This window comes from Hakea prostrata, chromosome 7 (assembly GCF_041222555.1).
Source record: "Hakea prostrata isolate BN-2017 chromosome 7, UWA_Hpros_2, whole genome shotgun sequence".
NCBI classification, from domain to species: Eukaryota; Viridiplantae; Streptophyta; class Magnoliopsida; order Proteales; family Proteaceae; genus Hakea; species Hakea prostrata.
The window spans coordinates 59,659,917-59,773,828 of NC_142606.1; the positions used below are offsets into that span (position 1 = coordinate 59,659,917).

Below are 113,912 nucleotides of genomic sequence, written 5' to 3' on the forward strand. Positions count from 1 at the left end.
TTCGCTAGTGGCTGCGTCTGCTCCTTGCTTATCCGCGATCAAAAACAGAGAAGGGAAAGAATCATAGAATCAAGAATTCTGTCTACTGGGGGGCAACCATGAGTGGTAGATTAACACTCTGAATTCTTTACTTTCTGGTTCCTCTATTCGTCTGCATGTTATTTCTTGATTGCTCTGAATTCTGTACTTTCTGATTCCTCTATTCGTCTGCATGTTATTTCTTGATTGCTCGTTTCGTTTTACCGGAGCCGATAAATCATTATACTCTTCAAAGATTGCTGTCAATTGGCTGTTCAATAGAGCAAATTTTGAACTTCTGGGTTTTTATCGATGTGATTTGATGATGTTATTAGTTTTAACTTTGTTAATCATGATAAGTTTGATTCAAAAATAGAAGCGTAGATACCAGGAAGCTGCCATTCATTCTTTTACGTTTAATAAGCGGGAGTTTCTCTCTTTCGTACTCTCTCCATTAATCTTTTCAGGATTTAGACATAGTTATCTTTTTGACTGTTTATCAGTTAATTGATCGGTTTTTCTGGCAAGGAGAGTAATGGTGAAAATATTATAGAATCTCTGAGTGTGGCGATTATGTGACTGCTTCTGCTTTTTTTCCTTTTTTTAATTTTCTTGTGAAGTTTTCGGGGTTTCTTTGGTATGTGAGGATTTTCGTTTGTGGAGTGGATGTATTCGTTTGCCTGGTATACTTTTAGTGGATTTTCATTTGTCTAAAATATGTCTAGTGACTTTTGTTGGCATGGTGCATGAATGTTACATTTTTCTATAAGAATCTTTGGATTTACAGATTGTTATTGTTCGATTAAGTAACATTTTTGCAACTGATATTTGTTTAAAATTACCCCATCATCATTCTTACAAAGAGTTGCCCACAGACTATGCTCAAGAGCAAGAGATGGAACTTGAAGCCTTACAAGCCATACTTATGGATGACTTCAAAGGTTTGAATCATTGCTGGCTGGATTTATTGCTATGTTATTATTTATTTATAATTTAAGGTTTTCCCTCTTGCTATACAAACAAAAAGACTGTTTTCTCTGTGTTGTTCACTGGCAGAAATTGCCCCTCATGAAAGTGGCCTCAATACATCAAATCGTTGCTTCCAAATTATTCTTACTCCTCAGGTATGGAAATATTTCTGATTGAAACGTGATATCTTACGCTTAGATCATTGTTTAGTCCCCATTTGCTGTGAATTATAGGGAAGGCAACTTGAATAAAATTTCATTAGTAAAATAAGGTTAAATGAAATGTGAAACATTTCAATTGGGTTTTGATTGGAAGTTAAAGATGTGTTGATTTTATTTCGTTTGTTCTCACTTCACTTGTTAACTTTATGGCCTTTGAATAGATTATTTAGTCATGGACCAAAGACCCAACTAAGTCCTTCAGAGTATCATGAATATAACATATAATTTATTCATCAAGCATTTTCATAGAGGGATTGTATTGTTAGAGTTAGTCTGCTGTTAGCTGTTTTCATAAGTGTTTTGCACTTCTGTTCATTGTATTTCTGCAAAATATTAGAATGCTATGGATCTTCTTTTAAGTGGGACGCTGTAGTTATAGGTTGAGTTGTACTTGATGTTTCTCTAAAGCATATATTATCGATGAAATTTCTTTTAAATTTGGAAACTTAAAAAAAAAAAAAAATGGGAAAAGGAAAAAACAAAAGGGGAATAAATTTCGACTAGTATTGCCAAGTAATTGCTTTTGAGTATACATATATATTTTAACTATCAGATGTCTCCATGTCCTTGGAATTTTGTTGCATGTGTTTTTTGTGAAGTAACTTTTTTATTGGCTTACACATGTTAGCTGGATTGCCATCTGCTTCTGACAACATGCATCATGGTCATATCATAGCAGGAGTTGGGTGGTGGTGATGATGGGTTGACAGTCAAAGGTGGTTGGGAGGATAACAATTGAAACATTTCTCTTTGTGAACGCTTAGGGAAGAAAATGTGCTAATAGTTGCTAGTTAGTCATTTAAAATTCAATTTTATCTCTTCTTCCATGTCTCCTACATGATCTGAGGTTCAAACTTCCACTATACAGGATGATGATGATGCAGATGAATCAACAACCACCCCAGGTATCTTGGTTTAGCTAATAGGAACATATGTAGTTTCTAATATAAGAAGTCTGATATAATTATATTTCTGACATCTTTTTTGTGGAAGCTTAATTTGGTAGCAGTACCACCTAGGTATTCTCTTTCTTATGACTTGACATCTGTCAATTTTTGTTGCAGTTCGACTGGCTCTAATTTTCTCCCATACTGAAAAATATCCAGATGAACCACCGTATCTGAATGTGACAAGGTAGGTGAACACATTTCCTTGTCTAATTATTGCTGTACAAACCATCTTTTCTATATTCTGTCACCAACTTTCTTCTCTTATATTAGTCAAATGCATATTTCATCCATTGTTGAACAGTATTAATGTTTTTAGGACTACACTATTACAGGCAGGGTTAATAAACCTCTAAGACGGCTGCAACAGATTGGCTGAATTCAAAACAAATTCTGAGCAACTTAAACTAAGAGTTGGTGAATAAAATAAAAAATTGTCCTATTGGAGATTCCAAAATTGAAACCACAACTTAAGCACTCAAATTGATTTGAATGAAAAGTTAGATGGAATGTTGGATTGTCTTTCAATAGGAAGTCAATTGTATGGGAATTTTAACCCAATCTTGTCACGATGTTTACATTTCTGGGGGTAACTTTCAGAGAATTTTTTAAGCTATGCCACTGCATCTTATAACTTTGAGATAGGGTCCTAATTTACATTTTCTTCTTGGACTGATATATGAGTTATCCTTCTTTTAGAAGACCGTTCACACTTGATACTTATGCAAGAGGTAGTTACAGAGCTCAAAAGCTGGTAATACCATTAATTAATCCTGAAATACAACTTACCAATGGTTCATTGCTTTGTGGGACTCTTACATGGATTTCTCTCCATCTGCATATAGAAATGCTCTCTTTTTTCTATTAATTTCTTAGAATATGCCTAAGCTTGTTTAAACAATGATTTTTCTCCCCTGTTTTTTGATTGTTGATATGTTGCAGTATACGAGGGATCCAACCAGAGGATCTTAAAATTTTAAAAGCAAAGCTTGACCAGGAGGTGATTTTCTTGAGACTGTTACTTAGATTTGATTTTTGTAATTTCTCTTTCCTTCATGCTGCCTATGTTTCTAGGAAAATACATGATGCAGCATGTTCTGTGTGATATAGAGATTTTTGGGCTCAATGGAATGTGTTTTTGTTGGTGGGATTGGTTAGGTTTTGATACAAAAGCATGATAAGAGGAGGAAAAATATAGGTGTATTCTGGGCAAAGTGATACAGGTACGTACGTAGTCATGTCCGGCTGGCTGAGCCAAGGTGGTAAAGCCTGGATGTCTAGGCGATGTCCTGAGTCTGGACAACCATGGAACAAAAATGTGTTAGCACTGTTGGTGAATGGTTCATGTTAGCAAAAGCTCCTTAAGTGAGCTGAACAAAGATTAGGAAGTCGGTGTTGGGAAATTTCTGTTTAAAGATTTGAGAATTTATGGTGAAAAGGGCCATAGAATGTTTGACCATTTCTTGCAAATGAAGATTGTTGATTGTTTGCGTATTATTACCACCATTTAAAGGGTATCTTTGGTAGTGTGTAGTGAGTTATGGGAATATCGGAGAGAATTTACAATATACTGAAATTTTGCCTTTGCTGAAACGTTGGTTTCTTTATATGATTTTGCTTTGCCATTTCGTGGTGCAAAATACTGAACAAGTGAAAAATACTGAAACAAAATGAAAACATAACTGGAATCTCAGTACATGCTGTATTTTTCAGATCAAAATGAGTGAGACTCTGAAACAAAATGACCAATTTTCCCCTTTCCCCAATTATAAAGAAGCACTTTGTCTCAGTAGGTAGCATAAATGGAATTTTAGTAACGTTGTATTTTTCAGATTATAATGAGCGAGATTCTGTGAAAAGACTGACTCCCTCCCCCCCCCCCCCCAAAAAAAAATAAAAATAAAAAATAAAAATCATAGTAGTAATTTTTCTTAGTACGTTGTAAATTTCCAAAGTATTCAAATCTCTTTGAGATTTCAATCAGATATAAAGTACCATGGTTATTGTAGAGTTATAATTAGTTCTCCGTATTTGTAATTACACACAAGTTAACTATTTTGTGCTTAATAGATATTACATAGGTATTCCGACTATGACTCTTTTACTCTCTCTCTCTCTCTCTCTCTCTCTCTCTCTCTCTCTCTAACTCACTCGTTTACTCTCCTCTCGTTTCTCCCTCCGGTTCATTGTCGTCATCCTTTTATGCTCGATTTATTAGGATTGATACCGTTGCATGATATCAGTGCTTAATTATGCAGCCTTCCTTTCTTCACTTACTGTTGTAATTATGTGGTTTGCAGCAACTGACTTTGTTAATACCTATTTTCTGAAGCCCTAGTCTTATTATATGAAATTACACTGGGGTTTTCTTTGTATATACTACATTAACAGTGACTCCCAAGGGTTTATTGCTTTACAAAAGTCAAATTATGTCAAGATAGCTGCTGCGGTACTGCACTTCTGCCCATATTTTGCATCTACCTCGCAGATTAATCAAAAGTTTATGGATATTTTGAATCTGACATCAAATTCACCTCACGTTTTGGGTCATTGTTGGCCTTCCTTATAAGGTCCTTTGACAGTGTCAATTCAACACCTGGATCTGGTGTTATCGTTAATCAACCAAATTCTAGCCCCCCCCCCCCCCGTGTTGTTGGTTGTTGGATCTTCATGGAGGAGAAGCATTGTGGTCTCAATCTACAAAAATAAAGGAGATACTCAAAGCTGTAATAACTATAGAGGCATAAAACTGATGAAAATCTTATTATGAAATTATGGGAGAGAGAAATCGAAACCCATTTAAGACAAGAAACCACTACTACAGAGAACCATTTTGGTTTTGTGTTGGATATTGCTTATGATAGAGGTCCTAGAGCCTTAATTAAAGAAATATTGCAAGCATAGTTGTCAAGGCGACAAGGTGTTTGAGGGGGCGAGGAAAACCAAGGCAACAAGGCGTGTCCTAGGTGACACTTGGATACCTAGAACCATAGAAGGTTAGATAACACCTAAGTGATGCCTTGACAACTATGATTGCATGTACATATGTGGGAGTGGTTAAATATATTTATGATGGTTCAGTGACCAAGTGTAAGAATAGGGGGGACATGGTTGTCATTCCCGATTATAGGTGGGTTACATCGAGGATTAGCTTTAAGCCCATTAATAGGAACTAAACAAAGCAACACAAATATAAGCAAGGGGCAACCCTACAAGATAAATGGTCTAAGTTTTTCTATTCTTCTTTTTCTTTTCCTTCCTACAAGGCGGGAATCGAAAATTAAGCCCATATTTATTTGCACTTACATGGATAGTTTAACCAAATACATTCAAGATGAGGTTCCTTTGTGTATGCTTTCTATTGATGATATTCTTTTGGTAGATGAGACACTAGGGGTTAATATCAAGTTAGAATCATTGACAACAACTATGGAATCAAAAGGCTTTTAACCAAGTAGAATGAAATGGAATATCAAGTGTATAACTTTGGTCGTGATTGGACTAAAGCGATTAATTTAGGTACGTTGGCTCAATTATAATAAAATAGGTGAGATAGATGATGATGATGTTTTCGGAAGAATTAAAATAGGGTGGATGCAGTAGAGAGGTCTGGGGTCTCATGTAATCAACATATTCCTTTAAAGCTCAAAGGAAAATTCTATAGGACCATCGTATGACTAGCTAAGATGTATGGTGCGGAGTGTTAGGTTGTTAAGAAGCATCATACAGATAAACTTGTAGTATAGAAGAGGATGCTTAGATGGATGAGTGGCAAAAATAGGAAGGATAAGGTAAGGAATGATCATATTAGAGCTAGCTTGAGAGTAGCTTTGATAAATGATAAGCTATGGAAATGTCGATTGAGGTGGTATGACCACATTCAACGGAGGCCTTTAAATTCCCCCTTATGGAGAAACAATTTAACCAAGATCGAAGGACTTAGAGGACCTAAGATAATGTTAAGACAAGTGGTGAGAAAGCATATGCATAGCTTAGGCCTTGTATCTATATGGCCTCAAATAGAGCTGATTGGAAGGGAAAGGTCCATGTTGCTGACACCATTTAGTTGAGAAAAGGCTTGTTCTTGTTGTTGTTGGATCTTCATAATTTAAGTATAAATTATGGGGTTTGCACCCCTTATTGTTCTGCTAGACCCCAGACTTACCACATAATAGTCTGGCTAAGTGCCGACCTCCACATAGTAAGTGCCAAGCTGGCCTCGGCTCTTACTCTCTCCAATGATGTTTATATGTGGTTTGGCAACGTCCCTATCTTCACATGGTAGAGACCAAGCTGACCTGAATGTTTACTCTTGCTAATAACTTTAACTCCAAGCTACTAGTCAGGAAAACCTTATTGTGGTTCATTACTTGCCCTTGCAAGTGCAAGGACAAGAATCCCAAGTGATGTATTTCAGCCACAAAGACTTAGGAACACTGAATTGTCCTACTAACCCTTTATTGCAGCAAAGTCCGAAACTACAATTCCAAACCCTGGACAAGTCCCTACTTGCTAGGTTACAATATTCAAGTTAAATTATTTTATACAACTCCACCTCAATTACATAGATATTCTGAATTTTCCCAACAGTAAATGATACCTTAGAAATAAAAATAAGAACTACAGGGTGTGGATTACCTCAACCAGTGTAATCCCAATGATTATTGTCTCCCCCAATTGCATAGGAATTGACTAAATTGTGTTAAGATCTTCAAAGTAGTCAACCAGTCATAGAAAACCCTTTATCAGTCAAAGGGATCTCACGGTTGTGTGGTGTGAGGCTGGTGGCGTTCTTCTTCCCCCTTTTTTCTGCTTTTGTGTTCATTATTGTTTGGTGCACAAAAATACTCTAAAAATAAGGACTGTACTCTCATCTCATCTTCTTTCTCTTTATATTCTTGGCATAAGATTACCTACTTTGGATGTCACTACCTGTACAACCTGTTGGCTGAAACTCACGTGGGCTGTGAGGTATCACCTGAAACCCTACTGGTTTTTAGTTCTACTGCCAAGTTTGAGTTTGGAGTTCAAATCCTATTTCCCCGCTTACTTTCTTGGGCAAGGTTGTCAAAAGTGATTGGGGCTCCGCCTAGGCAATTAGGCGACAAAGCAACGCCTAGGTGGCAATAAGGCGACCAAGGTGGTTGGTTAAATTTTTTTCAATATAATTACTTTTAAACTACTTTTTAATACAACTACTTTCTACAACAAGCTAAACAAACGTTCAATAGTCACATTCATTCAATAAAGAAAGCATTCAAGAATCATAATTATGAAAAATTATCCAAAAAAACACACAAACATAAGTTCATCTCATCAAGCATCATAACAATGACTATGTACTAAGAGGGCCAACACAATAAATTAATAGATCCCATTATTCCGATTTGAAAAACATTGTCCATTTAATGATTCATTGATTCTCGATGTTGAGTATGGCTCATGCTTCACATTCTGTTGCAGACGGACATTGCGGGTGTGTGGGGGCAGCGCCCCTGGAGCTTGTAGAGGTCTAGGGTCACTTTGGGCCTTGGAGTTCCTTTGCAATTTGGTCCTCGATTCCGAAATGACTAAGCTATTAAATTTATGTACAGCTTTGTAGAATAAATTTTGATTAAAAAAAAACATGTTATGTACAAAATGTCAAAAAAGCGGCTGCTTTAGCATCTAGGCGGCAATAAAGAGCATAAGGCGACAAAAAAGCAACACGTCAATTAAGTGGTTCAAAACAAGGGGGTTGAAAAACCGCCTTGCCACCTAGACGCTTTGACAACAATGTTCTTGGGTGATCCTTATTTGCATTCAAGAGATGATTGAGTTGGCGACCTTGCCCTATATAAGTTGTATCCGACAAATATCTCTTCTTTGAAATCACTCCTGTTTTCTGGCCTCTTGCTTGTGCTGGAGGTAAGGGATGGTACTTCTCTTCATTGTTGTCAAGGCGCAAGGTGAACCAAGGGGCTGGAGAAGCTTAGAATGCTAGGCAAAACAAATTAGTGAGCAGGGTGTCCAAGGTGACTGCCTAGGTGACTAAGGTATCCAGGTTGGCCAAAGCACCTGGATGCTACCTAGGTGTCAGCTTTATGCTTCCCTTTCCCCTCCCTTTCACTATTTCACTTTTATTTATTTAATTACTTATCCCATGTTAGAGTTCTTCTGTGAGGTTGGCTTTGGTTGGTAGCTTCCTTCCCATAACTTCGGTTACTTATCTTAGTTGGGTTTTTCCCCTTCTTTTTTTCTTTTGTCAGGTCCTTCCCCTTTTTGGGGGTTCTTGTATTAGGCTCCTGTTGTTTGCTCCTCCCCACCCCCTCTTCTCCCTTTTGGCACTGAAATTGTTTATTTGTTCATTGATTTTACTTTTTAATTTCCCTCATTTTCCAATTTATGCCTCTCTTGTGTTATGTCTTACCCTTTATAACCTAGTCTGTACTCTGTAAATCTAAATCTTCATTTCCTTGATATCCTGCTCCTTAACTACTGAATAGTCCTTTTGGTTTATTACAATTTCACCATTTCCCTCAATAACTTGTACCAAGTTACATGCCAAGGGACACCAGGTCAGAGCATCTGGTATTTGAGTGGGCCCGTAGCAAATGGACTTATTCTGACCTGGGTTCAACATCGCTAAACTCGTCCAACATCACTAAACTCCCAAGCGTCAACTATCTGCCTAAACAAACATGTGGCAAGACAAGGCAGCGACAAGCTTTAGACTACCAAGAGGAAGCACTGGAGTATGAAGGGATGCATGGACATAAATGGGAGGGCATATGTTTTGATTGGAATTTGAAATTTAACATGTTACTTATAAGCAAGGTTGTCAAGACGACAAGGTGAGGCGAGGCGATAGGGGGCAACGAAAACCAAGGCGACAGCAGGTCATCTTAATCCAGAAAAGGGCAGGACGCCTAGGTGACGCCTTGACAACCTTGCTTATAAGGATAATCTCCTAGATATTTAATGGTTGGATTTGCTACATAATTCTTCCTCGGTTCAACCTAGCAAAACTGGGTGCTATAGAGGAAATTCCATCCTAAATGCCTGTCTTAGAAACTTTGCCAATAATCTTAGACAAAATTTTGCTTGCATCTTTACATTTTTTTTTCATTTGTGTGGGGGGGGGGGGGGGGGGACTAGTAAACTTACGAGTCATGTTGTACTAAATAACACCATTTGGTCTAAACCTTTGGGGGGGGGGGGGGGAGTGAGTTCTGTAAGTTATATAGCTACTTAACACTACTAATTATCAGGAACAAAAAAAAGGAGTTATAGAGGTACTTATTTACCAAATTTCAGACCAAAAGAACAAGAAGGCAACAATCAACTGGGCCATTATTTTGAATGGATATATATTGATCTTAGTTGCCGGCTTTGGTTCGCATACTCCCTTGTTCCTACAATTCTAGAGTTACTTGAGGTTTTCTAATCCTAATAATATGGTGACGCCCATTGTATGAGGTGCCATAAGTTTATTTTGTAATGTACTCGCAAGGAAGTGTCTAAAATCTCATTATTTAAGGATTGCTTTTTAATTGACTCACCTATCCATTCCCATTGGTTTTATCTAGTAAAATGATATTTTCTGTTCATATCTGAACTTCGTTTCGCAATTGATGAGAGTGCTATTGACTAATTGTTTTTTTTACAGGCATCTGAGAATCTTGGTATGGCTATGGTCTATACACTTGTTACGATAGCCAAAGAGTGGTTGAGTGAAAAATATAGTCAAAATGCTGAAGGCCTGGTCCCTGAAGATGAAAATGCAACTAAAGATGACGTATGGCTGTCTGTCCCGCCTATGAATTTCACTGCTTTATGGTGCTGTGTTTTCTGAGTTGCAGGTTTGATCTCTGTTGACGTCGCCAAGCTATATTTTGTACTGCTTGGCTACAAGGCTATAAAAAATAACACTTATAAGAAACCAAAATTTTGAAACCATTGGAATTATTTGGACGTTCATTTATACCATTCTGGTATTTAGGCAATTCAGTTAATTTCCGGCTGTTAGTATTGTTCATATGCCAATTTGATTAGTTGTGGTTCTTTATTTTACTTGATTGTAACATGACTCTAACAAATATTGTTGTGTATATTCAGTGGAATTTTATTTTACTGTAGTTTATATCCATGAAACATTGTATGGGATCTCTAGGATGATCCTTAGAGATCCTCATTACTTTTTGATTTTCCTTTAAGCATAATACCTTATCCAATACCTTTAATTGATATTCTATTTTTCATTAGATTTAAAAGACAAATATTGTGGATCCTTGCCTGGACCTAGAAAATATTATTGGATTACTTGTAAAAAATATCATGGCCTTCTTGCTTTCAGATCACTTATTTTGGCATATAGAAGGCCAAATACTAAGAGTTCACTGACATCTTCTTCTTCTTTTCTTTTTTTGGGGTGGGGGGGGGGTCAGAAGCATTTCTCTAGGCAATGCTCTTCTGAATGTGGTTCTAGAGTGATAGGAGACCAACTAGAAGCATGGCGATGCAATTTGACTAGGTCAAAATAGGTGATTTTGGTCAAATGATGGTAATATGGCACTGTGGAGAGATATTGGGGATGCTTGTTGGCCAAAGTGTACATTGAGGTAAATGGCATTAACTTCCGAGAGACATTTGCTAATATAGGCAACACAACGCAATCAGAGTTCTCCTATTAATGATAGCCAATGAGACTAGGGGTTGTACCAATTAGATGTAAGGAATGCATTCTTCATGGTGAATCAGAAGAAGAATCATCATATAAGCAATTATGCATCCTTCACCTGGTGTTATTTCCCTCGGCTGAATGGAATATGTGCCTCCTAGAAGGTGCTTTATGGCCTCAAGCAGGCTCCTAAGGCCTGATTTGAGTGATTCTAGCAAGCCTTATAAGGAATATGTTTTCACTTTGTTTATTGGACGAGAAATAACAATTACAATGCTCGATGACATTGTGGTAGCTGGGAATGATGGCCCAACATTTTGAGATTAAAGATATTAGATCCTCAACTTTAGAAATAATCCTTAGGAATTGAAGTGTCAAGATCAAAGAAATGAGTCAAATATTTGATAAAGAAAATTTATATCAGATCTATTGAAAGAAGCAAGATTGGTAGGGTGTAAAACAGAAAATTCTTCGCTTAATAAAAAATCTCAAAATTCATGATGATTTGATGCAAGTACATACCAAATATTGGCTGGAGAACTGATCTACCTCCCCTTGACTGAATCAGACATCACCAATACACTTGGACTCGTGAGCCAGTTTGTACATGCTCCAAAGAAATGGATGCTGAGATTTTGATGATTGTATTCTCTGATATTTGAAGTCTTCCCTAGTGAAAGGACTATATGGTATTTCCTGGATCAAATCTGGATCCATTTGAGAAAAAGGCCTACTTCTGGTTCTTGTATATTTCTGGGAGGTAACTTATTCATGTGGAGAAGCAAAAAACAGCTTGTGGTGATCAAATCTAGTGCAGATATAGAGTTTAGGGCTATGGTTGATGGGGCATGTGAACTCTTATGGTTGAAAAGGCTGGTTGAGGACTTGGGGTTTTTCAAGCATCTAGGAGTCTTCTTGCAACAACAAAACTGCCATAAATATAGTCTTACAACTCAATGCAATATGACCAAACAAAGTGTGTTGAGGTCGATAGGCATTTCACCCAAAGGAGAATTGCTTCTGGCAAAATATGCACACTGTTTGTGAGACTGGCAATCAAATTAGTAGACATCTTCACAAAGGATCTTATTTGTCATCAGTTCAATACCCTTCTATGCGAAATTGGGAATGTATGACATTTACTCTTTAGCTCGAGGGGGAGGATTAGAGTTCGTCAGGGTATTTTGGGCACATGAATATTGTATTATAACCTGATTTAATGTGTTATTTTTTTTTACCTCTTACCATATAGTTGTCAAGGCTTCACCTAAGCATTGCCTAGGTGATGCCTCGGTTGCCTTGTTGCCTAGGCAACACCTCGGCACCTTGGTTTTCTTTGTCATCTATTGCCTTGCCTTGCCATGTCACCTTGACAACTATGCCTCTTACCTCCCTAAGCTATCTTTCATTAACGGGACTGCCAGGGGGGGGGGGTTTGTGGGGTGCTTTTCCTTTCTTATTTGGTGAGCATTGTATGGAAGTGTTGTGGACATACATGCAACACAACTTAATCATTTCATCATCTCATTTCCTTGTCTTCTTCTTCCTTCCTTAAATTCAGTACCTAAATTCTAGCTTTTGTTTCGTATGATTTTTTGTTGCTTTGAATCCTCTTTTTCTGGAAACTCTAGTATATCGACACAGCATGTAGATTTTCTCATCATGAAGTTCTATTATGGCTGTTCTTTATTTTTGGTTCATCACGAGCTTCACATATTCATTAAGAGTTCTGTTCTTCTAACTGATGAGTTTATTTTATATTTAAATTCAGATTGTTGTACCACATGGAGAACCAGTTACAGCTGAGACATTTCTTGCATGGAGAGAACGATATGAAGCAGAGTTGGCCCTAGAACGAGCCAAGTAAGATCTCATCAAGCATCTGATAATGTTTGTTTGCATGATCACCTTCAAACCTGCATCATATCGTTAGGCAACAATGTTCTTTAAAGAAATTATACTCCGAAATGGAAAAAAAAGATTAGCTTTATCAGTAAAAAGTGCCATGTTCAATGTTTTTGTTAGAAAATAAGCTTTAATCAATCAAAACAGTAACTAAACTTGAAAGATAATGGAGAAGAAGAAATCAGAGAAGAAGAAGAAGAAGAAGAAAGAGATGAAGAAGAAGCAACAATGAGCTGCGATTTGAGCTTACTCTCCTAGAATCACAGCCTCGCTATTTATAGATTTCATAGTCTAGAAATACAACTTGAAAAGCAAGCCATGTTGCCCTCTAAAAAAGGAAAGAATAAGTACATCTCATGGACTCATGAATCTGTCCAAAATAAAAAGATCTAAAAATAGAAACATTGCTTTTTAGAAACTACCTAAACTTGTGTAGCAAGATTCCTACATTAGAAAGAGTAGCACATCTAAAAAGGAAACAAGGAACAATGGCATAACACTGTTCACGTTACTGTTCATAACAACCCAAACTTAAACAGTTCTAAATGAAAATCATGATATCTAATCTTGAAGTTGGTGCTTGCTGGATCTTCAATGTTATAGGACTGCCGTTGATTATTAGGTATCATTTTCATGTTTTGAACTTCAGTTAGATATCATTTTACTGACTTTGATAACTCATTTGATAGGTTGATGCCAGAGTCTGCACTTGCAGCACCTAAGGAGAAGAAACTCACAGGGCGGCAGTGGTTTGAAAGTGGGAGAGCTTCCACGGTACTTCGGTTTTCCCCGACTCTTTCTTATTTTGTGCTGGACCCCATCCCCCAACAAATTGCCATTCAGTAGCCCAAGCTTTGAGCAACCATATGTTAGACTCTTAAGTAGTATTCTTTTGCCACCAATGTCAGAAAGGTGCGATGCCAGTTGCTGAAGAGGGCGAAGATGTGGATGACGAAGATATTGATTTTGATGATGAGGATTTTGACGGTGATTTCTTCCCTTTCATTCTGATCTATGGCTGACTGTTTTTTATGATAACCCCCCCCCCCTTCTGTTTCTTCCCTTTTGGGAACTGTTATAGTTAGGCATGTTCGAAGTATTTTCCTTGACAGTTAATAGATGTGTGGGAATTGCAGATGATGAAGATATGCTGGAGCACTATTTGGCAGAGAAGTAAGACTCATCAACCCATTCTTCAAGGAGAGGCAACTGAAAGTTAGTGTTAGTGTTGGAAATTTCTGGTTTTCAGTTGATTATAGTAATGCAGTAGGATTTATTATCCAGTATTTATCTGGGGTGGATACTTAGTATGAAAGTTTTGTCGCTGCCATTGAGGGAGGAACTGGTTGTTATATTTGACTAAATTCCTACCATGTTCTAAGCTCTATATCAATGGAAAAAACCCATTCTTGGGAAATCAATTCTATCTTGTCTCTTTTTATTTTCTCTTTAAATCAGGGAAAGAAAAAATCCAGCCCCATGCTGGGAGTAGGATCTTTCTATACCGTGTAAGATTTTGTTGGGTTTGAAGCAACTATATTTTCCCCCCCTCTTTCAGGTGGTAAACCATTATTTAAGTTGATGTATAAGAGTATTGAGTCTTGGTCCACTTTATTAATGCTTAAGGTGGCTCTCTCTTTTAAATGTATGGTGGAGTGTGAAGGGAGCATAATCTTTTATCAGTTGACTATTTTTTATACCTATATCAGTTGACTATTTTGTTTACCTACCTTAAGTGGGACCCTCACCTCTAAAAGCTATCAGGTGGGATTTTAGATATTACTTTACAGGGGAACAGAGGATCCCAACTCAAGACTACTTTCTACTACTAATAAACAGGTAAGGAAATCAAACTAAATCAACTCAAGTACTAGCTTTAGGGACCTGCCCTCCACTGTAAAGTGTAGAAGACTATGTTTTGAACCAGGGACGAATTCTCCCCTAAGACCAGATGACAAATGACCTGCTTCAAATTCAATTGATAATAAGGTTTGAATACAAGCATAACTCTTTCACCCAGCAACTGTATACTTCACTTCTAATACAAGTGTCAGAATCATCTATGATACAAGGTGAAGTGAAGAAATGAATTCCTGCAACTAGTCTAGATTTCTTTTTTCACCAATGAGTGGTGGTATGAGTGGATTAAAGGGAAGAAAGAATCATCTAAGCATTCGGAAATGTCTGTGTGTCAACTGAAATTTCACAGATAAGCATACATAGATGACCAAGGTCAGATTTTCATTACACCACCAGAAAATTAGTTTTGTTCAGTCAATTGATTTTGTTTTCTTTTTCTGTTATTGTGTTCTTCCAGGGCACTCATTTGCATATTTCTACTTCCTTCGTTCCCATAAGGATTTCTCCTGTGCTTCCTTCTTCCCTCCATCTTTTGACAACATTCTTCTTCCTTTTAGTAGGTTGTGTCTTTGACAATTCTTGGTGTTCATTATGGTTTTCAGAAGACATGTTAAACTGCTGCTTTTCCTCTTCCTGCTCTTCAGTGCCTCCCATTAGAGTTGCATTAGAGAAAGAAGGATCATCGTCTCCAGGCCCAATCGCCAAATCTATCTCCTCACCAACAAATGATGCCTCTGTGCCTGCTGAAGCAAGTTCATATCATCGATTGCAGAATGCATTCCCTATGCACTCCTGGTATCTACAGGCGTCAGCAAATGGATCAGCCAAATCCCCCTCCGTCTTCCAAATTCGCATTCGTATTCGTTTAAGGGTATCCGTATCCGAAGATTTTCTTCCTGGAAAATATCTGTATCCGTCCGCTAAGCAACCGGATTCGGATAATTGCTTATCGGATCGAATAATATCCGGATAAATTTTCTTTAAAAATAGATGATAATTGGATTCGGATACCGGTAATCGGTAATCGAAAATTAAAAATTTATAATAAAAAATGTAAAAAAGTGACAATTATCAATCAATAATCGGATATTTTATCAAATCGGATTATTATCGGATATCCGATAAAGTTTCGGATTCGAATTCGGATGCCTTCTCTAAATTTTTGCCGGATTCAGATTCGGATTCGAATAGCGGATTTGCTAATCGGATTCGGATTCGGATACTGCTGTATCCGAGCCGAATCCGGTCCGTTTACAGGCCTACTGGTATCAAACAGGCATCAGCCCAACGTCACAAAACCCTCTCCGTCTTTTCCATACAGTATGGTACGCCTATGCGCAATACCAAAACCGAAACGACAATAATGTCAAAAGGCGATATTATATTAAGAGCAAATTACACTGGCACCCCAAAATGGAGGCCTTAGGCCTTAAAGCACTGATACCCCACTTTATGTTTAAAAAGTACATAAACCCCAAAATTGAATTTTTATTAAATATATTTGTTCAATTTGTCACTTAAAACCTTGTTTATTATAGAGATTTTTGTAAAACACAAAAATAAAAAATAAAAAACATCACCAATCTCGGTGGGCCCCACATGTTTTTGTGGTGGTTAAGCAGTTGGGGAGCACAGAGTGCTTCCCCGACGGGTTGCAGATCCGAACTCTGTACGGCCTAGGTCCACCCATCAAATCGATGAATTGAATAAAATAAAGTCACTCTCTTGGGTTGCTCGTAGAAGCGTAACTAAAAGAGAGCATGCATTAAAGAAACAATAATTCATGGTTGTTCTGTCAATTAATTAAAATCTTAGTTGTTCACTAAAAAACCAACATACTTCTACAATCAGTTCAGTGTAGCCTTAGATTAGGAATCGGGATCATCTCCCCGTCTGGGAGCACGGCTTCCCAACCACAAAAACATAGTGGGGCCCACAGGTGAAATTTTAAAATTTTATTTTATTTTTTCCAAAAAGTGTTTTTCACCGTGGGCCCCACTGTTTTTTGTGGTTGGGAAGTGTCAGGGTCCTCAGGGGCACTTAGATCTTGATCCCGACTCTGATCACTTTTTATTGATAAATATCTTATGGTTGTATAAAATGTATTAAAGCCACTTCATTCGCTTTATCTAGTATTGCTCTAGGATTATAAGGAAGTAACGGTTCACAAACTTAGAGCTATCTCATTTTCTATCAATAAAAAATATTGTGAACTAAGTGATATTTATGAGAGGACTTAGTTGTTCTTATGTTTCATCTTTTATTTTATTTTTTGTCTGTTTTGAGAAAGATATTGAACAATTTAGCTTCTTTCCATATCTATTGATTCTACAAATAAGTCAGATTATTTCTTATTTTTTATTCAACAATAATTCATAATCTAATCCTATAGAGATGAGAGTGATGTATAGACAAGCAAAATACAATGGAATCTAGAATTCTAACATTTATTGACCATTTGAATTTGAGAAACACATTCCATCTTCATTTTCATTTTCGCTGCATCATTTAAGAATAACTCAAGACACAATTGTTAGATTGATTTATAAAATAATAGAAATATATAAGTAAATGGATATAGAGAGAGTACCTAATTTAGGATTCAAAATGCAGGAGAACAAACACTTGATCTCTCCTTAAGCGAGAGTGGTTTCTCTTTCAACTCCCTCTTTACACTGGCTCAGTGGTGAAACCTCTACAATGAATTAGGGTTAGAGGAGGGATCTAGCGATGCATAGAGATCCAAATGGACCTTCCGTCGTTGATCTAACGGTGATCAAAGAGCCCACACTAGCATGTCCATATTTGACCCAACCGACACGATACATCTTGATATATCTCTCCATTGAATTACATTAAAATACATTAGTCAGAGCGATACAATACTCGATACAGGGTGATACATCTCTTAAAATCACTTGACCGATATGATACTCGATACCGATACTTTAAACCTTGGTATTTAGTAATTCTTCAAGTCAAACAGAATTACTGTAACTCCATTATACTTGAAATTTAATTCCCTTACACTTGCCTTATAATTACTCAGACTTTATTTTAGTTCCCCTAAAGCAAGCAAACTTTTTCATCTCTTTCTCCCTCATATTCAAAATTCCTAGATATATATAACACCTCTAACCCTCTACTTGATTGCTTCCCTCCTATGCAATCCCTCTAGGTTACCAATCCACATTACACAAACTCCATTGATCTCTAAACACTACCCTCTTTATCCTTCTTCTGCTCTTAGGCCCCAAAACTCCTTCACTACCTTCTACTTCTCATATCCATTGTGCTCTCCTAATTTGCAGCTCCTATACAACACCCCAGCTCCACCCTTTGTAGTTCCTGCCTTTTGCCCCAACATCAAGATGGGGGACCAGGAGTTGCAACGGCAAAGAATGGGTAGCATTCTTTGGTGTTGAAAGGAAGAGCTGCAAAGGCTGATAATTTAGGATCAACAGAATTGCTACAATTATTCACACAAAAATTGATGCAATCAAGGATGGTGGTGCTGGTTTATATGGCTTAAGAAAAAGATATTGATGAAGAAGTTAATCTTGAAAATTTAATGTTAATATATGCCACGAGCAAAAAGATGGAAGCTTGTCCCTTTTTTTTCAGGTGGGGAGGGAGGATGTGGTGTGGAGGAGGGATCTTTAGGTAAATATATAAAGCAAGTATAAGAGAGCTACAACATTTGAGATGACAATGATATAGTTTTATAAATAGCTTCTGATAGGACCCTGGGGTTTGAGAATATCGCATTATGCATAGTTGAGTTGGGCCCAAATAGTAAAATTGTTGGCCCTTAGGGTGTGAACCAAACCCACAAACCGGTTTAGGGTGAACCAAATGAACCCCAAAAGCCCTCCTGCGTCATCTTCTCCATTTTTTGCAAACAGAAGCCCTGGCCGCCGCCTGGTGTTTCCTGCCAGCTGCTCCAATCTTCCTTCGACTCCTCTTTTCACCATCAATTTTCATTCCAATGCTAGGAACATTAGCCTCACCCATCATGCCTCTCTTTGGCTTTTTTTTTCTCTTGGTTCGGCGAGAAACAACCCCTGCAACTAATCGGTCACAACCAGCGGCCAATCCCTGCACTTGTACGATGTGGTACTGGGATTCCTCCTCACCAAAAACCAATGGGAATTAATATGGGGAATCTTCATCTCCATTCTTAGAATTTGCATTCTTCCCATCACTAAAATCAATAATCAACACCTTCTTGAAGTTCGGCCAAGTAAATCTGACCAAGATCTATCGTATACCCAATCCAACGCATATCCTTTCAAGTATTGGAGTGTCACTTCTAACCATCACTTATCTTCGATCTAGTTTTTCAAGCAAAACCTCCAGTCACCATTCTTGCACTTCTCTGTCACCAGAAAACGAAGACAATGCCATGTCGTATCCCTCAGATCATCAATACTCTGATACCAATTTGTTAAGAGCCCTCTAATCCAAGGAAAAAGAAATCTATCTATAATTCTAGGGAAGGAGTTGTCCACAATAGTACAATACAAGTTTCATGCATTGGAGGAGAGATATAATGGAAAAACACAAAATAAAAGAGGACATATTTGGTAGTTTACAAGCATATTACAGTAAAAAAATAGGAATTGGAAAATTTTCAATTATTCTTACTTTTTTATAAGAGCAAACTTTTTAATCACTTACAACACATTTAAAAGATTGCCAACTTGACACAGCAAGTACAGGGGAAGATCCAACAACAGTTACACATTATCTTACCTGAAATAAGAAAAGAAAATGATGCTTCCCATAAGCTAAACATTTCTTCACCATTTTCATATATTTCGTCTGATCCCTTAATCCTTGGGCATCTATACAAGCATAATAGCATATTCTACTTTTTTATGAGATACATGAAAGAGGAGGGGGCACATATACAGTTTTGCAACCATATCTGACTGTCCTCTCTCTTCCCCGGGAGAATTTGATGGCTATCCATGCACAGAGGGTGACTCTGCTTATCTGCAACTGAAATTAGTCAGGGGACAGTTTTCAGATCTGTTTATGTGCATCTAGTGTTATGATACTGTGCTTATAACCAGACTTTGCAGTACATGAGGGCTCTTCAAAAGCAAGATCATAGAAACTAAGTATATCCCTCTACAAAAATGAGGGAACTTGATTAGTTCTTCATTTGTATGGAGGCTAAGAGATCCAAGTATCTTCTGTTTCCTCTTTCCAAGCCCCCCATCTCCACCTTACTTTAGGAAAATCTTTCATACATCTTGACCTGAGTTGGCTTGCAACATCAAAACTGGAATCACGGTGGATGAGCAGTGCCACATCTGACAAGTTAGTGCATTGATCAAGTAGAGAGAAAATGAATGAACATGTGACTCCAGATTCTGATAACCTTAAATATGCCATCAGTTTTTTCAAATTCTTCATCCCATCATTCAAGGGTCTCATACGGAAAGACATCTCTAATGCTGACCATGACCTAGATCCCAATTCAAGAGCACACACATTTGGAAAAGCATTTGATAAAGCCTCAAAGCCAACCTCTCCACCAACTCCAACTAATTTGACCAATGCAGGTGAATCCACCACCAAAGTTTTAACTGTTTTGCCATATTTTAACAGCTGTCCAAGGATGCAAATATCAGCAGTTTCAATGTAAAGGAACTTCAAATGAGATGAGCAAGCCAATCCAAATTTATTTGTTCCTTGGATGCAAAGATAGAGCATGGAGAGCAATGGTGCTTCAAGAACTAGACTCCTTGGCTCGACACAGTTCAATGCGAGAGAAGTAAGGTTAGGGGCATGTATAGTCAAAGAAGTTGGAGCATTGGATATTGTCCAATGACAAGTTCTAAGTTGTAAGAGATGTATCTTGGGTTCTTTAAGCCCTCCAACACCAATAAGACTAAGAACATGTAGTGAGGGGAAGCATTGGTTCACCTTGTCTAGGTCCTCATCATCCAATCTTACATATTCAAGTGTCAAACTTGTGAGCATTGGCATTGGTTTCAAGCCCTTCACTGACAGCCAAGCATTCTTCAGCTCTAACTTATGAAGATTGTGACCTGCAAAATGCATATCAAGACTTGGTAAAGAGCTTACATAGTTTGGTCATCACATAATATGAGACAGCAACCTGCCATTATCAAACAGAATAGAATTATTGGAATTCAAAATGGATGACCCAAGGGGCGGGCCTTGGCGCGATAGTTGGTGGATCATAGTTGTAACCCTGAGGTCCAGGCATCAAAACAGCCTCCAGCAAAAATCATTGGGGTAAGACTGCATAGGAAAACTATCCACCCCCAACCCCCTGCCTGGGAGAAACCTTGGGCACCAGTTCGCCCTTTTTCTGCCCACCCTATATGGCATGTAGGTGCCAAGTAGAAAATGTTGAGAATACACTACATAAACGATTTCGAATAACTCAACTAAAATTTTAATACTTCAATAACCTCAATGAAATTTTGGCAAAATGTCTAAATATATCAAAATCTTGAACTCCTCAACAGGTAATCACATAATAGTATTGTACTGTCGGAGATGGGAGTTGATACATGGAAGACTAGGGTAACGAGGTGTCTATTACTATGACTAATGTATTATTCACTGCAATTGGTTAGATGTCCATTTAAGCACTGTGAACTCTTTATTGCATTTTATGGTTTGCAGTAGAAACTTCAAATAATTCAACTATTTCTGAAATAACTGAGTCTTAATACATTTATTAAATAATAACTATGTCTAATAGCACTTGAACAAAGGAGTAGAACATGCAAAATTTACAATGTTTACTACTGACCAAGGACATAAATCCAAAACATCAAAGCAGGTGTTTTTTACAAGTTGACTATTAATACATTTTTAATGCCCAACACAGGCTTTCCTTAGAGCTTTGAGACCTACTGTAGCCATTTCCCCACGAAAACATCATTCAGAAGCCCCCCCCCCCACAAAAAAAAAAGAAAAAAAAGAAAGCAGAGAAATACAAACTGGCTGAGGTCTTGAGACTTGGTCATTTTAACCAAGCTGAGACAAGTATTTGAACCTTGGTGGGCATTCCCAATAAACAAGGCTCCAGCCAGTTTGGGGTCTGTGAAGGTCATAACATGCACAGCCTTACTCAGCTTTCACAGAGAGGCTGTTTTAGGACTTGAACTCAGGGGACCACTGATAAACTTGTGAAGCACTTTATTTTTATTTACAAAAACCAGATTGAGAACACCCACCCAAACATATGTTTACTGAAGTAAATATGCTGTGAAGCATCTTCTGACTGGACATTTTTAACTGACCAAAACCATATATGACAACAGCCTCCTGAGTTTTGGCCCCAGATAGGAAATTTGGAATCTAATTTTGTGGTGACGTGAACCAAATAGATAGACTTAATGATAAGATGATCTGACTAGGTGCATTTAAATGAATTTATCCTATCAACCAGTATATGACTTCGTGTCTGTCCTCCAGAGTATGATACAAGCTGGTATAGTTTTCATGCTCATATCTCCTTTTGGAGGAAGGTGGTAAATGTTGCAAGTACACTTATCAGAAGCCATAAAAGATCATTCCCTATAGCTTGCTTTGCAGTCGTAAGTGATAACATGCAGTAAATTTCAGACCAATAAAATAAAAATATAGGAAAGCAAGAAACCAGAAAGGGAATAAGAAGATAAAGTAGTCCACCTCAGATTGAGGTCTCACCAATAGCACCACATCTGACAGCCATTGAGTTTCACAAAATAAAAGAAAAGGCTCAAACTAATTTCATTAATCAATTCCTGCTCAAGGCTGTAGATCTCCCCCCCCCCCCCCAAAAAAAAAAAAAAAAAAAAAAAACACTTATATAAACACTAAAGCAGGTAAGGCTTTTGCCCTTTCCTTAACTAGTAGGTAAAACATATAAAATTTTAAAAAATGACAGGTTCTCACTCTAAACAAGACTCTAACTGAACTAATGAAATAGGTCTTATTTTCCTACTTTCTATGCATATTTATTGTAACCAAACCCAACATTTTTTTCTAATCAAATAACTCATTTAGGCGACTTCTCTGCATCAATTACCCATATAATTGATGTGAGGATTCATTGATGCTGAACACCTATTCAGATCTGAACTTTTAAGATGTGTAGCATTATTATGAAGTGAACTTCTAGTTGGTAAAGTCTAATTTATTCTCTGGGATATTATTATTTCTTTCGGGGAGCGGAATCATAATTGAAATATGCTATTCTTGGGTTCTTGGGGTGGCAATTAGGTAACATACGAAGATTTCTAATACCAAGGTGGCAGTTTTATTTATTTTCCCCTTCTTTCGGTAAAATTGCAAGAGAGAGATGAAAGTATGAAACCCATTAGACTTACAGCATGACGAAATTTGAGAAAGAACCTCAGAATGTCGCCAGCAAGATTGAATCCAGAAATCGGAAAACGATAGCGACTTCAAGCCTCCAGAAATTCCCGGCAGCCATTCTGATACAAAATTGACATCAGAGAGGTAGAGATCATCGGATTCGTCGTCTCCATTATCTTCATCAGATAACCCACGAAACGGCTTCTCAACACCAATAGCTACAGATTCAATATTATTCAAACTCTGGAGAACTTGTTTGACAATTTTCTTGAATGGAGTAACGGAAGCTTTCGTCTCCGGTGCTTTCGATTTCAAGTAACGATCGTAAGAACAAAATAGCTTAAACGACTGAACATCGTAGGAGAGGAAATTTAGGGTTTTACAAGAGAGTCTACATTGAGCTACATCAGAGAAATCACTGACTCGGTTTAGTATCTCCAGCAGTAAGACCGGTGGAAGCTCATCCATGAGAAAAATTGATGAAACCAAGAAACAGTTCGATTCAGATTTCTCATTTCCTGACGAGAACGGAAATTTATAGTTGTTCACCGTTCTCTCGTATCAGGTTTATAGTTTTTTATTCGATGCGATACCCGTGTAATACAAACGAGAATCTTCTACGGTTCTACCAGAAAAAATACAAACGCGAATCTGGCGACCGGATGAATTGCTGATTCATTCCACTGGTGTGATGGGAGTCGTAAATGATGCGTGTTAAAACGGTCTGACCGGATGACCCAAATTAATTAGTCTGACTATTTTACATATCCAATATATTGGGAGTCCGGTTCTTCCATTGCTTGAGGGTTTTCAACTCATTAGTGTTTAGAGATGGGCCTCCTCTTAAATGTATGGTACAAGAGTCATCAGAAGATGATCGAGGGATCCGATAGCTTGATTGATGTGAGACGATTCAGCTTTGTTAACATGATCTACTTTCTATGGCAGGAAAGGAATTATCGTACCTTTCAACAAGATTCTCGGAGTGACCTCGATATCTTTTACTTAGTGGCTAAGATGACCCGATTACGGTTTCAGTTTGCAAAGCTAGTGGTGGAGGATTGCCCAAGACAAAGACAGTTCTTCTCTAATTCGGGGTATTTCGGTTTCTTTTGCCTAGGTCAAGAGTTTTGTCCATTATTGGCTACCACCGCCATGGGTTGGATCCTGATCAATTGTGGCGGTTCTCTCCAGGGACATATTGGAGGGTATGGTGCTATGGCTCGGAATTACAGAGGTGATGTTATTTTTGTTTGTTCTGATGGTTGTGCTAATGTGGGTGTTTTTCATGTTGAGATGCTTGCAATTCGGTGTGGTCTGCAATTTGCATAGCAATACTGCTGTAATAAGGTTTTGGTGCATTCAGACTCCCAAGTGGCATTTAGGACTTTATTGGGTAATTACCGCCCACATTGAGGGATATTATACATTATTCATAATATTCTTCACTTGAGATCTTTGTTTTAGGAGTGTATTTTGGTGCATCGAGTAAGGGAAACTAATAGGTGCGCGGATTATTTAGCCAAATTGGCTATGGCGGACCAAGAAATTTTGTTGAATCCTCTCTTTTTGCTTGCTTAACTCTCTCAATATGTTGTAGAAGAGCTACAGGGTCGTAGATTCTTTAGAATCTAATCATGTATTATTGTATATATTCTATTTATTTATATTAATATAAAGTCTCATTTTTATAATTAATTAAAAAAAAAAAACAATGATATACAAACCTTGAGGGGTTGCTCAGTTGGCAAAGACTAGCGCCTCATAGTATGAGATCAAGTTTGAATATCCTCAAAGTTAGTGGGAAAGTTCTACCTTGTATTTAAATTATATGGTAAATATCACTTACCTCCCCTCTTAGCTGGACAAATAACACTTATACTTCCTCTTAGTTGGATAATATCACTTACCTCCCCTCTTACCTAGCAAATATATCAAACACCTCCCCTCTGTTAATTTTCTCGATTAAATTTAACTTTTACCGTTAAATATTTTTCTAAAACTCCAAACTACCCTTGGCTAAATTTTTTTTTTTAATTTTAAACCCTAAATTGTCGTAATCACCCTAACAGTTAAAATATTAAATTACCCTCAATTAAAATAATTATTAAAAACCCAAATTATCTTTAATTATTAAAAGCCCAACATGCCCTTTTTTTAAAATTTTTTTTATCAAACAATTAAAAAAAAAAGTACTACTATCAAGTAAAATTAAAAATGCAATAAAAAAGAAAGGCTATGTTTATAAAATTAAACACGTACTACTATCTTGGGTTTTTTTAATTGTTTGATAATTATTAAAAAAAGAAAAAGGGGTATGTTGGGCTTTTAATAACTAAAGATAATTTGGATTTTAGTTTTGGCTTTTAATAATTATTTTAATTGAGGGTAATTTAGTATTTGAACCGTTAAGGTGATTACGACAATTTAGGGTTTAAAATAAAAAAATATTTTTACCCAAGGATAGTTTGGGGTTTTAGAAAAATATTTAACGGTAAAAGTTAAATTTAACCGAAAAAGTTAACATAGGGGAGGTGTTTGATATATTTGCTAGGTAAGAGGGAGTAAGTGATATTATCCAACTAAGAGGGGGTGTAAGTGCTATTTGTTCAGCTAAGAGGGGAGGTAAGTGATATTTACCATAAATTATATGTAATAGATATCTCCTTGAGGATGTAGTCAATGTATGAATAAGTTAGCCCCAACGAACCTCAATTTCACCCCACCCCAAAAAATAAAAAATAAATAAAACCTATATTGGCAAAATATGGTTAAGGCCTTGAATATTTTTCTTCACAACCTCTCTTGGGGTCATTATAAGCTCACCCATGGTTGAATTAGATCTTTTAATCTAAGACTAGTCACTCCCTTGTACTAGTATATCTTAAGGTCTCCATTGGATAAGGTCATGCCATCTTAAATGATTTTCTCGGGCAATTTTACACAAGGCTACTCTTAACTTTTGAGCTTTAATATGTTTAATCCATATATATATATATATATATATATATATATATATATATATATATATATATATAAAATGTGTACAGGGGCAATTTTGTCTTTTACTTGTTAATAGGATTAGGTTGTCTTATTGATTAGTTTAAGGGGCAAGGTAGTCTTTTCACTTTCTCTATTTGTATACATGAATTGGGGGTTAGGGCTTGGAGGATTCATTCGATCAAATAGACTCTCTCTCCTCTCTTTCTTCTTTCTATCCTCTAGTTTTGGTTTTTGGTTTTCTTGAGAGGCCGAATGCTTGCTGTTTGTGCTTGAAGCTGCTGGTACAAGAGCTATTGAAGTGTGATTGTTGAAGTTTGCTTGCTTCTGAAGGCTTGAGAGAATCCCTGGTATATGGTGTATTAGGTTGCCTTGAAGAGAGGATGGAAACGCTGCTGTAAACATGTGCTTTCGTTCTTGTTTAGTTAATCCTCTTCTTGTCTCATGCTTGGGCTCTTGTTGGGTAGATATCACAGTGTTGTAACCACATTCTCTTGATTATTTGATGATTGCATGAGCTTGCTGAGTGCTCAACTCATCCTTGGACGTAGGTCTCTGACCGAACCAAGTAAAACTGTGATGCCTTATCTCTGATTTCTTTCTTCTCTTTCTTTCTTGGTGATAATCCGCTGCGTATATAAGAGATTTCTTAACAGTTTGGCATCAAAGCCCGGTTTCGTTTCTTGGCTGAATCTGTTAACTCTTGGTTAACCTAAATTACTTTTGTTAATTTGTGTTTCTGTTAGCATCAAACATTATATGCAAATCTATTAACTCATTCTCAATCTTCTCATGCTACGGTTCAATTCTTTCTGGTAAACCCTAGCATTGGCCGAAACTCTATATTATGGTTTTATTCAAAATTGGTTGAGGGCTATTTTATATATATATCTAATTGGTATTGTTTGCAATAAAATTCCCCTGTTTATTGATTCAATTTGTGGTTTATTTGACTGTCTGACTCCTAGCCTGATTCGGTTCCTAGGGTTTCTTTAAATTGAATTGGGGATTTTATGATAATCAGTTTAGATATATGAGATTTGTGGTTTGTTGGTGTTTATAATTTGATATAAAATTTATTATGATTTGTTTAGATTATAAACTGATTATAGTTTACAATTTTCTAGTTTTTTCTGGTTATTGCATACTGTTGAATAAGATTCTGTTATTGTTAAACTTCATTTGTATTCTGTTGTTCTTGATTAATCTGTTACTATACTTCTTGTATTATTTATGATATTTCTTGACTATCATAATTTCAAAACTTGTTTGTTTAAAGTCTAAAATTGATTAAGTTGTTAATATCTAAAGTGTTACTAATCTAATTTGTTAGATAAATTCTAACTGTTATTATTTTATTCTTTTGTCATGGCCTCAACCCGGTATGAGTTGGAGAAATTTGATGGTAATTAAGGGAGATTATATGGTATGGAAGAATAGAATGCATGCTATCTTTGTTCAAAACAAATGTCATAAGGCTTTACTGATAAAGAGATCTCCTAGTCCATGACTGATGAAGAAAAGGAAGATATGCAAGATATGTGCTATAGTACTATCATTTTGCACTTGAGTAACACCGTGATGAGAAGGGTAAGAGATTGTAAGACTGCAGCCCAGGTTTGGCTTAAACTTGAACAACTCTATATGGTTGCATCTATACCTAATGTTACCTTATTGAAAAAACAATTATTTAGTTTCAAAATGGATGCTTCTAAGTCTCTAACTGATAATGTAGAGGACTTTTATAAATCGTCATGTGATTTGGCTGATTTGGATGAAGAGTTATCTAATAATACCCTTGCTGTCCTATTATTGAAATCTTTGCCTGATTCTCATGTTGGTGTTAAGAATGCTATAAAATATGGTAGAAAGTCTATAACCCTTGATGATGTGATGGAAGCATTTAAAATTAGGGATATAGAATTGAAAATTGAGAGGAAGGTAAAGCATGTTACTGAGGGCTTGTATGTTAATTTTGACAATAGAAGTGTGTATGAAACTAAGAAGAAGTTCAATAATAATAATAAGAAAAAGAAGAAGTTTGTTGCAAAGAACACTACTGCAAGTGCAAATCAGAATTTTAATGGAAAGTTTAATAATAATAGGAGGGTTTGTTATTATTGTAAGAAAGAAGGACATATTAGATAGTATTGTAGAGAGAGACTTCAAAAGATGCAAAATGAGAATGGAAATGAGAGAATGGAGGCTACACATGTAGTTGATGTCACATCCACCTAGCCAGTACCCCATTTGGAATACCCGGGATGTGATCCACAGTCCAAGGATCAATGATCTGAGGTCCATGCCTCCCACATACACGGTAACACAATCATGAACAGTAATAATCAATGGTAAAAACAGCTAATACCAAGTATCATGAATAAGATAAGAGTAACTAAATCAGAGTACGGAATATAGATAATAATAAAGTGTGATTAAAATCATAAAGGGTGAGAAGGTGTGGTAGCCACCTTCTCAGAGCAGCGGAAAAGAAGTAAATCAAGTTAGTTACATATCCGAATATCACCATAATAATTCAAAGACAAGTTAATTACAATATCCAAGGTTCCACAAATACACCAGGGGAATGGGGCACTATGCTAGGGTTTCTTCTATACTAATGGTAGTCTCCTCAACAGTACGGATGAAGTAAACACAGCGCTGCCGCTCCCGCACAACTGTGGGGCTAACCCTGGTGCGGATAGTAATCCTCCTCGGCTCCAATGTATGGATCCTCACCGACGCCACTACCCGGAGGGTAGTATGCGGAATCATAGTCCGCCTCATAGGAGGTGCCATCGTAATCTTCGGTACCTGGAATGTAATCTAAAACATTTGCACAAAAGGAATGAGTTCGAAGAACTCAGCAAGGAAGTTATTCCATAATTAGAAGTCATATACATTCAGAACATATAATAATGCAATGTCATATGGAACATATGATGTAGATATGAGCCTAACTCTATGAATGCTGGTCTCTAAGGTAGACATGCTTTTAGTCATAGCACCGTACTTCTCTGGGTCGTCAGTCACTCTCCCATTTCCATATCTTGGGAATGCCCGGGGAAGGTCGGTAAAGTCATCAAAAACCATGGTAAGGGGATCGGTCACCGCTCTCTCACATCACCATTTGGTCAAGTACTGGCACATGTCACAGTAAAGCCTAGCCCAATGCAAGTCATCTACTCAGTCGGTCAAGTCGATTCAGATACGTCCATTCCTCGCCCCCGGCGATCCTTTCCGGTATCCTTCACACTAGAGTCAGCGAAATCCCGGATTTCGGACTCATCAACCCTATTGGTCATCCACATATAGTAAACGGGAAGCTCTCACGTCCTCTCACGGATTGGTTACCGGTCTTGAGCGCCCGTGAGCCCAAGTCTATCCATATGCAACTTTACCAATAAATGGCCCCTTTCAGGTATCTATAGCATGGTTTATGTCCCCTACCGGATTGGCTACCAGCCTAGAGCGCCCATCCAACCATACACTACCACGGGTTGTTCGGTCTCAATGCCCTTCCGATTCGGGTCTGACACGACAAGGATGAACCTAGCCACACAACTAGACAATCCTATGTATGTCATCCAATAACTCGGGAGAGTGTCGATAGGCACCATCGGAGAACATCCCATACTATTCCCTCCGATGCCCAAGGACGAAGTGTCGTGAGGACACCCTCCAATCCCAAGTCATACGTAAGCAATCACACATCAAATCTCATCATTTCTCATGCATCCAATGCATATTCATAATAGTAATCAAATCATGATATTGAAACGAATCATTATAAACATAAGCAAATCAAAATGATAAAGTAACACAACAAATGTATAAAGCTTTAAATGTTATTGTTCTAACACATATGTAACAGTATCATAATGATTGAAAGAAATTTAGGGATTTCATTCTTTGAATAAAGCACAATTCAATATTTGATGACTTATATGTTTATGGATATAACCATCCTTACCTTGGATGAGTTGATGATGAATTGAGAATACCAAGAATAGTCCAATAGAATTGTTAAGGCCCTAAACAAACATCAATAATAAGTTAGAAAAGAAGTCGGGAAGATCGGATGTCATTTGGGTCAAAACGACCAAGGTTGTTGTCAAGCAAACAACTTTGGTCGATGGTCTTGGTCGATGGTATCGACCAAAAGTATCGACCAAAATTGTCCTCGGGCAGAATAGTGGATTTTAGGGATTTTGGTCCGAAATGAGTCTTCTGATGTTCGGATCAATCTGAAACTTGGAGGCATACTTAACAACAGTAGTAGGACACTATAAATCAAGGAATTAACCCAATCCAATGGTCTAATTAAAAAGCCCCAATTTGAGCTATCAAGTTCAAGTGATAAACATCATGGCATGAGTTGGAATTGATTGCATTGATGAGGAATAGCATGCAATAGCTAGAGGAACTAATAGAAATTCGATTGGAATCATATGGCAATGTTAAACATGAACATAATACACTCTATAGCTCAGTTTGACATCAAATGGTATGATGTTAATAGGTAAATCATGGAATACATATGCTAGGCATGAGATATAAGCATTAGCATCAATGAATGGCTAAGGGAATCATGGATTGAGCATGAGTAGGCACTTGGAGTGGTGGTTGCAAGGTTGCAGCACCATTCCAAATGTCCCATCAGCAAGATGACAATAGAAAAGAGTAGAAAATGGTAGGGTAGATAGTGGAATGAAGAGTCATACCTTAGTGTGGAAGATGAAGACAAGAATCAATGATAAAATAAGTGTCTTTGATGAGATACCCTTCACACTAACCAAGGAGCTGCTTTGGGAAGCTCTCCCCACGTTCCTGTGAGAAAAATGATTGCAAAAGGCTCAAGGCTCGAGGTCATATTAAATAGAAAAGGAATATTCCATGGAATCATTAACTTGGCAGACTGGGACATTTTGGTCGATGGTCCTTGGTCGATGGTATCGACCAAAATGATCGACCAAAATATTTTCAGCAGAAAACTCAGGTTTAGAACAGCAACTTCAAGTAGGGATTTGAAAGGCTATACAAGGTCAAATTGAGTGAGGTTTTCTTCCACAATTCAATCAAGAAGTCTAGTTTAGGGGAATACCTTCGGATTGTGCACAGGAGGTCATTTGGTACATCAACCATATTAATCTTCTCCGATGCGCAGACTTTCCTTAAACACTGACAATGCATTTAAGCAAGGGGTATCATTGTCAATGTCCATGGGCTCGGTCTCCGAATCATGATCATCAATCAGGATGGTCAATAAATCTCTTCTTCCATCGCTTCGGGTCCTCGGACCTGAATACAACAGTGGATCCGGGTCAGGGTCAAGGTTAGAATAGGGCTGGATATTACAATTGATGTGACTAGTGATGCACTAGTGGTTTCCCCTTGTAGTGATCATGATGCTTGGATTTTAGATTCAGGCTGTACCTTTCATATGACTCCTAGAAGGGAGTGGTTTATCACTTTTGAGTCCTTTAGAGGTGGTAAAGTATTAATGGGTATTGATCACGCTTGTGATGTTGTGGGGATTGGATCAATTAGACTAAGATTGAATGATGGGACTGTTAGAGATCTAGAAAATGTGAGACATGTACCAGGACTTAGGAGAAACCTACTGTCCTTGAGTCAGCTTGATACTAGGGGTTTTCATTACACCTCTAGGGATGGTTCTCTTAGGGTTATGAGGGGTAGTAGTGTAATTCTAATTACTGATTTGAAGAATGGTTTATACTTCTTAAATGGAAGTGTAGTTTTAGGGGTTGCATCAGTCTCTAGTGGGGTTCTTAGTGAGGTGGAGCTTTGGCATAAAAGATTGGGTCATATAAGTAGTAAGGGGTTTGGACACTTGTATAAAAGTGGCCAGATAAGCCTTAAGAAATTTAGCCCTTTGACTTTTTGTGATGTGTGTGCCATGGGTAAGCTCCATAAGACTAAATTCCCTCATTCTTCATATAAGACCTCTAATGTGCTTGAATATATACATTCTGATTTGTGGGGAAGTCCAAATGTACCCTTGTCTCTTTCTAGTGCCCAATATTTCTTGTCTATTATTGATGATTACTCTAGAAAGACTTGGCTGTATTTTCTTAGGGAAAAATCAGCTGTCTTTGATAAATTTCTAGAGTGGAAAGTTTTGGTTGAAAATCAAACTGAAAAGAAAATCAAGAAACTTAGAATTGATAATGGTCTTGAATTTGTGAATGAAAAGTTTCTAATTTTTTGTAAGGAACATGGTATTAATAGACATAGAACATGCACCTATACTCCTCAGCAGAATGGAGTGGTTGAGAGGATGAATAGGACAATCATGGATAGAGTTAGATGCATGTTGATTGAATCTGGCCTAAGTAAGAAATTTTGGGCTGAAGTTGCTAGTACAACTTGTTATGTCATTAACAAATCTCCTTGTTCCTCTATTGACTTTGAAACACCTGATTTTAGGTGGAGTAAAATACATACTGATTACAATATGTTAAAACCCTTTGGTTGTGTTTGTTTTGTTCATCAAAACAAGGGTAAACTTAAGCCTAGGGGTAGGAAGTGTGTCTTCCTAGGGTATCTTTTAGGTGTTAAAGGATATAGGCTTTGGTGCTTACAAGATAAGAAGATTGTAATTAGTAGAGATGTTAAATTCAATGAACTTGAATTTCTGAAAGTTGATTCATCAAGTGTTAGATCTAACTCCCATGATCTAGACAAGACCATATTTGAGGTGGAGTTAGGGGATAAATCTGAGAGTGAGATTGATGAATATGATCCTAAGGTTGAGGATGATGATCTAGAAGCTGGTAGTGGTTCTTTAAAGGTTAAAGAAGAGCTTAAAGAAGAGCTTAAAGATGAGATTCTTTAGATGGTTATTTATTGGCTAGAGATAGGTCTAAAAGAGAGATTAAGAGGTCTTCTAGATATGCTAATATGTGTGAATTTAATGCTAGTCCAAATCTGATTTCTTATGCTCTTAATGTAGCTGACCAGCTTGAGAGATGTGAGCCTAGAACCTATAAAGAGTCTCTTGAATGTGGGGACAGCAAGCTTTGGCTTGTTGCCATGGAAGATGAAATGGAATCTTTGATGAAAAATCAGACTTGGACTCCTGTTGATAGACCCAAATGAAAGAAACTAATTGGTTGTAAGTGGGTTTATAAATTTAAGGCTGGTATTCCTGGTGTAGAACAACCTAGGTATAAGGCAAGATTAGTAGCTAAGGGGTATTCTTAAGTTGAGGGAATAGATTATAATGAAGTGTTTTCACCTGTTGTGAAACATACTTCTATTAAAGTTCTTCTTGCCCTTGCTACTCTCTTTGATCTTGAACTTGAACAATTGGATGTTAAAACTGCATTCTTGAATGGTAAGTTAGATGAGCAAATATATATGGTTCAGCCTGAGGGCTTTGTTGTGAAGGGGAGTGAGACTAAGGTCTGTTTGTTGTTAAGATCATTGTATGGCTTAAAACAATCACCTAGGCAATGGTATAAAAGATTTGATGAATTCATGCTCAAGGATAGTTACAAGAGAAGCTCTTATGATAATTGTGTTTATTATTGTGAGTTTAGCACTAATTCTTTCATTTATCTTTTACTTTATGTTGATGACATGCTTATTGCATCAAAGGATAAATCTCAGATTTGTAAACTTAAGTCTATGTTGAAATCTGAGTTTGAAATGAAAGATTTAGGGACTACTAAAAGGATTCTTGGGATTGATATTCATAGGGATAAGCCTAATGGTGTTTTGACCTTGTCTCAGGTTGGTTATATTCATAAACTTGTTAACAAGTTTGGACATGATAATATTATAACTGTTAATACTCTTCTTGGTGCTCATTTCAAACTTAGAATGGATTCTAATGTTGCTGTAACTGATAGACCATATCAAGAATGTGTTGGTAGTCTCATGTATTCTATGGTTTGTTGTAGACCTGATATAGCATACTCTGTTGGTCTTGTTTGTAGATACATGAGTAGGCCATGTGATTCACATTAGGATGCAGTTATGTGGTTGTTGAGATATCTGAAAATTTCTGCATCTTATAAGATTGTTTATGATAATTCTTGTGTTAATAAGTTAGGCATTATTGGATATTGTGACTCTGATTTTGCATCTGATTTGGATAAGAGAAGATCCATAACTGGATACTTGTTTACTATTGGTGGAAGTCTGGTGAGTTGGAAGTCCACACTCCAACATGTGGTGTCACTTTCAACCACTGAGGCTGAGTACATTGCCTTGTCTGAAGCAGTTAAGGAATGCATGTGGCTTAAGGGGCTTCTAGGGGAGCTTGGTTTTCATGACTTGCATTCTCTTGTTTATTGTGATTCCCAAAGTGCTTTGTGTCTTGCTAGGAACAGTGTGTTTCATGAAAAAACAAAGCATGTTGATGTAAAGTTGCATTTCATTAGAGATATAATTGCTAAGAGTTTAATTGATATATGTAAGATAGATACTTCTATTAACCCTGCAGATATTATGACTAAGGTTGTACCTGTTGATAAGTTTAAGTCTGCCTTAAACTCATTGAAATTATTATCTCTATAATTTGCTTTACATTTCTTTTTTGTTTTTATTTGATGGGTTGTGTTTACTCTCAGGTTTATGCATCGGCAAAATAATTAAGTCAAGGTGGAGAATGTTGTAAATGTGTACAGGGGCAATTTTGTCTTTTACTTGTTAATAGGACTAAGTTGTCTTATTGATTAGTTTAAGGGGCAAGGTAGTCTTTTCACTTTCTCTATTTGTATACATGAATTGGGGGTTAGGGCTTGGAGGATTCATTCAATCAAATAGACTCTCTCTCCTCTCTTTCTTCTTTCTCTCCTTTGGTTTCGGTTTCTAGTTTTCTTGAGAGGCCGAATGCTTGTTGTTTGTGCTTGAAGCTGCTGGTACAAGAGCTATTAAAGTGTGATTGTTGAAGCTTGCTTGCTTCTGAAGGCTTGAGAGAATCCCTGGTATATGGTGTATTCGGTTGCCTTGAAGAGAGGATGGAAACGCTGCTGTAAACAGGTGCTTTCGTTCTTGTTTAGTTAATCATCTTCTTGTCTCATGCTTGGGCTCTTGTTGGGTAGATATCATAGTGCTGTAACCACCTTCTCTGATTATTTGATGATTGCATGAGCTTGGTGAGTGCTCAACTCATCCTTGGACGTAGATCTCTGACCGAACCAAGTAAAACTGTGGTGTCTTATCTCTGATTTCTTTCTTCTCTTTCTTTCTTGGTGATAATCCGCTGCGTATATAAGAGATTTCTTAACATATTCTTTCAAATTTTAGTATTTGATACTTGACATTAATTCTGTGGAATTTTGTTTGTTATTGCATGAGTATCTCTCATGCAACTCACAGATCTTACAATGTGATATCGAGATCCAACAACTATGGTATCACTTGTCCTTGTAATGACAATCATTGAATCCTAAAAATACCGTGTTTTGTGATTTGAGAGCCACACGAGCATCTAGCACAACAACAAACAAAGACTAATGTTCCAGTTCATAAATTATGTGTTAGGATGAAATGCAACTGTTATTGGATATTAGTCTTTCAGTACAACATAAAGACTAATAGTCCTAATCATTGTAAAGTTCCCATCTTTGTAGAACTCCACTCATTGTAAAATACCACATCATGTACACTACCATCTCTATTTATAGTTAATGAAAGTTCTCCCAAGAACATAGTTGATTGGGGATTTCTCCATGGACGTAGACTTCACATCGAAGATCGAACAACGTTAAAATCGTGTATTCATTATTAACATGGTATCAGAGCTCACTTGGATTTGTTCGGTGTGCACTTGTTCTTGAAGCTTTGCATTTACTTTCCCTTCTTTTCGGCGAAGATCAACCGCCGCAGTGCTCTCTTCCCTGAGTCGTCGCCGTAGCTGTCATTCACCTTTTAGAACACGACGTTAGAACTACACGATTCAGAAATCGTTGACTAGCGTCATCATAGCGAGCCGTGGAAAAGAAATCTGGACCGACTTGCTTCACCAGCCGGGCAATCTCGAACTCCCGAACTCCTCTACTTCAGAAATCATAGCAAAAACAAGTTTTTTGGGAAACCACGTTTCTTTGGAAAGCCGTACAAGAGATAAGTACTCTTTCTGATTTTATTTTAAAAAATTTTAAAAAAAAATCCAAAGCAATCGTTTGGGTTGCACGTGGAGTTGAAGTGCTTTATCTTAATTGAGTACTTTGTCTTATTCGCTTAGTTGGTGGTTGGTTGTTAAAAAATAAATAAAAAATAAATTAAAAAAAAAAAAAGAAGAAGAAGAGAGAAAGGGTTTATCATGACTGACCCAAAGGTTTCATACGAACACACTGGTCGTCTTACCTCCACCTTACTCAACGAGAGAAAATTTTTGACCTGGTCTCGTGCAATAACCGTTGCCTTAGGTGGGCGTTCTAAGATTGGTCATGTTAATGGACAGATCAAAGTCCCTGATATTGTTGACCTCAAATATGGTGAATGGCTTGCCAATGATAACCAAGTTATAACTTGGCTTTTTAATCCCATGGAACTTCAGATATATGAGATTTTTGCTTACTCTGAAACAACTAAATCTCTATGGGATGCTTTGAGACTCATATATGGGCAACAAGATAATACATCTAGAATCTATGAATTACAACAAGAGATTGCCCATGTTGAGCAAGACTCTTCTCAGTCTTTTTTCTGATCATCTTGAAAACCTTAAAAAGAAATGGGATGAATTTCGTCCATATCGTCCACCAACCCAAACTATTGATGAATATATGAAGAGAGATGAGCATGATCGTGTCTTTCAGCTGTTAGCCAATATTCGTCCTGAATATGAAGACTTAAAAAGACAGAGATACTTATGAATTCAGAAATTCCCACATTCACTACTGTTTGTGCAATTATTCAGAGAGAAGAAATTAGAAGACGTGTTATGCAATCTGAATCTAAAACAGGGACTGACCAAAATGAGACTACTGCCCATGTTGCAAAAACAAATATTTTCCCTAATTCTGGCTCTAGAAATCAAGTCTCTTATGGTCGTCATCGTAGAAAAGGTCATGGAACTCGACCTACTTATCATTGTGATCATTGTAATCGTGATGGTCATTCTAAAGAACGATGCTGGCAATTGCACCCTCATTTGCGTCCTTCTAAAGATCAGACCACCACTAAAGTATCAGATCCAAAAATTGTTGCACAAGCAGGCTCTTCAGATTTTCAGGGTTCTCTTGAACAGATTGCATCTCAACTACAACAGCTCCTTCAATCAAATAGTTTTGTTCACCCAGTAGCTGAATCAAGCAATGTTGCTCACACCATTGGTACTCCCCTTGCGCTTTATACTCTATCTCAGAATTACTTTATAGTGGATTCAAGTGCAACTGACAATATGTGTCGTTCTTCATATTGTTTATCTGATTTGAGTACTGATAAAGTGGACTCCTTCCCTCCTATTACGGTTGCTAATGGCACCATTGTTCCTATTCAAGAACATGGGAAATTGAATTTATTTTCAACTAAAACTGATACATTGTTTGTGCCATCTTTGTCTATGAATTTACTATCAGTTAGCAGGATCATTGAAAGTTTGAATTGCCATGTGATTTTACAGACAAAGTAATATTTCAGGATAGCAGAACCGGATTGAAGATTGGTGAAGGTCGCCTGCAACATGGTCTCTAAGTGTTGGACTCTCCAAGTAGTGCTTCGGTTTATTTGAGAAAACCTGAGAAATCCCAACTTTGGCATTGGCGTATGGGCCATCCTTCTGATAGGATTCTAAATTTTTTGAATTCATCTTTCCTTTCTAATTCTAGTTGTTGTGATGCTTGTTATTTTGCTAAGCAACATAGGTTGCCCTTTCTGAACAGTACTCATGTTTCTAGTACTTTTTTTGAGATTGTGCATTATGATGTTTGGCACTCTCCTGTGGATTCTAGAGATGGTTTTAAACTATTCATTAGTTTTATTGATGATAAATCACGAGCCACGTGGTTATATTATTGAGATCCAATAATGAAGTTCTGCAGATATTTCAAGATTTTTGCAATATGGTTCACACTCAATTTCAGACGAGTATTAAAATCTTGCGAACAGATAATGGCACAGAGTATACAAATACTTCTTTCCATTCCTATCTCAGAATTATGGGAATTTTGCATCAAACATCCTGTGTTGGCACACCTCAACAAAATGGAGTTACTGAACGTAAGAATAGGCATTTTCATGAGGTGGTCCGTTCTTTACTTTTTCATGGAAATCTTCCTAAATTTTATTGGTCTAATGCTGTTCTTACAAGTTGTTATTTGATTAACCACCTTCCAAGTAGTGTGTTACAATTCAAGATTCCATTGGAAGTTCTCTATAATCGTCCAATTATAATGACTCATCTTAGAGTCTTTGGTTGTGTTGCTTATATTCACTCACAGCATGGTAGTAAACTTGATCCTCGCTCTCAGAAGTGTGTGTTTTTTGGGTACTCGACATCACAAAAGGGCTATAAATGTTACAATCTTTCTACCAAGAAAGTTTTTATTTCTCGTGATGTTTCCTTTAATGAAACTCACATGTTTTATCCTAGCAAGAGTCAAATTCAGGGGGAGAATATGGATATGGATCATTATAACGAATTTGTTTTGCAGGAATTTGCTCCTACCCCATTACCAAGTATGTCAGATAGCTCATCAAATGACATTGAACAATAAAACAATCTTGATACTCAAGAAGAACCACAAATATTGGTTCCACCTGATAATGGGCAGATATCATCTATACAAGTTCGAAGGTCAACTCGAGTCTCTAAACCTTCCATTAGATTGCAAGACTTTTCAACATATCATACAGTAAAATATCCCATTCAATCTCATAGTTGTTATGATCGTATTTCTCCTCAATTCGTTGCCTTTTTAATTGCCATTGAGGATCATAAGGAGCCAATTAATTATTTTGAAGCCAAAAATTCATCAGTATGGATGAAGGCTATGGAAGATGAACTAAAGGCCCTTGATAAGAATCATACATGGGATATTGTTCCACTTCCAAATGGTGTACACCCAGTTGGTTGTCGATGGGTCTATAAGACCAAATACAATAGTGATGGTACAATTGAAAGATACAAAGCTAGGCTTATTGCCAAAGGATATACCCAAACATATGGGGTTGACTATAAGGAAACGTTTGCACCTGTAGTGAAGATGAACACTATAAGAGTGTTAATGTCAATAGCCGTCAATTGTGAATGGTCTCTTTTTCAAATGGATGTTAAGAATGCATTCTTACAAGGAGATTTGCTAAAAGAAGTATACATGGAAATTCCTCCAGGTCATCCTTTAAAAAACCAAGATAGTATTGCTTGTAGATTGAAGAAGGCAATATACGGTCTTAAACAATCACCATGAGCGTGGTATGAGAAGTTAAGTACAACCCTTATAGTTTTTGGATTCAAAAGAAATGGATCAGATTCTTCAATGTTTGTCAAGAAAACTACTGACGGTATAGTTGTCGTCTTAATTTATGTCGATGACATAGTTATCACTGGAGATAATCATCAGGAAATTACTACTCTCAAACAATATTTGGATAAAACTTTTGATATCAAGGATCTGGGAAAACTTCGATATTTTCTTGGTATTGAAGTTGCAAGCTCTAGTAAGGGATTGTTCATTTGTCAAAGGAAGTATACTCTTGACCTTCTAAAAGAAACTGGAAAAATGCGTGTGAAACCAGCTAATTCTCCCATGGACTATAATTGCAAAGTGGTAAGTGATTCTACTCCTGTGCAAGATATTGGTTGTTTTCAACGATTAGTAGGATGACTAATTTATCTTACTATTACTAGACCTGATATTGCATATTCAGTGAGTTATGTGAGCCAATTCATGCATGCTCCTACCAAAGGACATATGGAGTTGGTAGACCGTATTCTATGTTATTTGAAGTCATCTCCAGGACAAGGTATATGGATGAAGAAAAATGGGAACACTATTATTGAAGGATTCTCTGATGCTGACTAGGCGGGTAATCCTATTGATCGAAAATCAACTACTAGTTTCTACGTATTTGTCGGAGGAAACCTAGTCACTTGGAAAAGTAAAAAACAAAGTGTGGTTGCACGTTCCAGTGTTGAAGCTGAGTATAGAGCAATGACATCTACAACTAGTGAATTGGTATGGATTAGATCTCTTCTTCAAGAATTAGGTTTTGACAGTTTTAGTCAACCTATGAAGCTCTTCTGTGATAATCAAGCAGCTACTCACATTGCTTCCAACCCAGTATTTCATGAAAGAACCAAACACATTGAGATTGATTGTCATTTTATTCGTGAGAAAGTCCAAGATGGAACTATTGCAACTCCATTCATAATAAGTGAAGAGCAGCTTGCAGATATTTTCACGAAAGCTTTATCCAAGGGAACATTCCAAAAATTATTGTCCAAGTTGACCTCAGACGTCATCTTCGATCCAATTTGAGGGGAAGTGTTATTGGATATTAGTCTTTCAGTACAACATAAAGACTAATAGTCCTAATCATTGTAAAGTTCTATCTTTGTAGAACTCCACTCATTGTAAAATACCACATCATGTACACTACCATCTCTATTTATAATTGATGAAAGTTCTCCCCATAACATAGTTGATTGGGGATTTCACCGTGGACGTAGACTTCACATCAACGATTGAACCACGTTAAAATCATGTATTCATTATTAACAGCAACGATAGTCATCATAGTCCAATTAAATAGGACTAGCCAAATAGAATATTATTCTCTAGACATATCTTTCCTTTCGTATGATTCTTCTAAGTGTACTTTTGGAACCCTTTACTTGCGAGGGTAAAAGATTGTGCTCCCTCACACACCCTCCACCACATGATTAAGAGGAATTCACTTATGGTTAATGCTTAAAATGCTCCTCCCCTCCTAAATGTCTAGTGGAGGGGTGTGAGGAATGTACAATCCTTTCCTTACAAGTAGAGGATCCTAGTCCTCTTGCTTCCTTTAATTTGAATCAAGTCACTCCTCCAGATTATAGAATTAGAAGCCTTTGTTGAACACTACCTTTGCCACTTCAAATGACTCTCTAGGTTTATCATAGATCAGAACTGCCCCCAACTTAGTTCTAATATGGTCATTCGCATTAGTTTACCTTTCATAGTTTTCCAATCAATCCATCTTTAATACATTTTCATAAGACTATATAATGGACTGATTGCATAGTGGTAGAAGGAGTGACGGGTAAAGACAACCCAACCCAGTTTTTATAGGTAAGCTGAAGTGAACGTAGGCGGATTTCAATGATGGGGGCCAAGCCTTCCTCAATGACTCAGGTATTGATCCCCCACTCAACCAATGGTAACCTATCATCAATTTTCCTTTCAAGTTTAATGGAAAAAATTGATCATACAAAACTCAAAATACAATTCTTCACTTTATCCATATTATTTTAATTTTTTAAGAAATGCCATCATTTGTGTCAGCCTCTCATGAAGAACTAATCTTAAATATCTAGATTAATTGTTGACCCAAAAAGAAAATCTAGATAACAACTTTGCAAGATTTTTTTATCATCAATTTTTATTGGGTTTTCATGTGCCCAAATGGTTGCTGGAGATCTTTATTGTTTTCCATTTTCAAATTTGATATTACTATATGTCTTTGTTTCCTCTATCAACATAGTATGAGAAGAAGATAAGAAAGTGGTGGAACAGGAGAGAGAAGCTCTGCAACCTTGATCATCGCCCACAACGCTTGTGCCGTCTGAGAGGCGGAGAGGCTTGCTTGGTAGTCTCTCCCCGCCTCCCCTACTCACTGCCTCCCTTGCTCGCCGCCCTGCTCATTGTCCCTGCTCGCGTCCCTGCTCTCCGCCTCCTCTGCTCATTCTGCCCTTCTCTGCATCGTCTCTCCCCTTTCCTCCTCTGCTCCTTCCGCCCCCTCTTCCCTGCACTCCGCCCCCTTTCCCTTGCTCCGTTCCGTCCCACTCTTCCCTGCTCTCCGCCCCACCCCCTCTCCTCTGCTCCGTTCCACCCCCTCTCCGCCCCCGCTTCCCTCTCCTCTGCTCATCCCCTGCTCCCGCCTTCTTTCCGGCTCCTCTGATTCTTCTTCTTTTCTTCTCCTCTCTCCTCTGCTCCTCTGCTCTTTTCTTTTCTTCTTTTCTTCTCCCGCTCGTTTTTTTTTTCTCGGTCTTTTCCCTCTTCCCGTCTTCATTACCCTCTTTCCCCAACTCCGCTTCAATAACCCGGATCTAGGGTTTCCCCTTAGAAAATCTGTGCGGTGTATTATCTTTTGTGTTCTTTCTTTTTTCTTTTTTTTTTTTTTTCTTTCTTTTTTTTCTTTCACTCCATAACGGATCCTCTGGGGGAGGTTCTTTGGTGCACATCAGCAAAGAACAACTCCAACTGGGTAAAAGTTCTTCAAGATGCCAACTTTATTTGGCGGATCCCATTATGTCTATCAGTTTTCATTTCTTCTGCTAGAAAAAGGAGTTTTGTATCGCCCTTGAGGCGTCAACGCGAAGCTTGTCCCCCTCTTGGGTGCTTGTCTGTTTGTCCCCCTATGTGGATGTTATTTCACATCTCCCCAATGGTGGGGTGTGTTTGTTCTAAGGGTTTTGTGGACGTGATGCATTTTGGACTTGACCCAACACCGTTAGTGAACCCAATTCTAAACCATTAGTCAGTTTGGTCTTTTTCCGCTCCTTGGTTCGTTTCGAACCTTGTGTACTCATGCAGTTGTGTTTGTACTTTTTTTAGATTTTTGAATGAAGTACTGTTTACCAAAAAAAAAAAGAAAAACATATATATTTGTATACTTTTTATTTTATTTTATCTTCTTTACCAAAAAAAGAGAGATATTTTTTCTTGTTTTTAAATGATCTGGTGGCCGTTTTTAAACCATGAACCATGAGCCATGACTCATGAGTCACGAACTCACGATCACGAGACAAAAATAGAACCAGAACCATCTTCATGCCCAAATTACCCCTGACAGTTTTCAAAATTTCTTCACTGCCCCCACCTAAACCCTTTCTTTGGTCAGCGAGTTCATCTGAGTGTGTTAGTGTATCCTGTAATCACCGTAGGTGGGAGAGAGGAGGAAGAAAGATGGGGAGGAGAATACTGAATGATGCGTTAAGAACGATTGTAAATGCAGAGAGAAGAGGAAAAGCAACGGCGAATCTGCAGCCTGTCTCTACCGTTATGGCTTCGTTTCTCAAGATCATGAAACATCGAGGTTAACACTATCTCCATCCATTACTTTTACTGTTCATTCATTTGAGGTCAACATCTAGCTCTATGATTCTGTCATCTTCTTTCGGCTATACTTATTGGGAACTAGGGTTCTGCTAGAATTGAAATTGGGTTTCTTTTTTATATATCGATTTTCACATAGAAGTAGCATTTGTTAGTTATGGGCAAGTAAAGGATTAGATGTTTCTTGTTTGTTTCTGAGATTTTGTTTCAGTTCCATCTTATGTTTGGTAAGCGGAAAAATACCCAAGTTTGGTTTTCATAATTTGCCTAAACACCACAGGATTGCCATGGATTATTGAATTATATCATGTACATTACAAGGGAATTGGTGAAATCAAAGATTTCCTAAAACCTCCGAAGAAAAGGTGAACGATGCTCGAGGTAAGGCTGATCAGCTATATTCTTTGTGAACAAAGCAGAGAGTACATGCTTGCAGAATTCTAGGATCTTGTTCAACAAAATGGAAAAAGAGGACGAAGTAAAATGTAGAAGACGATAACGAAATGATTATTGTGGTAGTGAGTGGATGAAGAGATGGCAAAGTTTGCGTGACTATTTCTTAGTTAGCGTTGATTATTGTATGCCTTGAATCCTGAGAAGAGCATAGAACTGAAAGTTATTAAACAGGTCTGAATTTTAAAAAAATTTAGCCTTAGACTCTCATATTTTCATATTTTCATATTGTAGTTCTAGTAACTGAAAACTCAACATTGAAACCACAAGGTCTGGGTCTTAGCTTCACCCTGAAAAATTAATCAAGAAAACAAAAAGCTTTTCCCTCAGCGTTGCTGAGTGTGTTCCTTTAGTTTGGTCACCATCCTGGACTTCTTCTTGAACATTAATGATGCACCTCAAACACTGAATTGGCCTATTTTCCTTTGAAATCAACCTTGGGTTGATAGATTTGAGGATTGGACCATTGTCTAATATGTTTTTGTAGTCAAGGGACTATTCTATGGACCTAAAATTTTAGCATATAGGCCAAATAAGAAAATGGGTTTTTATTTTAGATTAATTGGTCCAATTATGTAAAATCTGCATAACTCAAGTTATAAGGGCAGAATAGTTTTTTTGATGGTTTATTTTAATTTAAGATTTGAGTCATCCTAGGATATGATAAGGAGTCCTTTTAGGTTTACTTATAAGAGTCCTATTTGGATTTGGACTAGTATGTTGAATACAAGTAGGAGAGTTAGTTTCTAAGCCTTAATTTCGCTAAGACTTCTTATGTATGGCTATAAATAAAGCCCTGGGCATGTAACAAATTACAGAATTCAGAATACAATTAATAAAGAGAGTGTTGCTGCCTAAGTGCAAGGTGTTAGGGTTTGACAAGGTTTGCAAAATTTTCATGTGGGCCTTTTACAGTTTTAACTTTGAGGTTTCTGCCTCTGGTTATGAAGGATAACTCTGGAGATTACATGGAAGAAAATCATTTGCTGCTGTATTTTTCTATGACAGGGGAGTTGGGTTAGTTGACTAGATTTGAAGGTTAGGATTTAGATTGGCAGATTAGGGTTTTCTGGGACATAGAAAATGGAAGATGGTTATGGGATTGGGATTAAGAGCAAAAGCATAAATCCATCAACTGTATATAGGTAACAGTAAGCTATCAAGGATATTATGGTCTCTGGAATATTATATTCTAAATTTCACCATTTACAAACAATGAAATACTGATGGAATGGCTTTAAGTGAAATGTTGGTTGTAAAGTAGGGGAGGTTGGTAATCGTGAAAAACACAGTTAGGAATGTTCATTTGATTATGAGATAAGTCAAGGAGTGTCCAGCTTAAAAAAATCATTATGTTAATCATAGACATAAGTTTGTCTCTGTTGCTTTTCACCAGTTGCCAATTGCTGTTAATGTCTTACTCTTGTGAAACCTAATGTCAGATGTTGGTGAACTGGACTTGCATTCTTGATCCCCTACTAGTGTGAACAACCTTCTCAAGTTGTTTTGATTGTCTTTGCATGTGTTGGCGTAGCTGTCCCCAAGAAATAGGAACAATGCTTTGTTGACTTAAATTGAATCTATATCGTGTTTGTGCTTCACTGGTTTTGAATTATGTGTAGATTTCCAGTTCAACATGTTTATCTATGGCAGCACGTGGCACTTTTTCCAAATTCTATTGGAGCTCCAGGTTTTGAAGTGACTTATTTCATCTGCTTTCCAGGTTATATCAAAGATTTTCAGGTATTTGACCCACATAGGGTAGGACGGATAACTGTTGAACTACAAGGCAGGGTAAATGATTGTCGAGCACTTACTTATAGGCAAGATATCAAAGCCAAGGACGTTGAGGCCTATAGACTACGTATGCTTCCAACTCATCAGGTGTGTTTCCTCTTCATGGCTTTAGTTATTTATTTTTCTAGGCTGACTTTGTATCCTTCTCTTTTGGTCTTCTTGATTATGTTTTCATTTCTGTTATCCACAGCCTAAAGATCCTATTTATGTCATTATAATAGTTAAACTACTGTAATAGATAGATTATGAGTTTTTACAGCCTTCCAACTTCCAAATTGGATATATGACTGGTGTATAGTCTAGAGAAATTCTTATATCTTGGTATATTTGCATATTTTTAGCAATTGTATCCAAGTAGGAAAAAAATTAATGGCATTGAAGTGACTTGACTTGAATGTTGGGTTTGTAATTACAAATATATGTAGTACTTAGTGTATATTTGCTCACCACAAGTGTTTTGAGAATTGAGATGGGCAGGTTTGTGCTCTTAATCAATAATTTAAATTATTTTCTATTATTGTATCATATATAGGATGAATATGGGTGAGAACATCTTCAATATTACGCTGGAAACTCCCACTTGCTTCTTGTTGCAACTTGTATTGTCTATTTTGAATCTAAATAGTCCTCCCATCTGGTGTGACTGAGGAATATTTATGATGCGGAAATATCAAACTAGGGAAAAATGATGTACACAAGTGCTAGTGACACTCTTTTTCCTCCCTGCCTATGTGAGCCTTCCATATATTTCAAAGTTCATCATTAAGCACCCTTCCTATGCAACTGTTGGCTTGGTCTGGGAGATGTCAATATGCATGTTTACTAAAAAGAGTAGTTGGGTTCTCCCAATAGCTTAGAAAGTGTATCATGGCTGAACATAAATGGTGTTTGTGGTGGTGGAGGAACCAGATCAGGAAAAAGAGGGATTCTTGAAACTCTCTGGAATTGAGATCTCAAAGAGAAAGATAACAACTATACTTGTGATTGGACAAGCCACCACAAAGAGAAAGGTGATGTGTTGGGTCTTGACTTTATTGGAATCTCTAATCCTTGGGAGTGGGAACCTTATGTAAGAAAAATCCTTGTCTCCACTCCGCACGCCTTCCTTTCTTTCATAAACAGAATATTGTTCAGATGATACAGACTAAGATTGGGACTTATGGTTTTTTCTTGTATTTGGGCATCTTTTTGTTATCCCTGTCACAAAATTTTCAGTTGGCAAGTACCCAAAGAACAAAACAGCGCACACTTCAAATAATGTATTCTCATGCTATGCGAGGTAAAAAGAGGTTCATAAACATGGAGGAAGACATCATGTAAAACAGTAGGATCCATTCTGTATTGTAGTTCACAAGGCCTGTGCATAATAACGTCTATTGTTTCTCGCATTACTAATGTTACACTAGGGATTTGATCTTTTAGGTAGAAACTAACCCCAATGAATTATCTTCTTAATGGTAGATTTCTGTGGATAGGCAAACAATTCAACGGCAGCTGATACTAGAGCTGTAGATGCACACCTGAAAATCTTTATCTTATTGTTTAGTTTTGTGATTCAAATCAAATGCTTTAAAGCATCCAAAACTATAGGGCCTTGTCCGCTAGTCTAGTAGTGGTTTTAGGTTAAAAATCTACCTTTGTACTACAAATTATTAAAACATACTGTGTCTTTTGCTGCAATGGTGGTGGCAATGGTAGCAAGGGTGGTTTTAAATTTTAGTGTACTCTGCGCATGTTTGCCTTCTGCAAATAAGGCCTGGCTTTGGTTCTATCAAACTATAGCACATTTATGAATTAATGTGGTTTTCATAATCTTGAGGGCTCCACTTCTAGAATCAGTTTTATCTTTTGCTTTCTGTATTCAGATGATATGTTCCAGTGTTATTGATGGAAATTTAGTGTATAGCAATGGTAGCAAGGGTGTGTATCTCTGCCCATGCCTCCTCTGGATGGGCTTTACTCTTTTTAAGATGTAGCACTTTTAGGGATTAAATGGAATCATCATAACATTGATGGGCTGATAGATAATATTTCATTGTTATTAAGGGATGTTTAGTGTATAGCAGTGGTGGCAAGGGTGGAATGAAATTTCAATGTATAGCTTTGCTCATGTTTGCCTCTTCCTAAGTAAATCCTCGCTCTGCTCCTGTTAAGTTTAGCACATTTAGGGATTACTTGGGTCATGATAGCCTTGATGGCCCCAGTTCTGGAGTAACTCTGTCTTTTATTTTCCAGTGGTAGCAAGGGTGGAATGAAATTATAGCCTATGGCTCTCCAGTCTCCACATGTTTTCCTGCTCAGGAAGTAATTCCTGGCTTTGCTCATGTTAAGCTATAGCACATTTAGGGATTATTTGGGTTCATCAAAACCTTAATGGCCCCATTTCTAGAAACTGTTTTATCAATTATTTGCAGTATTTAGAAGATATGTTCCATTATTATTACTATTATTTTTATTATTATTTTGTTGTTGTGGTCGTCGTTATTATTGTTGTTATTATCATTATCATCATAAATATTATTAATATTTTCCCCATAAAGAGGATGTTTGACCATTTTTCTGTACACTCGTTTCCCTCATGCAGTGGGGTTACGTCGTGGTTACAACTCCCAATGGTGTTTTGGATCATGAGGAGGCTATTAGACAAAATGTTGGAGGTCAGGTCCTGGGTTATTTTCATTAGTTACCCATCATATCTCCTATTGGTTGGGAAATATGAATTAGGGTTTTGTATGTGCCATTGTGAAGAAGATTGATGCTGCTGGTAAAGGTGTAGCTTCTCACGTTCACAACATGCTTTCTGATTTTCATGCTAAGTGATGGGTGTTAGTTTGTTGCAAGTTGATATTAGTATCCAAGCTTTGTATTTTTTTTTCTTTTTGCATGAATTCATTTTCTTTTTGTATGAATTCAAGCTCTGGATTTTACTGTTTGAATAATTTGTGGTGAAGGGTGGTAGGAAGATCAATCAAACCAAAAGATATGAACCATAACAAGCATTTTGTTCTTGGAAAGAATTTCATTATGCTTGTGCTATTAATACAAGGGAACTAATAAAGTTCATTTTTGGAGGGGAAGGTTCTTTTTTTTAAAGCTGTTAAGTCACAATTTCATCATTCCAATAATTATAAAAGCCCCATAATACCTAATATCATGTTCATCTTCCTAAAACACTTTTTCACCTTCAAACCAGCTCTTCAGAACAGCTCTTGGTTTTGCGCCTGCTGCTCTTTCAGCAACCTCCTGCCCAGGCTGACAAAACCTGCTGCTGTTCTTCTTCTCCTTTGATTTTCACACAATTTTGCAAATTGGAGTTCTCTGTTTTTTTCCTCCTGAAGAAATCCTAGCAACTTCTCACTCTCCCTTTCGTTGGTGGATTAGTTAATCTCATCAACCTCTGCTCATTTTTCCAAATCCTGGATGCAAGCTATGTTTTGTGAACCCAGATGTGAGACGATGAATTTCCCATCAACTCGTATCATTTAACCCAATCTCTATGTTAACCCCTTCCCCTTCATCGTTATTTGAAAGGGATTTCAGATTGAACTCTGGGTTATTTGGATTGGCATCAAAATTCTTTTCTTCCTACGGGCTCAACAATGGCTTTGTTGGAGAATGGAAATCTGAATTCTGTTTTCTTGATTCTTGGCATCTCTTTTCTGAGTTCTTAAATCTGTTTGCTGAAATGCAGAAAAGTTATAGCTATAAGATTTGGCAAACCCCTGATTCTGTGGGAAATACTTAGAATCGAAATCATGTTTATGTGACTGGAAGCTCTGAATGGATGAAAAAATGAAGGGAGAAGTGTTTATCATGCTTATAAAAGGAGAAGATGGTTGGACGACCATGGATGAGAATCAATTCTAGCAGTTATGGAGTTTACAAGTTAAGGTAGGGTCATCAAAACCTTTGACGGCCGAAAAGAGTGCGAACCGGTTACAAGTTTTTGGTAGAGGGTGATGTGGGGGTGACCGGTTAAATTTGTTACAATAGTAGAAGCAGTGGTGGTTGGGAGCTCGACTAGGGGAAGATGGAGGATATTATCATCTGATTCCATCATCATTTATTAAAAAGAAATATATTTCCTTCTGAATGAGAAAAACAAAACTATCCCCCAGCCTGACCCTAAGACCCACTTCAATAACCAGTCTTGTATCTGTTGGTGCTTTTCTTTTCAGACATGAAAAATAGCAACATTGTTATTCTAGTTAAGATTAACAGTGCTCGTGTCCATGATTATTGGTGATGTTTCAACTTTTTAAGGGTGACATGTAATTGTTGGAAACACCAAGATAATACTGAATTTGCTCTATCAAATATAGATGTTACCTATGTTAAACTCCAGTATTATCAAGTGACATGTAAGTAATGACATGAAACACAATTCAACAAAACCAGAAATCCCAGACAAAATGTGGTACAAATGGTGGTACTTAAACCCATTAAATTTGGAGAGCTCAATAGAGATGGAGTTTCTTTCCAGAACGTTTTGTACAAATGTTCTCCTAAGCACCCACTCTCCCTCTACATTCAGCTCTGTTTCTTCTCTAGATATCAAGTTTAAAAATGTGTAATGCACAAATATATTTTGGGGGTCTTTGATGGATGAAATAATTGTTCAAAATGCCTTCAGGACTTTCAACATTATCAAGCCATTTTTGCAAGAGTTTGATTACAGATTCTAAGGGTCATAAGAGCAATATTTTGAGTTGGCTCACAGTTTCATATTGAAAGTAATCAACCCAGTTAGGCATCCAGCACACAAGATGCTTTGCCAGAATTTCTACTGTCATCTTTTGAGTTGGCTCTAAACAACTGGATGTGCATATTCTTTCCGAGCCCTGAAATGCCTTTCACAGTTCCTCACTTCCATTAAAATGCAGTGATACTCACAGGTAAAGAAATCTGCAGCTGGACGACATGTTCAATATATTGAAAGGGATTTATTTCACTGACCATTCAGTTACTTGGACCTTCAATAAATTGCAATTGGACATTTCAGCTACTGAAGCCTGTTAAGGAACTTGGCTGTCCATCAGATGCATTTTAAAATTTCACCCTTGTTGGTTAAGCTTCCCATACATGTTGCCAAGGATTCTATTTTTCGTACACAAACTCCGCAGGAGAGAGAATTTCCATGCATGTTTACAGCTTTAGAACATGAAATCGCAGACCTTGCACTGAACTGTACAAAGATTCCAAAAATGTGAAACAAAACAAACGCACTTGAGTGACTTGAATCGTTACCTTTTTTTTTTTTCTTTTTGGTACAGAAGGGCTTTATTAAACAAAGGGATGGGATATTAATATGCCTCAACAAGAATCAAATCCATGACCTCTTCATTAAGAGGTGTTGATTTCAACCACTAGAACAGCTTTACGTGAGTCATAACTTAATGTGAATCTAACAGGACATGTACTCAATTAAACAGAGCTTTAACAGAGCATTGTAGGTGTTTTTTATTTTTATATTTTTTTTATAAATTAATACAAGCACCTGTATGAAAAGATTTTGTATACTTTCTTAGGAACAAAGTTACATCCATGCCTGTAACTTAAATTCCCATCTAAAAGCACGAAATTAATCTACCAACCATCAATTTGCACCAACCTTGTGGATCATGCTGAGAAGCTCTAACTTAAGAGCATATTTCCGGTAGCCCACCTTGCAATTTTGTTTAACAAAAATTCTCTCCGCATGCAACATTTTGAGCACTTCATCTTTTTCTAGCACACACCGTTTCTAAAATCTCAACAGCAATGGCCAGCCGAGCCTAACCACTATATGCCCACCTATATTCTCTAGTCACTGGGTTCCAAAACAAAGTAAGTTTAGCAGCAAAAATCAAAGTCAAGAAATCACACAGGTTTCTATACAGCATTTGAAAAAGTATGACCAACAACTATCATCTATACAAGTCCCATGGGAACCCAGCAATGCCACTGGCCTATATGGTACGTAATGTAGGGCACAACGATCAGTTTTAAAACCTCTGCATATTGCACAAGATACAGCACTAGAACTCTGAAACTTTCTAGTAGAGCTTTGCTGGTTGATCCAAATCAGAATACTGAACTTTTCTTGCTACAGCGGAAAAATCTATCATACAATTGATACAAACTAAGGATGGGTAGTAGTGCAGAGACCATCACCAAAGTCTATGAACTAAGTCAACATTAAGAAGAATCGGGTCTTTGCTTTCGATTTATGTCATAAAGAACGCACATGTCAGCTGCAGTCTTCATCTGAAATGATCAAGAGATTTAAAACAAACCTTAGCACACGGATTTACCATTGTAAATAGAATCTAGATATGTGTAATCAATTCCTCTTGAGAGCACCAAAATTAATTACCCTGTGGCTACAGAATCAAAACAGCCTCAGCGAAAATTGCTGGCATAAAGACTACATATGAAAATTAAACCCCCCCCCCCCAACACACACACAAAAAAAAAAAAAAACTTTGGTATTGGGTTCCCCCTTCTAATTGTGAGCACCAAAACCACTCTCACCAGGAACTGTTCAAAAGCTAGTATTTTTTCAAAAGCTAGTATTTGGCTGATAATGTCGCTGTGGCATATTACAAACCATATGATAGAAATCAAAGGCATACCAGTGCTTAGGCTCCCACCACTGCAGGGTCTGAAGGTTCATTATGGACACAGCCTTATAACCCTGTTTTCTCAGAGAAGCTGTTTCCATATTAACACCCAACCACTTGATCACAATGGAGCAACCTTTGCCGTTATGCCAAGGCCAAATTGAAATGATAAAATATTGCAGAACTTAGGGATATATAAAGAGGAACACAGGTATGATGGAAAACATGTGGCAGTGATTCAATAGTCTCCTCTGCACCAGAGGGTTACACCACAATAAAATGCAAATCATCTTCCGATTCATATGCAAGTAGTCATATATATGCCAGAAGCAGCAGCAGCAAGGGGGTCCATTTTCTCCCACAAAAATATTAAATAAGAAAGGGAAGAAGATGTCCCGTGCTTTCTTCATGCCAAGCCCCAAATGGTTACTCTAAATACACGCAGAGCAACCCACTCCCAAAATCCACCTTACGAACATTTCTCACTTTTTCCTCTTTGCCCTTTAGTTCTCCTGAGAAAACCCTCTACATAGACTGCACCCCAGTTCCAGCCCCATTTTGGGACAGTGATCATCATTTGCCAAAAGTTAATAAATAGGCAACCCTCTCTATTCTTCAACTGACTAAAGTGAACCCTCAGTTGTCTAACATTTACGAAGAAGGGTATTGTTGATCTAGAAAATGGATGATTTCTTTCATAGGTACAACCGTACAATTCAATCTAGAAAGGATGGTGCTTTGGCTTAAGTTTACATAATGTGTTTATAAGTTTTTTATTTGGTTTTCTTTTCTTTTTTTAAAAAAAAGAGCCCATTTTATGCATACCATACAAATTTCTATTTCCTTTTCGTCACAGAAATGTGCTCATTCTGGTGCAACCATACAAGATTTCAACACCCATAAACAACCAAAAATGAGAAATAGGCACAGAAACATTGTTATACAACCCCTTGGAGTCCTTATATGTTTTCCTTCATGTAGGCTATAAATAAGCCACTCTGCATTGTAATAAATCAATCTTAAAATATCGGATAAAGCTAAGAATTTAAGGAAGAGCAATTGCGATGTAACCCAAGTTTTAAGCTAGTCTTCATGACCCTCTTAAAGTGAACTAGCTAACAAATAGTTAATTCTTAAGAAGTTTCCTTGGTTATGAATTTTCTCAAGAGGAAATTGAGTAGAATACGAAATCGGGACAAGGGGGATGGGTGGGGAAGTTAGGTTCTAATTCAACCCAAATGGTTTTGGTGAAGACAAATGGAAATTTTAGAATAACAAAGATCCTTTAGGTGGGTTGGGTATGACTGAGAAAGTTGTATCTTGGGCATGGAATGAATTAGGGATGGTTAGGGTTTTAACAAACTTTAAGTGGCATAGTGGATTGTGGTAGATATAGTCTCGGGATATCCAGCCACACCCTAGGTAGGTTCGGATGGGAATGGAAAACCTTTGGTTAAGTCTTGGTGATTCTTGAATTCTCTTTGTTCTTTCTTCTCTTGTTTCTTTCTTTTCTTCTTTTTCCTTTATTTCATTTCTATTTTCTTTTCCCAAGCTTTTGCAAGATCAAGAAAGAAGGAAGAGGGGGACAGTTGCGAGCGGGAGGAAACAAGAGGGGTGGGGAGGGAGCTAATTGCTGCAAGGAAGAAGAGAGGCAGGGGTTTTTGGACCAGTGCATTTTCTACTTGCTAATTAAAGGCTGCTTCAAGGGTGGAATTTTCCATTCCATGTCCATTTGGGGCGATGGTGGTTGGAGGAGTGATTTTCCATGTGTTCTTCCTGTGTTGTTCATCAACAAAGGTATCATGGAATTGCTGGCTAATGGAAGATGAACTGTCGTGCATCATAAAGAAATGGAGTATCAATGGCATACTAGAGGCTGTCCTTACTTGAACATGTGGTTCATAGGATGGTGGTTGAACCGGGACCGAACAACAACCAAGGGGACATGACTTGCTTGAACCATATTTAACAATGAACTAATATTTGCCAGGGTCATCATGGAGAGGGCCCACATTAGGGCATCCATCACAATATCGAGCCCAAAGAGAGTCACATTCTCTGCGTGGAATCTTTTTTGTCTTTTGCTGCAGAGTCATCCGGAAAGAGGTGACTAAGGCATTGTGTTTTTGCTGGAATAAAGGTGTTGTGGGAAAAAAGGGGTGGGAAAAAGTTTAAAAGAGCAAGCTTTTCCATGAAATCCCAAAAGTGTGGTTTATTTGGTTTATGGGGTGGGAAAGCTTGTCTAGTGAGGTGGCATGCTAATTTTCCCACCCCTTGCCTTTTCAAAACCCCCCACAAAATATGTGGGATTTTGTGGGAAAAATGTGGAAAAAAAACAAAATGGGACCCACATTTAACACTTTTCCACAAAATACCTTCATTTCCTTTCCTTCTCCCTCACTCCATTACATATGGGGCCCACATGTTTTTTTCCCCACCCCACCTTGGCAAACAAACGCTGCCTAATGGAATATCATCATCCTTCTGAATTCAATATGGACAATCATAAACATCAAAGAACTTATGTCCAGAAGGAGATTGTAACGCATATATCGGGGATCCATCTAAAGAGAAGGATTAGATAGGCACTCGAGGTAATTGTTTCTAGCTTAAACACTCATTTGTTCTCAAGTGCTTTCTAACCTTCAGGTAACTTTACCAGGTAATATGTGGGGTTTTTATGTAGAGAATCCATCTCTTCTTGCATGGCTTTCAACCACTCATCTCTATGCTTGTTGTCAGTTGCTTCTTCAAAGCATTCTGGTTCACCTACATTTGTTAGCATAACAAATTGATTTGGTGAATACCTAGTAGATTGATGTCGTGGCCGGGTGGATCTTCTTAACTCAGGCTCAACTAGTGGTTCGTGAGCCAATTGCTCCCTTTGTCCACCAATGGTGGGAGTGCCATTGTTGTCACTATTACCTTCGCCTTCTTGAACATCTCCCCTCCACCTTGCACCGACGATGAAGTGTTTGGACCAATGTCAATAAGATCGTCATTAAATGGTTGAGGGTTCTCAATCTTATCAAAGTCTTGGATCATTTGGTCTTCAAGAAAGACTACATCTCTGGCTTCGATCACCTTCTTGTCAATTGGATCCCATAACCTGTAACCAAACTTGTCAATAGCATAACCCAAGAAAATACATTGTTTTGCTTTCTCATCAAGTTTGGTTCATTTGTCTTTTGGGACGTGCACAAACGCTCTACAACCGAACACCTTCAAGTAGTTATAGGACACCTTCTTTTCACTCCAAACTTGCTCAGGAACATCTCCATTCAGAGGGGCTGATGGAGAATTGGAGATAAGTAGATTAGGTGAATGGTTGTGTGCATTGCTTCTCCCAAGTAACATTGTGCCCACTTTGCATGTGAAAGCATGCATCTTATTTTTTCAATAATGGTGCAGTTCATCCTTTCAACTATACCATTATGTTGTGGGGTCCTTGGAACAGTTTGTTCATGGCAAATTCCACGCTCCTTACAATACTCTTCAAATGCTCCATTGTACTCACCTCCATTGTTAGAACGAACACATTTAAGAGTTTTACTAATTTCTCTTTCAACAAAGGCATGAAAAGTTTTAAATACATAAAAAACTTAATCATTAGTTTTTAATGCATATGCCCACACTTTTCCAGATGCATCATCTATGAAAGTTACAAAATACAAAGCTCCCCCAAAAGTTTTTACTTTATAGGACCACATACATCCAAGTGCACTAATTCCAAATTTATTCCTTTTCTTTGGGAAGAGGTTTTATTAAAGGTAACACGATGTTGTTTTCTCTTTAAACAATGAACACATCGTTTTAGGTTTGTACCTTTAATATTTGGCAAAATATTCCCTTTTGTGAGAATTTTCATCTATTTCTCACTCAGGTGGCCAAGTCTTTGATGCCACAATTTTGTAGTGGATTCTTCCTTTGCTACAATTACCTCTGCTTTACATATTTGCACTTGTGTTTTGTACAAAGTGCACATTTTCTACCTCTTGCCATCACTAGGGATCCTTTGGTAAGTTTCCATTGACCATTGCCAAAATAGTTATGGTATCCCTCTTCATCTAGCTTTCCTGCAGAGATCAGATTTAAACAGAGATCTGGCACATACCTCACTTCCTTGATAACAAAGTGGCACCCGACATTTTGTCTTGATGCGCACATTACCTTTTTGCCACGATTTTTGAAATGCTATTGTTGCCCATCTTTACTGTACCAAAATCACCTAATTCAAAAGTGGTAAAGAATTCTTTATAGGGGGTAATATGAAAGGATGCACATGAATCAATGACCCATCCGATTCATGGCATTTAAAAGCAAGGCAAAACTCGTCACTAGTTGGAACGATGATAATGTCTCCATCTGAGCTAATGCAAGTGGATTCTTAGTCCTCACTCTGGTTTTCCATTCATGCCTAAAGCTTTCTGCAATTCTTTTTCATATGCTCTACCTTTTTACAGTAGTAGCATGTGATCTTGGTTCTTGACTTGGATCTTCCACGTGATTTCTCAGGAAGATAAGGTGGTATGGTTTTACTTCTCCACTTCTCAGTGACAAAGGCTTCACTGTGAGATGAGATCGAGGATTTTCTCCTTATCTCTTCATTCAGTAGGCTTCTAGCCACTATATCTATTGTGAGCTTCCCTTTAGAAGCCGAGTTATTGAGGGATACAACTAAGGTCTCCCAACTTTTTGGCAACGAACTAAACAATAACAAAGCTTGTAACTCATCATCAAGTGTCATTTTCATAGAACTGAGTAGGTTAACAATACTTTATACCTCATTTAAGTGTGTTGCCACAAAGCTCCCTTCCTTGTATTTAAGATTTACAAGTCTCCTGATAAGGAATGCCTTGTTGCACGTGGATTTTCTCTTATACAGACCTTTTAGCTTTTGCCATAGTGAATGCGCCGAACTTTTTGTGTAAACGTGATGATAAACAAAATCATCTAACTGTTGGCAAATGAAGCCAACGGCCTTTCGATCTAAGACTTTCCATTTTGCTTTAGACATCTGCTTTAGGAATGACGATGCACCTTCTATGGGAGCATACAAGTCTTTGCAATATAGCAAATATTTCATCTTGGATTTCCATATCCTCCAGTTTCTCCCGTTCAAGTTGATCATCTACCTATGGCGCTTGCCTCCATCGACATCTTTTACGAACAGTCACGCAAACCAGACTCTGATATCACTTGTTGGGAAAAATATCAATAGATGGTTCACTCTTTTCCCACCTGTGTAAAAGATTGATGGAGAAAAAGGAAGTACAAAAAAGGTATTCATGAATAGTGCTTGTGTGGGGCCTACATGAATTTGTGTAGGACCCACATGAGAGATAACAAGAATAAATGATCACAAAAGAAACATAGACACAACAATATACGTGGTTCGACTTTGCCTACATCCACCGGTGTAGTGGGACTTTTCACTAAAAATAAGATAGTAGAAATACACAACACTAGTACAGTGCTTGGATTTATAACCAAAATCAACCCTATTTCCAAAACTGGATACCCTTATACACCCTTTCTCAACCCACACTCTCAACCCTTGAAGAGTTTCAAACCCACTACTCCAACACAAAAAACACCTCACTCAAACCCCCAAACCTTGTACTTTATGAGTTCTTTCGCTCACTTGCACATTCCTCAAGCAAACCCTCAAAAACTGGATACCCCTGTACACCCTCTCTCAACTCACTCTCAACCCTTGAAGAGTTTCAAACCCACTACTCCAACACAAAAAATACCTTACTCAAACCCCCAGAACCCTATACTTGATGAGTTCTTTCGCTCACTTGTACATTCCTCTGGTAACCCCCCCCCCCCAAAAAAAAAATCTATTTATAGATGGGGAGAAGAGAGATTAAGAGAGAAAAGCAATCTCTCTCATTAATTGTTTCGTCTTTTTGTCAATTAATAAGGAGACAAGGGGAGAAAAAAACTCTCTCCTTTATCATGTGCTTCTCCTCTCTTTGTCAACAAAGGAGGCTAAGAGAGAGGAACCCAATTTGTGAGGAGGACCCACAACAAACTCCCCTTCCAACTCATAAGGAGGGACAACTCATGCCTGCCAAGCTTTTGCTGAGTGACAACAACGGCACTCCCACCATTGGTGGACAAAGGGAGCAACCGGCTCACAAACCACTAGTTGAGCCCAAGTTAAGAAGATCCACCAGGCCACGGCGTCAATCTACCAGGTATTCACCTAATCAATTTGCTTTGAAGAAGCAACTAACAACAAGCATAGAGATGAGTGGTTGAAAGTCATGCAAGAAGAGATGGATTCTCTGCATAAGAACCACACATATGACCTGGCAAAGTTACCTAAAGGTAAGAAAGCACTTGAGAACAAATGGGTGTTTAAGCTAAAAGCCCAAGAAAAGCTCACAACCAAAGTACAAAGCAAGATTGGTCGTGAAGGGATTTAGGCAAAAGAAAGGTGTTGATTTTGATGAAATTTTTCACATGTAGTAAAAACGTCTTCTATATGGTTGTGTTAAGTCTAGCTACTAGTATGGATTTGGAAATCCTTCAACTAGACGTAAAGACGGCCTTTCTCTATGAAGATTTGGAGGAAGAAATTTATATGGAACAACCAGAAGGTTCTGAAGTCAAAGGTAAGAAACACATGGTCTGTAGGTTACGAAAAAGATTGTATGGTTTGAAACAAGCACCAAGGCAGTGGCACAAGAAGTTTGATTCATTCATGATGGATCATGGCTATAACAAAACAACATCAAACCATTGTGTGTTTGTTAAGAAATTTTCTGAAGAAGATTTCATTATTCTCTTACTCTATGTTGATTGTTAGTCAAGATGTCAATAAAATTGACAGGTTGAAGAAACAATTGAGCAAGTCCTTTGCCACGAAGGATTTGGGAGTTACTCAAAAAATCTTACACGTAAAGCTTATCGTGACCGAGCAACTAGAAAGTTATGGCTATCACAAGATAGGTATGTGCAGAAGGTACTTGAAAGATTTAATATAAGCAAAGCAAAATCTATACGTACCCCTCTTGCTAGTCATTTCAACTTTGAGTAGTGAACAAAGTCCCTCAACTGAAGAAGAAAGGGATGAAATGAAATGTATTCCCTACTCCTCAGCAGTGGGAAACCTGATGTATGCCATAGTCTATACGAGACCTGATATTGCACATGCAGTAGGAGTTGTAAGTAGATTTTTATCCAATCCTAGAAAGGAACACTGGGAAGCAATGAAGTGGATAATGAGATATCTTAAAGGTACTACTAACATTTATCTATGTTTTGGAGGCCAAAAATCTGCGTTACAAGCATATACAAATGTTGATTTGGCAGGAGACATTAAATCTAGGAAATCCACATTAAGATACCTAGTTACTTTTGTAGGGGCAGTAATGTTATGGGAATCCAAGCTGCAAAATTGTGTGGCTTTGTCATCCACAGAAGCAAAATACATCGTTGTTGTTGAAGCATGTAAGGAGACGTTGTGGATGAAGCAATTCACTCAAGAACTCGGTTTGAAATAAGAAAAGTATGTCGTTCATTGCAACAACCAAAGTGCAATCCATATAAGTAAGAATCCAAGTTTCCATTATAAATCCAAACACATCCATGTAAGGTATCACAGGATAAGAGATGTACTGGAACGGAAGCAGTTGTAGCTTGAGAAAATCCATACTAATAGAAATGGAGCAGATATGATGACAAAGGCTTTACCAAAAGGCAAACATGACTCCTATAAAAGCATGGCAGGCATGAGTTGTCCCTCCTTATAAGCCGGAGGGGGAGTTTGTTGTGAGTCCTCCTCACAAGAAGACTCACCAAATTTGACCAACAAATTCGGTGTCTCTCTCTTAGCCTCCTTTGTTGATAAAGAGAGAAGAAACACATGATAAAGGAGAGAGTTTTTCTTCCCTCCTTATCTCCTTATTAATTGACAAAAATACGAAAACAATTAATAAGAGATTGATTTTCTCTCTTTTTAATCACTCTCCTCTCCATCTATAAATAGATGGGGGGTTTGCCTGAGGAATGTGCAAGTGAGCAAAAGAACTCATCAAGTACAGGGTTCACAACTACTAATCAACAACTTCATAACTACATACTAATTTCAAAAATGCATCTCTTGAGGATTACAAAAATTAACAAATAAAATAACAATTATCAAGAAGGAAAATAAATTTCAAGTTCCAATTAGGACTCCCACATGGACTAAGACTTTTCAATTTTCAATGAGTTGACCATGACATAATCAATCAACTGAAAAAATAAAAGTAGATCTTGACTTAGAACATAGAATTTAATTGGACTCCTAAGACCCCAAGGGGTGTGAAAATGTCCAAAATACCCCTTAGGGCATTCGGCAGCCTTGGCTACCGCAAGGTTAGGAGCTTTTTGGGCCATTGATGTAACCAGGGCCAATAGGCCCAATGAGGCCCAATTGGACATGCGGCAACCAGGGCTGGCTGAATACCCTAAGGAGTATTGGTCATTTTCAGACCTCTCCTTGGGGTCTCATGGATCCAGTTAGATTATGTGTCCTGTCAAGAATCAAGATCTTTTTTTTTTTTTCTTTAGTTGATTATTTCATAGTCAATTTATTAAAGAGTCTTAGTCCAAATGGGAGTCCTAGTTGGAAATTACTTTCTTTTTAGATAATTATTATTTTATTTGTTAATTTTGTGGTGTTCAAGAAACCCCCTTTTAAGTTGTTAATTATGGGGTTGTTGATTACTAGTTGTAAAGGGATTCACAATTAGAGTCCAAGTTTGTTAATTGATTAGTTTGTGTCCAAATGTCTTTCCTTCTTCGTAATTGGCTATAAAAGAGATCATCCCCCTCATTTAAAGATTAGACCAGATTAATACACTTGAGTCTTGAAGAAATTGGATCGTGGGTTCCAAGGAGGATCTCCACGGTCAAGCATGAATTTCTTTAATTTGTCTTCAAGCTTCTTCAACCTCAAGAGCCTACAACAACCTAGGAGTGTACCTGATAGAGATCCTCCACACCCAGCCTGCCCATCAGACCATCCTCTCACAATCACATTAGGTAACATAACCCACACTCACAAGGTCTGTCTGTGTTAGGCAGGGCAATGTGGGACTCACACTCATGTGAGTGTGGGAGGATGATTTGATAGGTAGGCCGGGTGGAGAGGATCTGGACTCAGAATGTACCACTCCACTCCCATCAAGTACCAATGCCAGCCCCTCCCCTCCCCTCTACCCCCCTTGTGCAAGCCCCTCCCACCCCTCCCCCTCCCCCTCCATCTAAACCTTGTGGCAGCAAGTCCCCACCCCCTCCCCCTCTTCCAACCCCAATGGCAGCCCTATCTCAACCCTTTCCCTCTCCCTCCCTTCTTTCTTGCCCCTTTCTTGATATTGCAGCATCTTGGGAGAAGAAAAGAAAAGAAGAGAAAAGAGAAAGAAAGGAAAAGAAGAGAGAAAAAGAGGAGAGAAAGAAAGAACAAAGATCAAGAAAGAGAGAGAAAAGACTCAAGAAACCCAACCCCAATCCTCCCTCCCCTTTTCCCCCTAACTGCAAGCCTCTCAAAACCTTTCCACCCCTTTCCTAAATTGTTAAACCCTAACTCATCCAACCTATCTGATTCAATCCTTTATTTTGCCAAACCCATTCCACCCAGGGTGTCTTTGGATATCCCAATACCATATCCACCTCAATCCACCATCCCACTTTAGAGTTTGTTAAAACCCCGACTTTTCCTAACCCTTTCCATACACAAGACACAGTTTCCCAAACAGACCCAGCCCACCTAGGGATATTTTTTAACCTAAAATTTCCTAATTTTCCTCATGAAACCATCCCGTCTTGGATACAGGTAAAACCCTAACCCCAGGGATAGCTCAATTAATAGCTGGTTCTATTTAAAAGAAGGATCCTGAAGACTAACCCAGAACCTGGGTTGATTCCGAAGGAAAATAGTCTAATTTGGTATTGTCCTTGCATCAGTTTGATGATGTTTTGAAGTTGGAATATTACTGGAATTGAAGTAACAGCAAAAGGGTATGGCTCCCAGGTTTGGGGGAAAAGAAGATGACCAAAAAAATTGGGTTTCTAACAATCAGAACAGAACGCTACTGGGATCAAGTTTTCCAACAAATATGAGGAACATTCAATGCCAATTATGGGAGAATGTTCTGGAGGCTTGTTTAGTCTATAGAAATTTTAAGGTTTCTTGATGGCATCTAGAGATAGGGGAAAGCTAGTTTTTTTGACTCAGAGGAGTAGTAAAACAGGTCCTGGGTTTGTTGATGATTCAAATAACTGTTTGTTGCATATCTTCTATATCAGCAGCTTCAAGAAGTGCAGAAGAACTTGCACTTGCAAAAATTCCCAACATCTAGAATGTTGCCAAGAGAATCAAGTAGGGCAATGTTGCACTTGTGCTTGAAGAACTCAGCAAGAGAACACTAATTCAAGAGGCAGCAATGCTAGAATGCAAAATTTTCATTCGCTCAGTCGCAGCCTCAACTGAGCAACTACAACTATATTATAGCTCTCTATGGCTAACTTAGAATTCATATTCAAAACTTAGGAGTCAAAACTCAAACTATGATCCAAAGTCTAATCAGGACTCCTCATAATACTAGGATCCTAAATTAGAAATTGAGTCTAATTAGAACTCTACTAATACCAGGATTGCAAATTAGAAGGCAAAGTTGCATTAGGATTCCCAAAAAAAATAGAAATTAGGCTCCAACAGCGATTTCCAACAATGATTCCAAACTAAACTAGGACTCGAAACTAAATCCCAATTAGGATTACAACTACAGATAAAATTCAAACAAAATACCACTCCACAATTTGGTGCTGGTGTAGGGATTTCCTGCAGCTACTCTATTGCTGGTGCAGGGATTGGCTGGTTTAAAACAGCCGAACTACATCAAACTCAATCCATTTTGACTTTTTGGGGAAATAACTGGGAAACTGAATTGTAAACAATGGATGGGTGGACAGAGTCAAGCATTCAACCAACTGAACATAATCATATTGAATTCAACGAAACAGGAAGAACTTGATAGCCCTCAGAACCGATCAGGAAATGAACTTTTTAACCTAACACGAGTCCAAGATCTTGCCTGTATAAGATTAACTGCCTGCTTGATTGCCCATCCAAACAATGCCAAAACAACAATAAAAGAAACAGGTGAAATTTGGATCACACTATTCACTAGAACCTGAAATAAAAGAGCACAAACTCAGCAAGTATCAGGGAAACTTCCTCAGGCATCAAGAATGTGAAAGTGAAATAGATGTGCAACTTCAAAACAAGAAAGACTTACATCAATCACCCTTTGAGATTGGTTTTCAGCAAAAAGGTAAAGAATGAGGTAAATGACCTGCACAATCAGACACCAGTTCAATCAAGAAATATAAACTGCACAAATCCCCTCAAGGAGAAAAGCTTTTATTAATCACCTCGGATGCCACACAGCAATAAGCCATAAATAATCGATTCCCATAATATGCTTTGAAAAGCCAACTAGTGCTGTCTTTAACATCCTTATGACTAGCTTTACCTGACAGGAAAGTACTGCAATGGAGCAATAGTTATTTAGACAACATAAGGGTTCTAACAAAATCTGATAAAGGTAGGAACATCTCACAGGAAGAAGTTACCATTATTTTGTGAACATAAGGATATAATATTTGGGTTTTGAAATCAGAACATCATACCTGTACATTTGCAGCCAATGGCTGGCAATATCCAAAGCAAGTAAGAGTAAGAAAAACAATCCAGGCCTGCAAGATAATAAATCCATAAAAATGCTGACGTTAAGTTGGTGCTAATAGCATGCTTGGTGTATTTATGGATCCACGAAAGGGGAGAACCCAGATCGTGATTATCTAGTTTCCTAATTTTGATTTTTTTACACTAGTTACAAGTTCACTTTTACTTTTAGAAATTAGATAGATTGTAACACCATAACATTATCTATATATTCAACAGAGTCCAGTGGCAGCAACTACAAGACTGATTCCGTCAGTGGTTTCATTCTTTTAGCTCTCTCTCCTATGATTCTGGTTTTGCTCAAGGCTCTCATCTGTTAAATAGCGTTGCATCAGGAAAAACTTGTTGGAGCTCTCCCGCGGTCAAGCTCACCCGCACAGGAGAAAAATTAGGCAGGGAGAGCCGGTCTTGCCCCATGGGGGACTTAGGCTTCTCTGTAGCAGCATATAATTCAAAGGATATAGTTTGATGATTAAGGAATCCCAACTTGTTAGGTGTTTTATTTCAAGTAAGATACCCTGATTAAGTGCTGCTAAGGAATCTAGTTCCATAGTGTTGCAAGAATCCTTTACTTTGTGCATCACAGCATCCGGCTGCTGGCTTGTCATTTGAGTATCTTATCTTGAATAGCAGGTTAGGTCCTCCCACGGAATTCGACTTACATGAAAGTTAGAGTAGTATCCAAGCATGACACTGAGCTATGCAGCAAAGACTTATTGTGGTCAGCACCAGCTCATGCTCCTCACTTTGCAGCTTGCATCAGTCACACGAAGATCGGCCAAGTTTGTTGGGTTCACAGCAAGCAGACTGACTTGAGCTATTAATTCTCTGGTTTGAGACAGCTTAAGCATCTCACGTGTAGTCTCTAGACATTTTTACCTTTGTTCATGTCGTTGGATATTAATTTTAAGCCTAATCATGTCCACAATTAATTAGCAAATCAAACCCATGATTCAACCACCAATATGGTTTTTAAGAATAGGGTATGGGAGTATTTTTGTAAAATTACATTTATTAACTGTTAAAGGGGCATTTTGCTCCTTTAACTTTTAGAATTTGAATTCAAGTAACAGTTACGGTGTTAGAGACCCTTATACCTACATACAAGGTTTCACACTAAGAAGACCTAACAAAGATTCCAGACTTGACTTAAAGGAGCACATGTAAATTTCTCATGAATTGATTATGCAACCTTGTAATGTTGTTTTAGAAGAAATGGAAGACCACTGCCTTCCAGAATACTTGCGAGCTAAGAAGCAACAACAGCAGGGATTGACGGAATATCTCATTGATTGAAAAGATTGCATTATTGAAATACTCCTACTTCATATGGTGAAGGAGCAAGAGGAAATACAACTCCCTCCTTGAAAAGAAGAATTTGAAATCCTATCAAAGCCATCCTTAGTATATTACAAAAGAAACATGGAACGGATGACCACTATTCACTCTTTTACTTTTGAGAGAGGAATTCCTAATACCAAATGGCTGAATTCTTTGGATATATTTTTAGGTCATCATTGTAGACTACATAGTGAATTCCAAGACTACCTGTGAAGCCTGATCTACATTCTATGGCATCTAGCTAAGTCCAAGGAGACCTAACTAGACTCAACTAGGGATCCCCTTTACAAATCAATAAATAACAAACAAAAATAAAAAGAAACCATATTGGAAAATAACACCTAAATATCCAAAAGGAATCTTAGTTAAAAATAGATCCCAATTGGGACTCCATCTTTAACTCTATTTGACCAAGTACTTTGACCCCCCAAAACTCAATAATTAACAAGATACTAATCCAAATAAATAAATAAATATATATATATATATTTATATATTACAAGACGTGTTACAAAGCATCGAAGAGCGAGCTGTCAAACATATACAGAGAGGGGAAGTGATGAAATCACCTAATCCTGGAGGAGCACTCCTCTGAGCTCTCTATTCTTGCAAAGAAAACCAACCTCATTTCCCTTGAGCCGCCCTCTTCAATTTATAGAAGGAGGGTCCTTGTAGAAGAAGGACGTCCGTTGGATTCCAAGAAATCCTGATTGATGGCCATGATTATTTCTTTCAGATTTGCTAGCAATCTTCAAGGATAAGGATAAGATAAGGTTGGTGGGGATAAGATTCCTTTTAACCTTGTCCGTCCGATTGGAAGCTTGATTCTTGACCCTTGATGTTGCTTTGATTTGATAAGTTTGCTTTGCACCATTGAATGCAGATCTTTATCTTGCACCATTGGATGCAAAAATTATAGATGATGAACCATTCCAGGGCATTCCATGTGTCACAGATACTGTTTTCCTTATTGATCTGGTTCAAAATGATTAACTCAATTTGGCTGAACCGGGTTCTGGCTGGTTTGTTTTATCCTATTTGACCAAACCGAATATTGACTAGACCATTCTTAAACCAGAATGATGAACCGGTTGTCATTTTACTGACAGGATACATCAGACTATTCAGGGCCGGAATAGTAACGGTAACCCATATTTTACCCTAGGTAAAAGGGTGCCGATATTACTGTCACGGCTTACGGACCATTCTTTGATGCCGTTATGGCTAACGGTTTCCCAACTTCGCATCCTGGGAACTAGAAGGATAGGCTAATTGGCAGAAGGCCTTTTGCCTTTGCCGGTGACATTGGTAGTATTCTTAGGACGTCCGCGTCCTCGCCCGCGTTTGCTAGTAACACAAACAAAGGGGGACGAGCGGCAGAACTCGGCGAGAAGATCATCTTCATCATCTTCATGGTCATCCAGTGGATCTTGAGCCTGTTGTCCAATGTGGCAATGGTGCATCAGAGAATCATTGATGGATTGGTCATATTCTTCTTCTTCGTTAAGAGCCGCAATTTGGGCTTCGAGCAAAGCTGTTTAGCCAGGAGCTTGGCTTTTCTACTGCTAGTAGATGAGGCCTGAGAAATTGTTGGAATTGGTTCAAGGCCTGTGAGAGACTTAATGAGGGCTGGAATGCTACACTTGGATATGTCGCAACTACCCCACCACTTGATATGATAAGACCGTGCTAGACACGGTATTGTCCATTCATTATCAGTGCCAGTTTTGGGGGCTGCACTAGATTGTTCAGCAATCAAGTAGTCCTAAAACATTATCCATCCAAGTTTGCAATGGACAAAGAACTTGAGCAGGTCCGGTGTTGTTGGGCAAGACGTTGTATGCTAGCAAAAGATAGTGAAAGTTTCTACCACAGAACTTGGTAGAATTGCTTCAAGGGGTCCCATAGTTGCCCACCATTGGTTGAACCAATATAAAAATGTTGTGTTGACAGGGAATTTGTGTGCTAAGCAAAGGAACCAAGAATGACGATTTGCTTTATTTTGAAAGAATAATGCATGGTGCCATGCATCAATATAATCAAAATAATGATATTGGTTGGGTTGGTATTCGGAGTTGGAGAAAGTCCGACACCGAAGTGGTGTTGCAACCCATTCTTCAGGTGTGATAACTTTTAGAATGATAACAGTGGTGTGAGTCACCAGAGTAGGGTCATTTCTGTCCATTGTTTGCTTCCAGATGATAGACTAGGATATATTCATAATATTCTTGGGACTTCCCTGGGTTGGTGGAATAAAAGTCCCAGCCTTGCCAAAAGAGCCTTCGGGCAATGGTTAAGGGATCATTGTGAATGCAAACATTTGATAATTTGTAATTGACACCGAGACATTCCAGTATCTCATGTTTGCATTCACAACAATCAGATACATCTTAGACAAGTTTTCATCCTTGTTAAAGATATCATTACCAATGTCATCTTAGGGCAACCATTTCTTAAAATGATTAAGCCATTCACGGTAACTGATACTGGAATAACCACCAACATTCAAGGAAAAGAGATATTTTTTGAATTCTTGGAAAACTACCAGATTTTTCAAATAAATCAATTAAAAAACATTGCTTTTTCAACAATTAACCAAATTCAAAATCATTTTCCACCTTTACAAGTTTCAAAACTTGCATCATTTGTTTACGTCAAATTTTCAAACAACGCATCATTGCATCATCATTGCATTCCTAACCTATTTATACCTCCATTTTCCAGGAATCTGCATACTCCCAACATGGCTACCCCTCAAACCACCTCTTCCAATACTGCCGTCAAACAAAAGACCTCTTATGGCACCAAGTTTGCTAAAGCCTCCTCTTCTGCAGCCAAGAACAATACCCAGGCCATCGTTGCCTCAAACAAACCTTACTCACACATTGTTCTGGTGCCAGCTCCAAACCCACAGGTACTCCCTCTCTTGTCCCTGAAACAACTCAAACAAAGATGACTACCCGGTCTCGAGCCAACACCACAACCACCTCTGGCGAAAAGTCAGTATATTACTTGACCTTTCATGCCAACACTCTGCACCATTGAACCCTCTTGGGCCCAAAACAATAATCCACTAACCATTTCCCGAAGGCTCTTTTGGCAAGGCTAGGACTTTTATTCCACCAACCCAGGGAAGTCCAAGAATATTATGAATATATCCTAGTCTGTCATCTGGAAGCAAACAATGCACAGAAATGACCCTACTCAGGTGACTCACACCACTGTTATCATTCTAAAGGTTATCACACCTGAAGAATGGGGTGCAGCACCACTTCGGTGTCGGACTTTCTCCAACTCCGAATACCAACCCATCCAATATCATTATTTTGATTATATTGATGCATGGCACCATGCATTCTTCTTTCAAAATAAAGCAAATTGTCATTCTTAGTTCCTTTGCTTAGCACACAAATTCCCTGTCAACACAACATTTTTATACTGGTTCAACCAATGGTGGGCAACTATGGGACCCCTTGAAGCAATTCTACCAAGTTCTATGGTAGAAGCCTAAACTATCTTTTGCCAGCATACAACGTCTTGCCCAACAACACCGGACCTGCTCAAGTTCTTTGTCCATTGCAAACTTGCATGGATAATGTTTTGGGACTACTTGATTGTTGAACAATCTAGTGCAGCCCCCAAAACTGCACCTGATAATGAATGGACAATACCATGTCTAGCACGGTCTTATCATATCAAGTGGTGGGGCAGTTGCGACATATCCAAATGTAGCATTCCAGCCCTCATCAAGTCCCTCACAGGCCTTGAACCAATTCCAACAATTTCTCAGGCCTCATCTACTAGCAGCAGAAAAGCCAAGCTCCTGGCTAAACAGGCTTTGCTCGAAACCCAAATTGCGGCTTTTGAGGAAGAAGAAGAATATGACCAATCCATCAATGATTCTCTGATGCACCATTGCCACATTGGACAACAGGCTCAAGATCCACTGGATGACAACAAAGATGATGAAGATGATCTTCTTGCCGAGTTTGTCGCTTCGTCCCCCTTTGTTTGTGTTACTAGCAAACGCGGGCGAGGACACGGACGTCCTAAGAATACTACCAATGTCATCGGCAAAAGCAAAAGGCCTTCTGCCAATTAGCATATCCTTCTAGTTCCCAGGATGCGAAGTTGGGAAACCGTTAGCCATAACGGCATCAAAGAATGGTCCGTAAGCCATTACGGTAATATCGACACCCTTTTACCCAGGGTAAAATATGGGTTACCGTTACTATTCCGGCCCTGAATAGTCTGATGTATCCTGTTAGTAAATGGAAACCGGTTCATCATTCTGGTTTAAGAATGGTCCAGCCAATATCCAGCTTGGTCAAATAAGATAAAACAAACCAGCCAGAACTCGGCTCAGCCAAATTGGGTTAATCATTTTGAACCAGATCAATAGGAAAAACAGTGTCTGTGACACCATGGAATGCCCTGGAATGGTTCATCATCTATCATTTCTGCATCCAATGGTGCAAGATAAAGATCTTCACCCAATGGTGCAAAGCAAACTTATCAAATCAAAGCAACATCAAGGATCGAGAATCAAGCTTCCAATCGGACGGACAAAGTTTTAAGGAATCTTATCCCCACCAACCTTATCTTATCCTTATCCTTGAAGATTGCTAGCAAATCTTAAAAAATTAATCATGGCCGTCAATCAGGATTTCTTGGAATCCAACGGACGTCCTTCTTCTACAAGGACCCTCCTTCTATAAATTGAAGAGGGCTCTCAAGAGAAAGGAGGTTGGTTTTCTTTGCAAGAATAGAGAGCTCAGAGGAGTGCTCCTTTAGGATTAGGTGATTTCATCCCTTCCCCTCTCTGTATCATCTTGTATTATGTTTGTAACAATGCTTTCTTGCATCTTCGATGCTTTGTAACAACGTCTTTCACCACGAAAGATCCAATTCTATCCTGATATATATATATATATGACCCTTGGATCAAGGGGGGTCCAACCATACCCCCTCAAGCCCCAAAGGGCTGGAAAAATTACCAAAATACCCCTGGGGTATTTGGCCAGCCTTGGGTTGGGCCTTTTGGGTCTGGGTTTAAGGCTAAATTATGGGGGGCTCAGCCCTGCTTAAATCACCTGGTTCCATGGTTTTCTTCTTTCCAGCCTTTAATTCTAAGTCAGGGAGTATACTTTTTGAGAGCAACATTTTTACCTAGCATAGCCTTTGTGCTTTCCTTAAGAATGAAACAGTGTAACATCATCTATATAGTATATATATGAGTCGGCAGGCAGGCAGTAACTGCCCACTGATTTTGTCACCAGATCAGTTCTCTCTTATCTGATTCTAATTTGCTTAAGGTTCTCATCTGTAACAAGTGATTAAATCAATTGTGATATGAGACTGTAAGAAATACTAGGCACAATGTTAGATCCACAATGTTAGAAGTAACAGGACAAAATCTCAACCTGTAACATTGGGAGAGGATTGCCAACAGACAAGCAGTGCTAACCCTGTGGACAAGAAACACAAAATAAAAGATGGCCTCAAATGTACTGAAATTGAAATCTAAACTAAGATAAACCACAGCTGAAGAAAAAGAAACAGAGCCTAATGCATGGATAGAAAACTGTGGATGGTGAAAACAATAATAGGACATTATAAAAAAAATTTAAGAAAAAAAACTTGATCAAAAAAAGCACCTGTCTGTTACCATGTCCAAAACAGCTCCAAAAGTAGAAACTGGATCCAGAAACGAGAGAGAGAGAGGGATCAGTGCAATGCTCAACCATTTACTCTAAAAAATATCCATCAATGTAAATGGCAGTTTATAGAACGAATGTAAGATCATAAAATAACATATAATGGTGATAGGGTAAAGAAAACTTACATTCTCTATATCAAAGAGGAAAAGAGGGAGGCAGAGAAAATTTTGTCATTCATTTAACTTTAATATTCTCTAGAACTTCAAATAAAAGCATACAAAGAATAAATAAAGACAACAAATACAATCACATATAGTAATCAGAAATTTACACACCCTCACATCAAAGAGGAAAAGGGGTGGGGGGAGAATATTTTGATATTCCTTTAAATTTAACAGTTTCCAAGCTTTTCAAAAATAAACAACAATCATAACCTTATCTCAACTAAAAGGGGTTCGCTAAATGAATCCAATAGAAGCTAATGACAAATGACGGAAGGCGAGGTAAAATAGAAGTAAAATCTGAAGAGAAAATAAGAAAACGAAGAAGTCAAAGTAATAGTCGTAGCTGCATCTTATGAACATCCCAGACAAGGGTTTGATAACCTGGGCCCTTGCCCTTCAAACAACTCCATATGCAGTCAAACTAGCATAAGGCCCTATCATATGCATATGCTTTCTTACCACCTTCCCAATGGTGTTTTTAGGCCTCTCCTACCCTGTTTAGCTCCATTAAAATGAATTTGGTCACTCTTCCTAACCATTGCATCGATGGGTCTCCATTGAACATGACCATCTCATGCAGGTCTAACCAAGTTTGTCCTAGATCCGCAACTCCCAAATTGGTTCTTATACAATCACACCTCACTTTTCTCTCTTCTGGTCTTATTGCACATCCTCCTTAACATACTCATCTCTGCTACACTCAGTTTTATTTATATTATTATTCTTAACTTCCCAACATTCCACCCCATATGTCATAGAGATCTAGTTACACTCCTGTGGAGTTTTCCTTAAATCTTAACAGACGTGCTTATCACATATCGCTCTCAAAGCACCTATCTATTTCATCCATCCTTTTGTGGGCAATATCTCTTCTATATCCAGCCTCTTTGCTAAAAGGTAGACCCAGAGTATCTAAAACATTTCCTTTGTGATAGTTCTTGTTAAGGATAAGACAACTGGCAGTACAGCTGTCCTATAGTATATTGTACTCTTGCTGAATTCTTGTATTCTACAAATTCTGCTGTTTGGCTCTATACATGTACTTGCCTATATATGGTTGAGATCATTGACAAAATATTATTCAGAGTTCTTGATATATCCAGCCCCCAGGCAGCCCCAAAAGAGTCCAGCAGGAGCCCAAGCCCGTTAGGAAGTTGGCCAAACCAAGGGGCCGAATTCTGTACACGGGTACAATGGTCATTTTCCTACCCCTGGATCGAGTATTATCAGTTGACCGAGTCCCATTTAATTTCTAGAGTTTAACTCTGTTTTGTCTCCTAATTTAGAGTCTTTGTTGATTAAAGTGGTTAATTAGTTAGGATAAGATTCCTAATTTCAACTAAACCTTATCTTAAAGAGTTTGAGTTGGTTTTGGAGTCCAAATATGGTAAGTGTTAGTTTGCTTAAGAATCAAGAACTTTCCTATTAACGAGTCCTATTTTGAGGTGCGTTAAATTGAGAAAGAGTTATTTCCTTTTTGGAAGTCTCATTGTGAGTTTGTTTAAAATTAGGAAAGTCTTTGAGTTTAGTTGGATTTGAGTGGCTATAAATAACCCAAGTCTTTCTTGCAATTGGCAGTCTTGATTATTGAACGAAACCAAAGTTTGAGAATTTGACTTGAGAAGTCGTGGGATCCTCAGAGACACCCTGGGGCTAGGTTTTTGTGATTTATTCTTCAAACCAAAAAAATCTTCACCAAAATAGAGGTTACACAAAGAGCCAAGCAAGAGATTCTGTCATCCTAAATCTTCTAATCTTTCTTTATTTCACTCAATTCCCTCATGTAATAATTGTTTTGGACTACAGAAATTTACAGAACTAAGATTTCCTAGGAACTATGATTTAAAATAATAATAATAATAATAATAATAATAATAATAATAATAATAATAATAATAATAATAATATTATTATTATTATTATTATTATTATTATTATTATTATTATTATTATTATAAATAAATAAATAAGAACAAGATTTATAATTCTGTTGCTTATTCATCCAATATTAGTGTTGAGATCTAGTGAGAATCCTTACTTAAGTCAATGTGACATAGCAGGGTTTTATTAATAATAATAGTTATGAATGAACACCCAATGTGGGACTAAAAACATAAAAATAAAGACTCTCTAATAGACCAAACTCCCAACTGGATTCAACTTATGACTTACAACACTCCCCCTTAAGTTGGTGCATAGATACCTATCATGCCCAACTTGCTAACAATACTACTAAATAACTTCACACTCAAACTTTTTGTGAATATATTAGCACGCTGGTTCTCTGAGGTAACAAAAGAAATCCGAACCAATCCAAACTCAACCTTTTTTTTTAATGAAATGCCTATCAATTTCCACATGTCTGGTCCTGTCATGCTGAACTGGATTATGGGCGATGCTAATGGCTGATTGCTATCCAAGACCTTCCAGATCTGCTCCAAGTTCTTGAAGAAGATCCTTCAACCATAACACTTCACAAATACCTTGAGCTAAAGCTCTAGACTTTGCTTCAGCACTTGACCGAGCCACTATGGCTTGCTTTATGCTCCTTCAGAATACCAAGTTACCCCCCACATAAGCACAATAGCTAGAGGTAGACCTCCTGTCATCCGGACATCCAACCCAATCTGTATCTATGTATGCTTCAACTCTAAGATATCCCTAAAAACATATTAAAATACATTTTCCCTAGAGCTACCTTCAAATACCACACGATATAGTATACTGCATTAAGATGTGAAGAATAAGGATCATGCATATACTGACTAACAAGGCTAATTGCAAAGGTGGTATCTGACCTAGTATGCGTTAAATCAACTTCCAACTAATTTTTGGTAGTCGGTTTTGTCAACTAGTTCTCCTTCCTTAGCTTTCAAGTGCTGATTCGGTTCCATTGGGGTCTCTGGAGGTCTACACCCTAACACTTCAGTCTCTTTTAATAGGTCTAAGGTGTACTTTCTTTGAGAAAGTAAGACACCATTAGAAGAGTAGGCCAACTCTAAACCGAGAAAGTACCTGAGTATGCCCATAGCTTTTACCTCAAACTTTGTCCCTAAGAAAGTCTTCAAGGCTGTAATATCCTCCTCGCTGCTTCTTGTGATGACAATATCATCTACATATACAAGGAGTATCGTAGTATGAGATCCATCCCGCTTGATAAATAGGGTATGGTCTGCATAACTTTGCCTGTAGCCACAGGAGATCATTGCTTTGTGAAAGCTTTTAAACCATGCCCTAGGGGACTCCTTTATATCATATAGAACTCTTCTTAACTTGCACATCTTCCCATGGGACTCCGAACTAAAATAACCGGGGGGCACATCCATATATACTTCTTCCTTTAACTCTCCATGTAGAAAAGCATTCTTCACATCTAATTGTTGAAGACTCTACCATCGGTTTATAGCACAAAAGAGAATAGCCCAAACAGTATTCATATTAGCAACTGTGGCAAATGTATCCTGATAATCAACGCCATAGGTTTGAGTAAAGCCCTTAGCTACCAGCCTTGCCTTATATCTCTCAATGGTCCCATCTGCTTCATGTTTTATTACAAATACCCATTTGCACCCAACATTCTTCTTCCCTGCAAGCAAGGATATCATATCCCAAGTCTTATGTTTCCCCCCTAGGACTTCCATTTCCTCATCTATCATTTTCTTCCAGATTGAGTGAGACACTGCATCCTGCCATGAGTTAGGGATAGAGGCGGAAAACAAAGAGGAAATAAGCTTTGAAATTTTAGGGATAGGCAATGATATGACAAATGGTTAGAAATAGAGTGTCTGGCACAAGTACATGACTATTTCTTAATGCACTAGACAAATCAAAATTAGAGATGAACTCATAAGGAGGAATGAATTGAATGATTGCTTCAAAACTAGGATCTGGTGCTTCCAATTGCAATGGCTCAAAGGGAGGCTATTGCTTCCTTTGGTAGGTCCTCAGAGGAGGTCTAGACTCCCCTTGCACATCATCCACTAGTTGTTCCTGTCCAATCACTCCATCTTCTAACAACAAATCTGTCAAAGGAGACTCAACAGTAGGAACCTCAAGAGGAATCTTACAGAACACTAGAACTTCTTCACTAAAACTCTCCCCCTGAAAAAGAGGAGGAGAAAAAAAGGGAAACTATTCCTAAAACAATATCTAAAGGCACAAAAAATCTACAAGATTCGGGATGGTAACATTTATAACCTTTTTGGGTAGGGGGATAGCCCAAGAATATACACTGTAACCCTCTAAGATCAAGCTTACCATGACTATAATAGTCATCAACAAATGCAACACATCCAAAAAATCTTGGGGGGTACAATAAAATTGGTTTAACCTAAGAAAACTGTAAGAGGATAGCTCCGGTCTAAGACCCACGAAGGCATCCTATTGATGAGATAAGTGGCGGTTTTGAACCGTATCACCCCAGAATCAAGGTGGCACATGTATAGTAAACACAAGGGGTTGTGCCACCTCCAAGAGATGCCCATTTGTGCGCTCTACAACCATTTTGAGGAGGTGTATCAACACAACTGGTTTGATGGATAATCTCATAGTTAAAATAGTAAGAGGGAAAACTACCACCCAAATATTCAATCTCATCATCTGTCCTAAAGATTTTAATCATAGCCCCAAACTGGGTTTTAACTATAACTTTTTTGTGTAAGAGATAAACCCAAGTAGTTCAGGTGAAACAATCAATGAATGTAACAAACCAACGATGGCCATATATAGACACCGTTCAAGAAGGGCCTCACACATCAAAATAAATAATAGAAAATGGAACTTTACTTTTATTATTTGAAATAGGATAAATATGTCATGTTTGCTTGGCCAAAATACAAGCATCACAAAGAAAATCATTCAAGTTACACCTTTTAACTAAATCAAGGAATAATCTAAATAAAACTAACAAAGGAATGTAGCCAAAACGATTATGCCATTATATTAAAGACATTAATATAGGAGAGGATGATACACAAAGAGCAGATGGAGAACCACAACTGTCCAATGGGCAAAGCCCCTCCTTCTATTTACCACTACCAATCATATGCCCCGTCTCCAGGCCTTGAAAAACACAGTGAGATGGAAAGAATGTTATTTGCAATTCATATCACAAGTTAGGCTACTAATGAAAAATAAATTAGCTAAAATTTTAAGAACATGCAAAACGCAGGACAAGGTGAGGTTAGGTCAACAGACAATAGAGCCCTTTCCAGAGATAGGGGACAAGGATCCATCAGTTGTTCGAACATTCTGAGCAAGTGGAATAGAAGAATAAGTATGGAATAAAGAAGATGAGTCTGTCATGTGGTCGATTGCCCACAAAGTCAATTATCCAAGAGGGATAAATAAAATTGACATTAAGACAACCAAAAATACCTGTAAGAGGCTAATAACCAGAGGTAGAGATAATAGTAGATGCTACACTCATGCTAAGAGTTGATCAGAAGAGGATCCATCAAGCCTGGTCATCAGTTGATGAAAAAGATTATGAATCTCGTCTGAGGAAATAGGTATTGGAGTACTTTAAATGTTTGGAATAGCCTGATTTACATATGTAGGATTGCTGCCCCTATATCCACTTTTAACTCCTCCACAAAAACTTGTTGAACATCCATGTAACTTTCAACACTTATCCTTTGTATAGTGTTCTTTCCCACAATATTCACACTTCACAGGAGGTCGAGAATCACCAGAACCATGCTTAGGATTACCAGAACTAGTAGCTAATGTGGAACTATCAAGAGTCTGTGTATGCACCATAACTATCCGTCAATTGTCCTCTATATCAACCATGGCACAGGCTTGCTCTAAAGAGGGAAAGGGCCCACAGGAAAGGATGTGTGCCCAAACCTAATCATACTTTATATTTAATCCTACCAAAAAATCATAAACTCAAAGCTTGTCTTCCCACTTCTGACAAGCAATAGCATCTTCAACATTCTTTAGTGTAAATTTTCTATAGAAATCCAAGGTTTGGTAATATCCCCAAAGTGTATTGTAACACTGATAGAGAGTAAGGTCTTTCTGTTGCAATTGATGAATCTTCCGTCTAATCTCAAAACCCTATGCATCATTACCTACTATGGAGTTTGTATCTTGAGTAACCTTCTAAATAGTAGCAGCATTTGGGAGAAGGAGATAGCTCTTTGTTATGCTTGGTTTGATGGAATTAAAAAGAAATCCAATGACCAAACATTCATCTGTATACCAATTGGTAAATTACAGACCAAAAGAGAGTAAGACCACGAGCACCAACTGCAAAAGAAACAAAACAAGACCACCGTATATAATTGGTCCCATTCAGTTTGACAGTAGTCATCTGACGTGGAGAAAACCCACGATCTCGAGGAATAGATGAACAAAGAAATCATCAAATATACCAAAGGAGTTTGGCAAAATTCAGCCATCACAGGAACCAAAGAAGGAAACAAATCTGGTAAGGAGAAAAAAAATTAGAACATGGAGGGGCAGGAGCATGGCAATTACTTCTCTATTCTCCTTTTTTTTAGGTTGGGGGGGAAGCATTACCTACAAGGCTAAGGGTTTAATGGGTCAATGGGTTAAGGGTTCATTGGTTTTATTTTATTTTATTGGTTCGGTTCAATGGGGTTCATTGGTTTATATTGGTTTGGTTCAAGGCTAAGGATTTATAGGTCGTAAGGTATTTACGGTGCAAGGAATACACAGATGAAGGGTCAAAGATGGAAGAAGAAAGAGGTGGAAGGTCGATTGTTGTTGTTTCATTTTCTCCATTTTTTTTTTTTTTTTCCTTCGCTTTTCTTGCGATGGGTAACGATGGCTAAGGTTTCTCTTCTTTTTCTTGCAATTGAAGATGATGAGTTGTGGTGGGTAACGATGGTCGCTGGGTAACAATGGTAAGGTTCCTCTTCTTTTTTCGGCGATGGAAGAGGATGAGTTGCGGTCACTAGTTAGGTTACAATCAAAGTTGCAAGTGGGTGATGGGGTGCTATGGGTTGCGATCGTTACAGGTGGGCAATGCAGCGATAAAGACGGAAGAAAAACAAAGGTGAGTCAATGAGAGTCTCTACGAAGGTTGACCCTTTCTCTCCTCTCTTTTTTTTTTTTTTTTTTTTCTTCTTATTGTGCTCAATGATGGATCATCAGAGTTGGCTCTGATACCAGGCTAAGATCTTGTGAGAATCCTGACTTATGTCTATGTGACGCAGCAGGGTTTTATTATAATAATAGTTATGAATACGCAAATACAATGATACCCGATGTGGGACTAAAAACATAAATAATAAAGACTATAATAGACCAAGCTCCCAACTGGACTCAATTTATGACTTACAACAATTAGTTATACTTGAATTTGGAAATATTATGATTTATGATAATATATACATTCTTGGTAGACCATACCTTGATTGAACTTGCGGGCAAACCAACCATCTAAACCATCACATACAAAGCTGAAATCACATATCATTGAGTTATAAGGCTGAGAATGGCAATAGAATTCATTAAGATTAAGGCGTTGATTAAAACCTGATGAAATAGAGAACTGAGAACAGTGTTCTGTTGGAGAAGCATTGGGCGAAAGCGATGCAGTTCAAGAGAATTCTTATGTACCCTGCATCGCCATGCAAACAGTGATCGCCCATTAAATTTGCCCATGAAAAAAAGTTAATATTAAAAATAATAATGATAAACAGCATAAGTCTCTCACTACTCCCAGGTATGGAAGGGAGCAATTATATGCAGCCTGGCCGCTGCTTCAAAAGAGAGGCTGTATCCAGGTTTTGAAACCACAACAAACATGTTGTAATTATTGAGCCTAGGCTCACCCAATAAATCAGGATTGAACTTGTTCACAAAATCATTAAAATAAATAAGCAATATAACAAAGGAGGTTCATCAGCTAATAGGTACTGCTATTGGCATCATTTGACATTAGGCCCTCACCCAAGAAGGAAATATTTGTTACAAAGAGCAGGCAAATCTTAATTGCTTCAAATTTATAACCTTTTCAAACAACATCAGAAGAAGGTAGGGGTTAGGGAATGGCAACATTTGTGCCAATATACACCAGTAGTAAACCTACCAAGGATATTGGGGATGTAAAGGTACACAGGCAACGTTCTCTGATTGGAAGTTCTAGCCATTGCAGGAATTTGAATTGTGAAATGATGCAACAAATTCTTCACAAGTCCAACATCATTCCTCCCCTGCATGTATATTGATAAAAAAAAGAAAATATTTAAAAAAAGCTCCAGAAAACAAATGTCACAAAGAATAGGAAAGCAAAATGCATCACTTTATAGAACTTGAGGTTTAGTATGTTTTTAAAAAAATGCCAACTATAACGCCACATTGTACTGTTTTGGTGAGGAGAATAATAATATGGGATTTATGAACAAATTAAAGCCTGTGTCAGGTATGGTAGCCTCCATCCTCAAGGTTGTTTAACTAGGCTTCAAATCTATTGAGATGAGGTCATTAACACCTCAAGTTTATCAAAATAGTCTGAAGTTGGAAAGGATTAGCAATGGCAGACGGATGGACAATGTGATTTAAGCCGAAGGTTACATACACTTGTACCAATGAAAGGAACTTACTGTCCCATATATCGGATAATGTTCCAAAACAAGAAAATAGAACGTGACAAGCATACTAAGTCTCTATGACAAACCCTTTAAGACTGTGGGTGAATCCGAATCACCCTCAGAAACGAAAAAGAAGAAAACAGGTTTTCAATTCTGCCCACTCTCCCTAAATCTGAAATAAATCCTTTTCCATTCACAGTAGCTGATATTAATCGAAAATGCTACTGCTACAGTGCTACCACACTCAAACTTGCCACTGAAATGATTTCAACGTCACAAACCAACCCCACCCTCCACAAAATAAAACAATTTCTCCAATCTCCATAAAACCCGCCACTGCTACAGAGCTTAAAAAACATTAAAGCTAACCAACTCATCTCTGAAGCAAGATGGGGATTGATAGTTTCCAACTTTTGCAGAAAGCGGATGATTAGGAGTTGCTTTACCACATGAAGTTGAAAAAAATATAAAAATGGAATCTGAAATCCCAATTTGTTTAGTCGAGAGACATCGGAGGTCGGAGAAATACTTGATGGTGTAAGTAATCAGGAGAGATACAGAAAGCATAAGAATGAAGAAATATACCTGGTACAAGCTAATTCCGGCCAACCCCTTAACCCCGGTGGATTCCTCACTTCTGCTACTCGTGTCAGGTGTCAGGGTTCCATCTCCTCCCTCCTCCATTTTAGCATTGGCGCTGGTTTGTTTCTTTCTTTTAACGGCTTGTGAAATTACATTTTACCCCCTGATTCCTTTCTTTTTTTTTTTTTCTTTTTCTTTTGGGGGTGTCAGAATTGAATTCGGCGCAGATGCAAATTTACGCATACCTTGACTATTCCTTAAGGAGGCGTTTGTTTGCTGGAATAAATGTAGGGTGGGAAAAAAGGGTGGGAAAATTCTTTTAAAATGGTCCCAATTTTTACTTTTCCTTTAAATCCCACAAATGGTAAAGTGTTTGGATTTTAAAATGGCTTGAGGTGGAGACAATGTTTGCTTGCAATCAAGGAACATTGTTTCCTTGACTCCAACTTTCCCACCCCAACTTGTCTTAAAACCCACATAAACATGTAGGCCCATGTATAGTGGAGTGAGGGAATCTATCATTTTCGGGATTTAAGAGAAAATGTGGGTCCCATTTTTTACTTTTTCTCAACTTTTCCCACAGCCCACCTATATGTCCAATTTTAAAATAATTTGGAGTAAGGCATAGATGTTATATCTAATTTAAATGATTCAAGGAAACTTGTCTTTCACCTCACCCTCAAGGAATTCAAACAATCTACCATTTTGGGATTTAAAGGAAAAGTAATAAATCTACTTTTTTCAAAGAATTTTCCCCATCCCTCGAGGCTTTCTACCCCTTGATTTTAGAGCATTGAGCATGTGCTCATTTAGTACTTGACCGGTGTTGAAAAATTGGTGCCTTGCAAATGAAAATCTATATCCAAATACCCATCTCCAAAACAGGAACGACGAGAAAGAATTATAAAGGAAATTTTCAGCATTGCCCCTTGAAATTCTCCCCTATTATTATTGTCACTCATTAAGTTATTCAATTTATTAGTCAACTCTTTCATTATCAACCATGTTAGTTGTATATTAGTTTCAAATAGTTTTTATTTATCCATTTTTAATATTATCCTTACTTCTATTGGAAAAATTATGACAAATCAAAAGAAAACATAAAAACATTTGTACAATGATAGAAATTGTAAAGATGGTAGGATGTAAGAAGATGAACTATTGCAAACTATAGCATGACAAAGAGGAGTTGAGTATAAGGATTTTCATTCAAGGGTATGTTTCACTTTAAAAATTTTATAATTTGTTACATGTCATTCACTATAATGGGGGTGAAACTCTTGGCACCTCATTATAGTATCCTAAATTACGTGGCACTCACTTGCTAAATTACAAGTGCACATTGTTAGGGTTTCATCCTATATTATGCTAAGTGACATGGCAAATGACCATATTGCCCTTGGTAAAGTAAAATGGCATTGTTACCCCATATTTAATGCCCTCTCATATCCAACCTTTGCATTGGAGAAATCTCCTTTCACCCATTTTCTACCTACACCTCACCATAAATTGCCCACCTTTGCCTAAAAACAACACACTCCTGCCGCAAAATCTCTCTGCCCACCATCCCCTACAGCAAATTTACCTTGTTAGAGAAGAAGATTCTATTTCCTGGACAATCTTTCTTTGATTGAACCCATGAGTTGTAGACGAAATGAATCAAGACCATTAGCAAACCCTTCAATGGTGATGTGTGTCCAAGAAGAAATTGTATTAGTGCTTGTTGCTCATTGTAATAGCACTTGGCTCCCAAACACTGAGTCCACAATGAGTTTTGTTGTGTAATTAACTCCTTTTGCTTTAACCTTTGAGTTCTTCAACCAACTAAGTAGCTTATGTGCTTATTTTTCAGTGCCTTTGTCTCTGCAAAATCAAATCAAAGAAATTCACAATAAAATTTGAAACCCCCAGAAAAAACAAAAAACTTGGATCAAACCTAAAAGACTAAAACTCGAGCTTTTTGTCATGAGAAGAAAACATAAAACAGGGAAAGGGCGAAAAGAAAGCATGTTATTTGGATCGAAACCATTCATACTCATTTGAAAAACAAAGATTCTTGAAGAGAGAAGTAACTCACTTGGATTGATTTTGGTGCAAACAAGCTGTAAGCCAACAACATTCATGTCAATCTTGTCTGTAAAATCGTCAAAATGCTTTGCGATTGTCTCCTTCAAATCTTCCCTGTTATTTCTCTTGATAATAACCATAGCTCTCACCTTAAACTTCATAGGCTTCTCTAGTGCAATAAGCTTTACGAAACAGAAAATGGTTTTGATTTGAGTACGAAAATTGAGATAAAGAAGAGAAGTTGGAAATAGAAATTTGTTAGTTAATGAGGGTTTTTGGGTTTTGGGAGACAGAGAGAGAAGAGGTGCTCGCAGTGGTGGAATTCCTAAACCATCTTTGAAACTGGTGTAAAGAAACCTTAATTCTGAAACAAAAAATGGAGCAAGAGACAAAGCGATAGAGGGGTGGGGGAGATTTCCCGAAATGAGGACGGCCAGGGTGGGCAAAGAGACTTTTCGGCGGCAATAAGCGGGGTGTGGTGGTTTAAGAAGGAGTGAAATGAAAAGTAAAGGGTTTATGGGGGAGCAGAGGAGGGGCGGTGGGGCGACGAGAACCCGGCGAGGGGGGGGGGGGGGGGGGGGGGGGGGGGGGGGGGGGTAGGTAGAAGCACCTAAATGTTAGGTACAAGAGAGTATTCAGTGGGGGTACAGGGTTTGTAATTTTACTTTACTAAGGGCAATATGGACATTTGTCATGTCACTTAACATAATATATGATAAAACCCTAACAGTGTGCAACTTGTAATTTATTAAGTAAGTGCCATATAATTTAAGCTATAATAGTGAGGTACCCAAAGTTTTTTTTCTTTTTTTCTTTTTGTCAAAGATACCCAGAGTTTCACCCCATTATAGTGGGTGTCATGTAATAAACTCAAATTTTGAATATTGTTATAAATAATATTGACTATGGATCTCCATCACCCCCAAATAAATCATATCAAAGATGTAACTTTCAAATGAAGATCTCAACCATCTTAGCGTACAATAGTGGCGATCAACATTCCCTTATTAACTGGAAGTCACAACAATCCATCATTCCATATCAAGATCATCTTATTAAGTGCAATGATCATATGTTGTATTTTCTTGTAGACTCTAATATTTTCATATCATATAAAATGTTGTTTTTACTATACATATGTAATGCACACAACTCAATATGATTTTATTGATATTGTGTTTGAAATTTGCATATTGATGGTAAACTAAAAATATGTTAATTTTTTATGCGATAATAAAAAAATCATTAGATATGGCTTATGATTCAAGGTTTCAGTTCTTAGTTTTTTTTTTCTATTGCAAGTAATGGTTTGTTATTATCCTTTCTTACATTTTCTTTTATGTATTTAGACATTTGTTTTGATAATTACGTTAAGTATCATGATAATTATTAGTTTATGTATATGTGTATTTTGACATGTAATTTATATCTTATACTTTGTTTTTTTTTGTGTTGGTTCCATTATATTAGATTTCTACTAGCATAATATTCAGTAGGTTATTAGTATGGAATCTATATTGATTATAAGCGCAACTATATAAAACTACTTATAGTATCTTATGCGGCTGTGCAACACTTTAAGTTGTGTTGACAATTTTGATTTGTCATCAACTAATCTCAACATGATGGTTTTATTTATTGTATATAGTGGTTGCTAGTCTTGTATTATAATTATTGTTGGATGCACCTGAAGTTGCAAGATTTGAAACTATAAATGTGTATAGTTTTGCAAATTTTAAAATTAGTTTTCAATTAAAATTATGTGGAATCAAATATTATTGATGAAGACTTACAGGAACGAAAAATATTTTTCAACTTTTCATGCTTCAGATGTGCTATTGCGATGGCAATATCATGAAAAATGTTTTAAAAAATACATTGGATTTATCTTATGTTTCATTGTGCCAAAGCAAATAATTAATTATTAATGAAAAACCATGTAGCTCATCATACTAGTTCTGATTATATTCTCTGAAGTGAATGCAACAATCATACTATCATACTACTATTATAAAAACATGAACTCAAATGGACATGGCTACATTTAATTTTCCACCAATATCCCTCTGAATTCAAACAATTAGATTTTTACATTTCTTTGCATTAATTGTAAATTATGTTTATAATGGTAAATTACCATGTATGAACTGAAAAGACATTTTCCATGTAATTATGTATGAAATCACTAAGAATGACTTTTGACATTTCCCATGTAATTATATATGAAATCATAATGAAAACGACTTTTCACTATTTCCCATATAATTATCTATGAAATCACTGAATTATGAATAACAAATTTTGTGGGAAGTTAAAATCATATCTAATGAGGACTTTTCAATATTGATTTATATATATATATATATAATTGTTCTTCTTTCAAAATTCCAATATATATCATTGTTCAGCTCTTCCAAATTCATATGCAATCATTGAATTACAAATAACCTATTTTCTGATTAGTTAAAATCATAATGAAGACGCCTCTCATTAATGCCATGCATTATTTATTCTTTCCAAATTTCAAATATATATAATTGTTGAGCTTCTTATAACCCCATACACAACCTAATTGAGAAAACAACATAAACCCCCTTACATTCACAATTGAAAGGTCCTAAATTCAAAGAAGTTTCTGATTAATGAAATATATTATTTCCAAATTTCAATCTAACTGTTGAGCTTCCCAAATAGAAGACCATAAGCCCATAAACGACATACAACTTCGTCCATAATTGAAAGATCATGAGCACCTACAACAGCTCCATTATGAGTTTCATTGTGAGAATACAGCTTCGTCCATAATTGAAAGATCATAAGCACCTACAGTAGCTCCATTCTGAGTTTCATTGTGAGAATTTCTACACCCTTGAATCATACAACCGATCCATTATGAGAATTCTTCACCACGAAACCACCTACAACAATTGTAGAGGTATGTTAAAATTTAGTTTACCATAATTTAGTATTCTAAATTAATGCTGAAAGTTTGTGTTGATTATACAAACATCATATGAAAGTAGAGAAGGCAGACTAAGAATAAGGCCTATCAACTTCGGGGTTTTCCATGTTGCTAATTGATTAGCATATCCTAGCATATTTTTTGTGTATGGGTTTACAACACTATATCCATTTGTGTGGTATTCTGTCTTTTAACATTCTCGATTTCATGATATTTTTTCTCACTTGTTGACAAGATAATGATATGGAATCCAAAAGTTGTGTTGGTTGGTAATCCAATAAGGAACAATTGGATTATAGTTGTATATCATAAATAGCTAAAGATTTAAAACAGCTGTTATGAAGATTTAAAAACTTGGGTTGTTGATCAAGCTTTGGAAATTGCCAAATATGTACATTTGCAAGCAAGAAAATCAAGTGCTCCCTTAGGTTAGCCACACTGTCCTTCTGCATATATATAGAAGTATATGAAAGAAAATGTCAACCAGTGGGAAGGCTCACAAGGACATCCATAATAATATCAAGCACAGAACCCAAAAGACCACAAAGCCTAGATGGATAATTAAGCTACTGACCTGAAATCCAAACATGGCCTGGAGCTAGTCTAGAATGTCATCAATTGACTTTCTTCTTATAATCCCTTGGCCGTGGCAGCTCCCTTGTATCACGAAGAGAAAAAATAGCACATAGAATCTGCAAATTGTACAAACCAAAGCACTTAATAACGTTCATTACAAAATATAAAAACCATCAACAAATAAGGATACAATAGAAAAATATGGATAAGTGGAATGGACCTTATGATATTTCATATTAGCCTGATTAGCACCATCAAGATCAAGAGGGAGAATATTGTAAGGGATGTCAATTTCGGCCCTTTCCTCAGCCTTATGAGTTTTCAAAATCTACATAAAATGCCAACCATCTATTTATTCTAACAATATGACATTTAATGTTGGAATAAGATAAAACCAGGAATTGAAGAAGAAGGAAAACAGTAAATAGTATTGTATGTAAAAAAAAAAAAAAGTTATAGATAATACAGAAAACACATAAGGGAATAGGGGTCAACAAATGATGACCATGATAGGGAGATAAAGGCCATTGGAAAATAACACAGTAGTAGGAAACAAGAATCAAGAATTAAAGAGATAGAAAAACAATGAAAGATTAGTAGAGGGCATATGGCTTGGAATCACCAAACCTACATGAGCCTCATCACTAACAAATGTTCATAATGATCCCTTGTTTTGTAATTACTCTCTGTTTTCTTTCATCTGATAATAACAATTTTGATCAAACACTATTAGTGACAAACATTTGGGTCTTTTGGAAGAGAGAGTTGCAGCGGCCCTCTGTTCTCTCTTCATCTGACCAACAACTCTCTCTTCAATTCAAGTGGCAAGGTGTCCAATTTGGTCTATCAGTGGTTCATGCTTGTTGTGATAAACCTGATCGCGGACGGCTTTGGGAGGATCTTATTGCTCTCCCTTTGTCCAGCTTACCATTTTTTGTTATGGGGGACTTTAATGCGTGTTCGTGTCCGAAAGGAGGGGTTCAAGCAATTCCATTGGGTGCGGCTGATTTTCGGGCTACCATTGATGCTTGTGAGCTTTTTGAAGTTCCATCTTCGGGTAGGAAATTTACATGGTCAAACCAACGCAGTTGGTAATGTTCGTCGGTCCTTGATGGTTTCTTCAATGCCGTGGTTGGTTGTTTGGTGATTCTAACGTCACTCTTCCGACCACTCGTCGATCACTCTCCGATTTGTGTCTTTGTTGACGGTGTCAAACCGAACTCTCCTTTCGGGTTCAATAATTTTTGGATGACTGACGATTCTTTTTGGAGGTGGTTCGTTTGGCTTGGGTGGACCGTTGTTGGTGATCCCATTTTTGTACTAGCACGAGATTGAAGAATGTTAGCGTTTAAGCTTGGGCAAAATGACATTTCCTAATCTTTTATTGAAGTACCGCGGAGAAAGATCTAGCATCCTTTCAAACTAATATTGATCAACTTGATATGACAAATGAATATTTTGATCAAGAGGCTTCCTTGAAGTCAAAACTTGTACAAGCAATGGATCGTTTGGACTCTCTTCTTCGGCGAAAGCAAGGTCAAGTGGTTGAGGGAGGGAGATAGGAATTCAAAATTTTTCCATCTCTCTACTAAACTTAGAAGGAATAAAACTCTGTTAAATCTTTGCGAAGAAGGATGACACTTGGACATCAAGTTCGGTTGAACTACGGATTATGTGGTGACTTACTTTGAAAACTATCATAAAGTGGGTTCCTACTTGGGACACCCGAGTTGTTGTCTCTGATTCCAAAAGTGCTGATGGATGATGATTGTTTATTACTTGAAGGTTTGCCCTCTAATGAGGAGATCAAAGGAGTGGTATGGGACCTAGATCCTGCCGTTCTCCAGACTAGATGGCTTTCCGGAAGTTTTTTCCGCAAATGCTTGGATATTGTTTCAGCCGATTTTGGGGCTGCTTGGTTCGATCCTTCTTTCGAAAAGGAAAACTTCCGAAAGGGGTAAATAATTGTTTCCTCACTTTAGTTCCCAAGGTGGAGAATGCAGCTACACCGGACAAATTTCGGCCTCTATGTATGGGGAATTTTTTTGCAAAACATTGTCAAAGATAATGGCTTCTGGAGTCCTCTTTTGCCTAAGCTTATTTCGAGGAGCAAGGAGCTTTCCGAGGTAAGATGATTTCGAAAATATTGTTGTCGCTTCGAACTTACAAATATTTTACATTCTTCTCGTTAGAGGGGGAGGGATGGGAATTAAGATTGATATTATGAAGGCTTATGATACCCTATCATGGGAGTTTTTATTCTTGGTCTTGAAGGCTTTCGGATTTTCAAATAGATGGGTTGGTGGATTCATGAGATGCTTCAATCTACTAGAATCTCGGCTTTATTGAATGGGGGACCAGTTGGATTCTTTGGAGTTGAGAAAGGGCTTGCAAGGGGACCCTTTATCTCCTCTTCTTTTTCTTCTTGCGGAAGAGGTACTATGCGGGCATTCATTCTTTGATAGCTCGTGGTAGATTGAGAGCTTTGCCGGTCCCGGGGAGTAGAAGTTCCTTCCGTTCTGATGTATGTCGATGATATTTTTATTTTTTCAAATGCTTCTTTATGTTATGTTAAAGCTTTGAAAAATTTCTTATCGAAGTATCAAGAATTTTCGGGTCAACATATTAGTTTGGAGAAGAGTAAGCTTTTTCTTGGCGTGTGCCTCCTAGTCGAAACAGAAAATTGTGGACATATTAAATATCCCAATTGCTCTCTTTCCTACTCGATATCCTGGGGATAGATATTTTTAAAGGAAGAGTTACTCGTGTCGATTGTTGTCGCTTTAGACAAGATTAAGAATCGGCTACAAGGGTGGTGTGGAAGTCGTTATCTTTGGCGGGTAGAGTGGAGTTGGTCGTTCGGTTATTTCTAGCATGCCAATTCATAATTTTCAGTGTATCGGTGCCCTAGCTCTATTATTTCTCAGCGAGGCTTGGATGCGTAACTTCATTTGGACAGGAGTATAGAGGTCGGAAGAAGGTTCGTGTCTTGGGAAAAAGTATGTACTCCAAAATGTGAGGGTGGTTTGGGTATTCGAAGATTAAGAGATGTCAATTTTGCTTCCTTATGCAAGTTGGCTTGGACAATTAAACATAAACACTGCTTTTGCTCATTTTTAAAGGGGAAGATGGTGGACAAAAGGGGAAATTTAAAGATTTATGGGCAGCATGTCCTCTTTGATGTTGGGATTGAGGAAGGTTTGGGGTTTTGTTCAAGCTAATGACGGTGGTCGGTTGGAAATGGTCGAATATAAATTTCTGGTTTGATGATGGTTGGGGAATTTTACCATTGCAGACTATGTTGGTATTCCTCTAGATTTAGAGGGTCATTTGAAATTGATCGCGATTGTTTACGAGGGGAGTGGATATTTCCGCGGGGGACAATGCCAAATTTCAAGAGGTAATCTCTCTTATTATGTTATATCCCGTACCTTGTGCTGGTTTTGTTGATGTTTGTCATTGGCAAGGTTCGTGGGGGGAGAGTTTAGTTTTCGATCGGCATGGGATCTCTATCGTAGAAAAGGAGAACAACTGGAATGGGCTAAAAGTATTTGGAAGACTTCTTTGCAACCTAGACAACAAGTTTTCTGTTGGAGACTTTTTCATGATAGGCTACCCGTTGATGCCTTGTTGACTCGGAAAGGGATTATGCTGGCCTCTCGTTGTAATCTATGTGGTAAAGCTTCGGAGGACATAGGACATCTCTTTCTTCACCGCTCATTTTCACGTGGATGTGGAGAAGCTTTTGCAGCAAAGTTTGGTTATAGTTGGACAGAAAATATTCGATTGTAGAGTCGTTCAAGGCTTGGAAACACTGTGCTTCACGCCTCCTTTGCATCGCTTGGATTAATGGATGTTGTTTGCTTTTATACTTTCTTTGGATGGTCCGCAATCAAATCCGGTTTGAAAATTTAAATTTCGGGACCGATGAGGTGATGAGTTTAATTTTTCGGACTTAGTACATTTTGGCTTTAAAATGGATGGAAGAAAAGTAACTCCTACCATTTTTTCGGATGCAAGAAGATTGGGCCTTCACTTCTCCGTTTTTAGCTGCTCCTCCACAAGAAATTTTTTGGTGTCCTCCCGCGTAGGTTGGGTTAAACTAAATATTGATGGGTCTTCTTTAGGCAATCCGGAAGGTCCAGGTGGAGGAGTCTTTCAAATGAAGTTGTCGGTGGTTTTCAATTTCGTATTTTTTAAATGTTAAAACCAACTTTGAGGCTGAATTGGAAACTTTCATTCACGGATTACGTTGGGCAAGGCATTTACAAATTAATAAGCTTTGGGTAGAAAGTGATTCAAAAGTCGTGGTGACTTTAATACGCGAAGAAAATACCTTGGTATATCTTTCATATGTGGAGAGGTTACAAGAATATTTGTTGACTATAGATTGGAAGATTTCACATTGCTATCGTGAAACTAATACAAGGGATTTTTTGGCAAATTCGGCCTAGAACAGGAATTTCGATATTAACATTCCTTGGTCACTCAATCCTTAATGAACTTGATTGGATGCCTCTAGCGTCCTAGATTTCGTTTTATAAGTTAGTGGTTTCTAATCCGAGCATGAACCGGGGGGGAGGGTGTATTGGGGGCCGCTTGTTGCGGGTAAGGGAGGTTGGTTCTTTATACGTATTAATGATGTATTTTTAATATTTCTTCTTCGCTTAATATAATGATCCTTTTTTTTTTTTTTTTTTTTTTTTTTTTTTTTTTTTTTTTTTTTTTTTTTTTTTTTTTTTTTTTTTTTTTTTTTTCCCCCCTACCTTTCGCCTCTTTTCTATGTATTACAGTTCTTAGCTGGCTATTTGGACATTCACTTTGTTTATTTATAAGTTCAACTGGCAGATTTTAAGTGGCATATTTTACTATTCTAAATTAATATTATACTTATGTAATAGTGTCATTCTAACAAGTTATTCACCCTTGAATCACCTACAAGGGTTGTAAAGGTATATTACAATCTACTTTACCTTCATTTTGTATATCTTTTACTATGGATAGTAATGAGGCCCATGCTATAAACATGAATACATATTGCATTGTAGATCCTTATCTATACATGATTGATCATTATAAAAAGTCATTACAAGTATTGTAGGTAGAACACCTTATAGGATATTCTTCACGTTTAAATATATAGTTGTAATTATACCATAGAACCATAAACTACAAAATATAATGTATTATAGTTATTTATGTTTTGCATATGGGATATCAACTATAGCACAACTACAACCTTTGAGTATGTCTATCATCTATTGTTTTTGAGTATAGCATATGGATATCTACTGTAATTAGTAGCACAAGTAGATCATAGGTTTTACCAAAAATATTAAGCAACCATAGGGCCTCAGTGTCAAACTCTTTCACAATAGCACCATAACTAGAGTTCGACTCTTCCACATATCGCTCCAAAACAAATAAACTAAGATCCAACGATTGGACTTTCTGCATTAGTATCTTAATAGTTAAACCAATATTAGCTATTAGTACACTTCTAGAACACTCAACGTGCAGTAGAATTCTGAACCACAATGGCTCACCATATTAAACTTTAGATTCCTCACCCACTTTGGCTCCTGTAGTACAAAACGTTGCGCAAGGCTGAAAATTCTAGCAGTGAAATTCCAAAGTTTAATCTAGTTGTCCGTCAAACAAACCAAACTGCCAAGCAGCTCAAAATCCTTAAAATTAGATGAATAATTGTTGTAAATATGTTTAAAACTTTATATAAATATTTTATTTATTTTAATTGTGTCTTTTATCCATGGTTTTATTTAGTCCCACATCGGGTGGAGAGGATCTGATTATATGGTTTTTATATAGTAAGAGCCCATGTATTATTAATTTACTTGATACCCTATAGTGACCCATGATTATATAGATATATATATATATATATATATATATATATATATATATATATATATATATATATATATATATATATATATATATATATATATATATATATATATATTAATATATCTATATGACTTGGGACTTGGGTCGTGGGCTTGATCCGGAAGGCCCGTGTCATGGGCCCTATTCGAAAGCCCACTCTCGGGTGAATCGTGGAGATGCCATTTGAGTGGCACTCTCCGTGGGAGGTCGCCGAAGGTACCTTGTCGAGAGAGTTGGCTGAAGGTACCCTCACAGCCTTACCCTTTCACCCACGCCTTTGGGGCTCTATATAAACTCCATTTCGTGCTCATTCTTGACACACAGAATTCCTCCTCCTCTTTCTCTCTCTCTCTCTCTCCCTGTTATTCCGTTGCTGTGAACATAACCTGATTATACCTTGAGTAAACCTTTCTGGGGTGCAACCTTAAAGGTTTGGGCTGACTGATCTTGGGGTGAAGACACTTTTAGAACCCGTATTGCACAATTCGGGGTGTCTAAATACCTTAAAGAAAGTACTTCATGTACGTTTCAGCTCTAAAGAAGTACTGTGATTACAACAACAGTTCTGGTGTGCGTGCAGATCCCTCAGACGTCAACAACAATAATGCTAAAAATATGTTATTTCAATAGTATCTACAGTAGTATCAGCTCCACTAACGACTTACATAACAATTTAAACAAAACGACATTCAACAATTTCACCAATATCGATAAATCATATGAAACTAAAGAAAAAAATAGGCTTTGTAGGACCAACTGCTTCTAACTCCTCTAAACAACTGATCTTTATTTCAACCTTTTACTGAAATTCCTTCAAGAAGTTCATAACCTACACCATAAATAAATAAATAAATAAAACCCAAAGGTCCACACCGAAATTAAAAGCAAAATAGTTATTTAAGGTCGTTGTTGCTTTGCAGTTGCACTATATTACCTATGCTTAGGAATTCATACCAAAAACCACTACACTTACTCCAACTGCTTTTAAGGAATGAGCAACTTTACTGTTAACCCTAACTAACTATCGGTGTTCACTAAGAATATAGCAAAATAACTCATGTATAGATTAAATTACAAGTTCTAACCTCCACTATCCATATAACAAACTCGATTCCAGTTCTTCCTCTTCCTTTCTCTTCTTCTCGGTCCCTAAAAGCATGTTTCGAAGTTAGAAGGACAAAATCCCCCCCTATAGAGAAAACAAACAACAATTTTCACCTCGGTGTTTGGGCAAGCTTGATTCCAAGAAATTCCTACAATAACAATCAACCTAACTGAAAAATAAAACCATTAGCTACAATTCAGATCTTAAGATAAATCCTTTGCAAACTCCATTTAGATGTTCAAATTGAGTCTCTAGAAAGTACAATTTAAGGAAAATTCTTAGAGGAAATGACACAAACAACAGAGATAGAAAACTAAGTTTGTTCATCATCCCATACAATGTCCATAAAACTAAGGTGCAGAAGCATCGACAGAAAATAAAAATGAAAAATATGAACCTGCTAAAAGCAGAAGCAGGAATCTTCCATGCCTTCCTTCGTTCCTTCTCCTAGCTAATTGAAATTCCCTTTTCTCCTCCAACCACATTCCTCTACCTGTCCCTGTTTAGCAACTCCTGGGTAACCCTAATTGCCCACCCCTATTTCTAACCCCACAAGTGTATACTTGTAAGACTAAGGGTCCATCAACACCTCCCCCCCTTTGTTTTAATTTGTCCTCAAGGTGAAAGGTAAGGGAAATGCCTGTTGAGATCATTGTAGTCTTCCCAAGTGTTCTCACATGACAACAAGTCTGTCCATTCAATCAAAACCTCCAAAGAACCTTAAGGTGAGTAACGAAAGTCCAACAATTCTTCAAGTGTGACTATGAACCAGCTTGAAGCAAACAACCTAACTGAATAAATTTGTACAATAACAAATCAACCTAATTGAAGAATAAAACCACACCCACAATTCAAATATTTAGATAAATTCCTCTACAAACTCCATTTAGATGTTACAGATATTCAAATTGAGTCTCTGGAAACTACAATTTTAGGAAAATTCATAGACAAAATTACACAAACAACAGAGATAGAAAACTAAGTTTGTTCATCCCATACAGTGGCCAGAAAACTAAGGTGTAGAAGCATCGATAGAAAATAAAAAATTGACCTTCCGATTTATCTCTCCTTTCGTAATCCATGTGAGCTTCTTTCTTGATTCACGTAATGTTAAAATGGTGAAAGAGCAGCTTCACTACTGCTCCTCTTGCTTTGACCAGAATTGCCACGTAAGAGGATCTCTACTTAGTGTTTTGATTTAAAAATGAGAAGAGAAATTCCATTACTTTTTCTCAAACTTATGATAATGCCACTATATAATTTACCTATTAAAGGCACCTTATTTTACATATCTAGCTGTTAAGTAAGACATTCTAAGAACCAAAAACCAAATCGAAAGAAAAGTCAGACCATAAAACAAGAGCCAGTCGATGATGAACAAACGAGTACACCTCTTCAACACAAAATCACAAAATCAATTACATATATTACCACATAACCTTACAAATGTAATGAAATTTGTATCCTCTGCAAGTTATTCTTGGTTTCAACATTTCACTTCTCAGAATTCATGTAAGTAGCAATAGACTATGATTTAGTTCATTACTTAATCACTCAAAGTCCCCATTGGACTTCTTCATAACCCAACTAACCCATCCCCAGTAAATATCAACCACTTGATGATCTTTCCAAAGTGCAGCTCCAACCCTATATGGTTATCTAACTTGATATCCGTCATCTATTATTGCTGCTACTTATAGTAATGATGACAATGACTAATTGACATTGCTCCAATACCCATACCAGTTTCACAGTAATAGCAGGATAGCATGTAACATTCTCCTCACTTCACACACTTCCTGAAATGTATAGTGCCAAACCTATTTCCACGATGTTGACAAACATTATAAATTTCCAACCCACTGACTGGGTGTTTACTTTCTCTTATCAAATCATTGTTATCCCTTCCACAACCAGGGTTCCTCTTGTCTGGGAAGGATGGAACACGCTGAAAGCAAAATAATGGATTTCTCGTCAAGGTGCATAAGGAGCTACTTTGTTTCCACTCTAAAATAGATGGCTTAGCTTTATACCTAGAAAATACTTTTGATTCAATTTAGGAAAATACTTACCCAAATGAACCTGACATTTTAACCTAGCCCATTAGTAACTAAGCACTGGAGTGACTCACCTGTATCAGAAGCAAGCGCATGCAACAATCCAAGACCATCCATGCTCCATCAGAAATTTAGTTAACATTGAAAGAGCTACAGGAAAGGTGAAGTTCGAATCCAGTAGCAACAGGCCGTAGTGCAACCACCGAAACATATTCTTCGCAACTTCAAGAACCCCCCCCCCCCCAAAAAAAAATACCCCTCTAATCAGCCAAGGTTATTACCAGTATAAAACTTTAGGTGAACCTAATTATGAATGCAAAATTTGGGGTTGGGGTGGATGTACGGTGCAGGATGTAGGGACAAGACGGGAGGGTGAACAAGCTTCCGAAACTTGGAATCATGAACTGAATCAGATTAAAAATAAGCCTGAACATGTTCAAAGATCAGGAATCTAAGTTATTTTATAATGAAAAACTAATCAGGAACCACCAATTAATGGGTCAAATTCAAGTCGATTTATAAACAAAGTAAGAATACCCAACCTGATCCAGACTCAGGATTCAGGAAGCAGTGATTAGAACGAATGTCATCTGATTCAATATGAATCAGCCAATCCACTGATCCAATTCCTAACTTTATAACATTGTCGAGAAAGGTAGGGACCAATTCTAGGTCTCCGCATATACAATAAGTAATCTAACAAGCTTGGTAAAAGGGGGAAAAACACAATCACGTAATTCAGGAAGAAGCAATATGTTACCATGTATGCTCTGAAATGGAGGAATTCACACAAAAAAATATGAAATAATTGTGGCACCAAAGAGCGCTAAAAAAATACAACTAAATATGAAATACAACAACACAATGACAGAAATTCAAAGCCTTGACATGTAGATAGCAGTAGCAGTAGCACAACATATACATAGATCTACCAAAGATTACAAAAAGAAACAGGATAAAAAAAAAAAACCCCAAACCATATTGATACCCTATACAGGAAAAAACCTAGATGCCATGCCAACAAATACCTAAAAATAAGAAAGATAGAATTCAACAAAGATCAAAGAACACCAACTAACACTGTTCAACAACGAGCTGAACACTATTTTTAAAATTCTGCTACATCTGAAAACATAGTTGCATGATGTTACTTTTCCCCAAAAATATGATTAAAATCACCTACACCGGCAATAAACCTCCTTTCACCTACCTGAAATACAAAAATTGAAGCTACGAAATTCTTACCAAACATGCTTACATGAAACTAGATAAATTAGGGAGAACAAACCAGGATTTCTGCAACGCTAACGCAGCAGCTAAGGTGCAACGTCCATTACAAATACGACGGATAAGTTCCCCACCGGCAAAGCGACAGGCTGAACAGGGAATCCATCTCCCACCATCCCTGGTTAGTCATAATAAACCAGAAGAAACCAGCAGCACCCCGCATAGACAAAAACCCCAAGCACGCTAACAACAAGAGGAGAAAGAACATCACAATTATAGGCAATATTTGAACTCCTTAACACTAGAGAAAACAGGGTAAAACAGAGAGGTGAAGACCACTCCTCACAGTGAACCCTATCCTGCAAATTCTTAATGAAAAGAAATAGGTCAAACATACATGCTTCAATAAATGGATCATTTGTACGTAATGTCAAGATAGCCTTTGCATGCAATAACCACCAACACTCGACGATTTCACCAAAGATCTTCTTCAAGCACCTACAAGAGAAACCAAGCACATGCACTCCAAAGGGCAGCTGAATCTCCGGAAGAATCCACAATGGCAATAAGAATTATAGTGGTCTTCCACTAAGAGAAGATGAATCAACTTCCATTGAAAGCTAACCGAGGAGACCCCATCACCAATTCCACATATCAGCAAACACCATTTGTGCCACCTTCCCCAGCCCACTGTAGCATAAAAGCCTACCTCAAAAGAAAGAGTGGAAGAAGAACCCGAGGTTAAGGCATGCATGCAAAGCAGATCCAAAACAACGAAACCCTCTGCAAACCCTAATACTTGCACTTTCTCCCAAACACTCATAAATTTTTTCCCCACGGATGTTCCAATTGTGCTAATGGTGTTCTCCTGTATTTTAAAATTTTAGCTATTTGACTTTTATATCATTTTCATAAAGAAATTGTGCTTTGGCACAACGATTGTAAATGATAACTTTTAATGCATTTGAATCTTTGGACACCTTAAAACCTTAAAATCGATGAATTTTTATTTGCTGCGCTACTTGCAACTAACGGTGGCGATTATGCCACCCGTCTAAAAACCAATCAAACGGTTATGAATAATTTGATAATGATATACAGGTCCTTGATATTTTATACATTCACAAAATAAACCCCTATTTTTACCCAATCTTAAACCACCCAGATTTGCAAAATAAACCACCTGGTTTTAGCAATGAAGCTATCAAAGGAAAGAATTTGAAGAAACGTGACTTGCTACAAATCAACTGGTTTGCCACTGCCACAAATAGATTAAAACAATCCATCGTTCAACACTCAAGACTTACAACACTTTTATATATATATAAACAACCACATGCAGAGCACGTATACCACCACCACGTGCAGACTCAAAAAACACAAACAAACACATAGACTTAATAAACGCACACACATACACATAGGATAACATAAAAGCACACCTAAAATCAGGTAATTGTCACGCAATTTCTATTCAATATCTGAATGGACAATGATACACCCCACTTTCAAATTAAATATAATTAAATTTACATGTCCTTATTTGATTATTATTCGTATTATCTTAATGACAACAAATATTACTTTCCTTCAAAAATAAATCAACATATACATATATATTTAAATATTAAACAAACAATTTCAAATTTTATAAAAAAACAGGTTCCAACTTATTCTCTAAATGTACACATACAATTTATGAACGTACGAATCAACCAAATTATAAACCTTATGTCTTGCATGCCTTCTTTCTCTTTCACTACCTACATTACAATTAATTGGGTTGAATTAAGAAATAAATCTCAAAACCATCCGTAGAACAACCTTTATCAATTTCATTCACAATTTACCAATTCATATCTAATTGATACATTAACAATTATGCCTTCAGGTCAATAATGTATACATTACGAAAATACCACATGTTTAACTTCATGACTTAAGTCTTTTCAAAGTGCAATATAACAACAACGAGTATCAGCTTCATCAACAACTCAACGCCAACATAAACCTTACGTCCAATTTTTGACTAATTGTTTATCTCCCATATTAAACAACTATTTCTTTCTCTCTACTAATCATTTTGTATTATACTCAATTTTTAAATTATGAAATTCCGTTGTCTACTTTACATTACACATTATTAATATGTTGAATTGAATAGATATTCATTTTATTCCTCATCATTTTTAAGCAGAAACTAGCTGTCACTTCGCATATAACGATTTTATCATCATTACTATTCCTTTATTGAAAACATTTTTTTATTCCTATTTCCGGGCCTTAATCCCATTCTATGAATCTTCCTCGTCGTGCTTGCATATCTTTGTTCTTCTCGGGTGATAAATCAATTCTATTACAATCTGGAAGATTGCTACATCAATTTGTAGTAGACATGTACATCAAAATTGATGTCACAAGGTTAGATTTCTTCCACTTCACACAATCAAACATTCGAGCTGAAATGTACCAATGAATTGTTGATAGCATATCAATTGGAGAAATAAGGGGAAATCAGGTGGGGAAGAAAATGGTTCTGCCTGTTTCATTTATTGAAGGCCCCAGAGACATGCGCGGATGATATCTTGATGCACTAGCTTTGGTCTAAAAATATAGTAAACCAAATCTATTCATCACTATGACTTGTAATCTCGAGTGGATTGAGATTCAAGATGAATTACAAGGAGGACAAGTTCCACAAGACAGGTCAAATCTTACTATAAGGATTTTTAGAGTGAAACTACACGACCTAAAAGAGCAACTCTTTAATAAATCAATACTTGGCAAAGTTTGTGCACACGTACATGTCGTTGAATTCCAGAAAAAGGGAACTACCACATGCACACATGTTAGTTATTTTTCAAAAGGAATGTAAAATCACAAATCCATATATTTTTCACAAATATATTTGTGCAGAAATTCCAAATGCAGAAAAACAACAATTATGTGAGAAGGTTGTCAAGCATATGATGCATGGACCTTGCAAAGAACTAAATAGACATAATGCTTACATGAGGAATGGGGTTTGTAAGAATCGTTACCCAAGATGTTATAATGACAAAACAATGAAGGACAAGATTCATACCCAATTTACAAGAGAAGGAATAACGGAAGACAAGTCATAATAAGGAAACATCTGTTGGATAATAGATGGGTTGTATCTTACAACCCATATCTCCTAATAAGAGATGATTGCCACATAAATGTTGAGATATGCTCTGGATTGAAAACAATTAAATATCTGTATAAGTATGTCTATAAGGGGCTTAACCATGTTGCAATTTCCTTAGCATATAACACTCAAGAATATTTCATGGATGAAATAAAGTAATATAGAGATGCAAGGTGGGTATCAGCACAAGAAGCAATGTGGAGAATCTTCGAATACAATTTAAATGAGATGTTCCCTTATGTGATAAACCTTCAATTGCATCTATCAAACAAACAACTCGTTTGGAACTAGAAGAATAGAGATCTATAATTCAGTCTAATAACACCACAAGAACAATGTTGAATGAATACTTCAGAATGAACACATCATGTGAAGATGCCAAATATTATTTATACAAAGAATTCTCAGAGAAATTTGTGTGGAACAATCAAGGAAAATATTGGACAAGAAGAAAAATTAAGGAGGCAATTGGACGATTCAACTTGGCAAACCCAACTGAAGGAGAACGGTTCTATTTGTTAATGAATAACATCAATGGAGCAACATCATTTGAGAATCTTATGTGTGTAAATGGAGAACAATGCAACACTTTTCAAAAAGCAGCAAGAAGAATAGGACTACTTAAAAGTGACGATGCAATCTCTGAATGCCTAAGGGCTTGTTTGGTTACATGAATCCAGGGATTTGAAATGAAATGAGATTTCAAATCTATGGATTCATGGTTCAAAAATTTAACCGTTTGGTTACTTGAATCTGGTGAAATGAAATTTGTGGATTCATCCAGAAAACTGTTTGATTACTTGGATCTGTGGAATGAAATCGATGGATTCATCTTGAAAATTTGTTTGGTTATCCTGAATCTATGGATTTGAAACCTATAGATTCATCTTAAAAATTGTTTGGTTATTTGAATCCATGGATTTCAAAATTTGACTTTGTTAATTTGGTATATTTTATATATGAAAATAAAAAACTTTCAAATAATAAATATGTATCCACTTATAGATAGTCGATGTGACTTCACTCTATGTAAAGGGCTTCCAAGTTTATTGGTGCCCCCATCAATTACTAGGCATTGCATACGATTTAAGATGATGGAAATCCATGGAAAAGGGGACCAAAGCCATTTCTATATGTCTTATGCTACCTGAAGAGTTGGGAAGGTTTTTTGTGTATTTCAGACATCATTAATGTTGTGTTAGAATAAAAATAATCGAACCCAACAAAGTGTTGAATTACATAAGCAGCTATTAATCAAAAAACCCAAAATAAGGAAAATAATTTACATGTTCAAATGAATGACCTAGAAGAAAGACAATCAAATTTGAAATTTTACTGCAACTTTCATTCATCTCCAGTAGCAAGGTAAATCTTAAATGTTTTTCAATGTGCTCTCGAGCTTTGGAGTGTTTTTTCAATAAATTTTTAGATTTTGTGGCTTCAAAACCCAAAATTTTAAATTATGGAGTGCAACCCCTTATTTGAAATTTGGTGTCTCGCTGCAATTGTCGCAAAAATCCTTGTTATTGCATTCGTTTCTCTATAGCAATGTGTAATCTTCAACCAAAAACCCTCAAAAAATAATTTAATTAGCTTCTACCATCTTTAACGTATAATTCAAGGGAAGATATGCTTGAGTCAAAATCACAACTACAACTGAATCAAACTAAATCAAGAGGGGGGTTGGTTAATGGTTATCTTTATAATTTCTATCCCTTCAAAGGTTATATTACTATAACTGAGGAGGTATGCTTGAGTCAAAATCACAACTGCAACCGAATAAAACTAAATCAAGGGGATGGGGGTTTGGTTGGTTAATGGTCATCTATAATTTATATCCCTTCAAGGAGTTATTTTACTATAACTGCGGGTGAATCAAACTAGTTGGGTTTCAATATGTAAATAGAAATTAATGAAGTTTGAAACTATTTGTGCTTATCTCCACTGGGCAAAGAGGGTAAAGTGTTTAATGTCCACAAGGCTTGCATATGCTGATGGCTATTAGATGAAAATGTTACCCCTAAAAAACAAAACAAAAAGAAAAGGGCTATAAGAGGAAAGAGGAAGGAAAGTTAACATTGAAAAAGGAACTTTGTCAATGCTCATTAATCCAATTTATCAGTCATGAAGCTCAATAACATTTCATGCAATACGGAATCAGCAAACACAAAATCAATGAGGAGAATTTGGCAAATACACAATGACCATTCCAGCGAAACACTCAAAACGACACCAATTATTTTTACTAAAGCCAGGGTTGAAGAGCAGGAATGATGAAAAAAGACCCAAGAACCTTCTTAGGGGAAGTCTATAGTGAAATTCAATTCCTGATGGTCAATACGATTTGTGGAGTCCTAGCAGGGTTTCTCCCTTTCCTCCATTCTTTTTTTTGCAGCCTCCCTTGCTTTAAGGGCAGCTTCCTCCTCTTTAGAGATGACCTTTGGCTTCACATCTTCCCTTTTTCTCTTCACTACCATTGATGATGGAGCACCCTTAACAGATCTCATTGGATTTGGAGATCCTATTGCAACCCTCCCCGGTGGAGGCCCACTTTGATGTTTACTGGCACCTTTATCTTTTGCAATAGGTGCATCCACCGAAGATGTTGATGGTTTCAATGAAATGGGTTCTTTCTCTTTGGATTCCAAGGGAACTTGAGATGTGCTAAACGCCTCTTCCTGCGTAATCCACTTGCCTGTTCCCAAAAACAAGTAAAAGAAATACCATAAGCTAATGAAATCAATCATATAACAATAAGGACATTTCAGGAACCAAAATGAAGGAAAATGTCCTTACCTAAAACACTTGGAATAGAATAAGGCTGAATTTGGATCATAGTGATAACCGCTGGCTTTATCATAGTAATAACCTGAGGCACTATCATAATCCCACTCTATGACATTTTTTTGTATACTGGATGAGTTGGATCTAAAGTAACAAGCCCATGCATAGGCTTACATTAAAGGTGACTGCCTTGAAACCTCACTGCTCATGACTTAATCCAGTTGATGGCCAGCTTCAATTAGTCTTAATTTTTCTTTTTTTTTTTGACTAATAATGGAACTAAACAACAAGCATCTGTCTTGATTAGTTTTCCACTTTACTTACTTCAAATCTGATTTCTATTCCTCTGTAAACACTGGCTCTCAAAACTAATAAATCACTTGTTTGCCTAGAACATAAAAATCTGCAACACCATACATGGCCTCAGGCTTGGCCTTTATGCTCAACCTAGCCTGATGAGCAACAGGCTGGTAAAGTAAGTCAAGACTCATCGAGAATCTTGAATAAGTCATAAGACTTTAGGATGAGGTGTAATCGATGAGTACACAGGTCAAAGTCAAGCATGATGCTGCCTACTAACACTCCTAATGAAAACCAGATTTTGTTGACATGCTGATCAGTAAACCATGCCTATTGGTATACGAACAGGAAGTTACAGTATTCCATATGATACTAATCTTATGACTCCAAAAAAGCCATCCATCAAGGCCTTATTACAAATATAATTATCAAACCATCAAGGTAAAAAAACTACCAACGTTGCATACTGAATAGAAATCAATGGTGTGTCTATACGTATAAATGCCAACTCTCTAGACCTCTATGCATCTAAGCATCCTACAGTATAGGAAAACTGCAGCCTACAACGCTAGAAATTATTAGTTTTAAAAAAAAAGTCAATGCAGTGGAAGTTTTAACTAAAATTTATCATTAACTTGTCTATTTTCTACATAAACCCCAAAAGCTCAGAAATTTCATATCTAGGGATGGAGGAGGAGAAAAAAGGAAAAGAAAAAGACCAACCTACTCAACACAAACCTATTATTTATTAATTAATTAATTAATTAATTCTTCTCATAATTTATTAAGACGAAGAAGGTTAGCATGACATGCATGAAGTAGTAAAACTAAAACAATCCAGCTGATAGTGATGTGTGCAATGAAGAATCCTTCATGTGTGCTTATTCGGGTGCATAAGAAAGCATCTGCAGGGTAAACTAATACTATACATAAGAAGTACCTACAGATCTATGGGAACAAAATAATGTACAAAATGCAGTAAAAACATATTTATAATGCTACGTTTGAGTTTGATGATAAATACTAATATTGGTCTTTCAAAATTAGCCAAGACTCTCAGTTGTGCTGTCAATGGTTTTGACTTACCTTTGTTCCTCTGGGATTATTATAGTAAGGGGGAAGCAAAAAAGGCTCTGGAAGTGCTTCAAAAGCCTGGAGTTCCCATAGATCTGCAGGTACTATGACACTATTTTGTATACTGGATGAGTTAGCTATTTAAGTTTCTCTTTTTGTTCCCAAGAAATCTTTTTCCAGATCGTGTTGGCCTAACACTCAGGGATTTATTCCTACTTTATTGCTGGAATACTATACTGGTGGTTGCTTTGTTTTCTGGATAGTTTGCTGCAACTGAGCTTTGAAATAAAAACTACTCTAACCCGTGTTTAGTAGCAATACTTTCAGCGTGTGTAGGACTATGGTGTCCTTTTCTTTTGTGTGTGTGTTGGGGGGTGGGAGGAAAGAAGGGCCAAAGTTGTGGTACTACAGGATCAAGACTCCAAACAGTAATAAATTGGCAACCATATACATATAACATATCAGTAATCCATTGAAGTGCTGAATTTTATAAATCTCCAAATTTCACAAATTTTAAGGCAATACAATACAAGAAGTCATGAAGACCCAAAGTTCTTGAGGAATGTTAACAAAAGCCATCCTTATTTTCTTCTATGTATATAGCCGCAAATTAGGCAGTGCACATTCTAAACCTAAAGTAACTGATAAAACTAACTTTGTGCTTATCCATAAGAGATCTCAAGTGTGCAGGCTCTACTACTGACTTTCATTTAACCAGCTGTCTCAAAAAAAAAGTGTCAAAATGCTAAATCTAATACAACATTGAGGTGATTTCCAAAGAATGGTGTTAACAGCAAGTTAGAAGACCTTCAAAGATGATTTAGATAGCCTCCAAAACTTGGTTACAGTGTATAAAATTAGAAACTAGGAAGAAGAAAAGGCAGGGAAGAAGAAAGGGGGGGGAGATAAGATAAGAGAAAGGGGGGAGGGATACGACAAAGGCCTTTCACCAATGTCCTTGATCTGTTTCACACTAACCCTTAGGCATCATACCATTCCCAATTGCATCACACAACACATCAAATTTTGGATGACTCACGGTATGAGGAACTTGTACAGAAATAAAACTAAATAAAAGGAAAACTGAGAAAAATAAATAGGCCCTTAACCATTTGCATGTGAAAAATAAAGCAAATTAAACTCTGTTGTTGGGGTAAACTGAGATCAAATTCAATTATTTCTTTCACTAAAGAACAATAGAAGCATTAACCATTGCATTTGTTCAACCCAGCAAATGGTGAAAGATACAGAACAAATAGAATTATACTCAAGCATTTTGTACCTCTGATTTGCTCGAAGATAATAAACTTGAAAAACTGCAAGGAGAAGAAGACAGAGAAGAAGCACAGTTTGTACCTCCGATTTGCTCGAAGAACCTTCGCTCCAAAATAAACTCCTTATGCTCCAAAACCCTACAGGAGAAAATACATCAGATAGATAGAAGACAAAATCTGAAAAATAGAAGATGAAGAACAATGGCTAAGCTCACCTTCAAGCTTTAGAGAGCACCATCGGCAAGAAAATGTCGCTCTAAAACCCTACTGGAGATAAAACATCAGAGAAATAGAAGAAAGAAGCACCTTCGACTCAACTTTAAACCTCATCTTCAAGCTTCAAAGAACGAAACCTTCAACCAACAACTTCTCCTTCGGTCCTCCGAAACTCTACCGTGAGAAGAAAAAACTCAGACAAACTACAAGAAATGTTGAACAACAACATCAAGAACACAAACCACCTTCAAGGGTCAAAGTTTTTTCGTGTCTTTTAGAGAGAGAAGGCAGAGAAACTGTTCAAGAGAGAAGTTACCGTTCGAGTGTTGTTCTACTCGTTCAGTCAAACGTGAATCCGCTCATTCAAGCCCTTTTATAGGCAAGGTTCATTCCACTCATTTCACCCAAAACCCAAGACTCCACCCATTCACGTTTTTACTCTATATTTTGAAATGGGGATTCATGAACCGGTCCACTGTCTTCCAACCAAACAGGGTAGAAAAACCGATTCATGAATCCAGGGATTTGAAATCCCTGGATTCACACAACCAAACAGGCCCTAAGAGATGGGCCAATATTCAACATGCCAATAATGCTCCGAAATTTTTTTGCAATAATATTAGTTTATTGTGAACCAGCAGATGTTCGAAAGCTATGGGAAGAGCATTTTGAAGACTTATCTAAAGACTTCATAAAAACAAATGCATGCATAAGAGAAAAAAGTAATGAAACATTGAAAAGTGTTCATAACTTTGTGTTCATAACTTTTACAGTCAATGGGCCGTAGCATAAACCAATATGACCTTCTAGAGCTTGATGGACAAATGAATGAAACAGCTACAAATTGTCTGAAGTAAATTCAAGATGAATATGCAATCCAAATACCGAATGAAGATTATGAAGCACCATCCATAATGAATGCATAATAAAAAAAAAGGCATATGACAAGATTTTGAAAGCAATTAAAGCCAACACAAGTGCCATATTCTTCATTGATGAATTAGGAGTAACTAGGAAAACATTTTTATACAAAGCAAAATTGCAATTGCAACAACATCTGGAGTTGCCACTTCAATATTGCTAGGAGGGAGAACAGCTCATTCAAGATTCAAAATTCCAATTAACATTGAAGATTCAAATATCTACAATTTCTCCAAACAAAGTGTCACAACTGAATTGATTCGAAGAGCAAAATTAATTATATGGGATGAAATACCAATGGCCAAAAGGCAAGCAATTGAGGCAGTTGACAAGACATTCCAAGATATAATAGGTAATACAACACCATTCGGAGGTAAAGTTTTCGTCTTTGGGGGAGACTTCAGACAAGTATTACCTGTTGTACCTCGGGGAACAAGAACCCAAACAGTGGAATCTAATTTAGTCAAATCATACTTATGGCCAACTATGCAAAAAATACAGATCACAACAAATATGAGGGTTATTAATGATCCAACATTTATTGCATACTTATTGAGAGTTGGAAATGGAGAAGAACCCATAGAAGATGATGATATGATAAAAATTCCAGTGGAAATGTTGATCAGAATTGAAGACGAAGAAGTAGGAAAAGAACAATTAATCAAAGAAATATTTATAAAACAACAATAACATGTCCATTCAACAGAGGATATCACAGATAGAGCAATTTTAGCAACTAATAATGAAATAGTTGACAATATAAATAAGATAATGATTGATCCATTCCCAAGAAAACGTCTCACATACTATAGTTATGATTCAGCAACAGATGATGCAGACACACAATACCCTCATGAATTTTTCAATTTATTGGTACCAAATGGATTACCACCTCATCAATTGATACTAAAAAAATTGCCCTATGATGCTTCTAAGAAACCTAAATCCTGCACAAGGAGAATGCAATGGAACAAAATTGGTTTGTCGACAACTTCAAAAAAATGTCATTCTAGCTAAAATTGCAGTTGGTCAGTTCAGAGGACATTTGGTTCTACTACCAAGAATACCATTATGCCCAGCAAAGAATGAATGATATTTCTTCTGTCTAAAAAGAGAGCAGTTTCCAATTTGGCTAAGCTTTGCAATGACGATTAACAAGTCACAAGGTCAAACAGTACCAAAATATCTATCTTTCAAAACCGGTATTCTCACATGGACAATTATATGTTGCATTATCTAAAGGAATCTCAATGTCGACCACAAAAATATGGATAAAAAAGACAAAGAAACCAACCAAAATTCAAAAGTACGCAAAAAAGTAGTCTACAAAGAAGTTTTTCATTCAAAGGTAATACAAACACTTCAATTTACATACAGTACTACAAATATAGTTAAATAATACTCATGTCATTCATCAAAATATTCTTTATAGGATTACAAACCAATCAATATCGGTTGATTGAAAAGAAGAAACATAATACTACAAAGGAGGTAATTTATTTAACTACATTGATTTCACTACCTTCAAATAAACATATATCTCTCATTGTTTACATACATACTAACTTATATCAAAACTTCATTGCAAAAAATGGAGGACACAGAACGTGAAACCTGTGTATAAACAAATAAAAAATACAATATTTTGTAAATATATTTTTTACATTACAGAAAAAATAATTTCATTCAATCAACATATCTCATTCTTACAATTGTAACATTAAACACATTCATAGCAATTCATGATTCCTCTATCTTTTTCAAACTAAAACAAAATAAACGACAAATCACTTTGTCTCAAAACAAATTTCACCTTAAACAAACAAACCAAATGAATGATATTACATTAAAAACAAAACTTACTAACTCATTTCTCATTTTTTAAAACACCATCCGAAACAAATGAATACTATCTAGTTACCAAAAATACAAAATACCATAATAAATCATGCCACTAAGTTTATGAATGAATGCTAATTCCATATGAAAACACCACACGTGCATCCAGCTTACTAGTTCATGATAAGCATGAAATAAGACAATTATAATCGTGGTGGTCATGACCATGGACGTGGATGAGACAAAATATAGAATAATTACCGTCATTATGATGAAAATAAATAAGGGAACAATAATGATTCTTTATATAACTCTTCAAAAAGTAAAAATAATATTTATCATTGATGTGGTATGAAATATCATTGGGCATGTATCTATCGTATTACATAATCTTTTGTTAAGCTTTGTTCAAGCTTCAATTAAATGAATGAAAAATAATGTGAAGATGAATTTGACTTTCCAAAATAATGATACTGAAACCAATTTTGTCTATAAAGATGATGATTTTAATGACCTCACAGATACTACACATCTAGATGCTGCAAATTCTTTGAAGATAATAATTGAAGATTTTGTTATGTTATTGGAGTTCAAATAAAAATAAAAATAAAAATAAAAATGATATTATGTTAATTTGTTTATTTTAAGTAAAATTATTTTTTCCTTCAAATTTTATTCTTTTTTTTATGTTGACTTTCTACATATCTTTTTATGTATGTTGTTTCACTCTAATGAAGAATATGAATATTACATAATATGCTACAATGCATATTATACTAAGAAACAAAAGTATTTTTCTTATTTGATGATAGAGAAGTCAATTTCATACAATAATTGGTAGTAAAAACTTGGTTGAAGGCTTGGAAATAGCTAATCTATTATTACATAAGAGATTAAATTTGTTATAAATAATACATTATTAAGTCTTAAAGAAACTTATTAATTTTTTAAAATATTTGCTAACATGATTATCATTTTAAGATCACAAATTATGGTAAAAGTGAATATCAATGCATTACTATAAAAATATTAGATTTTTTTTCTTTCCAGTTTGTATTACACGAATATTTGCATTGTTGAACACATATTTTGGTAAATTAAAAGAATATTGATTTCGATAGATTTATTATTTTGCATGACCGGTTGGACCATCCTAGATCAAGTATGATGGGAAAAATTATTGATAATTCATTTTTCATCTATTAAAAAATAAAAAGATTATTTAATTTAGTGGATTTTCTTGTACTGCTTGTTCTTAAGAAAAATTATTATCAGACAATCACCAACTAAAGTTGGGATTGAACCTTCTGCGTCTTTGAAATGTATACAAGGTGAAATATATGAGCCCATCCATCTATAATGTGAATCATTTAGATAATATATGATAAATACATCTATAAAATGGTCATATGTATGTTCATTATGAACTCATAATTTGGTATTTGTAAGATTACTTACTCAAATAAATAGATTAAGAACACAATTTCTAGATTTTAAGATAAAGACAAATTGTCTTGAAAATGCAAGTGGATTTACATCTCAAGCTTTATAATTTATGTATAACAATTAAATAATCGGTTACTCATATTTATACCCAAAATGGTTTGGTAAAATCATTTATTAAATATCTCCAATCAATAGTGTCACACCCCACCTGCTGGTCTTGGTTACCCGCCCGACAACTCGTGGGAGCGAACCGTCACAAGATCCATGGTCGTACCATCAATAATAATAAATGCAAGTAATAGATAATTATGAGCAAGAATAAGTGCAATAATTAATAGAAAAATTACAGGAGTCCAAATACTCCAGTAAAAATAATCAAGGAAATAATCAATGATAAAAAGAATAAAGAGTTCAGTGGAAGCAATCAAAATAACTAAATAAATTTATTTCCGGCTTCTTTCTCTAAAGCTAAAAACCGTGACTCAAGTTTATCAAGGAAAGGGGTTCTCTAGTTTTTCTCTAGATGGTCAGCAAAATGTCTGGCAACCTGTCTCCTCCGTCCATCAATAAGTGCTATAAGTGCACTCCATGCACCCGCAGGAGCTCTCACACAAGCTATTTCCATCTCCCATTGACAGTGCCACATCTTCTTCATTCGAGAGGGGTCTTTCATACATATCACCTCCACTTCCGTCGTTGTGTAATCACATGTGCAGTTTATATAATACATACAAAGAAATTGAATGAGTTATGATGAACTCAGTAAGTATAACATAATTCTCATCCATATGTCAACACAAAATCAGCAATGCATATATGATATGTATGATATGCAAATGTATGAATGCTATTAAGATCTAACTATGCAAGTCTTTAACAGTTGACATTCTTTAAGATATACACCAACCCTCCTTTAGGAAGGTCTAGTCACTCTGATCATTCACGAACTGATTACCTCTATTGTGATCCTAGATAAAGGGGTAAGTCCACACCTGGCACAATCCATGGCTAGGGTTTAAGTCAACATTCTCTTACCACGACCATTGGCATGAGTACTGGCACATGTTGGGGTTTATAATCCAATGCAAGTCATAATGGTAACACACTACATGAAGCCCAGATACTTCCCCTATGGCACCAATCAACTCGATTCCGTATCCTTCGCAACCTAGGAATGAGAACCCTCACGGACTGGCTACCGCTATTGGATTCCACTCTCTAACCCTATGGTCATCCACATATTGTTGGCTACCATTGCATGAACAACAATGGACCACTGAATCTCCGCACGGATTGGTTACCGTTGTAGGATAAAACAGAGTCACATCACCATTGTCACGGGTCATCCGGTGTCAATTTCCCTACCGAAAGGGTAGTAGTATGTGGGGTACCTAGCCATGCAATTCTAAACTCCCTAAGTATGTCATCCAATAGTCATGATAGTGCTGGAGGCATCAGTGAGCATTTGTCCCATACCACAACCTTCTGATATCTTAAGCCAAGATATTCCAATGGAATACCCTTTCCATCAGAACCACAATCCATCATACCATAACCATAATTGATACAATTTATACAAGAAACATTACAAACAACAAGTATACAATAAGATCAACATGCTTTATACAGTTACAACAAGATATACGATTAAAGAATAGTAAGAAAAGACACTGATCTAGCATGTTCAAGTCATTGCATAAAGATAAGAATGTATATCCTTACCTGTAAATAAGTAGAAGTCCTCTAGAACGTAAACCAAAAATAATTATAAGACTTTCAGCAAAGACAGAGTCCTCCTAAATACAGCATTACATGATCATATAAGAGAAATGAGTCAAATCAGATAAAAGCCAAAAGCCACATACTCACTGTAACCCAGCCGGTCGCTTGAGCCAAGTGACCGCCTCAAAAACAGAAAGCTCAAATCCGAAACTCAGGCTTTTGATCATTCGATTTCAATCCGATTTTGGGATTATCTCAATCCGAATTTCAAACCAAACAAGTCCATAATCAAGGGGTAAAACGAAACCCTAAATTAATACCAGATCTGTCACCCAAAATCCTCCCCTTGAATAGATCCATTCTTTCCACGAATGCAGGGATTCATTTTCGGACAGGATCTCATCAAGAACATTAAAAAGGGAATACCGTAACAAGAGGATCATGAACAACTAAAAAGGGAGCAAAACTACATTATTTAATAGCTGAAGAAAGAGACTGAGTGAATGGAGATTCACTTTCCTCAACCAGATCAACAAGAATATAAGGAAAAAGGTTCCAGATCACTAACAACACTTTGCCCACCTTCCAGCACATCTTCACTGTCGCCTAATTGCCCAAATAGCATTCCCGAATATAATAATGCTTTAATAGGGCGAGTGTTGCTATTTATAACGAACATGGGGTAAATTAAGACATTTTCTCACAAGTAGAACTTGGCGGTCACTTGGTTCAATCAACCGCCTCAAGCAACCGCCCCCTAGTACATTGTTGTACAAGGGTGCTTTGCTCAAGGGGTTGAAACCCAAACACAACCTATCCCTAAACAACACATAGGGGAGGTCTTACCTTCATTCTGGACATCTTCAAATGCCACTTGCCTTGATCCAGAGATCCTCTCAGCAAAGCAGATTCATCATCAAGAGAATCCAAATCCATGGGTTTAGGGTGTGGATCATGGACTCCTATCCTGGACATTCCACAAATTAACCCGACTAAACCTTCAAGTCTCGGACCTACAATACAGATCCCGAGTTAGAAATACGGGGGTTGTTACAAATAGCTAAACCATTACCTATGAGAAAAAAATCTCAGTGTCGTTATAAAGATATGTTATTTTATACACAACGCATCATGTGTATACAGTAGGGTAATAAGTTATCAAATTCTCCCTATTACAATTGGCTTATGGTCAAAAGCCATATATTTCTCATCTTATAATTTTTAAATGTGCGATTTATGTTCCAATTGTTCTACCAAAATGCACAAAGATTAGTCCTCAAAGAAAGTTGGGAATATATGTTGGATATGAGAATTCTTATATAATTTTATATCTTACCAATGACTAAAGATTAATTTAAAGCAAAACTTGCCGATAATCATTTTGATGAATTAATTTTTTCAACATGAGGGGAAGGGAATGAACAACTGGAAAAAGATATTAATTATAATGTATTATTATTATCTCACCGATAGTCATAATATAGAGACAATTGCTTATAAAAATTATGAAGATATGACTTTTTATAAAACCCCGGAAGAAGTTCAGGTACCTGAAAATAATAAAAGTGAAGAGATTTTTATTAGTTATGTCACTGTAAGAAAATGATGGAATCGAAAAGATTAGTTGTCGACTACTCTACTTTTTTCATATATAATGTTATTGTTAGAATAATAAAAGAAGATGATAATCTTTAACCTAAATCTATTGATGAATGTAAATTAATAAATGATTGGCCAAAATAGAAACTTGCAGTTCAAATATAATTGAATTTGCTTGAAAAATCAAAATTTTGGACTTATAGTCCAAACATTTGAAGGTATAAAGCTAGTGGGGGGTACAAATGAGTTTTTGTGTTAAAATAAAATGAGAAAAATAAAATTGTGATATATAAAACATGAATTATGACACAAGAATTATTGCAAAGACGTGGATTAATTATATGAAAACATATTCTTTTATGGTGGATGTAATAATCTTTACATATCTTATTAGTCTAACAATACATGAAAAACCTGACATGCGTCTAATGGATATTATTACAACCTATTTATGCAGCTCACTCGAGTGTGAAATTTATATGAAAATTCCTGAATAATTCAAAAAGCTTGGATCACATAAAATTTTTAAAAAATTTGTTCAACAAGGCTTTAAAGATCATTATATGGATTAAAACAATTAGGGCTTGTATAATATAATCACCTTAATGAATATTTACTAAATGAATGGTATAAAAATGATCAATTTTATTATTATGCATTTATTAAAGAATATGGATATAACTTTATTATATAAAGTGTATAGGTTGATGATTTAAATATCATAAATTCTTAAAAAGCTTTCAAAAATAGTAGATTATTTGAAAAAGTTGAAATGGAAGATGTTGGAAATACAAAGTTTTGTCTAACCTTACAAATTGATAATGTGGTGAATATAATATTTGTTCATCAATCAACTTATTTAGAGAATGTTTTGAGGCGATTTTACGTGAATAAAACACATTCATTGAATACCTCAATGGTTGTGAGATTGCTCAACATAAAAAAAATATTTATTTTAACCCCATACAAATAATAAAGAATTTATTGGTTTTTCACTCATGATTTTCAACCAAATAGTGAAATCAATATTCAATAAATTTGTTCAAGTGATAATTTGACATATTTATCTACTAAGAAGTTGCCTACTTCAAATTTTGAGAAGCTAATATATAAGATTGAAATGTGTAAACTAAAATATATTTAATGATGTTATCATTAGGGGGAGTAAATACATGCTACATTTTTTTTTCATTTACGAAGGTTTTGTCCACTGGATTTTCTTGTTAATGTTTTAACGAGGTAATTAGTTATTTAGATATGCATATTATTTTTTTTGCTTCCACTAAGATTTTTTCCTATATGATTTTTTCATAGTAAGGTTTTAACGAGGTACATTATCTATTGATAGACATCTAAAAGAGAGTATTGTAAAAAATATTGACTACGGATGTCCATCACCTCTAAATAGATTATATTAAAATATATAACTCTCAAATGAATATCTTAACCACCTTAGTGTGCAATCTCAATATGCAATCAATATTCATATATTAACTAAAGATCACAACAATCTATTATTCC

The 113,912-nt window shown here is 36.9% G+C and overlaps 4 protein-coding genes and 1 pseudogene across 5 annotated transcripts in view; 2 read left to right on the top strand and 3 right to left on the bottom strand.

The window, feature by feature from the left end:
- LOC149011531 (uncharacterized) overlaps window positions 1–14,141 on the top strand; it is a 14,227-nt gene extending 86 nt beyond the window's left edge. Inside the window, exons 1-11 of the mRNA XM_089161816.1 lie at window positions 1–105; window positions 894–959; window positions 1,075–1,142; window positions 2,077–2,113; window positions 2,273–2,342; window positions 3,098–3,155; window positions 9,804–9,932; window positions 12,586–12,677; window positions 13,409–13,493; window positions 13,628–13,706; window positions 13,856–14,141. The exon at window positions 1–105 is cut by the window's left edge and continues 86 nt beyond it. Of these exons, the coding sequence (XP_089017942.1) occupies window positions 99–105; window positions 894–959; window positions 1,075–1,142; window positions 2,077–2,113; window positions 2,273–2,342; window positions 3,098–3,155; window positions 9,804–9,932; window positions 12,586–12,677; window positions 13,409–13,493; window positions 13,628–13,706; window positions 13,856–13,896 (732 nt within the window). The 5' untranslated portion in view covers window positions 1–98 and the 3' untranslated portion in view covers window positions 13,897–14,141. The remainder of the gene's footprint in view (window positions 106–893; window positions 960–1,074; window positions 1,143–2,076; window positions 2,114–2,272; window positions 2,343–3,097; window positions 3,156–9,803; window positions 9,933–12,585; window positions 12,678–13,408; window positions 13,494–13,627; window positions 13,707–13,855) is intronic.
- Window positions 14,142–19,201: 5,060 nt separating this feature from the next.
- On the bottom strand, window positions 19,202–23,506 carry LOC149011532 (F-box/RNI-like superfamily protein). The gene is made up of 2 exons (XM_089164383.1): window positions 22,943–23,506; window positions 19,202–20,641 (listed from the first exon to the last, which is right to left on the bottom strand). Exons 1-2 carry the CDS (start codon window positions 23,397–23,399, stop codon window positions 19,761–19,763), a joined length of 1,338 nt encoding a protein of 445 aa, XP_089020509.1. The 5' UTR covers window positions 23,400–23,506; the 3' UTR covers window positions 19,202–19,760.
- A 19,447-nt stretch (window positions 23,507–42,953) lies between these two features.
- On the top strand, window positions 42,954–48,765 carry RPS15AE (ribosomal protein S15A E). The gene is made up of 3 exons (XM_089163726.1): window positions 42,954–43,151; window positions 45,348–45,508; window positions 48,006–48,765. The coding sequence occupies exons 1-3, from the start codon at window positions 43,022–43,024 to the stop codon at window positions 48,102–48,104; spliced, it is 390 nt and encodes a 129-aa protein (XP_089019852.1). The 5' UTR covers window positions 42,954–43,021; the 3' UTR covers window positions 48,105–48,765.
- Window positions 48,766–50,998: 2,233 nt separating this feature from the next.
- LOC149011534 (putative CDP-diacylglycerol--inositol 3-phosphatidyltransferase 2) lies at window positions 50,999–80,231 on the bottom strand. Of its 2 annotated transcripts, none has more exons than XM_089160617.1 (11): window positions 80,147–80,231; window positions 79,060–79,183; window positions 78,504–78,588; window positions 78,378–78,427; window positions 70,768–70,807; window positions 70,534–70,578; window positions 63,715–63,780; window positions 63,457–63,571; window positions 63,330–63,377; window positions 63,117–63,215; window positions 50,999–51,667 (listed from the first exon to the last, which is right to left on the bottom strand). In XM_089160617.1, exons 2-11 carry the CDS (start codon window positions 79,118–79,120, stop codon window positions 51,599–51,601), a joined length of 678 nt encoding a protein of 225 aa, XP_089016743.1. In that variant the 5' UTR covers window positions 79,121–79,183; window positions 80,147–80,231; the 3' UTR covers window positions 50,999–51,598. The 2 variants fall into 2 exon arrangements, with proteins under 2 accessions (XP_089016743.1, XP_089016742.1); XM_089160616.1 differs by having other exon boundaries at window positions 51,002–51,667; window positions 63,321–63,377.
- Window positions 80,232–101,570: 21,339 nt separating this feature from the next.
- LOC149011535 (zinc finger protein ZOP1 pseudogene) lies at window positions 101,571–102,491 on the bottom strand (annotated as a pseudogene).
- Between the last annotated feature and the right edge of the window lie 11,421 nt (window positions 102,492–113,912).

Coding starts and splice junctions, on each gene's coding strand:
- RPS15AE (XM_089163726.1), top strand. CDS start 43,022: ATGGGGAGGAGAATACTGAATGATGCGTTAAGAACGATTGTAAATGCA. Junction 43,152..45,347: donor CAAGATCATGAAACATCGAG/GTTAACACTATC, acceptor TCTGCTTTCCAG/GTTATATCAAAGATTTTCAG. Junction 45,509..48,005: donor GTATGCTTCCAACTCATCAG/GTGTGTTTCCTC, acceptor TCCCTCATGCAG/TGGGGTTACGTCGTGGTTAC.
- LOC149011534 (XM_089160616.1), bottom strand. CDS start 79,120: ATGGCTAGAACTTCCAATCAGAGAACGTTGCCTGTGTACCTTTACATC. Junction 70,808..78,377: donor TGCCCGCAAGTTCAATCAAG/GTATGGTCTACC, acceptor TTCTGGATCCAG/TTTCTACTTTTGGAGCTGTT. Junction 63,572..63,714: donor CATTGGCTGCAAATGTACAG/GTATGATGTTCT, acceptor GCTCCATTGCAG/TACTTTCCTGTCAGGTAAAG.
- LOC149011532 (XM_089164383.1), bottom strand. CDS start 23,399: ATGGATGAGCTTCCACCGGTCTTACTGCTGGAGATACTAAACCGAGTC. Junction 20,642..22,942: donor TTCTCAAATTTCGTCATGCT/GTAAGTCTAATG, acceptor TGCATTTTGCAG/GTCACAATCTTCATAAGTTA.